The 126,201-nt window shown below is 41.4% G+C and overlaps 2 protein-coding genes across 4 annotated transcripts; one reads left to right on the forward strand and one right to left on the reverse strand.

Moving 5' to 3' along the window:
• Positions 1-11,957: 11,957 nt before the first annotated feature.
• Positions 11,958-30,975, reverse strand: SPCS3 (signal peptidase complex subunit 3). Of its 2 annotated transcripts, none has more exons than XM_089903564.1 (5): positions 30,679-30,975; positions 29,179-29,254; positions 27,129-27,203; positions 23,885-24,000; positions 11,958-23,008 (listed from the first exon to the last, which is right to left on the reverse strand). In XM_089903564.1, the coding sequence occupies exons 1-5, from the start codon at positions 30,819-30,821 to the stop codon at positions 22,876-22,878; spliced, it is 543 nt and encodes a 180-aa protein (XP_089759690.1). In that variant the 5' UTR covers positions 30,822-30,975; the 3' UTR covers positions 11,958-22,875. The 2 variants fall into 2 exon arrangements, with proteins under 2 accessions (XP_089759690.1, XP_089759689.1); XM_089903563.1 differs by lacking the exon at positions 30,679-30,975 and adding an exon at positions 30,278-30,533.
• Positions 30,885-120,693, forward strand: ASB5 (ankyrin repeat and SOCS box containing 5). Of its 2 annotated transcripts, none has more exons than XM_022570810.3 (7): positions 30,885-68,983; positions 110,820-110,899; positions 113,566-113,673; positions 114,602-114,752; positions 114,921-115,055; positions 117,045-117,236; positions 118,246-120,693. In XM_022570810.3, the coding sequence occupies exons 1-7, from the start codon at positions 68,635-68,637 to the stop codon at positions 118,371-118,373; spliced, it is 1,143 nt and encodes a 380-aa protein (XP_022426518.2). In that variant the 5' UTR covers positions 30,885-68,634; the 3' UTR covers positions 118,374-120,693. The 2 variants fall into 2 exon arrangements, with proteins under 2 accessions (XP_022426518.2, XP_089759688.1); XM_089903562.1 differs by lacking the exon at positions 30,885-68,983 and adding an exon at positions 96,927-105,957.
• The last annotated feature ends 5,508 nt before the right edge of the window (positions 120,694-126,201 follow it).

Here is a 126,201-nt window from a genome sequence, read left to right on the forward strand (position 1 = left end):
GCCCACCTCTGCTGAGCAAAGCAAATGCTGTATCAGTTCGGTTCGCGCTGTAAGGATGGACACTCTGACTTATAATAAATCTGAGGGGTACTTTTGCTCTTTAAAAAAAAAAAGGAAAAGGAACTGTGGGACCTGGTAGGAAAGGAAACTGCCAGTGAGCCCAATCTACACAGAAATCAGTTTCACACGGCCATAATTCAAGGAAATGGGGTGGTAGGTAATGACGTGGACGTTCATTTTGCTTTATAAATTTGAACTTTCTTCTTGGCTACTATAATATTTTTTGGAAACAGCTGGGATTTTTTTTCCCCTCTCATCTCCCTCGACAAGCACTGTTGCTAAACATGGGAACCTATGAAACCTAGATTCACACTGTGACTCATTACTATTGTTTCCTTTAACTTTCCTCACCATCTCGTCCTGCATCGTTTCCCTTTTCTCAAGAATAAAAAGCAGTAATGAGAAAAATCAGTGCTTTAAAACGTACACTAAACACATAGTGAGAAATAGACTAAGGTAAATTCTCTAATTTTGCTTTGACTTTTCCATTAGCACATATTTTGAAATTCATACATAACTGATGTTCAAGTACAGAATTACATTATTCACACAAGAAAATGATTAACACACTTTCATTTTTTTCCCCCTCTCCTAGGGCTTGGGAAAGGGACTATAGATTTTTCTCTTATTCCTACTCTTACTGAATGTATATGCTTGAGTCTTTTTGTATATCTGCTATGAAGAAAACTGCTGAATATTTTTAAAATCACAATAGCAGTGATAGCATTGGTACATTAAAAAATATGTCCAGAACTTGAAGAGACGGGTAGCCCCTATAACTTGTTTATTTGACTCCCAAATTGTGACAGCTTTGACTTAAAAATCAATAAACAAACAATGATGCTTGGGTTAACTTTTAAAATATAGACACCTATACCTTACTGGCACCTCGTAAGAGAGGAAAAAATGTGTCACTTTAAGTCATATGATGGAAAAGCGGGAACCAAAGTGTCATGCTAGTTGTCAGATCAAAGCCTCTCTGACAGAAGGATGAGGCCCACGAGGGCACGTAGATACACAAGGTCATAGTGAGGAGGTAGACCCGGGACCCCCTGCCAGCTCCTTCCCGGGGGCCACGCTCAGCACCTAGGCCTCTCAGCAGCAAGCCTCCGGAGCTTCGACCTGTGCCTGTGAGCATCTGTGCTTTATCTCCTTTTATTTTGTGCATAGTTAGCAAGGTGGATCCCGAAGTAATTGCTTCGTAACTTTATGCTTTGTTGGCTTAGGAAAAGTTTCACAGGAACACTCTGCTTTCGGAGAGCGGAGGAATCCTGTAATCCCAAAATGACGTGATGGGTGGCCCGAAATGGGATGATAGTAAAGAGTCCACTTCTGACTACAAATCTATCTATACTCTTTCAAGCGCTATTATAAGTGATTGACAGGTGGCGGAGGGAAGTAAAAAAACTGATGAATTTAGAAGAGACACCAGTTCTGATTGCCATTCTTGTTTTGAGCAAATGTCCTACCTTCTAAGTCACCAGAAATATACACTGTATTTGCAAAACACTTGTAAAAAGCATATGAATATATAAAATTTTGTTTTCAATTCTTTAAACCATGATCATTGTAGTATTTCAAATGAAAAATAACTTTCGCATTTACATACAATACACAAAAACCCGTATTTCATGGCATGGACTCATTTGAACAGAACTTTCATATCACTAGCATTTGTAATGTAAATTCAAAAGTCAAGAGATCTCTACATTATTGTATTTTAAAAATAGTCCTGAAAAATAATAAACTATAGGGACCTAAAGTCTCCCACAACTTGATTGAATACCTGACATCTCTTTAAAAGTAGTGATGTGGGAACCCGGGAAGGAGGGGGTTTACTTACCTCTATTGTACGTCTCTGGCATTGAATATTCAAGTTCATGCAGAAAGCAGTGTGCTTACTTCACTGGGCATTGATACCGTGATAGCAGTTGTGACTTTTCATGGGAATATTGCTGCAGAGCAACTGCCTGAAAAGCTCATCAATCAGTGTTTCTCAAACGCTAGCAGCTCATTAGTATAGTGTCCTCCCAGGGAGCATGCATCTCCCCCTCCCCTGCTTCATCCTGCAAGTTGCAACTTGTCCTGGACCGACATTACCATTTCCACGATCTTTTCTTGCTTCTTCCTTTGTTATGATTACCATTTCCACAATCTTTTCTTGCTTCTTCCTTTGTTATGATCTGTTCACTTTCCCACCTGGCCTACAGGTTAGAGAACTGAGTACTTGGTCACTTCTAAAGTGGACAAAGTGTGGGACTTCCCTGGTGGCGCAGTGGTTAAGAATCCGCCTGCCAATGCAGGGGACATGGGTTCAGGCCCTGGTCCGGGAAGATCCCACATGCCGCGGAGCAAATAAGCCCGTGCACCACAACTACTGAGCCTGCGCTCTAGAGCCCACGAGCCACAACTACTGAGCCCACGTGCCACTACTACTGAAGCCCCTGCTCCTAGAGCCCGTGCTCTGCAACAAGAGAAGCCACCACAGTGAGAAGCCTGCACACCACAACGAAGAGTAGCTCGCTGCAAGTAGAGGAAGCCCGCGTGCAGCAGCGAAGACCCAACGCAGCCAAAAATTAAATAAATAAATAAAGTGAACGAAGTGTGAATCAAGGAGAGACAAGAGTGTTGTTCTCGTAAGTACTGATGCATGCATCAGTAACGAAACATTTAGGGTATCATTGGGGTCCATGAGGAAACCGCCTGGTATAAAAAAGTCTTTAGAAATCTATTCTGGATACTACTGTTATGTTGTAAAACTTTGCATATCAGGTTTTCAAAGTTTAATGATCGCCTATTTTCCTACTCAGATTACTAAGCCATATACTGTTTTTTCCATAAAGCCATTGAATTGTTGTTTGGTATCCAACTCAGTTCTTCTTTCCTGAACTTTATTAGTTTGGCATTTCTTTCTCACTGATTTTTTCTCTGTTCCTGATGAAGAGCTGCTGTTTGATACACGTACTTTAAAACTGGCTTTTTGTATTCAAAAGCTGCATAAATGATAACAGAAGCCAAAAATTTCTAAATAAGTAAAATGGAGAGAAATTGGGTGTTTTTTGTTTTTCTGATTGCAAATGGCCTGTAGACCAGGATCTATGTCAGGGGCAAAAGCAGGGTAAGCTGAGATCCCCTGGGAAGGATTCGACCTCAAGAGTCCATCAGGAAGAGCCACCAGCTAGGAGCATAAATGCCTATATTGAAGTATAGCATCCAGTCCAACTGTTTCAACAAGCTAATTGAAAGTACAGGAGTCAAAAACAGCCTTGCAGAGAGATGACCCATTCTCCCATAATAGATTCAGCGTCTGCTGACAAAGAAAGACTGGTAATGTTGCTCCCTTTAATGAATATACTCTGAGGGTCAACGACTAATCCCTATTAAAAGGAGAAAGTATCAATAGATTGAAAACACAGAGACAGTTTGAGAAACATCTAAGGATACATAGACTCTTGCTTGCAGTATATATTTTTTTAAAGAGGCACTTCCTCACTTTTAGAAACTAACGAAAACTTACCTTGTATAAGTTAAGCTTGTTTTTATAAAATCTGCCCCAGCTAACAAGCCCGAAGACGGCACCAATGGCTGGATATAATGATTATTTGTTATTGCAACAGGAATGATTAAAAAGCACATTATTTCACACATCTGCACAAATATACACCATAAACCGCGTGACATCTTTTTATTCAAAACTATAGAGTGAAATCACAACCTTACATCGGCATCAACGAGGGATTTGTCCTTTCTCATGAAACCACAAATTATTTTACCACAAATGCAAATTTAAATTCCCTGCATGTCTTCTCTGTTTTCTCATTTATCTCCCAGTTACACATTTTGGAAACTGAGATGGAGATTCTTTTTTTAATTAAATGAGAAAATAAAAACTCATCGTTGCCTGAGTACCGTGAACCCGCGAGTCGCCGATAGGCTAATGGGGAGAATGATTATTGTTACAGTTCAACAAACACATCACTTTGACATAATAACTAAAGGTGATTTCTCTTCAGCTGGTCCGAGGCAGGTGAGAATAAACATGGACTAACTAAAGAGAATGAGTGACATCTGCTGGCTGATAAGAGAAATGAAAAGAAAAAAATTCAAGTATGTAAATGCTCACATTTCACCATCCTAGAACCCACTGATGTCTGAAATCTGTAACAACATAACAAAGCTGGTATAAATCCTCGGGAACAAAAGGGTAACGGGGTGTGATGGGAGGAGTACGACGTGTAGGTTGTAGTATTGTGGGTCCAATCAAGGGAGCTTCAGCCCCCCGAGCAGCCATGCGACCTCTATAAATACCGTGTTTCTGTTGCCTGTGATTTTCTACATCTTATTGTTGATTTCTGTAATCTGTGGCTTTCCATCGGCTTGACTCTGTCTGGGTCTGTGCAAGCAATCACATGAGCTTTGCAAATCTAGGGCCAAGAAATTCACCCAAACCAATCACTAGAAGGATCAAAACAAAACTCAGCCCCCAAATGGACAGACACACGGCATCAGACATTGCTCATTCATCCCTTAAGTTGCGCTTTCTTTTTTCAATTTTAAAAGCTATTTCTTAATGAGGTAACAGGGTAACTCTTTATTGAGAGCCTATCCTGTTATTTCATTTAGGCTGTCCTGCACCTCCATGATGTAGGTATTCTTAACTCCTTTTATAGAGAAGCTGATGTCAGAGGTTACACAGGCTGGAAGGGAAGGATCTGCCACTCACTCTTCAGTTCTACCTGACCCCAGGTCTGCACTTTTCACTCTACAAGCTGATTCTGGGGACATGGTATTTTCGTATCTGCCAGTGCCAATGCCATTTCATGCCACTTTTTAACTGTACAGCCTTTTTTAAAGACAACAGATAATTGTCCATACACACTGACCGAAGACCTTGATTCTTTACTCATAACTTGGTCCTGCTTTTGGACATTGTCTGTAAGCAATTGCTTTGCAAAGACGCTCAGGCCAGTTAGCTTGCACTCAGCATCTTTCTCAAGAGCATTTTTAAATATGGTCTGGATCCTCAGTTTCTTTATTTTTACAGTGATGGACATGGACTAGGTAATTCCTAAGAGCTCTTCCAGCTGTGTATACACAGAAAATAAACCCAGACCGAGTTGCTGGTTTCCTTATTGTTCTGTAATCACCCACTCTCAGAGTCATTACATATACATTGTACTCCTCATTCCGTCGTTGAAAGAAGTGCCTTTTACCTTTTAGAATTTTTATTTTTGTTTACAGTATCTCATGACAACTCAGGTGAAACTATGTACTCAAAGGTAGTCTATTTTTACTCACAAACAAGGCCGCTCAAGATATTTTCTTGCCCGACTAAAAAATTGAAAAAGTGTAGCCCCTACTCTTTCAGTCATCTGAAAATGAAAATTTTATTTCGTCCAAAAAGGAAAATAGCTGTGATCAAAATTCACGACACATGTACAAATGACCCCAAAACTATATTTTTTAATAAAAAGATCCTTTCTATGAATTACAGGAAAAACATCAGATAATAGCATACCAGCTCCTTAAGTAGTTGACAGGGTTTTCAAATTTCCTGAGGTTACAATTGTTATTATTTTACTTCCAAAATGAATAAAAGTGATCTTAATATTGTTTTAAATACTAATGTAGAAGGAGAAAGTAACAATATAAATGTCTTCTACAATTAGTCAAATTCTTGCGTTAAGATACAGCAGGTCGAATCTTGAACTCAATAGCACCATCTAGTGAAGATAAACCGGAAATGCTTGTTTTCTTTGGCTGTTGATCCCAGGGCCCAGCAACAGCTAATCCAGCCTCGCCTTCAGGGTGGTGGGAGACTCCCTGCAATAGGTACTTCTTAGCAACAAAAATGTCATTTGCTTGAGAATAACTTAAAGTCCCATTTATGAAATATACCAAACAATTTACCTTACTATTTTTAAAATGTAAGTATCTAATTATGAGCTTATTCTTAACCTATTTCACATCATAAAAGATGCGGATAAATGATCTTATAAGGAGTTGAATGCTATGTGTGTGTGTGTGTGTGTGTGTGTGTGTGTGTGTGTGTTTAAAGTACTCATTCACTCATTTATTAACAGACATACTTAGTTTGTAGTTTCTTTTATTTTCTACTTCTGCAATCTTGCATAACTCCCGTGCTCTGTTTACACTTCTGTGACAGCCGTTAAACTGAACCCCATGTTACACCAACTTCCTCTTTCTTGCTCTTGTTACTACTGTTGCTTCCTGAATTATCCAGGCTACCTGGTTGACGCTGCAGTCACTTTGCACTGTTATCTGTGTATCGATTACAAGTAATTCTCCTACTCAGAGATCGTCTGAAAGACTGCCATTGCATGATTCACTATGTTCCTTTTTCCCCCTCTTATTTTCCAGCTCAGATATCCTAGAAGCCTGTGTGCCATTGAGACTCTAGCAGCCTAGGTCACAGAATCTGATTACAAAACCTAGAGCCCCTGCCACCTCCTTGGACCCTGTTGGATCACGAGCAAAAAATAAATATGCATTGTTATTAAGCCACTGAAATTCTGGGATTGTCTGTGCTTGCAGCATAACCCAGCCAATCTTGAGGGAAACAAATGATTAGCTCAATGTAAAACAGATAAGGCAGCTCATAAATCCACTCACCTGGATGAACAGAGATATCTTTATAGGCTGAAAGCAAGTACAGAAGGTCTTGCCCATCTCTCTGTGTTGTGTAATTCCCACTTTCCCTGGGACACTGTAGATGTCATATGTGACATGAGACTTGCTGGCACATCCATGGAACAAAGGTCTCCCGAGTCAATGCATATTTACCTCTCTGACCTCAGATTCCTCCCTTGCTTCATCACATTTCTGCTTGATAATTAAGACAAATAATCTCTGTCAAAAGAGGAAACTTCCTCTTAGCTTGTGTGTCTAATGGCAGAGACTCTCAAAAGAGCCAGGCTGCTGTTTCAACTTTCAGGTCAGTGGAGCCATTTTTGTTTCTCCTGGAAAGCAAGGTCTTTAGAGTAGCATAGCCCAAGTCACAAGAACAGAGGTGACAAGGACAAAAAGTGCCGGTTGGTCATAAGGTGTTAAAAAATGCCACCTCTGATTTGGCCAGTGGGGGGATCTTCATGGTTGAGCCCACGGAGAACTGCCATCCCTGCTAACACGGACACTCTGTCCTGAAGTCAGTGAACAAGAACCAGAGGAGGTAAAGACAGAAGCTAACATCTACAGGACAAGTCACCTTCTCCACTTGGTTATTAAGAGCTGCCTCTTCAGGGAGAGCCCTCTGGTGAGAACTTCCGTGAGTCACTAATGTTCTCACATCCTGGGCCCGTTCCTAGATATCCTGTCCTGTACTCTTCCCCAAGCTTACTTGTCTCCAAGGTTACTTCTTCCAAGTGCTGACCAATCACCCAAACTACAAGCAATTCCCAAGAATTGGTGTCGCTCCACACTTCTTGCAATCTCTCTTTCCAGGAAAAGTGAATCCTAAGACATACTACTTAGACACCTGGTCACAGAGATTTCCTTCTCCAGTATCCTGAAGGCCACTATAGTTCTACAGTTCATCACCCCTGCCTAATGCAGAATGTCACGGGGAGCCATCTATAAGCCAAACTCAGTTTTTTTCTTCTTCAGATAACTCCATGTCAGGTCGCAGATGTGGATTGAGAAAGGGACAGGTGGCAATGAGTTTACCAGTGCATTCAGGGCTTGTCTGATCCCATATAATCCCTTCAATTAAATGTTGGAGAGTTGTAATGACTTGAGGCTTAGAGGATCAGACATAACTTATTTTTGACGTGCCTCTCAAGTTGCACGATTACTGGCATCTCAAAGCCCGAGAGTGAACCAAGAATTATTCTCAAAGCAATATTTACTTTCTGAAGAGAGCATGGCTTTGTTCCAAAACCCTAAGGGTATTCGCTCTGATTCACCCATCAGAGCTCATCACAGACTCCACACAGCAGCCCAGTCAGGTGCAGACTCTGGAAGCACCACTGGATCCACCGGGACATTGTCAGAATTGCTTGCATAGCAAACGTGTTGAACAGAAGGATCTTCTTTTATTCTGGGCCCCATTCAGGCTCTCAGCCTTTGAGTTACCGGGTTATTCAGCATTGGGGTTGGAGCAGACACCACAATGGGTTCATGCTGCCTCCTAAGCCCAAGATGACGACATATGAAATGTTTAAAAATAAAAGATGGACCTTAATAAATGAACAAGGACCAAGAGACTTAAAAAGGGGTCATGGAAATTATAAAAGAACAAAGTAGAACTTTTACAGTGGTAGGGGGCATAGGGGGTCGTCATTTGCCTTTTACTTTAAAAGTGATATTCTATCCCAACCCAAATTTCTGATCCCCTAGGCACTTCACGGTAGTGGAAGATCCCTGAAATTTGTGGGACAGAGCTCCCACCCTCTGATGCTCATGTATATTAATAGGTATCCTTCCCCAAAGTTCTAAATCAGTACTATATCTTGTGGGATGGGGACAGACTTAGGCTCCCTGCTCATTAAATTATAGCAGAAAACAAAATATTGATGCCCTGAGGCAAGATGGTAAAATCTACCTGAGTGTAAAAGCAAACTATGGCATTCTCTGCTTATTAGGAAAAAGAGAGACCAAAAAAATGTGTTTACCAAATCAGTAGCTCCATATTAAGCTACGAAGGGCTGTTTTTTCTCGAGCAAAGAGATGCCTGCACTTCCGTGTTTGGCATCGTTTTGGACGTGCTGCTCTAAGACGCCTCCTGCCACAATACAACCAGCTCCCGGATGAAGGGAACACATGCAAGTTTCATGCACTCCTAGCTCTTAAGAACATATACAAAAGCTCCAAGGGAAGAGGGGGGAAAGACCAGTGAGTTAAAACCTAAATGTGAGCAGTAACCAAAACCAAAATTCAGAATTTTCTGGAAGGCAGAGGTCCATACAAAGTTAGAGTCACAAGATTGAGCCCTGGGCCCACAGAAGGGGGATGGGGGTCCCAGGTTAAGCCACAGCCCTTGAAAACACCTAAGAAGGTCACCGGTCAGAACAGTAAAAGCTGGCCTTCCAGGCAGAAGCAAATGCAAATGCGGCTGGAGGTAAGTTGTTTCACCAATTTAGGTGCTCAGACTTTCTACAGATGTGAGCTCACAGTTTAAAAAATAAATAAATAAAACAAAACCCGAAAACAACTAACCCCCAAGACACAAGGAGTAAACTGCCATGAGTAAGAGTCCACAGAAAAAGAACTTTTTTTAAAGGTCTTCAGATATTAGAATTTTCAGACTCACATTTTTTTAAATGACAATATATGAAATGTTTAAAAATAAAAGATGAACTTTAATAAATGAGCAAGAACCAAGAGACTTAAAAAGGGGTCGTGGAGTTTATTTTTGTGTATGGTGTTAGGGAGTGTTCTAACTTCATTCTTTTACATGTAGCTGTCCAGTTTTCCCAGCACCACTTATTGAAGAGGACGTCTTTTCTCCATTGTATATCCTTGCCTCCTTTGTCATAGATTAGTTGACCATAGGTGCATGGGTTTATCTCTGGGCTTTCTATCCTGTTCCATTGATCTCTATTTCTGTTTTTGTGCCAGTACCATACAGTCTTGATTACTGTAGCTTTGTAGTATAGCCTGAAGTCAGGGAGCCTGATTCCTCCAACTCTGTTTTCCTTTCTCAAGATTGCTTTGCCTATTCGGGGTGTTTTGTGTTTCCATATGAATTGTAAGATTTTTTGTTCTAATTCTGTGAAGAATGTCATTGGTAGTTTGATAGGGATTGCACTGAATCTGCAGATTGCTTTCAGTGGTATAGTCATTTTCACAATATTGATTCTTCCAGTCCAAGAATATGGTACTTAAATGTAAGACCAGACACTATAAAACTTTTAGAGGAAAACATAGGAAAAACACTCTTTGACATAAACCACAGCAAGATCTTTTTTGACCCACCTCCTAGAGGGACAGAAATAAAAACAAAAATAAACAAATGGGACTTAGTTAAACTTAACAGCTTTTGCACAGCAAAGGAAACCATAAACAAGACAAAAAGACAACCCTCAGAATGGGAGAAAATATGTGCAAATGAAACAACAGACAAAGGATTAATCTCCAAAATATACAAACAGCTCATGGAGCTCAATATCAAAAAAACAAACAATCCAGTTAAAAAATGTGCGGAAGACCTAAATAGACATTTTACCAAGGAAGACATACAGATGGCCGTGAGGTACATGAAACGATGCTCAACATCACTAATAGAGAAATGCAAACCAAAACTACAATGAGGTATCACCTCATGCCGGTCAGAATGGCCATTATCAGAAAAGCTAGAAACAATAAATGCTGGAAAGGGTTTGGTGAAAAGGGAACCCTCCCCACACTGTTGGTGGGAATGTAAACTGATACAACCACTATGGAAAACACTATGGAGGTTCCTTAAAAAAGTACAAATAGAACTACCATATGACCCAGCAATCCCACCACTGGGCATATACCCTGAGAAAACCATAATTCTAAAAGATACATGTACCACAATGTTCACTGCAGCTCTATTTACAATAGCCAGGACATGGAATCAACCTAAATGTCCATCAACAGATGAATGGATAAAGAAGATGTGGCACATATATACAATGGAATAGTACTCAGCCATAAAAAGGAACGAAATTGAGTTATTTGTAGTGAGGTGGATGGACCTAGAGACTGTCAAACAGAGTGAAGTAAGTCAGAAAGAGAAAAACAAATACCATATGCTAACATATATATATGGAATCTAAAAAAAAAAATGGTACTGATGAACCTAGTTGCAGGGCAGGAGTAAAGAGTTAGGCATAGAGAATGGACTTGAGGACACGGGGTGGGAGGATGAAGCTGGGGCGAAGTGAGAGTAGCATCGGCATACATACACTACGGAATGTAAAATAGATAGCTAGTGGGAAGCAACAGCATAGCTCAGGGAGATCAGCTCAGTGCTCTGCGATGACCTAGAGGGGTGGGATAGGGAGGGTGGGAGGGAGGCTCAAGAGGGAGGGGATATGGGGACATGTGTGTGCATATGGCTGATTCTCTTTGTTGTGCAACAGAAACCAACACAGTACTGTGAAGCAATTATACTCCAATAAAGATCTATTTTTAAAAGGGGGGGTCATGGAAATTATAAAAGAACAAAGTAGAACTTTAAGAAATAAAAAAATAATAATTCTATAAATGGGTTAAATATCAGATTAGACTCGTCTTAAAAAAGAATTAGTGGCCTAGAAAATAGATCTGAAGAAAATATCCAGAATAATCTAAGAGGGAACAAAGAGAACAAAATTTGAAAGAAAAGTTAAAGAGCCTTGAAAGACAGAGTGAAAAGAAATCAATCCACAGACACAGAAAATACAACTTACATCAAACAGGAAAGAAAAGAACTTATCAGCAGCCAACAGAGAAAATACAGAATAAGATAAAATGATCAGACTGATACATATTCTCAGAAGCTAAAAGATGAGGCAGAAGATAGAGGAATAATATGCCTTCGTCCATTCAGCCAGCTACAACAAACTATCACAGACTGGGTAGCTAATAAAGAACAAAATTTTTACTTCTCTGAGTTCTGGAGGCTGGAAATCTGAGATCCGGGTGCCGGCGTGGTCAGGTAGGGCCGTCTTCCAGGTAGCAGACCTCTTCTTGTGTCCATACTCCTGCACAGGTGTGAGGGAGTTTTCACTGGGGCCTCGTTTATACGGGCACGGATCTCGTTCGCAGGACTCTGCTCTCAGGACTGATCTCAGGACCAAAGGCCCTACCTCGTAAGGTAACCCCATCACACTGGGCACTCAGGTTTCATCATATGAATTGGGGGCTGGGGGCAGCGGTGCTGAAACATTCAGCCTATAGCAAATATCTTCAAAGAGTTGAGAGAAAATAACGGTCCATCCGGAATTAATCACTCAGCAAAACGTTTCAACAACATGGACAAAGCAACATATTTTTTGATAAAACCTAAGAGCATTACCACCATCATTTTTTCATCAAAGGAACATCTAAGAGATGGACTTCAGAAAGACGGGCCAAGCAGGAAGCAGTGGCAAGTCAGGAAAATGGTACATATGTGAGTAAACCTAAACATAGACGTTTATAATGATGATGAGGAGGAGGGGTGATGTCAGATTTGTCCTATTTAATTTGAAAAAAGCTAAAATAATGGACCACAGTAGCATGTAGGTCACGAGCAGGTGAATATGGCCCAAGTGTGCCGCGTGGAATTCAAATCCCAGCTCTCGTGAAACTTGCATTCTTAAGAATTAATTTAAGAATCATTAACTTAAAAATGTGTTACACATGTATGGCAATATTTCAAGGTTTACATAAATTTTTTAGAAAAAATATCAGTGAATTAAAAATGAAATAAAAACAAGAAGTCTCAATCAATTCAAAATAAAACAAGAAATAAGCATAGAAACAGAAGATTGTATATAAAGTACAAAAAGGAGAGAATAATTCCAAATAAATTGATATTCATGATAACCACCAACTAAAACATAGAGATTATCAGATTGGCTTTTTTTTTTTAACATCTTTATTGGAGTATAGTTGCTTTACAATGGTGTGTTAGTTTCTGCTGTATAACAAAGTGAATCAGCTATACATATACATATATCCCCATATCCCCTCCCTCTTGTGTCTCCTTCCCACCCTCCCTATCCCACCCCTCTAGGTGGTCACAAAGCACCGAGCAGATCTCCCTGTGCTATACAGCTGCTTCCCACTAGCTATCTATCTTACACTTGGTAGTGTATATATGTCCATGCCACTTTCTCACTTCGTCCCAGCTTACCCTTCCCCCTCCCCGTATCCTCAAGTCCATTCTCTATGTCTGCGTCTTTATTCCTGTCCTGCCCCTAGGTTCTTCAGAAACATTTTTTTTTTAGATTCCATATATGTGTGTTAGCATACGATATTTGTTTTTCTTTCTGACTTCACTCTGTATGACAGACTCTAGGTCCATCCACCTCACTACAAATAACTCAATTTCGTTTCTTTTTTGTTTGTTTGTTTTTATTTATTTTTTTACATCTTTATTGGAGTATAATTGCTTTACAATGGTGTGTTAGTTTCTGCTTTATAACGAAGTGAATCAGTTATACATATACATATGTCCCCATATATCTTCCGTCTTGCGTCTCCCTCCCTCCCACCCTCCCTATCCCACCCCTCTAGGTGGTCACAAAGCACTGAGCTGATCTCCCTGTGTTATGCGGCTGCTTCCCACTAGCTATCTACCTTACGTTTGGTAGTGTATATATGTCCGTGCCACTCTCTCGCTTTGTCACAGCTTACCCTTCCCCCTCCCCATATCCTCAAGTCCATTCTCTAGTAGGTCTGTGTCTTTATTCCTGTTTTACCCCTAGGTTCTTCATGACATTTTTTTCCCTTAAATTCCATATATATGTGTTAGCATATGGTATTTGTCTTTCTCTTTCTGACTTACTTCACTCTGTATGACAGACTCTAGGTCTATCCACCTCATTACAAATAACTCAATTTCGTTTCTTTTTATGGCTGAATAATATTCCATTGTATATATGTGCCACATCTTCTTTATCCATTCATCTGTCGATGGACACTTAGGTTGCTTCCATGTCCTGGCTATTGTCAATAGAGCTGCAATGAACATTGTGGTACATGACTCTTTCTGAATGATGGTTTTCTCAGGGTATGTGCCCAGTAGTGGGATTGCTGGGTCGTATGGTAGTTCTATTTTTAGCTTTTTAAGGAACCTCCATACTGTTGTCCCTAGTGGCTGCATCAATTCACATTCCCACCAACAGTGCAGGAGGGTTCCCTTTTCTCCACACCCTCTCCAGCATTCATTATTTGTAGATTTTCTGATGATGGCCATTCTGACTGGTGTGTGGTGATACCTCATTGCAGTTTTGATTTGCATTTCTCTAATGATTCGTGATGTGGAGCATCAGATTGGATTTTAAAATCCAGCTTTATGCTATTTAAAAGAAACATCCTTAAACACAAGGACATAATAAGGATGAAAGCAAAATGACTGGAAACTGTCTACTGTGGAGCCACACCATCTACTGTTACCAAACAATTTGTAGTTCAGATCGCCCAGAAAATACCATTTTTTCATCCTGTTAGTGGGTTTGTTTTTAATCTGGTTTTCAATAACTTTTAAAAATTTACTTGTCTTGTTTCAGCAGGAGTGGATTTATCGGCAGTATGCACACATTTGCGATAAGACTGATTTATTTCCCTTAGTCCCACTCTTAAGGCTTATTTTTTTCCACGCCACTGGTTTCGAGCCTCGTCTGTTCATAAGATTAGACATTGCTTTCTCTTACCTTAACCCTCTCACAGCTTTTGGCAAGTTCTGTGTGACGCAAGACTAAAGGAACCCACAAGTGCACATTCCTGTGGGTAATTTTTCTTTATGCGTTTCCCTGTTGTAAATCGTACCCATCAGGCCGCAACACGAGGCAGCATGGAATGCGGGAGACCTAGTACTTGTTTTTCTCGGCTCTATCACCAGGGGGCACCAAAGCCCCAGTAATCAGCAAAAGAGGCTCATTTGAGAAAAACCAGGCACCAAGGTGTAGACCTTGCATAGAGCACAGTGCCCAGCTGAAAGCTGTCTATGAAATGACTGGACATGAAAAGTTCTTACTGTAAAAAATTAACTTTAAGACCAAGAAATTGTAAAAATTGTACTGATGAAAATTACTTCCCTCTCTAGTGATTTTATAGGTTACACTGAACTTAAAATATTTCACGTAGAAGATGAATAAATATATAGGAAATTATATGAATGAGTTATATTAAGTTCTTATATGAAAATATATGAATATATATAGAAAATTATTCTCTTATGCCATCTCACTAAATAATTAAAACAGTGATGCACTGGATATATATTTGCTTCTTTCCCCTATTAATCTTCGTAAAGCTTGTTGGGCCTGAGTGTCTTCTATTAACAAGCTCTTTATTATGTGATTTCTAGCCAGGGGTACCTGACTCCTGTAGTTCACCAGAAAATGAGAGGCAACCATCACATAGTTAAAGCTGAGTAAGAGGATGGATGACACGTAGTAGATGTGCAGTAACTAGTGTTCTATATGTCCTGGTGATGGACATTGCAATGGACTTTGGAGCCAGCTAGACCTGTGTTCAGAACCCCTCCTAGTCTGACCTTGAGCTAAGGTTCCTGAACCTGTTTTTCCACATCTGTATCCCACATCAGTCCTGTTCCTTGGATGAGCCAAGAATCCTTGTCTCGGAGTCTGGCCCTTGCTACTCCCGGGGTCAGGATTTCTCCTCTATCTGACACCCTGAAGTCCATTCTCTCATCTCCTTCAGGTATCAGCTTGCACCCAAACACGCCTTATCCCCCTTCCCCGATTCTTCTTCTCCATAGTACTTATTATGACACAAAATACATCCTTACTTCATGTGTTTGCTAGAGACTCTCCGCACCAGACGGTGAGCTCCATGAGAGCGGACATTGTTCTTTCTGCTTTGATCACTGCCCCGTCTCTAGCGACTAGAACAGTGCCTGTGGCCAACAGGAGCACAGTAAACGTCTGCTGAGTGATGAATGGCTCCCAGGAATGTTATGGCTGCTGCTGCTGTTTATAAATCACCTAGCATATAATAGGTAAATTGTAGCTGTTATTATGAAATTCTGTTATATTGTGGACTCAATTTCTTGATTCCTATTACAATTTGAACTTTTTTTAAACAAGGAGTCTTGAAATTGATTAACTAGGTCATGACCATCTTTTTTTTTTTCTTGTAATGACATGGAAGAAGGGTAAGAGAGCATATGCCTATAGCCCAAAGAATTATTTTGTAAAACTTCACTTGCAATTTTATGTGTGTGGCAGGAGTGTCATAAAAGCACAGGTACTGATACAGACCCACTGCCTTTCATAGGTTGCCCTGGAGATCTTTTCTCACGGAATGTGCCTTCCTGGAAGGGGACTGACCAACAGGAGGCCTTAGATTTGGAAGATCGGTCCCTCTGGCCTCCTGGAGTCATCCCAGCCAGATAATACAGCTCACATCTTATCCTGGAAGCCCTTCAGCATCACCAGATTTAGCACTTAATGCAGCTCCAAGACTATGTCACAGAAACAGTCAGGTAAGATCACCTGTTGGATAAGACCATCTGTTTTTCCAGCAATTCTGTGGATGACTTTACGTTTTCCCTTGGAGTCCGAGCATCTCTCTGGTTGACGGGTCCTACCAGGGTCGGCCGCTGCACTGCAGCCAGCTGCGCTGAGCCTGGACATGGTTCCGCAGATGCAGTGGGGTTCCCGGCCAAGTGCACCATCAGGAGGAGAATCTTGGCTGCGTGATTCAACGTGACGTGTGCCGTGTGCCCCCCACACCCCTCCCCCGCCTCCCACCCACTTTAGTGTGTTTATTCTGTCATTAGTAATCACTGCGATAACAATATTTTACCTCCTGACTCTATAACCGGAAAAATCTTAAAGGCAGGCCTGAGGACTCCCGGCTTTACTCTAAAAACAAACTTCCCAAGAACATTTAAAGTGTTTGAGGTGCTGTCTGTATTACATCACTCCACCCCCGGGTGTAAGCAAGCACAGTGTCTGGCCCGTTACAGAGGCTGCATAATGGACACAGATCAGTCAAGTGAAACTGGTGAAATCTGAATAAGGTCTATGGATTGTGCCAGTTCCCAGGCTCTGATACTGACCTATAGTTATGTAAGATGTCACCACAAGGGGGAGCTGAGATTAAGGGTACAGAGGACTTGTCTGTGCTATTTTTGAAACTTCTAGTGAACAGTAATAATTTTTTGAAGGATTAATAAAGGCCTTTAAACAATCTATTTAGCCTCCTTCCTAACCAACACCCTTTGCAAAACTGGAATGACTCTTAGGTTACTTACCAGAAATGTATTTCTAATTAGCAGGGATGGGCAGGCAAAGGACAACTTTTAGAACCTGTGAGCAGTCTACATAATGAGAGGAGTATCTCATTACCAGAAGGGTGATCAGGGATTGTTAAGTAGACAAATGACCAATGGAGAGAAATAAGAATATATAATGCACTGATTTTAAATTAAAATAAATACTTAGAACTTGGTAGAAAAGATGCTGAGTAAATACATGTTTGATTTCTTGATTGCTACGGTATAATCAAGTGTAAAGAGCTGGCGGTCAGTGAACTGTCAGTCTTTAAGTTGAAAGTGACAAATAATGGGAGATAGACCTGATTCAGGTTCCGCATCTCTTTGGGGTGCTTCCTCTCCTGATGAGGCCTCTGACACCTTACCCTGACCTCTGTAACCTCCTGGATACCGACCCACGGTGATGCTGTTCCACTAGAGGACTCTGCAGTTTTCTTAGCTCTCCCCAAACCAATGACAATGCTGAATCCTTCCTGCGCCCTGTGCGCCCAGAAGGAAGCAGTGGTCAAGAAGCCCCCGGCCTTGGACTTTCTGAGAGCAGAACCTTGCCCACCAAGCCCACATGTTCTGAGAAGTAACGGCATCCACCCCACCTCTGCAGGACTCTCTTACCTCTCTGTCTCTAAGAAACCCAAGCCTCCTGCCTCTTCTGAGAAATCCTTCTGCAGAAACGGACGTTCTCCCCATTGCAAGGACCAGAATAAATCCACCTCCCCTTCGTCGTCAGTGCGTTTTGTCTCACACGCCAACTTCCAGTCAGCTTTATTCCTTGTTTTTTCCCTGGCCTTTCTTATTCCAGATGGTTAAAATGAGGGTAAAGTTTTCTATACTTTTCACCGTCATTAATCAACTAATCTTCATGATCAAGCTAAGTGATTTTTTTCCATTCTTAGGTGAAAAACATTGGCGCAAGACTCAGTGTTTTGCATCAAATGAAATAACTACCTAAGTTGTCCTACCATTATAGGTAAAAGAAAAAAACCCTGCAGAGACTTTAGAGTCTGTGAACTGTTCGGCCCCGTTCCCTCAACTCCCCTACATGCCCTACATTTCGCAGAAGTAATAAAAACCTGCCATGTGCCAAGAATCCCCGGAGATCCTGTTCCCACACGTATTTCCTTCTCCCAGCACTTCTGGAAGAAAGTTATGATCACCCCATGTTTCTGGCGAAACAGCACACAGCCTGTACGGAGGGGCATTCAGCTCCGGTACAGACGCCAGAGTCTGAATATGGGTTTTACCACTAACTACCTTTCAACACCCAGATCCCTACTCCCAAGCATACTCAACAGATATACCAGTGGGATGTGCATCAACCACACATATTCCAACAAGGAAATACCTCTCTGCCCCTCTCCAGTGGGAAGGAAAGGCCTGGCTGAAAGCTACTTGAGGTCAGATAGACTGAGGCTCACCTACTGACGGGGCCACTTTCCTTCTACAGGGATAACTCACTCATCAGGCAACAGGCTGCAGGATCCAGAATCCTCGCTTTAACAAATCTGGCCGAGAGAAAATGTGTGAGAGAAAACGTCTAAGGACTGAAGTTCTGACATAGCATTGCCCAGGTTCAGAGAGAACAAAAACAAAACCCAGCTCACCTCTTGTGTTGTCCCAGATAAAATACACTGAGGTTAAATATAACTCAGTTGTCCTTTAAATTCAACTTTCTGTTCTTTTGAGGGAGTATTTCTATCGTTTCAGTTGTCTGAGTTCACTGGGAAACATTCTTTTGAGAAACAGAAAGAAAAAGCAGGGTTCCCACAACTCAGTGGGCTCACAGGGTCGTCCCAGGGGTCAGGAGTGCGAGGGCAGCGACCCAAAACCGCCGACACGCCCGGGAGGCCGGGAGGCCGGGCCCGCCACACTTTCAAATGGAGCCAGCTGTCTATTCTGACCCGGTTCTTCATGAGCTCCACAGGCATCTTGAGTTTTTAAACTCAGGTCTGTGTGGTGACTTTCTAGTGTTACTTTATTCATCTTCTCAACCAGTCACTACCCCTTGGCTCTCACCAGAAGCCTGGCACTGGGAGAACCCAGGTCTTGGCAACCAGAGTGGCACTAGCCCGGCCCAGGTTGTCCCAAGGCGTGAACAGAAGGAAGAAGAATCAGATCTAACGTCACCAGGAGCTCAAGAATGACAAAGGCGGCCCGTACAGAGAGCATTCACTCACTGCAAGGCAGTCCCCACGGTCTGGCCACATTACAGAGACAATGACTTCGTTCACCATCAGCATTTATTGGGCGCCTATTATGTGCAAAGCACTCTGCTAGGCGCTGGGCAAGATACAAAGATAAACCCACAAGACTGCCCTCGGAGAGCTTACAGTCTAGTATAGGAGCGCAGTCTCTGGAGAAGATCTTTTAGGTGTGATTGACCTCCCCTGACCCACCCCACCAAAAAAAAAAAGAGGGGGTGGGAGGGGGGAGAAAAGAAAACCACCTCAAGGTTACTAGACTTGGTTTCAGCCATTTTCTCTTAGTGCAGCAGCTTCACATAAAAGAAAGCATCGATCGGAAAGTCTTTTAAAATGCATACTTTTACTCATAAACAAAATTCACTTTCATTAGAAAAATGCTGAATATTTATTGCAATTAAGAAAATCCTCAAACATATCTTCAGTATTTTCATGGATTTTTTTCTTATGAATCTGTAAAGTTTCCCAAATTGCATCAAAACATGCAACCACTTTTTGAAACAGATCTCTTTAAACCACTGGCAGTCACACAAAAGGTACACAGGCTGCCTGCTAAAAGCAAGGGAAGCATCTGAAATGGACAGATGTTTACTACCAAAATTCACAGCTTATGGTTTTTTCCCCCCCATAAACTCATTTCAGGTCAAGTCAAAGCATTATAAAATAACACCTCCGTTAACCTATACCCCCAAAGACCCAAAGCTTTAGCTCATTAAGCTTTAGATAGAACAGTGAACAAACGTTCCTCGCGGCCTTCAAGCCTATCTCTTAGTTGCCAGACCCACCAAAGAGCTGTAAAATAATTCCAAAAACAGAAGCTCAAAATAACCCCCTTTTCCTATTACACCATAAGGAATTTCTGAAGTTTTCTGTTATCTTCCTTTAAGCATAAAGGAACCAAATGTAATCAACTGGGGGAATAGAATCACTGATATAGCTGCTTGTCTAGGTTAAACTGCTAGAGAAAAGGAGCACGTAAGCACAACATCTTAAAATTAACTCATTTCTAAACATAATTACTTTAGATGAGTGTCTTGCAATTATTCTCTTCCTAGGATCATCCCTGGGCTCCGATGTTTCTAATTAAAAGTGTAAAGCCGGGGGCTTCCCTGGTGGCGCAGTGGTTGAGAGTCCACCTGCCGATGCAGGGGACGCGGGTTCGTGCCCCGGTCCGGGAAGATCCCACGTGCCGCGGAGCGGCTGGGCCCCTGAGCCATGGCCACTGAGCCTGCGCGTCTGGAGCCTGTGCTCCACAACGGGGGAGGCCACAGCAGTGAGAGGCCCACGTACCGCAAAAACAAAAACAAAAAAAGTGTGAAGCCTTGGGTCTTTATGGAGACTTTCTAAGACTTCTTGAAAACACTGACGCTGAGGTTGATGATATGGTTATCAACTGAACACAGGTCCATCTTCTTCGTGCAGAATTACAGTGAACTTACAAAGCTGTGCATACCCAAAAGTGAGTTCCTGAGAGGGAGGTTTCTTATTCCCATGTTGGCGCATTCTTGTCCTGAGCAGCTTCCCTTAGCTAGTGAGTAAAAGCAAACGCATCCATTGTGCTAGGGGGCCTTTCTACTCCCCTTTCTCACTGAACTCCAAAAAGTGGGTGGGCTTGGACTGAACAGGAACTGGAGTAAATTTCCACATTCATCTCCAGCAAACACAGATCCACGCATGCAGAGGCCCATGAACACCTAAACCAGCCCCGGGTCTGGCTAAGGCTGCAGGCTTCTTACATGTACCCGCCTCAAGGAGAACACACCCAACTTAAGCTTTGATGCCGACAGATTTTAAGTTTGTACAAACTATGTAAGAAGTTAAATCTTCTGGGTGTAAAATCTAACAGAAATAAGTCAGATCAATATGAATTATGTGTTGACTTGTCTTTCAATCATCTGGCTGCCGTCACATTACTGAGGTGCTTTTCTGTTCAATCTCTCTGCCAAACGGATCCAACAAATTTTACAGACGTGTGTGGTATAAAAGAACTACTATTTAAGCTAACTAGTCCAACCCTGTCATTTTACAGATAAAGAAACGGAGACCCTGAAAAGTTTAATGAAAAAGCTGGAGCCAAACCCAGTCTAGCATTCATGATACTGTACTTCTGACCTTCAACTGACCTTCACAGAACACACACCCTTACAGGTGAGAGCTGTTCCAACCAACGCAATTAAACGGAGATGTATTTCATGTGAAATAAGTATAACAAATGTTAAGCCACTACTGTAAGCTATTCTTAGAAAATATTAGCCCTTCTGGGTCACTGCCGATAAGGCACCTACAGTGCTCGGTCTTGCTCTTAAGGGACTGATTTGTACTTGCTTCCTTTGAGGACGCTTATTCGCCCACTGTAGAAAAAACTCACGTTAAATATGATCATATAATCAATCTCTGAATAATTCTCCATACATTTGGATTCTGATACTTTTAACATGAGTATAATTAACTTCTGCAGAGAATGAGTGAGATAGTACCGCTATGTAAATTGTTGGCAACTTGAAAATTAGTCATTTCCACACAGGATAGGAAATCTCTTCTAGGTAACAGAAAGGGCGTCCAGGGTAACAAAAAATACAATAAAAATTATATAAGTGAATTTTGACTAGTCTGTAATCGGAGGTATAAAAAAAGGATATGCTTCAAGAATTGGATCTGAGTTCAAAGGTTAACACCCTTCCTTGCTAGCTATGTAATAACCTTGAAGCAATTCCACAAACTTCTGGGTCTGTTTCTTTATCTGCAAAGAGCTAACATTTGCACTACTTACCTCGTTAGATTACTGAGGATCACATACAGTAAAATATATGAGTGCCTGTGAGTGGAAATGCACACCAACACATATCGATTATTATTACCCCAAAAATTATTCAAATGTGGACCTAGAAAAATAATTAAATAATTACCACTCCGTGGCACTAGGCATGCTCACTAGATAAACCATGCAAACATTTTCAACGTTCAATGGCAATGTTAAAAAAAAAAAAAAAAGAATCACACAAAGATATAATACCAAGGAACTTTTTTAGAGAAAGCACTGAAAGACACACATTTGGTTGACTTAAGAGACTTTAAAATGATTTAGAATGATTTACAGCATATAAAGAGGTATTTAGTCTTTAGTGGAGAAAGTTGCTAGTCACCTGTCAGAAAAACAAGCATTGTGGGCATTCCTAAGACAAACGGAATAAAATTCATCACTTTTCGCTATTTTGTAAACCAGGCTTCTCACCAACAATTGTATTAATTTTTCCAGTATTCAGACATACCCTAAAAGAGGTAATAGAGAATGTCTGCTTCTAAATCACATCCAATGTGAACTTGCATAAATGCAAGGCATAAATAGAGTTCTTATAACTCCATAGGCACCTGAAAGTTTTAACTACCCTTCATGCTCACTTCATATTCCATAAAGAATAATGGAAATACAGGGAATACTTCAAATATAAATATTTCACAAATCCTTCTCATGTGGCTGTCTTATTCTTATAATACTCCACTCTGATGGCCTTTGTTTGTTTTTGTTTGGAAAATTAAGTAGTACATTAACCTTTCCCTTCAAATATGCCTTTTGATGTGCATTCTTACACCAAAAAAAAAAAAAGTTAACAACCCAAAACAAATAAAGATGCAAGGGAAGAGATAAACAAGATACAATTCATTAGGTACAAAAATATGCTGTTTCAAATTCAGAATAATTTAATAACTCTTCGTTATTTCATATGTATCTGGAAATGGGACAGATACATGTCCTGATCCTGTCACAAGAGGTAGAATTCCAGCATTTGGTACAACGTTCCAAGATAGGGTTAAAGTGACATTCCTGTTTCCCCTATAAAAAGATATAATAAACAGATGTCAGCAGAAACATTTGTAGTTCAATAAAAACGTTTTATTTCAAGCACTGAGGTATCAAATACTTTATTTTTAACCAGCTATTCCTAATTGGAATTCTAATCTACACACAAGTTCTTCTCAAGTCGTTTGAGATCCAAGATGATGCTGGGAAACAGCAGCATTCTCACTGCAGGTCCCCCATAATGACCCTCCTCAAGTCACTTAAGTCACAGTTATTCGAGCCATCAACCAAAACGCTTAAATGAGTAAAACACAGAAAACAGAGAGATTTGAGCTAGAAATCAGGAGACGATGATTTGAAACCTAATTCTATCATTATCCAGATGGGCAAACCTGAATCAATCAAACTCTCTCAGGGCTGGAAACTTTTCATCTGCAAAACCAGGTTTGGTTAAAATAGCTCTCCCCTAAAATCCTTTCCAAAGTTGACCCGCAGAGCTTAAGAGCTAAAACTGACCCAAAAGATCAATCGTTCTAATTCCTTCATTTTGTATAAAAGGAAGCTGAGGTTCAGAGAGATTAAGTGAACCGAAACTAGAAACTTCAGTATCAACTCCTAGACCAACACGTGGCTTCCTCGTTCAGGTTCCCAGGCAGGCTCCTCTGACACCCCCGAAGGAGCCCTTTGACGACAGTCCCACTCCCGGGCCAGCAGCCCAGGATCCCTGTACCCTTAAGGGCAGAAGCCCGGTACTATTTCTACCCCATCTTCCAGTTCACATCTGTATAAATACTTTTCTTCTCTCTCAACTTTTCTTTTTAGCTGTTTTTCTTTAAAATAAAAACACATCACGTCTTTCTCTCCCCTTCATGTAACATCACACGTAAAAAATGACAAAGAATTGCTCACTTGAGACCATTTCCATCGTCAAAGAAAAAATACTTTGTTTTCATATCTTTCAACAGCAGCTTTGGATTATCACCTCTCAGAACAATCTTGTCCCACAGAACAACCTGGTTCAGAGCCTACATTAAAATAAAAATTAATTAGATAATTCAACAGATATAGCATCTCTGTCACTTCAGAAGTATGTTAAGCGAAGAGTTTAATTTATATGAATGAATCCAACTTTGAGGGAACTGCTAAAATCTTAAAGCAGACAAAATGGTAACAAGTGGATAGATACAAGAGTGAAACTTCTGGACAAAAGAAAGATACTTCCCTAAAGGAAATCACCCCTTTGGCCACGGCAACTGTATTATTTAGAGCCCTCAAAGTTTAATGCAAGGTTTTAGACTTATGTGCTCTCCATAGTGAGGCCCTAGGAGAAACAGAAGGCACTAGAATCCCTAGAAGGGAAGCATTCTTTTAAATCACTTTTCCCTGTAAAATTTCTGACACCCTCCAACCCTGTGGACACTGCATGGTGCCAGGGAAACAGAGAGAACTAATCCCTGTAGATCACACTGCTAATACAGGTCACTGCTGCTAGATTATCTCATGAAAATTTATATATCTCCAAGGTTTTTAAATTATCAAGGCATCACTAAAGAAATGAAGACTTTTTAGGTTTTTTTTTTCCTTTAAGGAAACATAGGCACATTATTGTTTTACTGGCAAAAACCTAGAAGTCAGCCAATTCTTTTAAGCCACTGCTTTGACATATCATAAGCAAGTTTCATTTGGAAAATTAGAGTTACGAAATGGAGAAAAAGCACATTTGTAACCACTTCTAAATGCCATGAAATGTGTTCTTATGAAGCTACCATCCATTAGCTTGTGAGGCCAACTCCTCAGCATTAACTAAAAAGAAATGTGGAACACTTAATTTCTAAAAAGGGGTTCAAATCTTCACCTTAAACCCTCCAACATTAAACAGAAACATCAAGACTGAAGAACACAGAATCAAAGATATGCCAAAGTAAAATGACTTTTTATGTATATTTATTCATTCACCAAAGCAGTGATCTGTCAAATTCCAAACTGTATTAACTTACTAGCCATGCTGGAGTAAATCAGTTATGAATCTGACTCAGGTACATCCATCACCAAGAAGGTGACATATTTACTTGGATCATTTGCTGAAACTTGTAGAATACTTGTGCTTACAGCTGTCACTCTTATCTTCAGAGCAGCTTTTTCTGTTTAACGCTTTGTTGTTCTCAAGGGCAGGGATCAAAACTTATTCAACCCAATATTCTTACTGCCCAACAAAGTATCCTCCATAAAAGATATGCTCAAAATAAATATACAAAGAATTGAAGTGCTAATGATTCCAGTTAACTAATCAAACCAATCAACAAATAAAGTTGACTCATTTGTCATCCCTTGAAAATGAATATACAGTTCAAATACAATACAGAAGTAGACTCATCTCTCAACTACGAATTACCTCAGGCTATGCTGATAACAAAACATAAGGGTAACTCAGGTAAAAACAACATAGAAGCACATTTTGATTCCACAGATTTCACCTTTCGGAGTTAACGCACATACCAGAATCATTCACCTTACACCTTTAGGACATAAGAAGATTTCTGTTTTATCAATATGCTATATAAATATTTTAACCCTTACTCTTACCTGCAACAAAAGCTCTAAATCATACTGGACTAATAAATTTCAGTCACAAACTAATAGTTTTAATAATGTTATAATAGGTTTTAGTCTAACAGTTTAATAGCTTTTAATTATAAAACTTCTAATCAACTCTAATTTATGATTAAAAAGACTACTTTAGTGCTCAAACTGATGAGCCCTGCACAACTCAAAACAAAGTAATGTATTTCTCAATATAAATTAATTGTAGATATATGGCTTAATAAAAGACTATCAAAACAGCTCCCATCATGTATTAAAAGAGGAAAAATATAAATATTTAGATGGATTTTAAAATAATCTAAGAGACAATTCACAAATTAGTTATCTTTACAGTTTTTGATTACATATCTGGGTAACAGAGTTGTAAGCACAAGTTACAAATTTCACTGATTCAAGTATCTTGCCGTCTATCTCTAATGGTAGCTGTGGAGAGAGTATCTTAGCTTACAGAGGACTTAGCTGAGGAGTAAATTCGACCTCCTCATTTCCTCATAACCCATAGTTCAGCAACATCCTTTTGGAGCTTATCACTGGAAACAGCCTCCAAAGATTTTTGATAATGAATTATTTTGAACACCAACCCAAACTATGCATCTTTATTTACAAATTACGTACATGATACACATTACTATTATCGTTAGATATATAATTATTGATAGTGAATGTAAATGTGCATTTCAAATAGGCTTCTTGACTAATGCTAAATTGTTCTCAGCCAACTATTTATTAGATCTCTTTGATTTTTTTTTTAATCCTTTAACGTGGCTGTCAGCTCGGCCGTTTTCCTGTCGCTCACACGTGTCTGGACCATTAGCATTTTCTTCAATCTCTAATTTCTTTGAAAGAATTTTTTAACCATTTTTCCATTTGTGAGGATTAGTTTGTTTAAAACTAGATGATATAATCTACTCAATTGGGTACACATTGCACAACTTTGCAAAATGCTGAAAGTGAACGGATTCATGTATGCAGCAGGCTGACCGCCTGCCCTACAGAATTCCCCCTTCCTCCAGAGAAGGTGCGTGTTTTAGGAGGCGTGTGACCATTTGACTTAAGGACCGAGTAGAGTATCAGTGTCAGTCCACAGAGTGAGTATAGTAAAATTTCACATCTTTTCCCTCTTATTTTAAATTGAGAAATACATAAATGGACTTTTGGCTTCCAGCGTGGCACATGAGGAGCTTGCAACTTGCCACTGCATCCTAACGCCAAGTAAAAAGCTGAACAAACTGAAAATCTGGCAACTCTTCTTAGATCCATAAGAAAAGAAATAGTAGCTCTTAATTGTTTTCCTTATATATCTAGGCATTACCTTGCTTGCACCCCACTCTTGGGAACCACAATGCAGGGGGGCTGTAGAAGCAGACAGAAAAACAAAAAAGACAAAAGCTACCAAAGGAGATAAAGTTTTCTTAGTAGAGTCACCTTTCCATGGGCTTGTGCTATTTACTAAATTACTCACGTCAGATATTTTGAATATATAAAATTTATATTCTTTTCTAAAGAATGAGGTTTTAAATATCTATGAAAATACTTCTATACATATACTTACATTATTTTTTGTTGAATATTCGGCTGATAAATAAAGAAACAACTGCTTAACATTCCAATCAAATATATTTTCTAGATGTATATAAATTAAGGGATATATAAATCATAAAGCAGCATACAACTTTAAAACAGATTTTAGTTATTCTTAAATTAATTATTCATAGCAATACTGATACTAAAATTAAAAAAAAAAAAAAAAAAGGAGAGGTGGCCCAGAAACATACTGGGCCTCTAATTTAATAAAAATATATAGAAAATGATATACTGTAAAATCCAGCTCATTCCAAAGTCAAAAAATATCAGTGAGATTATCAGTATCCTGCCCTGCTCCTCTAAGCATTACTACCTGAGATACTTCAATTAATACAAACTTAACCGAGAAATACAAAATTTCGTTTCTGTAAAATCAACCCACTAAGTCTAAAAGAAAGAGGACTTAGTATTTCAAGCACATATGATTCCACTGGAGTTCTCAGTATAACCAATCACCACAATATAACTTAATGTTAAGCAAAAGTGAACTAGGCTCAAGTAATTAAACCAAGTAAGGTAAATTGTACATATTATTTTTGGACATATGCCAGTAGAGATCAAAATGTCTCAACCCATGAAGTGCTTTAGTAAGAGTACACAGCTGAATACCAATCTGGTTTCATTAGTTTGCACCCAAGTGAAAAAAACTCACCAGGATTAATTACAAGACTGGTGTGTCACTGAGAAATGAACTGAGTTAATGTTTGGATTTCATTAAGCATCATATGTAAATGGTTAAGTCATTTTATTATATCCGTTTATATACTAACAGCTGCATGTTCATGACATTCCACTCTTAGATATGTGTATCCACTAAGAATCACTATTTTAGAATTCAGAAGCCTTAAATATCTCTCTATAAAAACAGGTACAATTTCAAGTTTTAGCAGCCATATTAAGAAAATCTAAACTACAAATGATGAAATTAAATTTCATTATAATTGCCCACATACACAAAGTTCCTACTTTCACACTAGCTCCAAACTCTCTCTCGCTAGCTTAGATTTTTTTTTTTTTTAAAGACATGAAGACTTAAAAGCAAAAGTTTAACACAGGACTTTTCTGATGGTGTACTCTATTTCCTAAAAAAGTGCCTACAGAACTAATTCCTAGTCTACTTCTAAACCTAGTAATTTATTTCTAAAAAAATCAAGTTAAAAGTAATTCCAGGCTAGTAAAGAGACATGTCAGGTAAACTCCCCAGGTAGATAATCTGCTTCCACTGTTCAGATAGTTGCTTTACACAAGTTCAGACAGTTCAATCTCCATAACCAACTTTAATCCTGGGGTCTTAAAAAGGCAGATGAGATCCCAGAAGTGGCAGGTAACAATGCTGCCAAGATAGTAATCTAAGACCCTAAGAGAAGATTAAACTGGCCCAGTGACCAGAGGTGTCAAAAGGTGGAAGTTCAAAATAAAGAGAAAATATTTAAATCACGTCCATTTTAAATAACTCTTTTAATTGTTACGATTTCTCTGACTTTTATTATAAAAGTACTTATAAAAAGAACGATAATGGCAAAATGCTAATATGGCTTACCAATAATCATTTGATAATGACCTTCTGAATCACAGCAGATGCAATTCACTTTTTCAACATATGTTTCTCTCTGCTGTCACAAAACATGGACATATTCTTGGGGATTGTACATGAAACGTTACATCTAGGTAGGCTGAGTAGTGGTTACATTCTTCCGTCTTTAATCTAAATGATCTAATTTTATTTTCTTTCCTAAATACAGATTCAAACTCTTTTATAGCTTTAGATCTATTTAATGTTTCTGTGAAGAATTTAAAGTGTGTTCACACAATAATAACTCATCAATCTATAAATACAAGTTTTCTCAAGGTTGAACGAGGAGGTATTAACACGACTATACTGATGAAAACATAGGCATAGAAATTTCCAAGGTCTGACTGATTCAATGGATAAACATACTTACTGTCCCCCAAATCACTAAATATGTATATCATTGTAATACTAGAGAAAGAGCGATGAAATATTTGCTAAAAAGGATATCAGCAGTTATATCAAATGTAATGAATCCCAGATCACTTCTTTCTCTAGGTCCAGTGAAGTCTTCTACATTTTTTCTAGAAATAAAGATAATAGTTTCACCATCCTTCAAACATAACAGCATACAAAACTCACAAGATTCCTTACATACATGAAAGACAGGGTCTAGCTGTATCCCACAAAGAAACAAGTAAAAATCAGACAAACTGGTAAGTGTGACAATAGAAACATTCTAATCCACTATAGAAGTAGGTCTTCAGCTATTTTCATTTACCTTCAAAGAACCCCTAACAAAACCCAGGGGGAGAAAAAAAGTGCTCATAGAATGTGGAAATACTCGATGTCAAGTGATTTGGTAGACTGGGTAGAAGAAAATTACATTTGACTGCAAGGTGGTATGGAAACCAAGATTAAATGAACAACTACTATTCACTGAGCACGTACTACGTATGCATCCGGGTCAGGGCCACTATGTGTTTTTGACAATTATCTCAATCCTCACAACAGGCCTACGAGTTGGGTATTACTTCCACTTCAGACAAAAGGAAATGAAGACCGAGGAAGGTAGGAAGCTTGCTCAAGGTTCACAGTAGCTAACAGCTGTTCAGTGTGTACCATGAGCCATCCTCTTCTAAGCCCTCCCAGAGCAGACAGCGCTCGTGATGTCCAGCCTGAGTCTACCGGAATCTAAAAAAGAGTACCTAACAAACATCAATGCAGGGAGGAAAACAAAAATAAGTGGGGAATAGCCATTAGATGACTGGCTTGTTGGCGTTTGTGACTTAGAAATAAAACTAAGGTTGAAGACGAGGGAGCTTTCGTTGGAAGATGGCACAGATAAGAAGGACACGAGAACCAGGGGGGAGAAAAAAGCTACGAATCGAAGAAAGTGCCAGAGAATAAAAATTAGCATAAAAAATGGGCATTAGCGAAAGGACAGTGTCATTTCAAAATTCTACTTCGGGCATTTTCGCAGATTTATTCAAGCGGCTGGCCCTTCACAAATAAAATTAAAAGCACGCCGCCTGGGAGCGCTGGGAGGCCGACTCCTCCCCGGGCATCCGAACCTCTCCTGCCAACTTCGCAGACGCCGCGGGTACCTTCGGCGGCGGGACGAGGGGGACGGACCCCGCGGACGGGCTGTCGGGAGGCGAGTCGGGCCGGGAGCGCCCGGGACCCCGAGCCCCGCGCCGGCGGGGGTGCGGCCGGGCGGGCCCGCTGGGCTGGTGTGGTGCTCCCTTATTGGCCGGGCGCGGGCGAGGGAAGTGAGGCACAGGAAGGAAGCGGAGGCAGCGACCCGAGCAACGCTCGAAACGAACATTTAAGAGCAAGCCCGGGAAGGTGCGGCGGAGGGTGGGAGTCAAGGAAGAGCCCCCAATGGATCCGCCCGGGGGCGAAGGCCGCTCGGGGAGGCGGGGAGGGGAGGGGGTTCGGGCGGCAGCCCGGCCTCGGCGCCCCCCGCCCCGGCCCGGCCCCGCCGCCCGACCCCGGCCGTACTCACAGCATGATCCTCGAGACGTGCAGCCGCACCGGGACGCTCCGGTCTTTGAAGGCGGTGGTGATGAAACAGCCGAAGGTGAGCGCCGCCATCACGCTCAGCGAGAAGGCGAACAGCGAGTTCGCCCGCGACAGCACCGTGTTCATCGCGGCCGACGCCCCGAAACCCGCTCCCCACGCACACCCGGGACCCCGTTCCGGCCGCGGTCCACCTCTCTGCGAGCCGCGCCGCCTGCGCCGAGCGTTCCGGGGTGGGGGGAGTGGGGGCGCGCTGCCGCGGCCCCGCCTCCTTTCCGGTCCCCGGACGCGAGCGAGCGCGCGCGCTCCCGCCGCCTGGACACACCCACCAGCGGGCGGGACGCGCCGAACCGGAGAGCCGAAGCCGCGCGGGGGCCCGCCCCTCCTCGCGCGGCCTGGAGCCGCCACCAATCAGCGACCAGCAAGGGAGGGGCGGGGCTTCGCCGCGGAAGGCCCGCCTCCTGGGCGTTGACTTCCCCTCGTTCGGCCCGCGGCTCGCCCACCGTCCTTTCCCCGCCCTTACGGCAGGTGCTCTGGGGTTGCGGCTTTCTGGGTGCTTAGGTTCCGTCGATTTGCACTTTAAACCGGCAGGGGGGCCAGGTAGTTTGGTTTGTGTCCTGACGTGTCGCGTTTGGAAACAGAGCTTTAGAAAGCGCCGAGTCTTCCCCTTTGTCAAACCTGGTCAAAGTTAGAACCTCGGCTTTTTGGGAGGGCGTGGGAGCCGTTACTTTACTTTCCACGCCCAACCTTAGACCAGTTCCTATTAATGCTTTGCCTTCCAGCGGCCGCTAACGCTGTGTTAGCCGATAAGGATGCTGCTACCCGGTTTAAATAGTCCATTTAACAAGGTGTATCGGGGAGCTGAAAGGATGACCTCACTAGGTCCTTAGGATCAAAGGCCGTGGTGGCTGTGGAATGGCTATGTCGGACGAAGTATAATCTAAGTTTTATTTACATAAAATATTTAATATGTATCATATATAAAGAAGATATGTACTATAAAATACATAAACTTACAATTTAACATTAGCAAGCCCTCAATACATAATGGCCCTTAGGGGCCGTAGGGTTCATACAGTGCCAATCCCTGAGCTTAAATATACTGTCTGCCAACACCTTTGTTCCTTTTGCAATGAGGCTTTTTCGTACTTATAAAAATGGGATTCAGAGGGCCCAGTAATCCGCTGAATTTTTTTTTTTTTAATTCTCTGTCCGTAAGCCAGAAGAGTTTACGAACACCTGAGATACCTGCAAACCAGAAAGTGATGATATGATCCTGTTGCTGGCTTACGTTGTCTATCGTTGAGCCCTTGCTTCTTTGCATTATTCATTAATCACTCAGTTTTCATACAGCCATGCAGTTAGAATTATTACTAAGTGCCTACTGTTCGAGGTGGAGTTCTAGGCTTTGAGAGTACAGGACTAATAAGGCAAAGTCCCTGCTAAACTGGAGCAAAGCCAAGTAATGAAAAACGGATAAACTATGAACTAAGGAGAGATCCTTAGTTGAGTTAAAACCCTAAATTTTTATCTTCCAGGCAGCCAGAGGTTATTCAATAAAGCAACGATTTATTGAATACTTAGCACAGTGCATAAACAAAACAATTAGGTATTCTTATTATAGGATGACTTAGAGAAGGGATGCTTGTTGTTACAGGTGTTGATGTCCAAGGAGAGTATTCTAAAAGATACAGGACTTCAAGTATGGGTTTATGTAAGAGATACCCAGCAGCCTGGTCCAGCTGAACAATGTATGAATAAAGCATTAGGTGGAAAAGAGTCTGGAAAGGTATATTAAGGGCCTTTTGTAGAAAACCTGGCCAAGGAGTTAGGATCTTATATCACACAAAGTTACATGTTAAACAAGAGTGGCATCACTGAACAGACAGCCATTTATAAGTTACATGTAGAGAGTAAGTGCCTGATGTTGACCCCAAAGGGACAAAAAAAAGAAAGACCGATAGGGACATTTCAGAGTCAAAAATCTATGATTTAGCAGTTGCTTAGATAGGGGTGTGTGCAAAATATGGTGGAAAGTAGATTGTGAAAGCACAAGTGAAATTAATATTATTATGACATCATGGCTTGAACTTGAGTGACTGGGAGTTCCAAAAACACATGCAAGTCCATGATAGGAGCAGAATAGGGATGGGGTGGGGAATTCTCTTATTCTGTTGTAATTCTCCCATTGTTTCTTTGGATTGTCTAGATACTTAATCATACCATGTACATTAGAGAACACTTTACCTTTTCCTTTCCAGTTTTTAAATTTCTAATTGTATTTTCCATCACAGTAGCTAATATTTCTAACAAAATCCTCAATAATGGAGATAATTGGCATCCTTTCATTTCTCCAGCAAGTAAGATAGTGGCTTTGTTATGTAAGTGGTGTGTGTGTGTGTGTGTGTGTGTGTGTGTGTGTGTGTGTGTGTATCATATTGATATCTAGGAAATATCCATTAATTCCTTTTTTATTGAGAAGTGTTCTTTAACATGAATGAGTGTTGAATTATTTTCACATGTGTTTTCTGTATCTTTGGATGTGATCGCATAATTTTTCTCCCTAACTCTATGCCATAGACTGAATGTTTGTGACCCCACCCCCCAAATTCATATGTTGAAATCCTAACTCCCAGTGTGATGGTATTAAGAGATGGGACTTCCAGTAGGTGATCAGGTCATGAGGGTGGAGCCCTCATGAATAGGATGAGTGCCCTTCTAAAAGAGACCCCAGAGAGGTCCTTACCCCTTCCTTCATGTGGGGACTCAATGAGAAGACTGCCAGTCTATGAACCAGGAAGCCGGCTCTCACCAGACACTGAATCCACCGGCACCACGATCTTGGACTTCTGACCCTCCAGAACTGTGAGAAATGAGCTTCTGTTATTTATAAGCCACCCAGTCTATGGTAATTTGTTATAGCAGCCAGAACAAACTAAGACACTCTATTAATATGATGGATTATATGAACAGATTTCCTAATATTGAACCATTGCACATTCCTGGAATAAACTCCACTTGGTCATGATGAATTAATTTTTTTTTTTTTTGCGGTACGGGGGCCTCTCACTGTTGTGGCCTCTCCTGTTGTGGAGCACAGGCTCTGGACACGCAGGCTCAGCGGCCATGGCTCACGAGCCCAGCCACTCCACGGTATGTGGGATCTTCCCGGACCGGGACACGAACCCGTGGTCCCCTGCATCAGCAGGCGGACTCTCAACCACTGCGCCACCAGGGAAGCCCATGATGAATTAATTTTTAATATGATCTTGGGCTTTCTTTTCTAATTGTTCTTTTAAGTTTTTGCCATAAATATCCAAAAGTGAAATTGATCTGTGTTTTTCTTTTTTTGGTCGTAATATTATACTAAGATTAGAATATGAATTTGTAAGTTTTCCTTGTTTTTCTATGCACTAGGATATTTAAGTGGCACTTGGATTATCTGTTCTTTAAAAATTGGGTAGAAATCACCTTGAGATGCTACTCTTCTTTTTTGATGGTTATTGATTGTTCATTGTAATTACCTATATGTGTGCTTTCTCCCTTTTTAATTATTTTAATTAGTATTTTTTCTTTGTTGAATTTTTTCAAAGAACTTTTACATTTCCTAATTAAATCTACAGTTCTTTGTTTTCTTATTCATTAATTTTTGTTTTTAACATTATCAACTATTTCCATTCCACTTTTCCTTGGTTTTCTAGCTTTAAGGATTAGATATTTAATTGACATATTTTCGTTTTTATTGTTATGATAACGACTTTAGCTGTATCCTAAAATTTTTGATCAGTTGTGTTTAAATTTTGTATTTCTTTTCTGAGGGATAGCTTAATTGTGTGTGTGTGTGCGCGTGTGTGTGCATGCACGCACGAGCTACATTTCCAGGAGGAGGGACCTTTTTCCTTTTGATGGTTTTCAATTGATGTCTGATTTTATTTCATGTAGACAGAGAATGTTGTTTCTACTCTTTGGATTACTGAGGTCTTCTTTGTGGCCTAAAATGTCACTTTTGTGAATATTCAGTGTGCACTGGAAAAGGTTATGTATTTTCTGCTAATGGTATACAGAGCTTGCTATATATCTATGAGATCTATCTTATTGATTATGTTATCTGTGTCTTTTATATCCTTATTAATGTTTTGTTATCTTTGTTTTCTTGGATTGAGAGAGATGTGTTAAAGTCTCCAAATTATTGTGTTTTTGTCTGTTTCTCCTCTCATCTTTATACTTTCTGCTTTATACAATTTGTTAAGTAATAGTATGTCTTCGTTATGAATGGTGTCTTTAGCATCATAAAGTATTCTTCTTTTCCTCTTAATGCTTTTCGATCAGAGTTCTAGCTTCTCAAATGCCAAGATTGCATGGGAGGAAGTTGACGCTGTTATTTATCTAAAATAATACTGTAGACCTCAGTTAAGGTTTAGCACTTTTTGACTAAATGTCTTCTCCTCTTTGATAATTTCTACTGAGAACCTGATGGCAGTTATGAGAGGAACAGCTGGAGTGCTTTGTCAGCACTTGAATAAATAGGGAGTGGTCGACTGGGGAAGACATGCTTAGTTATATTTTCCAAGAGTAGGAAGAACCACAGGATAAAGGTAAAGTCTCCATCTTCTTATTTGCAAATAACTATTCTTCTGTAACACTGAGCCAAGAAGAAGGAAGAGGAGTGACTTAGGGAATACTTTAAATAAAGCTGTGTGCACATGGACAGTTAGGCTGTGGAAAAAGCAGATAAGCCTAAAGAGACAGCATTGTAATCACATATGCTATTGTTCGGGATGTGCAAAGTGCCCCAGAAGCACCAGGCTACCCAAGGAAGTTGCTGCAGTGGAGTGTGTTATAGGTCTGACCCACTGAGGACTCCCATTAGAACTATTTTTCATAAAGGGACTATAAATTATACTGTCCATCATGGAGAGTCATACATTTTTCTATCCCTTTCAATGTCCAGGACAGAACCTTGTACCTAGTAGATGCTCAGAAAATTCTAGTTGAATTGAGGTGCCCTGAATCCATAAACTATATTTTTGAAGAATTTTCACAGAAAAGATATACATGTCATACGCAAATAACAAGTATTTAAAGTATAAATTGGTAAAATGGTATCAAGTGAAAGCTCACTTGGATATGAAGGCTGAGGACAAATTGTAGAAGACTTGAATGCCAGGGTGATAAGTTTGAACATCACCCAGGAGACAGTTGGAACCTTTGGGAATTTTAGGTCATTTGAATATAAAGGCCATGGGGTCTCTAGGTAGATAAGTAATTTCTTAGGGAAGAATGAGTCTGCCAGCGGGTAGACCAGGTGAGAGATTATCGCAGTAGTTCAGACGTGAGATGATGAGCGTGTGAATCAAGGCGATGGCAGTGCAAATGCAGGGAAGGAGCAGATGCATCTGTGAATTTCCCTCCAATTTCATCCATAGCCTCTAGGTTTTTACTACATTGAGAGTATTTCCAAGGACTCTGGGAAATATCCATATCAAGTCATTCATCCCCAATTCCAGTCCTGGCACCAATTCACTGGCATTTCATGGATGCAGTTTCATGGAGGACTGTTTCACGGGTGAAGTCAGGAGATGTGAGACTCGTGGGTCAGAGACTAAGGACTTTGTTACTGGTGGCACAGCAAGCAGCCCGAGCATCACATTTGAATTGGTTCTTCTTGGCCTCCGAGTCCCTCGGGGGCGACCCAGAGGGCCCGGATGTCAGCTGTGCCCACACCATCTGCATTTTTGCTGAGGAATGTCAAGCTTGAGGAACGTACCCTTTTATTACAAGCAGTAAGCAGGGAGACATCACCTCCTCCCTCAAGGTTGCCCGCTGCAAATACAACTCGAGAGGTGGCCTGAGTAAAGAGAAGTCAGGGCTTTGCATGGTTGGCGTACCCAGCAAAACATGCGTGAACGCAGAGGTTCAAAGACTTCTCTCCCAGTGTGTGGATCCAAAAGCTGTATGTGTTTCAAATTGCGATAAATGACAAACAGCCTTCAAAAGGTGGTGCCCGTTTACCCTCCCAGGCACGGTTAACAACCATGGAGCTTTTGTTTTTTATGCTGAGCTGATTGCCAGTTTGCATTTCTGAATGTAAGGTTACAGATGAAATATGTTTATCGCTCATTAGTATTCTCTGTGAATTGCCTCTCCAAAATTGTCAGCCCCCTTTCTGCTGTGAAATGCTGTCTCTGCCACTTCCTTGATTTTTCTTGCCTGATTTTCAAGACCTCAGAGCTCTAAGTCCAGCCCACGTTGCCAAATTTGTCTCTGCAACACTCACCTTCTCCCCTAGCCCCCAGTGCCTTGATCTGTCAGACTCCTTGTGCCTTAACTCTCGTTCCCTTCACTTAGAACGCTCGCCCCTTCTATTCTCCCCCTCCACTTTCTTCCCATCTTTTAGCTTCCAACTCGGGCTTCCCTGCCTCTTCCAAATATTCCTTGACAAGTTCTACTTACCTAGATTTCACTGCTTTGAACTCTTTCAGAAACTTCTTTACATTAACCAAAATTTATAACTTAATTTTATGTTATAATGAATTTTTATGGTTATATCCTCTATGTCACCCATACCTCCTAGGTTTGATTGCATGGATCTATGACTTCTTTTATATCCTATATAGAGCCTCTTGGAGTACATATTATCATATGTGTATTTAACCAAACAGATAGCTTCAAAACTATTTTTTTCAAGATATTTGTTTGGTTAATGACTATTAAATAGACCATGCCAGTCTTATAATTCTAGCAGTTCTATTCCTATGCATTTCTTTAAAGAGAGAAAACCAGAAGAACAAAAGGCTTAAGCAGAAGGAAAACCACTTACTGGGCATTTGAGGGGACAAAGGACTATGTAATTTAAACAAAACAAAACAAAGCAAAACTTGTTGCTTTCAGGCCATTTTGTGTCTGTTAAAGTTTTTCCAAGCATGACTCCTATGACACTAAGGAAATTTAAGAATATGTTTCAATTTTTGTTAGAGTATGTACCTTTATTTTCCTTGATACTTACATGAAAATTACCCATTCAGCCCAGGGCCCTTGGAATGAAGCAAAGAAGCAAATGTTTCCACTCAGGAGGCTGTGGGGCTTTTATAAAGTTCATCATCAGCCCCTAGAACATTCCTCGAAGCAGCCGCTCTTCCATACTTTTGTCCTTCCATTGTTGTCACTCTTTGCATCTTGGCTCTGCACTCTGGGTCTTCGTTCCTGTCTCGGGCCCTCCTTTCTCAAGCTTGCTTTTTGAACCTAGCCTTTTGGTCCACTGTCTTTGGCCCACCTGTGTGCGCTGTTAGCCTGTGTGACAGATTAGCGCGTGGGTTCACAGCTGCCTGCCCCTCGTGCACAGGCCAGCATAGTTTATGGAGCCTCCTTGGTCGGGGCATGGTGGCTAATTGGAAATTATCCCAGAGACCCTTGGTTTCTGTGGAGCTAAATGTCACCCGCCCAAGGAAAATGAAAAGCAAGAAGTCCTTCCATATTCTCTAGACAATCAAAGACATCCGGAAGTTATTGGGATTCTTTGGATAGAATAGGCAATTAATATCCACCTTCTCTGCTCATAGCATCTAGACAGCTGTCCTTGCAGGGAAGTGAGAAGCTGCTCGTGAAGCTGTGGCATTCTCTTAGTTGGAGAGCCTGGTCAGCTTTTCTCTCTTCCTGGCCCCCTCAGACTCACCCAGAAACCCACTGTTCCAACTGTATCTCTAACACGCTAGACATCTGGCTACTGGAAAATCCAGCTTCTAATTTGTATCACTGCAATCACTGTGCACACATCCCAAGGAAGCTTGTCCCAGCTGAGGTAAAGGGGCCTGAGAAAGGGCTGTCAGCCTCAGGCCAGCTTTGGGGCATCAGGTCCTAGTATGGAGTTGGCCCAGTACCCTGCTATAATGAGTGCAGACCACCAAAGCTCTAAAGTAAGATCCAGAAATTCAGACCATGCCTGGTGAGGTTTATTACTTCTTGCTCCTTTGCGTTCTCTTTAGTATAGAAAAGTTTCTAGATACCCACTGGCAAACAAAGCCAGCTGCATCTGGGATGGATATAAACGGGAAAATAGTTATGGGAACTGTGTCGAAGGGTTAACCCAATAGGCCTGAGACTGCTGTGCTTAGAAGTGCCTGCTTGCAGGGTTGGCCCTTGGCTGGCATCTGGGGACTCGGCTGGTAAATGGTTCCCTGAACTAGTATAAAACTTCCCCTAAATGATAAAAGCGGCTTACTGTCCCTAGACTGTGGGTAGAACCAATGTGGTTCGTGCCACACCTGCTCTTCTTCTGAGAGTCTGGAATATTGGTACGTGCTAGGCAGAGGGTGACTTCATGACGATTCCCGTGTAGAAACCCTGGGCAGAGTCGAACGCCTCCCTGGTGGACAGCACTGCACATGTGGTCACGGTCCCCAGCTGGAGGAATTGAGCACATCCTGTGTGACTCCACGGGGCGGGGGGTCCTGGAAGTCTGGGCCTGGTTCCCCCAGATGGCTTCCCATGCACAGTTGCCCTCGGCTGATTGTGTTTTGTAATCCTTTCAGTGTCGTAAACCTTGGCTGTGAGCATGACTGTATAGTGAGTCCTGTGTGTCCTTCTAGAGAACCACCAAAACTGAGGGGACCCCGACACAAGGACTATCTCCCATGTCACGAATTTTCACATTTAGAAAGTCCTAAAGGATTTCTACCAACACATATGGAAACAGCCCCAGTCTGTTTTGTAAGGGGAGCTGCTGTCCTTGTCCGTGTTTTACCCTAAGTCCTGCACGTGCACTCGGTCTTGTGTTCCGGCCCGTGCTGCCCACACGCTCTGACCTACCGCACCGGGCACTTACCCCACCTGGCCTTCAGGTTCCCTGCCTTTGCCACTCTGCTCCCAGTGCCTGCCCTGGGCCCTGCTTGTCGTGCCAACTCATGCGAGCACAATTGACCTTGAATTACCTGCTCAGTCCTGATTTTCACAGTCTTTTGCCTCCTCTCGTGTCCACGGCATTGGATGGAGATGCTTTCGCTGCTGCTGCTTCATCATGAGCGATGCCGCGGCCTCGTCAGCCCATCTGGTCGCCCTGCAAGAGGAATGAATTAGGCAAACTCCACAATTCCAGCCAAGTTCATCATTCTCTGTGTGAACACATAGCACCTTCGTGCTCCTTATTTATGTGTGTAAAGCTGAAAAGAATTTAGAATCAATATATATATGTAACAGAGAAGGTTAGAAAACTCAGGGTAATACCTAAAACTGCTATTTTTTTCGGAGATTTTTTTTTTTTTTTAGCTACTGAGAATACCTTAAAAAGTTAAAAATCCATGTAGAACTCTATTATTCTGTCTTAGTAACTTACAAAAAAGGAATAAGGAAATATTTGAATTCTTTACACCCTTACTTTGCAAGGTCCATTCTGAGAAAAAAAATTGTTTCAAGAGAACTTATTAGATTTCAGCTTCTGGATGCTGGAGTATGTTCACATTTTTTGCACTGTTACATTTCTATGAACCCTTCTGTTGGAAGGAAGTAAAAAGTATCACTCAAGGGATGTGAATACACTACTAAAACTGGAATTCATGAAGCACAAATTCCGCTTCTGTGGTTTAATCGTGAATCATATTGCGTGAATCAGTTCATACGTGGATGATATTGTAGGAGCAGGTGGGGAAGCAAAGAACTCGTGACCTGGAATAAGACCTGTTAACAGACGCTGAGAAAAGGTCGTGCCACGTGCAATGACGCAACCGTATCAGCAGGCAAGACCCAGTGCCCCAGAGACAGCTGTGGTTCGGGTGACGATCAGCATACGGGATTTGAGTTGTACGTGAACCCTTTGCGTGTCTTTCTGCCCTTAGGCTGCTGATTTGTATAAGACACGTTTCACTACAAGTTATCGTATTTAGCAGTGACAACAGCAGCAGCGAAAGCATCTCCATCCAATGCCGTGGACACGAGAGGAGGCAAAAGACTGTGAAAATCAGGACTGAGCAGGTAATTCAAGGTCAATTGTGCTCGCGTGAGTTGGCACGACAAGCAGGGCCCAGGGCAGGCACTGGGAGCAGAGTGACAACCTTCCTGGGAAAGATCCCAAGTGATTCCTGACACCAAGTGATTCTTGACACCAAGATCCCTAGAAGAAAGTGGTGAAAGGTGTCTTCCTTCTTTCCTCAAACAAATATAAAGAAAAAGCAAAACTTCAGTCAATCTACAAACTACATTTCTTCACTTTCTATCTTCGTTGAGGCTTTGAACGTAGATATGGGTACAGAGAGGGACCCACATGACACTTGTACTTCTCTTTGGTTCAGAGGCTTACGGTGAACTTATAATTCTTCTACCGAGCCTAGAATTAATGTTTTTAAGGTAAGAATTATTTCTTATGTGTGTAACACCTTTGAAAATTTACTTAAAGGTTTAGGGAGAGAGTTGCTGGAATAAAACATGTAGATGATGGATATCTGAGAATATATCTTGATCATTTACATTAATTCTTAATGAAATAATTCCTGGTAAATCTTTTTTCTAAAGTTGGGTTTTCTAGCCACATAGCCTTGATGTATTACATGTACTCATTGGGCTTGATTTTCTGATTATAAGAGAAGCTTTGCAAAGCTGTACCCACATTTGCCCAGAACTGTTCTGGTTTAACCTTGTTGTACTTGAAAATTTGTGAGAGTATTTCATTTTCAAAAATGTCTTGGTTCATAATAAGTTCTAAGATTATGCTACAAACACAGCCGATGGTAAAGAATTTGGACTTTATTCTAAGTACAGTGGGATGCAGTCTTTTTGCTCATTTTGTGTTAGTACAGCTATAAGGATTTTACAGTTGTCTCACACTTTATCTTCTACCTACTCCCTTGTTTGTTCTTCTGCGTCAAGCTAGAAAAATTTTCCTGAATCACTCCTAAGGTCATCTAGCCGCAAAGAACAGATAAAAGCCCATTTCTGCCTTTCCTGGGCCACTTGACACTTCTACAAGATTACTTCTCTCTGCCTGGATTTCTAATCCTGCAATTCAATTACTGTGTAAGCAATCTTGCTATGTTGTTATAAACCATATCTCTATATTTCAAATATTCTTGCTTGTGGCACTTCTTTTCACATATTTTCTAATTTATTTTGAATGATCTTATAGCCATCCAGTCTGCTGAAAATTATTCTGCTGTCCGCTTTCTGACCATGGGCAGGTTATTGTACCTTTCCTTTGTAAAATGGAGCTATTAACACTACTACCTCATAGAGGTTATATTAGTCTAGGGCCGCCATAACAAAATACTACAGACTAGGTGGCTTCAACAACAGAAATTTATTTTCTCACAGTTTTGGAGGCTTTAAGTCCAAGATCAGCATGTGGTCAGTCAGGGTTTGTTTCTGGGGAGGCCTCTCTTCCTGGCTTGTAGACAGCCACCTTCTTGCTGTGTCCTCACATGGCCTTTTCCCTATGTGCCTGCAGAGAGAGAGCTCTCATGTCTCTTCCTCTTCTTAGAAGGACATCAGTCCTACTGGAGTAAGGCCCTTTATGACCTCACGTAACCTTTATTACTTCCTTATAAGCCGTATCTCCAAATACAGTTAGTTGCATTAGGGGTTAGAGCTTCAACATATGGTTTTGGGAGGAGACTCAATTCAGTTCATAACAGGAGTATTATGAGCAATAAATGAGATATTACATGGAAAGATACTTGGAGTAGAGTTTCATATTCTATATTTTGATAATTTTAGGATATACTGAAATACATAAGATATTTCTATATATTCTAAATTGATATAATAGTGCTCAATAAATGTTATCTGCTACTTTTATGTTTATTATTTGTTTTTGTTCTTGTCTGTCCCTAAGACTTAGCTCTTTTATTTCATCCCTGCCCTCCTCTCTAAGTCAATCTGTAGATCCAGGCTCTCAGCCATTGGGTCGATCATGTGCCAAACAGACTTTAATGAGTCGTTCTTCACCAAAATCAGTGATTCTCATGTGTAAAATTTGAAACTGCTGTTTACACTATCTACAGGAAAACAAAAACTTGGAATATGAGGTAGCTGCTTCAGTTGACCAGGGTGGAATGGGGCAGTATTATATACAAAATTAATTGCGAAGAAAACGGTATCTTTGACACAAGTCACACTAAGTATTATCTGAGAGAATAATTCAATACAAACAGTGATAACACTCATGATTCTTGTCCTGATCTGTTGACTCAGAAAAGAAAAAGGGTTTAATTTTTAGTGACTTAAGTACAGCTGATGCAATTATGATACATGCAATCTTGCTATTTTATTATCAACTGTATTCATCTCATTCATCACCTCTGGGTTTTAAATAGTAACTGCGCTCATAATGTAGTTAAATGCTGTATTAATTCTCCATCAGACATATTACAGATCCACTCCAAGTGCTAGACCAGATGTTCTAATGCCTTACAATGTGAAGCATCAGAGCCAAGGTAGTCAGGAACAGTGGTTCCCAAGTGTTGCCTCATCAATTGGCTGCAAAAGAATTATCCGAGATATTTGTTTAGATAAAGCTTTCTGGACCCACTGATTCAAAGCTCTGAGGATGTGTCCTGCAGACTTCTCTCCCAGTCAGACTCATTGCAAGGGCCCTAGCTTTCTAAGCACTAAAGCTCATGAACACCACCAGCATGTGTGGTCAGGTGGCACCCTACCGTATTTACTCCTGAGATTCTTAAAACCTAAGAGTTTCGTGGAAAATGATTTGAATGCTGCCCATATTTGTGGTTATAGATGGTAAGAAGGAGGGAACAGAAGGGGTCTATGAAAGTCATAGTATAGCAACAGAGAACAAGGAAGCCGATCAGGGAGATCACTGAAGCTTTATTCCCACTGGGGGAATAAAGCTTCCCTGGTTTTCTCAGGCTAAATTGACATTTTTATATGAAGTATACATTCGACCCACACAATGCTTTTGTTCAGTCAATGCATTATGAGAATTAATAAGGTAATCTATTTCAAAGTTATTTGAAATGATAACATTATATATATATAAAATCTCCAAATCCAATATTTATATATATATATATGTTAGCAGTGTTTTTATTCTTAAATATAATAGTATATTAGACTGTTTAAAACAAAATATAATTCTTTGGCTAAGCCAACCACAGTAAAGAGGCGGAGTCTCTTATGCGACATGAAACACTGGCTTAATGTTCCCATTGTGGTTTTTTTAAATATCTGATTGTTGTTATGCCGGGGAGATTTTGTCTCCTTAGAAGACTTGCTTTAATGAAAACGTGTTCATTATCTGTTTTATTGCTGCCTAAAACAACAATGTTTGTTAACAAAGAAGAGAATCTGTTAAAAAATTTAAAAAGTTGAACGATAGCAGGCAGATTCGCTGTTACTATTAAAAGGATTCAAACAGAGCCTCCTACCAGAAACTGTAATAAATAGTTTCCAAAAATCTGCTTTGGAAGATGCTAGCAAACAACCAATGCCAGTCCGCCTACTTCTGAAAATTCCTCTGCAGAGCGATGAACTCTAGAAGCAAAGAAAACAGAAAACCCTAACACCAGCATCCTGAGCTTGCCTACTGAGGGTGGTGCCCGCGCACGTTCTCACTGCCCCCGATTCATCTAGGAGTAAATTATTTGAAGACCCTGTGGAATTATAAAAGAAGCATTTAATTAGACCCTCAGTCCAATGTTTAGATCTGAGACACTATAAATAAATCTCTCAAGCGGCGACCCTCTCCAGTGAACTCAAATAATCAATTATAGCTCCACTGAGAGAAAGGCTTTTTCTGACTTTGCCGAAAAGCAGGCTAACAGCTGATCCATTCCTGAAGATATTCGTGCAGATTCTCAAATAATCACTATTCATAAGGAACATTCTAAGTCAAGCATCCGCAGTTCTTTGGTAATTTTTTGGATGACTCCTAGAGGAATCGGAGGCAATGAGGACTGACATCCATGTTTGCAGACACGGGTGTCTGACTTTGGGGGTGAGTGAAGCAGCCTGTAGAATCACAGCAGACAGTGTAGTTTGGGTGGTCATTGGTGGCAGCAGTTCCTTCTAGATCATGGTAGAAGGTCTGAGGTCAGATAAGGCAGCTGCTCCCAGGACCCTTCTGTGCTGTTTAATTTCTACTTTCTTTTAGTCCAGTCATTACATAAAGGCTGACCTTGTGCAATGCTGTTTTGCAGTGATTTGATATGATTTCAAATCTACTTGTTAATGACAAAATGAAGTTGTTTTTACGAGTGAAGTGGTTTTCAAGAATGAAGTTAGTGTTTTGATGTAAAAGTGAGATCGCCTGTCAGGACGTCATCATCCACATCTGTGGCTGCCAGTGACCACTCAGTAGCTCAGCAGCTGAGGGACAGTGCTGTGGACTTGTGGATGGGCCTCGAGATTGTTATATTGAGTGAAGTAAGTCAGAGAAAGACAAATAGCATATGATATCGCTTATATGTGGACTCTAAAAAAATGGTACAAGGGAACTTATTTACAAAACAGAAGTAGAGTCACAGATGTAGAAAACAAACGTATGGTTATGGGGGGGGAGGGGTAAATTGGGAGTTTGGAATTGACATATACATGCTACTATATATAAAATAGATAACTAATAAGAACCTACTGTATAGCACAGGGAACTGCACTGAATACTCTGTAATGACCTATATGGGGAAAGAATCTAAGAAAGAGTGGATATATATGTATGTATAACTGATTCACTTTGCTGTACAGCAGGAAGTAACACAACATTGTAAATCAACTATATTCCAAAAAAATTTAATTAAAAATTAAGGATGGGTGAAGAAGCAGCTGTGACAAGGGGACATCTAGGTTATAAATACTCAGGAGTGAGTGAGGGCTGCCCGACAGTGTTCAGTCTGGGCAAGGCTGCCGTTTGCTCATCTAAACAGCTCTCCAAAGACCTTGGGGCATTAGCTCCTGCCAAGGTGAAGGCAACTCTTCTACCAGGAGTGGCCCCGGGAGGGGAGGTCTTCTTGCCCGCTAACACCACTACGGTCATTCGGAGCTACAAGCTCTAGCAACAGGGGACTTTTCACTTCTGTGCTGGCTGCTGGCCATCAGCTCTGGTTGGTCAACCTGTCTCCCCTGAGAGCCAATTCATAGACAGGTACAAGTCCCCTTGCCTGGAACAATAGCATAATTTATCTACCGTTGGTTGGGGGTATGTTATTTCTTTATTGGTTTATGAAGAGACATTATCCTGTATGCTATTGGCTTGTGAAATTATTATAATCCCCGCAGTGAACCTGTGTTAAATAAATGCTTGGCAAAGATAACCTCCGTCTCCGAATGAGCATAATTTGCCACGAAACTAAACAAATACCTATTTAAAAATGACATTTAGTGGCATTTGACTTATCATTACAAGCCTGTCTTCTGGAATTTCAAGCCATTATGGACTTCCGAGCCTATGCTGTTACCTCATAATGAACCACGTTTTCTTACTGTTTTGTCATTCAGTTTACAGTATTTATGCTCAGCTTAGTTACAAAGTGCCAGGTAGCAACCAATTGCCAATAATTCATTAGGCAAACACCATGTAATATATAGTACTAGAATATGGAAATCATAGTCATCTGTGGCCATGTTGTAAAATTTATACTGATTACATATTTCTTTGGGGACAATTTTCTAAAATGAAGCCCAAATATTACCTCACAAGATGTTTAGCACTGAGTCTTTTCTCAGGACTTCATTTTACGCAGTTGTATCCAAGCTTCACGAAGCACTGTCGAGTTCTGGTGCCCTGAATCTTCTGCCACTGCACATCCAAAATTGTGTCGTGCGGTCACTTTGATGTTATTCTTTGATGCCCGCCTTTCTTGCACTATCCAGTTAACCACCAGGTTCTGTCAAAATGTATCTTACGTTTATCCACTTTTCTCAGTTTTTACTTCATTACCCTAGTTCCAGCCACCGCCTCACCTGGACTGCTGTAACAGCTTCCTCACCCACCCTCTGGTTCTATTGCTACTCTCTCGAATTCAGCACACACCAGCTAAAACCACCCTTCCTTGCTTTTAGTAAAGCCTTTCAATCACCTTCCGTTTAATTTGGAATAAAATCCCATGGACTTGTTGCCACGTTGCAGTTTGCTCCTTCAAGAGGAAGTCTCCAAGACAGAGCCCAGCACGCAGGCCGGTTTGTAGAGAGCATCATGGGCAATTCCCCAGAGGACTGACAGCCAAGGGCGGTCAGCGGGCGGCACCGCCAGCAGCTGGGAGAAGAAATGCTTCCATCCTGAAGGGGAATCTGGGTGACACATGACATCGGCCGCTATCCGTGGCCCTATAACAGCGGCCACGCCCCCTGTGTCAGCACCATCTCATGCCCGGCTTCAGGCACAGCGGCCCTCCGTCAGGTCCTGGGAAACCAGAATCCTGGACTGCCACAGGCCACTGAGCCTCCTCTTCGGTGCCTGGCCCCATCTCACGTGGCTGGCACTCTCATTTTTCTGGGCTCTGCTTAATCTTCTCTAAAAGGCGTCCCCTGGCTTCCCTGGCTGTAGGTCACCGCCGTTACTCTTTGTCACAGCACTGCCCTTTGTTTCCTACATTGCACCCATCGGCCTATGTATCTTTTAAGTCATTAGTATTCAGGTTCTCCACAAGAATATAAGCTCCATGACAAAAGGGAAAACTGTTTTGCTCACACTTGTTTCCCCGAAATCTAACACGGTGTTGGCACATAGTAGGCACTCGGTAAGTTTTACTGAATGAATGGATATAAATCCTCAGCCCATGTTTTCTGCTGTGGAAGCTTCGCGATTGCCTAGCTGAGACGATCAGTCAGACAGGCTCCATCGTGCTGCAGTAACATGTTAATCTCGGTGACCCAAAGCCCAGAGGGCCTCCTGCCCCCTCTCTGTGTCCTGCTGGGGACACATGCTGTCCTCACTCAGGTTCCCAGGCCAAGTGAGGCTTGGTCTCCTGGCTTCGTATTTGCTGAGGCAAGAAGGAGGGCAAATGGCCGACTGTGCGCCTCGTCCTGGAAGTGACACGTATCCACTCCCACGTCGCCTGTCAGAGCGAGTCATGTGGTCCTGCCCCGGTCCAGAGGCCGCGTGGATTCCAAATCAGCCCTTGTCTTGCAGACATTGGCCAGAGGCCTCTGTCTGTGGAATCTCATCTGTTCATAACAGTTAACACAGTTTTGACTTCAGTGATGAAACCGTATTTTTATTTCTGGTCAGGTCTTAATATGTATTGCAAGTCTGGGCACATCACATGACAGTATTCACGAGAAGCCATTGTGAGACACAAGCATTACCCAGCGCTGACACCAAAACCCCCATGGAAATAAAGAACTTAAGAAAACCCATTAGTATTTGAGAACCACTCCGACCGAGGAAAAATAAAACCTGCTTTAGCAATCCATTTACAAAGTTACTCCAAGAATTCCTAATTTTATCTCAAATCTGTAACAAATATTTTTATCGTTTGGATTGCCATAAAATATAATTTGTGGCATTATTTCTTTAGATGCGTTGAGTTTAAGGAATTTGTGGCAAGTATCTTTTCCAAGTTATCAACCGTGTTTGTGTGTGTGTGTGTGTGTGTGTGAACGAGTGTGTGTTCACATGTGTACTGAGAGTTGTATGTATTTCAGGGACATTGTAGCAGTGATTAGCACTAATAATGTATCAAAGCAACTTTAAAGTGATTATTGAACGTATAATAATTATCACAGTAACTTACTGGAAAAGCACAATATTGTTGCCATTAATTATAATAAGCAATAAGCAAATTAATGATTGAGCTTTCCCAACTAATGAGTTATTCAGGTACAAGATTGAGAAAGAAGAAAGAAATGGGTTAAAAGCAGAGCTTGAGATATAGGTGTGTGGTTACTGGAAAGCATACCTGGCTGAAGAAAATTTCAATGATAATTGCCTTACAAGGTCACCTCACACAATTATACGAGGCGTAAAACATAAATCTGATTAGGAAACTTCGCCAGGAGTTTATTGATGAAACAAAGCTACACTCCACTAAGGCTTGAATGCATTTTGACCTAGCCGGACATAATTGATAAAGTGGATTATCGTGAGATAAAACTGAGGTAGCAAAAAGCCTCAAGACTCCATATATTAAAAAGTTTCTAAAAGGGGATATTGTAGGCTATTTATTCCAATTAAACTGCTGTTGAATAAAGGTGCCCCCTGTTGACTGTGACCTAATTATGGTAATTCTGTGCTGGTGATTTATGATGATGTATTTTTATATCTACATGCAGAAGTGAAAGAGAAAAATGGATCAGCAATTGATAATTATATTTATGACTCATAAATGACCAACAAGTATCATTTTTACCAGTCACAGTCGTCCCAAGAATTCAAAGGCTACTTTTTATCTTCCCAACTTCCTTCAAATAATATTTATTGGGGTTTTTTTTGTCCTTGGGAAACCTATGGATCAGGGTGTAATTTCTCTTTAATGTTCAAGCCCAGGAACCTGTTTTGTTTTAAGAGAAGAATGCAGGCTCCATACGGACAGAGACTGTCTTGTTTACCACCATCTGCCCAGTTAACATGTAGAGGCCCTCAGTGAATATATTTTTATTGAACAATGAATATCACAGAGATTTGATGGAGTTAGACCAGGATCTTTCTATAATCATAAAAGGGTAATTTTATCAAAGACTTTTCTTTTCTCTGCCTTGTTTGTTTGTTTACTTTTAGTGCTACTCAACCTAGCAACAGAAACTCAAGTGCAAGGAATCACTTTCCTACTTTTTATGAATATTGCGATTGTTTGTTAAACTCCAAGAATCAACGCCTATTCCTCTATTACGTGTATTGAAAAGAAAATGCTTCAGGTATTTTGAACGGCCTTTATTTCAAAGGACTTAGGCGTAACCATTTTAATAAATATTATTGATTTATTGAGTGAGTGACATAGAGCTTTACCTTCATTCCCTCGTTCTTCTGCCTGCGGATTACGCTTAAAAAGTCAAAATAACTTTGAGTGTAATTCCTCGCCTATTGTTCCAATCCTTTGAGAGATTCTAAACATGCTTAAAGTTTAACAGGGACTCTTTGGAGGGGAATACTTCTTCTGAACTCCTTATGCCTTTTCCTAGGTATAGACACTCAGGTGATCTCTCTCCCCCCTTTCCCTCCCCTGCACTGAGAGACTATTCCAATTGCTAAGTGTAGGGAGAAAAATCTGGGCATGCTCCCCAGCATTCCATGTTCTACCTCTTGGGAGCTAGCTTCTTACCAGGAGGAGGCATCTCTGCTGCCCCGTCAGGGGCACACTCTTCCCTGCCTTGCAGAGCGGTCTAATTCCATCCAGGATTGCCAGCAGTTGGGTGGATAAATGTTCCTAATTCCTAGAGCAAATGGATGGTATCTTTCAACCTAGCCTCCCTTGGTAATAAAGGTGATACATTGCCCCCCATCTTCCTAACTATTTGTCTTGTTCCTTGGGGAGGGATAAAAGGTGTTATTTACTGGACGCCCTCAAGCCTTCGTCATTTTGTTACATTGGCCGGGATCCCTGAGAAATAAGTGATAAGGAACAAAACCCAACACGGAGTTGTCAGAGCCTGGGCTTGGGGCTTGGACTTCCTGTGGGGCAGGGCATGTTGGCCTGATGTCAGGGACAGCTCACCCTGTAGACACAGTAAGCATGGCGCCTAAAGCCACGCTACTTTCAGGGGCCCCTGAAAGTGTTTTCATTTCTCTTAAAACCTGAAGAAAAGAAAGAAATATAATCCAGTTTGGATTTGTCTTTATACCGATGCAGTCATAAAGCATAATTTTTGATAAATTTGTAATAATTTTTTTAAATTTCAGAGCAGTGGTCCCTGGAGGCATAGTGCCTAGGGTCCACAAAAGACTTAGAGCAGCCATGCTGGGGGGCCTGCAGGAGCTTTTCTTAGACTGGTCAGCCGCCCACAGTGGTGCGATCAGCTTCTCACTGCTCCGACCTAAGTTACTCTGGCCGCGTGGATGTGGCCCCCGCTGGGGGTGTGCAGCTGTGACCTCTCTATTCTGCCCACGGGTGAGGGGCTTCTCCTAATAAAGGTAGAACTGCAAGTAGGGGAGGCTCTGAGCAAACAGTGCCCGGTCAGCGTCTTTCTGAAACAAAGGCACAAGGACATCAGCACAGGTGCAGTCTCGGGGTACAGGTCACTACAGCTTGCCCCCGAGGTACACCCGGCAAACATTTGCAGAGTGTGCGACCTCAGCGATGATAGTGCGACATGAGCCAGAAGGAGCATTCATTATAGAGAAACAGGTCTTTCTGGAAAGAGACCTTTTAGGTACTAGAAGACAGAAGGTATCTGCTGCTTTCAGAAGGTAGGATAGCTGATTGCTGTGCTCCCACAAAACACTAGAAACGTTTTAGAATTAAAATTGAGATGCCCCCGGGCTTCCCTGGTGGCACAGTGGTTGAGAGTATGCCTGCCGATGCGGGGGACACGGGTTCGTGCCCCGGCCCGGGAAGATCCCACGTGCCGCGGAGCGGCGGGGCCCGTGAGCCATGGCCACTGAGCATGCGCGTCTGGAGCCTGTGCTCCGCAACGGGAGAGGCCACAACAGTGAGAGGCCCGCGTACCGCAAAAAAAAAAAAAAAAAAAAAAAAAATTGAGATGCCCCGATCTACATTTAGGTGCGAGCTGGTCCAAGGGACAATGACCTTGAATTCATGTGGCTTATCCATGGGATTAAATATAAAAATACTCAAAGATTCAATAGATAAACTTCAAAGGGACAGAGTAGCATGAAGACTAGAACCAAGCCGCTGATCAAACCTGTGCCCCCAGACTGAAGAAACACGCTTGGGATTCTAGAATTCACAGTGGAGCAAAGAAAGCACCTGGAGAAATTCATAAAGGCCTCCCCAGGCCTCTCAGGAAACAGGCATTAAAAATCCCCAAAGTAGCTTTCAGTTCAGCCGTTTGTTGAGGGTGATTTTCCAGTTGGAACAAATGTGGAGAACTTGCTGGACACTTTCTCTGAGATACAAGTCTCTTAAACCTAAGCAATTCCACAAGAAAAGACAGTGGCAGCAGCCTCTGTGGAACAAGACTAAAAGTGTCTGCTCACAAGAAACTGTTGGGACCAGCCCCCCTGGGGGGCTCACACACAGAGCCCAGAGTGCCCACGTGTGAGGCTCGAGGGGAAATGGAAAGGACGATGTTTCACTGGGTGGACAGAAAAGTACCCCAAACAAGATCCTGCGACTGGAACCATCTGCGGTGCAAACTCTGAATCTCTGCAAAAAGATTTCAGTGTCACAAATGTCACTCTAAGGAAGAAGAGTGTATATGGGTGGGCTTTTCCTTCCAGACATCAAAATTCCATAGTACACGAATTCAGCTCTTGCTGACAAATGTCTTCTCTTTACGTTCACGGCATAGATGTTGTACAGTTCGCATCCTTCGATAGGCAATCTGGTGAAGATAAAACCCAGATTTTTCTTTTTTTTTTTTTCTTCTCTACTCTCGTACGCTCAGATACTATTGAGTTTCTGCCATGGTTTTGGCAATATTAATACTGGGTTCTAGGAACGTAATTTTTCCTGGGATAACTGCCAGGACCTGGGAATTGGTTTATTTTCTGCATTTGGGATGGGGCTCGGGCTGTTGACAGTCCTTTATGACCTGGTATCTCTTTGAACTTTCCGATAAGTGAGGAATATCCAGGACCTGGCATTGAGCTGGTAGGACTTCTGATGCCCTGACAGTCATTCAAGTGAGAATCTAGGCTGCAGAGGTTGTAGGAACACTCCACCTCTACCCAGTTCCTGAGAACTCCTTGGACTGAGCAGAATAAGAAATTAGTAGAATCACGTTTGGATCTTATTTTAGCTTGAGATTTTTTTTTTTTACTTTGAACTGGTAACCCAGAAGAGCAAATGATTTTGATTTTAGATTCCAGCTCCTTTACCCATTAACATGCTAAGGGACATACTCCCTTTTTAAAATTTGTGAAATTCAACAACATTGAAAAATGCACAAAACCAATGTATATCGTAACCAAGTATAAAGCGGTAACTCAGGTTTAAGAAATAGGATGTTGCCCCCTGCCATGTGCACTTCCCTTGTCACACCCCCTGCCCCTCAAAGATAACTACTAACCTGGTAAAACACTGCCTAGCTGTTCTTCATTGTACTTTTGCCACCTAAGTATGTGTCCCTAAAAACAATGGTTCAAATCTGCCTTTGTGTGAACTTTATCTAAATGAAAGTGTACAGTAGTTTTTTGGGGGTATAGGGAATCATTTTCTGAGCAGTGTGTCTGTGTGAGGCGTGCATGTGCACAGCTGCTGTTTGTTTTCATAATGAACTGAAACCCTGGGTCTGGTTCACTGCCGGTTTGGTCAGGCTGAAACCAGATGGTGTCCTTGGGCTGCAGGAGCTGTCCAGCCTCAGTGCCCGCAATGCAGACCTGCAAATGGATGTGGTCTCTCCACTTGGTCGGTGGAATTCGATTCCATTCTCACAGTTCCAGCCAACATTCCCCTTGATGAGCCCCATTCGTTAGATTTTTGTTGATTCTTGGGCTGTTGCCAGTGGCCTAGCTGTTCGGTCTCAACTTGGAAAACGGCAAGCTCGCAAATTGAAGACACGCCTCTCGGAGGCCACAGATGATGGTAGCAAACAGTGCTACTGCATGAACCACTTGGCTCACTCGTGTCGGCGCCCGTGGTAAGGGCTCATCCTGATGAGACCAAGCCAAGCTGCTGACTGAGCCTGCACCACCCAGTTTGCAAACATTGCTGCCTGGATCCATCATGGCACTGAACATGGCGACACATCCATCATAAGAGACTGGGCAAAAGGGAAAGAGTCTGGTTTTGGTGCAGAGGCCAACACTGCATGAGACGCGACCCCTGTCATTTGTCTCCAAGTGAAGGGGCTGCGTGGCCTGGGGCACGCCACCCGCCCCCCACTCCTGGCAGAGTGACTACATTGGAACTTGACCCTCTCCTGGACCTATTGGTGGTGCCTCACCACTGTTAACTTTTTTCTGTTTGTGATATTTTCTGTGTTTCCAGTCCTATCAGCTAAGCATGGGGCTCTTGAAGGTAATCTGCGTCACGTACTCAGCTTTCTGGACCATTTTCAGTCCCTCAGTGGTGTGTCTTTATCACAAAAACTACTCAGCATCAGATGGACAGTCAGGGTGTTGGATGAACCTTCCATGCTCCCTGCCATCCACAAGCATCGGACACTTGATCATTGGAATGGCTTCCTTAAAAATAAACTAAAAAAGAATTTCTGACTTTACCTTCCTCGTTTCCTCCTGGGTCCACACACTTTGAGAAGGCAGACCAGTCTCTGACTGTGGCTCTCTCCGGAAAAGGAGCATCTCCCCTCATCTGCTTCCTGGTCATGATCAGAATGAAAGGAGTGGGGAGTTACATAGATTCATTTTGAAAGTTCAGGATTCTGCCCTGCCCATTCCTAGGCATAATGCATCTTTCTTTCCCCCAGTGGTGACCCAGCCTGGATAGTATACCCTCCCGGTGACAGCCCCGACAAAAGGGGCCCATAGGGATTCAAAGTGATTTCTAGTTGAGCCACCTGGATATATTCCTTTGGAGTTGCCTGGTCCTAGATCCTCAGGACAAGGGTGTCTGTTTGTGGACACTGCTTGCCATCTCCCACTACAACGGGCTACATAGGCTACGCTCAGATGCAGGGGTCTCTGTGCCTTACAAAAATCCCCTTGTCCTTATTGCATCTGACCCTTCTGGACAAAAGTTCTGAGTGTCAGTAAAGGGTAATCAGGAAAAAGGTGAAGTTACAGCTCTTGGAATGGAGGAAGACCATTTTGGGTCAGTGGAGGGGGCCTATACCCTGTGCACATGAAGAGGGGACACCTTAGACCTGGGAGGTGCAGGAAGGGAGGGACATCAATGATCTTTGCCCTTCAGATTTGCCCCGAGAGCCTTCCTCCGAAGAAAAATGGGCTGTTGCAGTTTTCCCAAACATTTAGGGCTCCTTCAGCTTAATGAATAACAACCTGGCATCTCCAGACAAGTGGTTCTAACCACCTCACCCCCTTTAACCATGTTGAGAAGTCTTTTAGAAAGAGCAGGGGTGACCTCAGCTCCCGCATCTCCCTGTCAATATCTCCGAGTGTTTTCTGCACTTCTGCACCCGTAGCCATCACTCAGATTTTCCTGAGGGTGGGTGAATGCTAGCAGCTGTAGCGGGGACCAGACTGGACCAGCTTTACCGACTGCTCTCGGTCTCTTTAAAAATAAGGCTAGATTCAATTATCAAACTAAACTGGGAACCCCAAGATTGACCAGCCATTGGGAGGCTATGTTAGAGATACCACCAACCCAAGTCCCTCTCCCCCTAAATAATGGAGGAATCACTCGGGGTGGCCCAACAATTGTAAATGATACTTTCTGTACAAGGGCACCATGAGCATCCTTGGAATTGTCCATCTGTGTGGAAACCAGGTATTACCTTGCCTCCATCCTGAAACCAAAGTGCCTTGCACCTAAGAAGTGATTTAGAAAACACCACCAGTAGCTCATGTAGCTCTCAGAGGACTGCATAGATCTCTCCAAAATGAGGCTGCCCTTGATTACCCGGAGTCGCTCCCCAGAGAGACAAGTGACTCATTATTTATGCATACTCTGAGGATAATTATCCTTACAGTGGAGTCTTACATTTAGAGAATATGTTTCGAAATTTATTCCTAACTTTAGCTAAATTGATCAGTTAAACAACCTCGGTGCTGGAAAGCAGGCATGGATGGTTTAGGGGACTAGTTCAGCTGGTGGGGTCCAGGACTCTGCGGGGGAATGGTTGACATCAATACTGCAAGGTTTTCCTCATCCCGCTGTTTGGAGTCTTGTGTACAGTAGCCTTAATTACATGCTGTATGAGACACATTGGAGGGGTTTGGTCCCAGCCTCTGTTGATCAGATTAGTCACAGTGGCTGACACTGTGACGGACTCATGGGAAAATTAGCCAGAAACCAGAAATGATGGGAAAATTTGCTGGCACACAATTCTCCATGGGTCTGTGTGTCTGTGCTCTTCCGTAAGCAGAGGTACTTGCTGCCATTTCCCTAGACTATCTTTTCGAGGACATTTGTATAACATTCTTTGGGAGCTAGAGATCAGTGTCTTTCTCTGGAGCAGAGGGCAGGTTTGTGTATTACACAGTATAATAAAGATAATGGTCTCCCTCCAGGGCGAAGTTGAGGCAAGCTTACCGCCCATTAAGAAAGATCTGGGTTCCTAAATCTTGGAGTTCTCAGCTGTGACACAAACTACATGTGCAGGATATACCTGGGACCCTGAGGGACGTGAGAGGCTGGAGGAATTGATGCAAACTCCTCTTGCTACCTTTCTGTACCTTGAATCATGGAGTCCTTTGACTTGAAATAGTCTTTGACCCAGGAGGCTGGTGTGTTCTGTCAGCAGCCATGAATCTATGGCAGGTAACTTATTACATTTTAAGTAGGGTAAAATCTCAGATCCTTCACGTTCTTGACAGGGGGGATTTTTTTTTTTTTAATTAGCCTGCTTGGGAGTCATTGGGTTCTTGAATTTGTGGACTGATACCTTACATTTGTGTTGGAAAATTCTCAGCCATTATCTTTCCAAATTTTGCTTTGGACCATTCTCTTTTTCCAAGACCTTGATTAAATATATGTTAGATTTTTTTCTACTTGCATCTTCTCTCCCTCTTGTTCTTTCTTCTGTCTCTTTCATCTTGGCTGGTTTCTTCTGACTCATCTTCAGATGCACTAACTTTCTTTTAGTTAAAGCTGACCTGCTGGTGTACACGTCCATTGCTGATAGCGAGTTTTACAGTTCGCAGATATCTGTTTTTTTTAATTTTTTGCTTTCAAATCTGCGATGTCCTTTTTAAAGACCCTATTCCTGGGCTCCCCTGGTGGCGCAGTGGTTGAGAGTCCGCCTGCCGATGCAGGGGACACAGGTTCGTGCCCCGGTCCGGGAAGATCCCACATGCCGCAGAGCGGCTGGGCCCGTGAGCCATGGCCGCTGAGCCTGCGCGTCCGGAGCCTGTGCTCCGCAACGGGAGAGGCCACAACAGTGAGAGGCCCGCGTACCGCAAAAAAAAAAAAAAAATTAAAGACCCCATTCCTGCTGAGATGTTGTTTGGCACCTGTCTCTATAAGCTTAGTAAAATACTTGATACATGTTAGATTTCTGGAAACTTCACTATCCCGAATATTTATGGGTCTCTTTCTGTTGTTCTTTGTGCTGGTTCTGATTCATATCGATACACCTTTTTGTGTGTTTCCTTATTTTTCAATGAGTGCTATATATGTTTTTAAAAAGATGTATAGAAATAATTTAAGGCCTGTGATATTGTCTTCTTCCAGAGAGCATGCTTTTTGTTGTTTCTTTCTGACAGGTGCCTATGAGTACTAGCAATCTTGAGTCACCTTAATCCAATCTGCAGGGTAGAAATTTTCTAGACCATGTAGATTGTAATCCTTGAAAGCAGCTGGCTTACTTCTGGTTCATCCTTACTTCTATATTTTATGGCTTTTGGATATCAGCTCTAAGTGTGAGCCCTGTACCATGGTCCTCAATTTGGGCAGCCCTTGTACTTCAACTTTTATTTGTCCTTTCCTCCAGAGACTGTTAGGAGGATTGGTTAACCTCTCTGCCATCTCTTCCTGTCCCTAGGGCAAATGTGGCCCCAAACCCCTTTCTCCCCTCTCTGGATTTTCCTCTTGTCCTAAATTCTTGGTCCAATTACTTCTCACTTTCTTCAGAGTTTGTTGATATTACTAGGAACAGGGTCTTAATATTTCATCCAGAAATGTTTGTTGTCTCCACTGGGAGGTCTGCTCTGAATTAACTAGCCTGCCATTACCAGAAGCCAGCATTTATTTATTTTGTCAGTTTTTATTTTATTGCATGTAATTCACTTAGAGTAAAATGCACAGATCTGAAATATACACATGAGAAGATTTTTTTAAAATATCTATTCCATGTTACCAGCACCCAAATAAAGATAGATAATACTCCCATCTTCCTGGAAAGATACCTCATTCCCCTTTCCAGTCAATCCTCAACTCCAACCCCAGAAGTCATCCTTTTAATCCATATCGCCATATATTTATATTGTTGATCTTGAACTTCCTATAAAAGAAATCATATAATTTGTACTCTTCTGCTCAACGTAAGTTTTTGAGACTCTTCTATGTTTTGCACACATCAGGAGCTTAATCGGTTTCTTGTTCAACTGTATTATGTTTTATACATGTACCACAATTTGGTTATCCATTTCCTATTGATGGACATTTGGACTATTTCCAGTTTTGATTCATATGAATATATCCATTAGGAACATTTTTTTAGGATTCATCTTTTCTCATGGAAAATGAAAGGGCATTCATATTTATATTTAGGGCATCTCTGTTACTGGAGATTCTTACACTAAGTTACACACCAAGCTACATCTTCCAACCTCATCTTCATCCGTTTGTTTCAGTTGCCATAGTTTTTGTTATTTTAAAATTTATTTATTCAACAGATTCTTGTAAAGCACTTAGTATGTGTTAGACATTGTTCCAAATACTGTTAAATAGTAGCTTATTTAATAGTCCTGACAACCAGTTGATGTCATTCTTATTACCATTCACATTGTATGAATGAAAACACAGAGGCACAGAAAGCTTAACTGACTTACTGCCGGTCCCAGAAATGGCAATTCAGAGGGTCAGGATTCAACGGCCCCAGAGGCGTTGCTGCCTCTCCGGAAGTGTTCATATATGAGCAGGCAATACCTACAACATACCCTCCGATAACCTGAGAATAACTAGGCCCATTAAATATGCTGCAGATGTTCTTTATAAGAAACCATTGTGCAAAAGAAAGTGGGTCAATATTAAATGTGCTTGTTTGAACAGCCAGATTGTGAAACGGAAGGGACTTATCCCAACTCAGAGAGGAAAGATACACTTTAAAAACCTATTTGACCCCAATTAGCTCCTCACTGATGTTCCCTCACTTACTCAGACACTGATCTTTCGCTTTCTCCACATATGAGTTGCCAAATCCCCGTGACAAATACGTGAAGGGGTGAAGGGCACCCCAGTCTCTCCAGGACCCCCAGTTGTCTCGTGGAGTCTGCCTTCCCCACCCATCCACAAGAGTAATCTTATCTTGGTTTCGTGGACCTCAGCGTCATACATATTCATCTTTGTTTCTGCAAAATATTTCAAAAGCCCACTCCTGCCTTTGGTGATATTACAGACTAAGGCCAGTTTGGGGAGCTCCCCAAGAAAGCTGGACCAGGCCAAACTCAGAGGCAGTTACCTTGAAGAAAATCAAGCCACAATGTGACTGTAAGGAAAAACTGAGGGTTGAGAGTGTTTCCTGCATCAAGTGAGAAAGACAGGCGAGAATATAACACACTGAACCAACGTTGAGGTTGGTGGTCAAACGAAGGCTTCTCTTGACTTTTTGCCCCTTCTACATTCTGGGCCATCAGATAAAAGAGCACAAAAAGTTGCACAATCTCAAGAAAATCTACTGTAAAAAACTGGATATTTTATTTGTTCCGCGTCTGGGCTGAGTCAGCTGATGTTGATTTAACAGTGTGAGAGCAAGGACCTTGTCTGCCTGCTGTGCGTCGCCTCCCAGCTCACAGGACCTGCCCCAGCAGATTGTGGTGAACCGGGAGCCCTATCTCGACCTGCTCAGCAGAGGCGTAGGTTGTGGTTACTTAGTAGTCAGAAACTGCAATTTATTACTGGAGGGTGAGCTTGGTTATGATTTTAGAAGCAGTGATAAAATCAGGGGCTCTCAAATTCAGGGGTTGCCTTTATTTAAAAGGAAATTGAACAAAATTCAGGCCAAATTCTCATACACTCTTACAAGTCTGTGATAGCACTATCATCCCGTTTCATAGGTAAGAAAACAGGCCAGAGGTTTAAGGAACTTGCCCAGGTTCACAGCTAGAGCTGGGTCTCTGAAAGACCTCACCCTAGCTCTTTGTGCTGCCTCACCCAGTTTTTCCTGGGACATGTGTGACGCCAGCTGACAGATGCTCCTCAGGGGAAATGCCCAGGCTTTCAGATGGCCATACAGTTTCCACTGTCTGCATTCCCCTACTTGTACAACTTTAATTCACGGGCTGGTTTAGGGTTGCTGTAATACATAACAAAATATATTGCGCCTTATTACCGTTGCAATGATCACATCTTCAGATAAGGTTTTGCAGTTCCAGAACCTTGGATTCTTTCTGTCTTTCTATTTATTTATTTATTCATTCATTTATCTTTGGCTTCATTGTGTCTTTGTTGCTGAGCACGGGCCCCCTCCAGCTGTGGTGAGCGGGGGCTACTGTTTGTTGCGGAGCACAGGCTTCTCACTGCGGTGGCCTCTCCTGCTCTGGAGCACGGGCTCTAGGCACGCGGGCTTCCGTAGCTGTGGCGCGCAGGCTTCAGTAGTTGTGGCACACAGGCTCTAGAGCGCAGGCTCAGTAGTTGTGGCGCATGGGCGTAGTTGCTCCGCAGCTTGTGGGATCTTCCCGGACCAGGGCTCGAACCCGTGTCCCCTGCATTGGCAGGCAGATTCTTAACCACTGTACCACCAGGGAGGCCCCAGAACCTTAGTTTCTTAAATGAGGAACCATGGATTCTAATGTGAGATCAGGTTTATTTCTAAGACCTGGAGTGTCTGCTCTCTTCCCTGTATCCAAGACTGTTGAGCATCTTTGTCCTGGGCCTGGGAGAATGAATAAAATATTCCAAAATATTTGTGATGAACAAATTTCTTAGGAAGTTATAGCTATCCTTCATATCTTGAAGCAAAGTATATCAGTTAAGAAGATGTATACACACACACACACACACACACACACACACACACACACAGGAATATTACTCAGCCATAAAAAAGGAAACAATGCCATTTACAGCTACACGTACGGACCTAGAGATGATCATACTAAGCAAAGTAAGTCAGAAAGAGAAAGACAAACACCATAGGATATCACTTATACGTGGAACCTAAAATATGACACCAATGAACTTATTTGTACAACAAAAAGAGACTGACAGATATAGAGAACAGACTTGTGTTTGCCAAGGGGGAGGGAGCGTCGGGGAGGGATGGATGGGGAGTTTGGGGTTAGCAGATGCAAACTAGTATCTATAAGGATAGATAAGGAACAAGGTCCTATTGTACAGCACAGGGAACTATATTCGATATCCTGTAATGAACCATAATGGAAAAGAATATGAAAAAAGAGTATATATATCTCTGAATCACTTTGCTGTACACCAGAAAGTAACACAACACTGTAAATCAACTATACTTCAATAAAAAAATTAAATATATCATTTATTTTATATAGAACATTGGTTATGAATCCCAGTTCCAGAAATGGGCCTATTTTCTTTTTTCTTTTTTTTTTTTTTTACATCTTTATTAGAGTATAATTGCTTTACAATGGTGTGTTAGTTTCTGCTTTATAACAAAGTGAATCACTTATACATATACATATGTTCCCATATCTCTTCCCTCTTGCATCTCCCTCCCACCCTCCCTATCCCACCCCTCTAGGTGGTCACAAAGCACCAAGCTGATCTCCCTGTGCTATGCGGCTGCTTCCCACTAGCTATCTACCTTACGTTTGGTAGTGTCCATGCCACTCTCTCGCCCTGTCACAGCTTACCCTTCCCCCTCCCCATATCCTCAAGTCCATTCTCTAGTAGGTCTGTGTCTTTATTCCTGTCTTACCCCTAGGTTCTTCATGACATTTTTTTTCTTAAATTCCATATATATGTGTTAGCATACGGTATTTGTCTTTCTCTTTCTGACTTACTTCACTCTGTATGACAGACTCTAGGTCCAGCCACCTCATTACAAATAGCTCAATTTCGTTTCTTTTTATGGCTGAGTAATATTCCATTGTATATATGTGCCACATCTTCTTTATCCACTCATCCGATGATGGACACTTAGGTTGTTTCCATCTCCGGGCTATTGTAAATAGAGCTGCAATGAACATTTTGGTACATGACTCTTTTTGAATTATGGTTTTCTCAGGGTATATGCCCAGTAGTGGGATTGCTGGGTCATATGGTAGTTCTATTTGTAGTTTTTTAAGGAACCTCCATACTGCTCTCCATAGTGGCTGTACCAATTCCCATTACCATCAGCAGTGCAAGAGGGTTCCCTTTTCTATTGAGCCTATTTTCTAACACCAGAGAGAGTTCAATAGATTTCTTTTATGTGAGTACATGTCTGTAGTTGGCAGAGAGTAAAGTACTGTTGGAATTTGGACATTTAATTAGACAAACACACAGCAAAATTGTAGTGTTTATTATGCAATGGATTCTAATTTAAATAACAAAATAATAGGAATCATTATAATAAAACTAATAGTTGCTGAGCTCCTATCATGCACCATGAATGCTATGCATTACTGCATTTAAACCTGACAACATGTGAGGTAGATTCTTTCATAATAAGGCTTATAATTGGAGATTTAAAAAATAGATTTAAAAGGAGAGCACACAGGCAGTACACGTGCTGTCAAAGACACTGAAATCTTAGCATCCTAGACAGGGGCACTTGTAGATCCCAGATTTCTTAGCCAGTTGGCAACATCCCAGGGCAGTTGACATGTTTTAGCTCTTTGAAGAAATGATAACTATTAATTGTAAAAGAATACCTATAAAAAGGCAGATGAGATCGCCACGTTGTACTTGAAAGATCATTGTAACATCATTTCACTGCTCAGACGGCCTCACGCTTTGGATCTTCAAAACGATGCCATAAAGTGAAAGTCTTCCCTTTAAATCGTCTTGAAAATAGGTGGTTTGTTAAAATGAGAAGGTTACAACAAATTCTTAATCACCAACGATTTGGGCGGGGCCTGTCAGCTTCAGCCCAAAGATATACTTGAGTATTCGGTTAAATACTATTTATAACCCAAATATGGCACAAACGTGCACTGTAGCTCAGGCCGAGATAGGGTGGGAAGACAGTGAGTACCCCAGACAATACGAATGTTGCAGCTCTAACCTGTGAGTGATAACATGAGAAGAGCTGCGGTGACAGAAGCTCAGGCATGAGTCCCAGCACTTCCACTTGAAGAGGCAGAATCTCAGCAGATTGCTTGGTCATTAAGTCTCTGCTTCCTCACCTTGTACAGAAGGGATGAATGATGCCTATGGTGTATTTTCTTTATAAGGACTCAAGAAAATATAAATATATCAGGACTTTTCCTGTAAATGTGAGAGAAATCCCAATCCACATGGGTTTAATTAACAACTAAAAGGAATGTATTATTTCATTTTACTGTCAAATCTGTATTACCATCAGGTCCGGCTGCTTCAGGTGCAGCTAGATCCAGGTATTCAGATGAAGGTGCCATGACACTACCTCCCCACATCCTGACTATGCTTTCCTTCCCATAGCTCCTAGCATCTTTAGGGTTAGATCTTGTTGTCTTAACTTTCCCTGCTGAATAAAAGCATCTTTCCCAAAACTCTAGCAGCAGTTCCAGAAATATCTTCATTGGCCTAATTTGGTCAACTGTCCTTTTCTGGAGCCAGGAGGTCAGGAACACAGACTGAGGTTGGGTGAGATATGATCCTCTAAACAAAAGATGGGTTTGCAGAAAATAAACAAACAAACAAAAACCTCCATTATAACAGGTGAAATATCTAGAACAATGAGTGCTTGGCATGTAGTAGGTGTTAATAAGTATATATTAATTTAAAATTAGAATATATTTTTTAAACCCTCAACTATGTAGAGCTGCCAGCTCTCAGCCAAGTTTTTCTGGACCCCATATATGACTAGAATCTTTTTAACCTAAAGGAACCTCTACTCAGGGCTGACCACATAGGTCGATTTAACGTGACTCAATTTTTAGGATAGAGGCTGTTCTGAGTTTTGGAGAAAGCCTGCGATTTTTCCCCAGAGATCCTGGATGAAATCTAAGTCAATCACAACTTTGTGGATAGTATTTTATTCTTCTTATGGATTCTTCTAATGCTAGCAGGAATTACTCTTTTGTTCTGGAAGTATGGCTAGAGGCCAGAAGCAAGAACTTACCCCCCAAAAGTACAGTCAAACAGAATAGAACATCTCTCATCCCAACTTCCCCCAACTAATAACATAAATAATTAATATGATGATTATAATCTTTATGAGCATTTATCCTTCATCAATAATTAGAGATATCTAATAGGAACCCGGGGCATCAGTATCTATAGTTCTGCTGTGAGTACGTTATTTTTTTAGGACAGAGGCATTACATCACAGTGCCTAAGTCCACGCCAGGAGTTTTGACAACGTGCTTTGTGAAGTGTCTATTTCCATGATTACAGCTTTTGGGTAAGTGTAGATAAACTAATTAAACAGAACCTACAGAATGGAGATAAGGCTAAATTCAGTTATTAATTCCCTTTAAGGATTTCAACTTCAAGTGTAAACATTTCTGTTTTTCTTCAAACTCCTATGTATACAAACATGTAAAGCTCCCGTGTATTTTAACCATCTCAGACCTTTATTTTTTTCCTCATGAGATTTCATAAAATTAAAAAACAAGAGCTATGTTTTTAATGGTGTCTTAAGAACAGCAGTGAGCTATCATCCCACCGATAGCAACTTGCATATTGTTTTCTCTTTCATTTTATCAGCCCGGCCACCATTGAATTTCAGATTTATGAGCAAATGACTTTTCTCAGTTTGTATTCACTGTGCACAAACCCTCCTCAAAATCCCTGTTCCGGAGCAGGGAAGATGACTGCCATTGTACTGAACATTAGTAACTTTGCTATTTGAAATGTATCCCTGTAATTTTATTTTTTGGAAATTAGCAATAAAAAGTCACTTAGAGCCTTTAGATTTCTACCAGAGAATATGGGATCACATTTTTTTTTTAAAGGAAATCGTTATTTCAATGGGGTCACTCTATTTCCTCTACATAAACATCTTAAAAAAAAATCTTTATGCTAAGATCTATCAACTGGAAAGCACTAGAAACAGGCAATTTTTATGATATCGCCTTGACATTTTTAGTATAACAGCTTGGATCAAAACTGCAGTTAGGTCAAAACAATTTAGCGCCATAATCTCTGGAAATGAAATTCTCTCTTCTATGAGAATTTGAAGACTAATCTGGCCACATTTGAAAGTCATTATGATATTCAGCATCTGAATGACATGAAATTAAGTCTCTGAAGCACGTGCGCGCGCGCCCACACACACACAGACACAATGCCAATTCACATAGTACCTGGGATGCTAAAGGAAGCTGATCAAGAACCTAGAAAGGGGAAAGATTAGGGGACGCAGGGGGCGCCTTACAGAGGAACTGTCTTCTGACAGCTGTACTGTGGGGAGGAGCAGAGACAATACCCAGAAAGGTGACAAAAGGAGGAACCCCAGGGGCCCTTTTTCTCTGGACGTTGCTCTGAGGATCACCCCTGATCACCGGAGTCCTAATTCCCACTCCATTATCCTGTTGAGATACTGAGTTGAAGGTCACCAGCGAATGCCTCCTGTCCTTTCCATGATCCTCATTCTTTTTGTTTTTACTCAGTTATTTGACCCTCTTTTGAACATTCAGCGTTGTTTTCAATGAACTAACTCTCGACTGCCCTATTCTTTGGCCCTTCTATCGGCTTCCTCTCTGCTGTTTTAATGGGAGCTGCTTACCGACTCTTAACCTTGAATAATCGAGAAGTATTAGCCCAGTCACCAAACATTCCCCTTTTCCTTGGTTCCCAGGTGTCAAGCACACACAAGATTCCATCTCATGTTATCATCAGAGCATGAAGAGCTGCCCCACTCACTTAGGTGTTAATTTAGGTACCTGATTAAATGCAGTCTTAGACCGACCTCTCCACTGTGTGTGTAAGTCTCTGTGACTCTGTCTCACTCTGTATGTACAAATCGTACTTGCTCGTTCAGACAGTAAGTGCTTAAAAATAGAAAATATGGGCAGTAACTTGAGCACGTATTTTAGAGTCATAACTGTGTTCAAATACTCTTATAGGTCACTAACTCCCTGAATTACACTTTCTTCATCTTTAAAATGTAAATGACAATAATACCCCTCCAGGATAGAATAAGATAGTAAATGAGAAGATTTATGTAAAACATGTGGCTTATAGTGAACTCTCAATAAATGATTTCTGAGTTTCCCTGGTGGCGCAGTGGTTGAGAATCCGCCTGCCAATGTAGGGGACACTGGTTAAGCCCTGGTCCTGGAAGATCCCACATGCCACGGAGCAACAAAGCCCGTGCACCGCAACTACTGGGCCTGAGCTCTAGAGCCCGCGAGCCACAACTGCTGAGCCCACACACTGCAACTACTGAAGCCGGCGCGCCTAGAGCCCGTGCTCTGCAACAAGAGAAGCCACCGCAACGAGAAGCCTGCGCACTGCAACGAAGAGCAGCCCCCGCTCCCTGCAACTAGAGAAAGGCTGCGTGCAGCAACAAAGACCCAATGCAGCCAAAAATAAATAAATAAATTTATATAAAAAAATGATTTCTTCCTGTGTTTTTATCTCCTCTCACATCGCCCATTCTAGTAACAAAACTGTTGAGCTCAACTTTGGTTTGATTGATTGATCAAGACTAACAAGATCAGTTGGGATATACTGGCTAATCCCCAAATCACTCTACCACATCCTCTCAACATGGTAAATGATAAAAGGATTTATCTCAATAAATCCCTTAAATTACTAATCAATATTTTATTTTTTAAGAAAACACAAATGCCAGGAAAATAGGTGCACAATATTTTTCATGTGTCTTTTAAATATTAATAAAATAACTTATGATGTTGCGTGGAAGGGTCTATAATGTGAAAAATACAGCATCTAGTTTATATTTGATGAGTTCACTTACTATGAGTTATTTTATTTAGCCTTAATTTTTATTTAGTGATACTAGAACTAGAGATGGTAAAAGTTGCCAAGGGAGAGTTTGTGCTAACAAAAGAAATAGAGGTGGGAAATCAAGGAACTCATTAAAATAAAGCGTGACATCTTGACATAAAATCCTAAATATTGGAGAGCAGTATTTTTCTACTAGTAAAAGTATAAGGAGTTAAACTTACTGCTCCAATGATAGCAGCCTTATTGAAATAAAAGTGTTCCTCAACCCAAAAGAATCCAGTCCCCTGATGAGCTGATGTGGAGATAATTATAATAGCTCTTACTGGTAGAGAGGAAACAGTGAAACCTTAGAAGACACTGAGGCATGACTTAGGTGGGTTTTATTTCTGATTCTAAAGCACTGAACTGGCTGTGGGTGCAGTGACTCAGAGTATTGTGATGGTCCAGCTGTCCACGGGGCATGCCTCTCTGGTGCGTACTCATGCATCGCCACGCCTGGGGAAAGACTAACTGGAGGGTCATCTCCTCCAGTCACTTAACTAACACAATCTCACGTTTAGTTACTTCGTCTTCTATACTCTGCAGTGCATTTTGTGTGTGTGTGTGTGTGTGTGTGTGCGGTACGCGGGCCTCCCACTGTTGGGGCCCCTCTGGCCGCGGAGCACAGGCTCCGGACGCGCAGGCTCAGCGGCCATGGCTCACGGGCCCAGCCGCTCCGCGGCATGCGGGATCCTCCCGGACCGGGGCACGAACCCGCGTCCCACTGGAGCCAGTGGATAGCTGCTTAGTCTATAGCTCTCTGCCTGTGAGAACAAGACCAAGGGGCATTTCCATAAAGAGGGCAGTGACTGCTTTCTAATATTTTATTTTATCTGATTTATTTTTCTGGGAACCACGCAGTCACTGGGGAAAGAAGAAGCCTGCTTTATCTGACACGTTTACTTTACAGCAATACCTCCTTTGTCTTAGGGACGTTTCATATAAATCAGTGCAAGAAACACGGCATGAAAAGCATGCAGCACTGACCACTATGACCAATCACTGATATGCTCCTTTATTCCCAGAAAAGCCACTTCTGTTTTCTTATGTTTTTGTTATTATTTGTGATTCCGGAACTTCTCGGAAGAATCGGGAAGCAGTACGACAATTAACAGGCCCCAAGCCTGGTCATATAAATGTATAAACAAGCCCCCTGTATAATATGTCATTTTGTATCTTGGCGTATTCTTGTTGGCTTAAATGCCAAAATACTGTCACTCTACATTATTGTTCTTAAATAACTTACTTGATTTCTCTTCTAAACAGATAGCTTGCCTAAGGATGCCCTTATAAACAGTTGCACCTCATTTCTAAACTACATCAGATCGGGTTTAACAAAGATTATGGGGCTAAAAAATATATTGTTTTGCTCGGTTTGGGAGAGTCAAGATGAAATACTTACATTTACTTGAAATTCTCTGGATATTACATGTCCTCCAGGAAGCCTTTCTGGACTCTTCGCTACCAGGATTAGGCCCTTCCTCTTTGTGCTACCCTGTCCTCACTTGTATTTATTTTATGGTTGTTTCCTCCTCTAGACTCTGAGATCCTTGTGGCAGGGATTGGTCTGCCAGCATCCAGCAAAATACCTGACATATAGTAGGTGCTTAAAAAAGTGTTCAGTGGATGAATAAACACTCTAAGGTTATGAGCCTGTGACTTTCCAGTCTATCCACTTACACATTTTATTTTTCCTGACAACGGTGGAAGCCACAATTTGGCGAATTTGATGAGTGATCATTAAATCATCAAGTCTTGGACAATTTGATAATTTAGCTCATGGCTTACAAATACGACCATTTTCAAGGTTTGAATTGATGGGCTTAATTTTTCCTTGATATTATGAATAGCACTTACATTAACACCAGTAACCCCTTTTACGCAAAGTCTTCAGAGTGCCGCTGACACTGACCCCCCCCCAAAGGGAAACAACAATCTGTATATAAATTTCAGTACCTGATTTTGAATTTCAGGGCAGGGGGGCGGGATGTCATTTTGTAGCCAGCACGGAAAGTCAGGAGTGTCGGGAAGCGGCACGTGTTGCCATTGCCCCCGCGGAACAGTGTCAGACCAATAGGCGTGTGCGAAGCACTTTTATGGACGGTATAAATATTTTGAGCTGGAGGCATCGTTACCAGCTGCTATTTTCCTTCCTCAGGACCAGCTGTCCAGGAGCATCCCGGACCGGAGCCAGGCACATTCGGGACTTGGATCTGACCAAGGGCGGCAGCAGCCGGGCTGGTGCAGCGATGTCGGTGGTCGAAGAAAGCCGGCCCTTCGCTCAGCAGCTCTCTAACGTCTACTTCACCATCCTCTCACTGTTCTGTTTCAAGCTCTTTGTGAAAATCAGCCTCGCCGTCCTCAGTCACTTCTACATAGTGAAAGGCAACCGCAAGGAGGCGGCCCGGATAGCGGCTGAATTTTACGGAGTAACCCAAGGACAAGGTATGTTCACGGCCTGCGCTCGCGTTTCGCGTTGACTTTATCTTGCGTGCACAGTCCAAGAAAACATCCCACGTTTCCCTTAGGGACTGCTTCAGAGCGAATATTCTGCCAACTTCTCATTGCGGGAAATATTTAACTCCCTTCATGGCCTCATAAAAAAGAAAATGACTTTTTCTGGGTTAATGAAATCAAGGCATCATTGCAGAATAGCCTCACGGAAGCATAGTTTTACATATATATCAATATTTTCCTATTCATAAATATTTTCTAACTTTTAACATTTCATGTGCCAAGCCATGCGTTCACAGGCTTCATTTACTGATTGCACTTCAACTGTCCTTTAATATACCTGAGATTTTATGATTTTTTAAATCAAGTCTTTAATTATATGGGAAAATAATTGTTATAAGAGAAGATGTGAAGGTTTTATTGGTTTCTCACAATTTTTATTTGACCAAGGTTAACCGCTTCATTATAAAGTAAAGCACAATGTGGTGAATATTAAGATTTATGCCATATGTTTTCCTGATGGAATTGTTGTTGCCTTTGCTCAATTTGTAAAAAATTGATTATATGAGGATAGGAACATGAATTAACAAATGTTAACATGTATGCAACCAAGTACATCCATCATGCTTCGTACAAGAAATTAAAGTGTGAGACTAAATGAGAAATGATCACTTTGACCCTCAACCTGAAAGGCTGTAAAACCATTTCCATTCTATTGCACTGATATTCTGTATAATAAAAGCAATTCTTAGGTTGGGCTTCAAGGTGACATTTTAATTTCTTAGAGCCTTTTGATTAATTTCTGGTTTGAAAATCATCAGGCAAGCATGCACATTTTACAGCCCTACCTACCTCTAAAGTAACTTTAATTTTCAGAATCAAAATACACTATCACATAATTAGAGAGTGTAATTTATTTTTTTAAAAAAGAAAGAATGCTTAGAGTAGAAAGCTTGCCTTCTTAAAATCTGTTTTTCTACATTTTTCAGTGTCTGGAATAACTTATTTTAAAATCTAGGCGACTCTGTAGATACATGGAAAGTTGAATAAAGGTAGAAAATCTTTTTTGGTGTATGAGATAGATAAGGAGAGTACATTTTTCCTGAGGAAGATTTTGTTCTTATGCAAAGTGAGGAACTTAATTTAAATGCCAGGATGAAACTCTCACAAGGAAGATGGGATCTAGAGAAATAGACCATATTTAATCCGTCACCCACGAGCTCTGCTTCAGACCAGGTATAAGTATTTAAATGTGGCATACACCATGTTGGTAAATGGAATATTTTGTTGTTTAAAAACCAGCAAACATAGGAGACTAGATTTTAAAACAAAATCCGTATTTTAATTTTATTTTTTTAAACCCGTATTTTTAGACATAAGACTGAATAGGCTATGCGATCATAAGGTGAGAAAGTTTACTGTCACGGGCAGCCCATAGCTCATTACCTTATACTCAAATCTCGTCTATGTATTGTGAGAATTGCCGTGCATAAAAACTGAAGTATTGGCTAAAAATCCACCATTTTTGGTGGATTGACAAGGGTTTTAGAGGAAGCTTTGGAATCTCCTTTTGTACTTATTTACAAATATAAAGAAATACTTGTCCCCTCTTTAGCCTGATCTCAGTGTGCTCATGCTGGAAGGTCATGGGAATATGTGAAATGGCTTCCATGTTCCCGCCTGCTTTTATGAGTCTGTGTTAAGATATATTAGAGCTCTAGGATTATATCCCAAAAAGGAGAGAAAGAAATCCACACTCACTAATAGAAAATACTTTTCCTGGGAATAAAAATGGGGAACATAGAGTTTTCAAATGTTTGTTTTCTGTTATTTTTAATTTTGTATCTGTTTAACAAAATTCTCCCTTCCTATAGCTTGCATTAGTCTATATACTAAACAATGCAATATATTATTATAATTTTTATTCAGTGTAAGCATAGTTAGTCTCCAATTTTATTTTAATATTAGGAGGACAGTCAGGAACCTTACAAGCTCTTTCTTGGTCTACCTCTAAGAATTAATTCTTCCTTGCCTAGGAAATTATTACTTTCTCTATTTTAACATAGCTTTTTCTTTTATTTACTACTACTAAACTTATTTTTATTTTGTTTATGTTTTTATGATTTATCAGGCTTAATTATCTTTGTTTAATCTAGCAATTTCCTCCTTCCTAGCAGAGATTATCACCTTCATTCCATTCTGAATTAGGTTTCTCATTCCTGCTTTCAAGAATTATCACCTTCATTCCATTCTGAATTAGGTTTCTCATTCCTACTTTCAAGACTTAGCCAGATCATTCCCCAACATTTCTGATGTGGAGCTGCCAAAATCCATGAAATATGAGATGATGTGTGTATTTTCACGTCTTTCATAATCATGGAAGACCCTGTTGACAACTTTCTGGATGTCCTCCCCATGAGCTGTAGTGCTTTGGTATGAAATAAAAGGAACTCTGTCTTCCCAGATACTGTTGCAAATCAGCTCATTGTATTAGACAAATATGGGATGAGCTTTCTTAATGCACTTTCCAATCAGGCTTGAGACCAAGGTATGATTACACAACAAGAATACTGAAAAGCAACGTGGTAACTAAAATCGCTTAAGGTTGTTCCCTTCTTGATGCCTATAAACCTTAGAAATCTGCCTTTTCATCCCTTTATTAACTCTGCCATCGTATTGAAGGGACTCGATAGGATTTTCTGTGTCTCTGTCTCCCTGTATGGTTCTTGCTGTTAAGTGTCCTGGTGATAGTGTCCACATATCAGAGGTCTAGTCTGTGTTTGAAGCTAATACTTTACTTTGAGACTGAGTGAGACTAACGAGTGGAACGGTGTCTCCAGCTGTAACATCAGACAGTACGGAGAGCAGGGGAAGATGCAGGGGAGAGCACTGATCTTCTGATATCACTCCAAGGGCTTGGAAGAAGCCATGTGCCACTAATAACCCACGGACACTTGGAGAGAGAGCTCCCCTCCTCTGCTAAGGGTCATACCTTTCAAGGTCTATCTTAGGCTCTGAGGAGAGTTCAGTAGTTTTACCTACATGTGGACAAGGTCAGTTCTAAGCACCTGTTTACTGAGCACCCCTGGTATGGAGGCATTGAGGAAACAGGATATAAAAAAGGCAAAATGTATTGTTCCCCACTGTAAGTAGGTTAATCTAGTTGAGGAGATGGTATATCTACACATAATACTTACTTTCCAGATACACTAAATACCAAATGAGCCTAAAGACCGGAAAGGTCAGTTTCAGATTTGGACCTTCAGAGACATTTTTATGGAGGAGAAAGATCTTGAGTTGACCCCAGGAACCCAGGAACGAGCAGAGGCAGGAGTTGGAGTGCACCTAGGATATTAAGAGACAGTAGATTTGACTGGAGTCGAAGTTTCATGCAGTAGAAAAATGGTAATAAATTGGGCACAGATATGAAAGAATTTGAACATCAGGCCAAGCAATTCAAACTCAACTTTGAAGGCAGTAGGAGTCACTGAGAGTGCTTGGTATGAGTGAAGGTAGGAAAATGGGAAGAGACACGTACAAAACTCTAATTTAAGGTTGATTTATACAGTAGTGATCTTTGGAGTTGGGCAGTGGGACAGGTTTGAAGTAGGTAGACCAGTTAGGCCCGTGCCCCTCATAAAGAGATGAGGACCTAGACTTGTTTGGTGGTAGTGGTGGTGTGGATAGAAAAGAAAGGATGACAACAAAAAATAAATAAAAAGGAGAAAAGGAAAAAGAATGAATCTGATGATACCTTAAATAGCATTGGCAGAGAGAGTAAATGTTACCTTAGGGTCTCCCAGAATTAGTTATAACAAAGGAAAAGCCTGTCATTCAGAAAGATGAATTACCCACCCAGGCGAGCCTGCAGTTCCCAGCCTCTGCCACCCCAGAGAGCTGGGTCTTCAGCGGCTTGGTGAGTCTGGTGGGTCACCTGTCTCTAGTGTGAAATGTCAGTGTGAATCAGGAAGTCATAGAACTAGAATCTGAATTCCAGCCTTGCCCTTGATTTATTTACTGTTTATTCCCTTTGTTCCACCTTTTTATCACCAAGCGACATTCTGGTTATGACTTGGCTCTCCATCCGCGTCTGTCCACAGAGAGAGAATGTGCTGGCTTTTGCCCCTGGAGTGTTTCAGTCCGTCTGACATTTATGGTTCTCGCTGTAAATTACCATGTTTGCATCTTGACATCACTCTTTAGTGCTCTGTGCTCTTTGAGTTGTAAGTCCACCTCTGAGATGTGATTTTGCTCCAGCCTTGCTGACAGATCAGGTTTCCAAGACTGCAAGGCCATGGGCCAAATGTTAGAGGGTGGAAAATTCATCGAGGTAATGTCTCTGTGAGGCTGCTTGAGAAACAATCTAGGGACACCCAACCTCTTTGGGTGCTCCTTTCAGGGTTGAGGCTTTATATAGACTACAGAATGTATGTAGAATCATCTGGTAGAATATTTGTGCTTGTGATTTCATAAATTTGATTTCAGGGTTGCCATTAAGCATGCTTTGTTTGTTTTTTGGTGAGTCTGTTGTTGACACTTGGAAATAGGATATGGGGTAAACGTGCACCACTAGTCAAACGGCAAAAGGACTTGTCATTCCAGAGAATAGTGTAACCTGGGTAGGAAAAGCAGCTAGAATTTTGTATGATGTAATATTCTTTCTCCATCGGTAAAGTCCATCCCAGGTTTAAAAACAGCTTTAAGAATTTAACTTTACAACAGATGCCAGCAAGTGCAGCAGTCATATCCATTATACCTGTGCCCAAGGAACAACTTGTTTCATAGGAGTTTTGGTGCTACCATGTTGGTTGTCTATGAGGTTAGTTATGTTGGGAACATTTCTCAGAATCTCAGCAATGACACACTTCAAGCCAACCTGTAGAATGACTTCTTTCATGCTGTTCATTGTATAAAGGTGTAAAAATACCTTGAAGATGTGAGAGTTTGGGGACACATTTTCTATACTTAGGTGGAAAAACACCACCTGAGAATAACTGGAATCAATGGAACTGCTCTTCTATCACAACAGACACGACATTATGATCAAAAGTGCTACCAAAAAACATTTTAAGAGACTCTAATTCTGCCCATGTTCTGCTATTTTTTGGAAATGCCAGAGCACTTTTTTCGGAAGGAACCATTATAATACTGTGAATTAGAACAGGAATCTGGGAGCAAACTTTCCAAGTTTACAAAAGACTTCGTCATAGTTCAATGTATTAATATTGTTCCTCTTCCTGTATATTTGGAGAAATGCATGGAATTTTGGAATTAAAGAACCCGGCATAGCTCATGATAGCTTAGGAGGGATGAGCTTTCCTAGGGCTATTCTTCCCATACCTTTTACTTGTGTGTCTTCTATGTCAAAGGCCTGTGCTAGGCATGAAGGATAAAATATACAAACAAACCACAGTCCCTCTCCTAAAGATGTGTATAGTCTAGGGGGAGAGACAGAGAAAATCAAGTAATTTAAAGCATGGTGAGTGCTATTATACAAAGCTGAAGAGGTGCTGGGGGAGCACGGAAGAGCAAGTATACAGATAAGAAGAGCTCTGCCCTGGGTTCACCAGTTAAATAAAAGCTGTGCTAAGCCCATGCATATTCTCTCCCACAATCGTGCATGTGTCCTTATTCCTAATGCTTGAAAGCTCCCCCGTTCCCCACTGTTACTCTCTGTTCTTTCCATCGCTCAATCTACTATTATTATTATTTCTAAGAATTTGTTTTTTTAGGAAAGAGCAAGTGTGCTCATTGCTTATCCACTAAGCCTTTTGAAGAATGACACGTATTCTGGGGAACAATTTCAAAATGAAGTTTATATATAGGTGACATTGTTATAGTCAACTCTCAAATTTTTATATAATGAGGACAGTTAAAGGATGAAAACTAGGTCTCTGCTTTCCAATTTGCTATCTTTTTCAGAAGGTGGTAAATTATTAAAATAAGCTGCTTTTCTTGTTAATTGACATAACTGATACAATTTTGAATTTAATTCAGTTCAAATAAATACTTCAATAAATAAATAATTCAGTTCAATAAATTCAGTTCAATAAATAAATAAATACTTCAGAGTAGATACCTACTCTGTTCCTGGTACAATATTATGTGCTACATGTACATGGACGGATACATATATGTGTATATATGTGGGTGTACATGCAAATAGTTACCATATATAGTATATGAGTTGCTTTTTGAGTAACAGGAGACTTGGGTCAGCGGAGCCAAACCTTGCACATATAAAACAAGCAAACAGCAAGCAAGTAGAAATTCATAAGGTGCTAAATTGAACACAGTGAAGTTCTGCAATGAATGTTCTCTAAGAAGGTCCGTTGCGAGTATCAGGCCCTTCCTGAGAGAAGGTGGAGCTCAAGGTGAAACTTCAAAGGCAGAATATATCTGGTTATGTACGAGTGTGGATGAAACCAAGCTGACTCTAAAGAAAAAGGAACTTTTAGTTGTGGAACTGAACAAGCGTGGCTCATGGGGGCAAATGTTAAAGGATAAATGTTAGGTGAGGAGACAGAGACAGATGGTTGGTGCCAAAGTGAAAAATAAATACACATGTTCTCAAATCACACATCCAAAGTAAAGGGTTCTATTAAGAGTTTTCTAATGCCTTTACTGGATTCAGCCTACAAGAAAGAGTCACTAGGTAATGGTGGAAATCAGTGCCACCATGAGTATTTTCCAAAATCCTGTGTGTAATGAGTCAACATGTCATTACATGTGTTCTGTGAACTACATCTCAGAGAAGGTCGAATACCTCCTGGGCGCTGAGTCAGCTGTGCACATCCTCAGGGTGGCTCCATGGCAGCTCCTTGGATTCCGGCTTCAATCTTGGCACATTAAGCTCATTTTCTAACCTGGGGAAGAGAGAGGAAAGTTTATCCCCAGTAACACATGGACCATGTCAATGAAAGCAGGGGGGTTATTTGGAACGCCTCTTCCTCCAAAATCACCCTCCAATAGATATTTTTTAAAAAAAGAAAGTGTTTGGTTACAGGCTATGTAGAACTTTTGGCATTTCTTCTTTACCAGCTGCATAAAGAACAAATCATTCATTCTTTCCAGCCCTCTCACAGCAACGCTACAAAGCAGACCACTGGCTTTTGAGACTGGAAGTGCCCCAAGAACATCAGCTCAGGGAAGGAGAGGCTTACAGAGTCTCATAAATTGTTAAATTGTTAGCACTTCCAGGTGGCCTGTAATTAAAACAGTCCATTCTGTGAAATTTAGGTTGAAGAGGACATATATTAGAAGGGTCTCTTCTCTCAATCCTGTAATTCTTCATTGGCTACTGTGGGATGGGATTTTAAAAATCTGTCCGCTAAGTAGATTTAGGAGTTTTCTAGAAGAGCCTCAGGGACTGAGAGACTAGGACGGTGCTTGGGGACAAGTTCCCATGGGCCCCCTTTCCCTTCCTGAACAGAACAACTCTACTTTCATGAATCTTCGGACGTTGGACTTCAAGAGGCATTTTTCCTTAAAGAAAAGAAGAAAATAATGTTTAAAACTAAACTGTCCCAGTTTATTTAAAATATTATGTGAGTTACATGCATCTTTACAGACCCTAACCACCCTGTAAAATGAGTCATAACTGAATATCCGTTCCACATTCTTTCCTAGGGATTAGAACAACAGCAAACATTTGGGGCCCGTCAGGAATGGACATAACTATGTCAGATGGCACAAAGGCAAATCTCTCTCCATGAGAGCAGCTAAAATTTCCATGTCACCATTACTTACTGAGCAAAATAGAAGCATTCAGAAATACATAAACTCTTTCCAGAAGGCTCATGGTCTTAAACTATGGGCAGAGTACAAACAAACTGAAATTCAATATGGAAATGCCATTGATGTTCTTAAATAGAAACACCAGGTCATCTCCGTCCTCAAGTGTGCAGCTTGATTTAAATGAAAACTGACAATGATGCAATTAAAGTTAAGGCCTGTGCGTTGAAACTCTGCTCCTCGAACGTTCCTCGTTAGTTGATCGAGGCAGGTCGTCTGCTGCCAAAGTGCTAAAGGATGCCGGTCTTCCTCTTAAAGAGTTTCTCAACACACTGTGATAGCAGTTAAGTAATGAGCATGTAAGTCCTGATGACGCTGTGAGTGAATTCCTCAGGAACAACCCCACACATCTTTGATTAACCGCTGGAAGATTGATAAGCCACTTCTGTTTTCCAAACTCGACCTCCTTCACTAGAGAAATGATGATTCCCCGCATCCATCAAGAGAAAGTAGTAATTTACAGAACGAAATGATGCACCGAAGGAATTTCTGAATTTCGGAAAACTTGGTGTCTTATTTCCCTCGTGAGCCATGATCCAGGATGGGGAATTAGGACAAGGAAAAGAGCCAGTTCCTTTAGAGTTCAAATACATAAAATCACAGATCTGTTGAGTCTGGGAAGGGAATGAATGCTTCTTCATAGTGACTCTCCAAGAACTAAAAGAAAAGGAGCTAAAGGAAAATTTGAGCACTTATCTCTGTGTCTTTTCCCTGTAGGTATGATGAAACTGCTCATCCAGTAAAATCTAGCAGAGGAGTGAAGTTTTAGGGCTACTTACCATTTTTCAAAGAAATCAACAAAATAAGCCTGGTTTGCGTTGGAGAGACTATCTCCTGTATAGTGAATATTAAGTCCTAAAACGATGCTTGCGTATCTAATTGGTGTGACATTCCAGGAATGTGAAAGAAAGGGAAATCTGTTTAAGTAAGCTCAAATTTAGGGTCCATTGGAAGTAACGAAAATATTTTTTAAATGATTTTTGTTTATGAAAGTTAATTGGATTCAATGATTGAGATTTTTGCAATCATCTGAAGTTTACTTTTTAAAAGCACACACATGAGCAAAAACCTGATTCTATAGCATTGTAATGAACACTTTGATTATTTTTAAAAAATAAGATTTTCAAAAAAAAAAATAAGATTTTCAAAAGACAAAGTATTTAACTAGAAGGAGAAAAAAAGTTTGTAATTATCTAAAGCTCATGAGGCAAACTTGATTCCTGCCAAAAACTTGGATACTGAATTGTAACAGGACTACAGGGGGAAACTGCTGTTATTCTAGAGAAGGAAATTATAATTTACTAAGCGAAAAGTCAGTTGGTCCTTGAAATAACTGAAGTGGCAAATAGGAAAAACAATGCCTTGAATATTGAAGAAACTCAGCAAATATTTGTGGAATGAATAAAAGACCCCTGCATAAATCACACTGCTGGTAACATAGCGATTTAGTCACACATAAATTTTTCTATCATGGCACTTTTGAGATGTGTGGTCTTAGGAAAGTTGTTTAAAGTCTAGCCTCAGTTTCTTCATCACTAAAATGGACATAATGATATTTATTTCAGAGGGTTACCGTAAATTTTATACGGGATATAGTGTATTACCTAAACCACATGCCACAGTGTCTGGCCCCATGAATGTTAATTCTTTATATTGTACTTTAAAAAATTTTTAAAAACAGTACAAAAGTTCCCACAATTTAGTAACACAGAGAAGCATCAATAAGAAAAGATGGTGGAATTATCATGTTATATTTGCTAAACGGTCGCCGTAAGCAGGTAATCACACTAGGACAAGTAAGTGTTCTGTCCCAGCATCATGCTGGCTCTTCAGGTATATGATTTCAGAACTTACGTGGTTGGTTTTATTTAAATGTTAATTTAAGAGTAACAAGCCGGAGCCCTGTGAAAGTTTAAGTTAAGTTGTCAACTGTTTTCAGTTAGTAACGAAAAGCATAGAATTTCAAGCCAAATCCAACTGGCTCCTGAGATTTTTCTCTCAACCACTTGGCTCTCCCACCACTGGTCTTTCACATGGTGTGAACAGCGGCCTTGACAAAATCAAGCCTCAGGCTCCCCAGGTCTCTGTGCCGTCCACGGGATTTGTCTGCTGGCCCCTTCCAAACAGAATTTTAAGTATTTAATATGCAAAATTTCCCCTAAATACAAGCAAAAAATGAGAAGTTGGTTCTGTGTCTTTAAGACTCAAGATATTCTTGTGATTCAGACATTTTTCTCTGACAGGCTTCACAAAAAAACAAGATTTTCTGAGCCATCACCTGGGATCGGAGCAAAGGGAGATAGCAGGCTTGGTTAGGATGCCGAGGACCTGGAGGGGATGTTACGTGGGCGGGCCAGTTCACAGCACGGGTTTTCTTTTGTTTTGTTTTGTTTTGTGTTTTGCGGTACGCGGGCCTCTCACCGCTGTGGCCTCTCCCGTTGCGGAGTACAGGCTCCGGACGCACAGGCTCAGCGGCCATGGCTCACGGGCCCAGCCGCTCCGCGGCATGTGGGATTCTCCCGGACCGGGGCACGAACCCGTGTCCCCTGCATCGGCAGGCGGACTTTCAACCACTGCGCCACCAGGGAAGCCCCAGCACGGGGTTTTAAATGACTTGCAGACATTTTTTCTACCATCATATTACTCTTAAGAAACTCCTCTTGCCAGAAATTCTTTGGACGGAAATGTTTTCCTGGGCAAACTGGTCAGTTACCTGGTTATGAGTATACTGTAGAAAGCCTGGGCTTTTCTGGAAGGGCTTTATGATGAGTGTGTCATGGCGTGTGACAGTGACATGGAACAGCACACTTCCGGCTGCTCTGTTATCGTGGCCACCAGAGAAAGGGCTGAAGCTTCTTAACCTCCAGCATCGCAAAGCCCGGGATGTTAACTTCCTCCGCCAAACTGTCCTCCTCACCCTTTTATTTTTTTCTCTTAATCCCTGGCAGCTTTTTGAAAAGGGAATACAAAAACCAATACTGACAGCACTAACAGTGAAGAGCTGAGTCAGCCTGTTCAGGGATTTGGCTTTTTTCCTTTATTTTCTCTGCTTTTTTTCCTGCCAGCTGGTCTCTCCAGGAAGCAAGCAAAACATAGTTTTTCACTGGACATATCTTACAAAAAAGTGGGGTTTTTTTCTTATGAAGAAAGAGGGAAAAAACCCTTTTTCTTAAAAAAAAATAAGCAGACTATATCTGGGAAAAGGATGCAGAATTATATCATAGAATCATTGAATAACCTCAAAGTCTATCAGTATTTTAAATTATCCGGGAACCTAGGCACAGGTTTGCAAAATAGCCCTCCAAGAACTTTTAAGGAGCCCTTGCTTCTTTATTGGGCCACGGCAAGGATTATCTTAAGCTGACTAAGCCTCTACTAAGAGAATAGTAAATCACAAATAATGATCGTGTCTTCTTTCTTCAGCATGAGACCATTAAGCTGTATATAGTACCATACCACGGGGGAACAGGAATATTAAGGCTGTTCGTTGGCAGGTCTCGGGCTAGCGTCCCTCCTTCAGTGTCCATGACCAAGCTCAAGCGCAAGTCAGAAACCAGCTTTACTACTGAAAGTTTGGCAGGAGCATGGTGATGGACAAGGAACTTTCTCAAATCAGAATGTCTTACGGTGACTTCACAAACCGGAGAGTAGCATTTCTGAGATCACAGCAGTAAGTGACAATTCCCCCAGATTTTCGGAAGGTAGCTCAGACTAGCGTAGTCTTCGGTAGACTCTTAAGGAATAATGCTGCAGATAGAATACTGGCCATTCGTTTTATGAGGTGATAGAAATCCAGCTCCGTGTTGTAATATCAGAAATTGAAATATTCTATAAGATATGCTATTTTTCAAAATAGCCAAATCTTAGGAGCTTTTAAAGCTATGTTTAGAACTTGCTAAAACACCAATCAAATGTATATACACCAGAATATGTGCACAGTTTTGCTTCATACATTGTGTATAAAACAGCTTTTGGTAAATTACTGAATTTTTATATGATCATGTAAACTTGTTACTTAAAGGAGTTCCTTTGGAAATAATTCATTTTGTAAATATACATTTTTATGTACTACATTTTCTTAAATTGAGGTACATCTGTGTTGCTTTTCTAGTAAATATTCTGTGGTTAATAATTGTAGAAGGAGGAGACAATGAGAAATGGAAAAAAGTAAACATCCTCTTTACCATAAAGTGAACCCTTAGTTTCTCAAATTCTCGGCAATTGAACTTAATAGGGGGTGGTCAGCAAGTGTCTTTCTATTTCTAGCTTTGACTCAACCTACCCCACACTTTGTAGTGATAATGTCATATTTTTATTGTAATCCACGAAGTCTTTCCACATACACGATCCCTTTTCATCTCATCACTGACCTCTACAAACTACTAGATGGTATTATGCTTCTTTTACAGAGATGGTAACAGAGGCTTAAATACATAGACTTGCTCAAGGTTATTGATCAAGTTAGAGGAAAGTGAGTCATGAGCCCTGGTCTTCTGACGTTGCCTCTGACATCGCCCATCTTGACCATTTGCAGCATTTTGTTTGTTTCATTTATACTATGAAACAAGCAGTGTTCTTTTTCCAGAGCTATCTCTGTGGCGGGTTGCAGTCTTTGTAATAATCCTTCCTAGACCCAGAATTACTTAATACTTTCTGTGCTGTTTTTTCCCCATCTGTGTGGTATCCCAAACAGATTCAACATTGACTGTCCCACCAAGTCAGATCATCACCAGCTTGTGTGTCTCATGAAGACAGAGCTTCCTTTCACTCTCAGAGCTTGGAAAGATGCCTAGCACATGGCGGGTACTAAGTAAATATCCAAGGAAGGAAGGGAGAAAGGAAGAAGGGGAAAAGGAAGGGAGAGGGTGAGGGGATTCAAATTTAAAAATATGGATCTTATTACCACTTACCCCGGGGCATTGCCAATTCTAACCTTGCCTCGGCCAGTGGTGTGGCCCCTCTACATGCTGAATAAATGTTAACGGAGGGACTCTCAGAGTTAATTCTCAAAGAACAAATGAAGACAGAAAGTCAGTACTGCCCAGAAATTAAATCTATCACAAATGCCCCCACTCCTTCTTCTTAATCAGACCTACTGTCCCTTTTCTGTGATTCCTTTCAACTTTATGCCTTGGCATTAGCCCTCCTCCCCAAATAAAACAGACCCTCAATGTACATTTTTTAACAGGAATAGTTAATGGCTGTGAATATCTTCAAACATCTTCTTCATTTCATATCAACTCAAAGATCTCTTGCCTTGTGGTGAGGAATGCTAGTTGTTTACCTTTTGATTTCTCATTTTAAGTGAGTGCATTTTTATTCTTAATATTTTAAACTCTCTGAGCCAAACTTCAACTATTATGAAACGTTTTCTCTCTGTTCATTTAAAATTGAATGCTCAACATGGTACTTCAGAGTGTGTATCGTGAACTGAAAACACACCAGACACCAGATATCAGAACTATAACTGACAGGGGATTGCTCTTTTTCTGTCTCTACAGCAAACCAGGAAATTGTCAAGTCTTAGAAGGTGTTACAGAAGGGGTTTGGCTGATGTAACACTTGTTCTCAATACCTGCTGAGAACAATTCCTCTGGACTTCAGTTCTTCATCCTTTAAGCCACTCTGTATGTTACTCCTGGACCCCAGATTCTTTCTTTCTTTCTTTATTTGGCTGCACCGGGTCTTAGTTGTGGCATGCGGGCCCTTAGTTGCGGCATGCGAGCTCTTAGTTGCAGCATGCGAGCTCTTAGTTGTGGCATGTGGGATCTAGTTCCCTGACCAGGGATCCAACCCAGGCCCCCTGCATTGGGAGCGCGGGATCTTAACCACTGGACCACCAGGGAAGTCCCTGGACCCCAAATTCTTTAGTACCTGTTTAAGTTAGCAGAGTGGTAGGAATAATAAAAATAAGTAAAATTTTAAAAAATCTTGCTTTTGCCTATACACACAACTGGCTCCTCATACACGGGCAGCTAGAGGATTACAATAGGAGGAATGGCCTGTTCCAGCGTCAGGAGCTCTCTTCTCTGTGGTTAAGGTAACAACAGGGAGAGAGAGAGCAGTAGCCCCCCAGCGTGGGGTGGGCCTCCTACTGGGACGTAGTTGGTGAGGACAGACTGCCCGCAGGACTCTGGGCTGCTCTGCCCGAGTGTATGGGACATCGCCTTGCCAGGCAGATTTGGGGCTGAGGCCAGTACCCCTGGGCCTCTTGACTTCCTATGCTCTCTGCTCTAAGACCTACTTCTGCAAGCACGTTCACATGTCAGAAACACACGTCAGTGTGCCCCCTCTTCCCTTTTCATGACAAATGTCAAGATAAAACAAGCTAGCTGCTGCCAGCGCCTAAATCTACCCTGAGCGTGTGGTTAGTGGTGATAAAACTATTTGTGGCTAGAACTGCGGGGAGGAGATGCATTACGTGTGAACTGTTCGGCCATTAAGCCCTTGTCCCTGGCCCATATCAGATTTTCCTCCCCGCAGCTGTCGTCCTCTGACTGGAGAACACGGGTTGCTAGTTTCATTCCTTGTATGGGTTTGTGGCCTTTTTAAAACTTCACGCTGGCGTTTGGGAGAGCTGGAACAGTGTGATAACGAAGTGTGTAAAGAGAAGGAAAGGACAAGAAAAGTGTCATTTATGAGAAGAGTAAACACTACCCCAGTTCTTGGTTTCTGCGCCAGGGGCTGTTCTAAACGTGTACAATTTTAAACTCATTTAATCCTGACAAAAGTCTGATGACGTAGGTGCCATCGGTTATTAGGTCTGTTTTCGCCTTCCATATTTTATGTTCACTGGTTTCGATTTGTCTGCCTGTGGTTAAGGAGCAAATGTCACACGTTGGAAAAGCACATGCAGGAAGCAGACAGTCTCCGTTCCAGTCTTGCTTTGCTGGTAGCGCTCTGGGTTGCTCTGAGGACACCCCCTACACTCTCTCAACTTCAGTTTGTTTGTTTGTTTGTGTCTTCAACTTCAGCTTCTCTATCTGCAAAATGGAGGAGTTGGGCAAGATCGGTGGGTTTGGGACCTTTTATTTTTAAGCCATTGACTGTGTGTGTGTGTGTGTGTGTGTGTATGTGTGTGTGTGTCTGAATCTGGAAGCTCAAATTGTAAAGCTGCTGGAGGGGAAGCTGCATCGTTGGAAGAGAGAACCCGTGTTTTACAGATGCACTCAAGGTAGCTCTGCTGAACTCATAGGGCTCTTTGAAGCCATCCGTAAATCACAGAAGTTGATGGTATCTGAAGTCCACTCTGCTCTGAAACACATAGCGTTTCTTTCACATTATGTTAACTACTGGTGAATCCTTTTTGTACCAGAGAAGCTTTTAGCACTCAGAACCCAAGCTACTCTTTGTGAATTTATCACCCCCGTGACGTCACCTGCCTTAATCCAGAGCATGTAGAATGTTCTCACCTGAGCTGCTCAGAACAACTGTTTTGAGTCACCGAATATGTGTAACTGCAGTGATTTGAAAACAGTTCCTGCACTCTTGCAGACAAGTTTTCGCGTTTTTACTTTGAGGATCACCCAGGGTCATTTGATGCATGCTGTTGGCAGTTTTGCCCTCGAGCCACGCTTGGGCACTGTTCCATCCTCCCCACTGTGCACACTTTCGGTGCTAAGAGAGAGTCCCTGGGTCATCTTGGTGCTCTGTGTGTCCCGTGGAGGCGAACAGTAACCCCTCTGCACATCTGGGAGAAGGTCTGAAGTCTCTCACTGCCCTCAGTCGTAGAGCAGGTGTTCGGCAGATTTAGGCTGTCAGGGTGAGCAGGGAGGCCCCAAGAGTAAAGGACATCAGGGTAAGAAGAGCCACGTGCTTCCTTATCTCTTACTGGGGTGTTATGTTTTCTGCTAACCTCATCCTCTACTTTAAAATCTTTTTGGCTGCCCTCTCTTTATTAATTTGCAACTTCTTAATCAAAAAATAAACTACATCAGGAAAAAAAATGAACAGAACTCATTTATAGTATTTAATAAAAGACTGTAAAGCAGAAACCTGTTTAACCACGACCCAAGTCAAGAAGTGGAGCATCGTGGGAAGCCCAGAAGCCCTCCAGGTAAACCTTTATAACCACAACACCCTCCCTGTCCCCAAAGAGAGGGTGACTAACTTTTATTGTAATCATTTTCTTGCCTTTCTTTCTGGTTTTCACTCCTCTGAATACATCCCAAATTTATAGGGTTTCATTTGGTCTGTTTTTGTTTTTTTAATATTTATTTATTTAATATTTATTTTTGTCTGCGTTGGGTCTTCGTTTCTGCGCGCGGGCTTTCTCTAGTTGCCGCAAGCGGGGGCCGCTCTTCATCGCGGTGCGCGGGCCTCTCACTGTCGCGGCCTGTCTTGTTGCGGAGCACAAGCTCCAGATGCACAGGCTCAGTAGTTGTGGCTCACGGGCCTAGTTGCTCCGCGGCATGTGGGATCTTCCCAGACCAGGGCTCGAACCCGTGTCCCCTGAATTGGCAAGCAGATTCTCAACCACTGCGCCACCAGGGAAGCCCCTGGTCTGTTTTTAAATTTTATATGAGTTGAGTCATCCACTAAACACTCTCTCATGACTTGCTTTTTTTCACTAAATGATATGATAGGAAGATTGATCCATGTGTATATGAAGTTCACTCATGTTCAATGCTATAAATTCCATTCCCAATTTAGAGTAATTACAAATGATATTGCTCTAAACGTCCAGTACAAATAAGTCGGTATAGCTCTAGGACTGGAATTGCCAGGTCAAACAGCATGAATATCTTTCGTTTTTTTACCTAGTGTTACACTGTTTTCCAACAGGGTTGTATCTATAGTGAAACCAGCAGCATATAAGAATTTGTGGTGCTTCCCATTGTTGCTAATATTTGGTATTGCCAATATTCTTAATTTTTGCCGATCTAGCGAGCATGTAGGGATATCTTATGGTTTAATTTTCATTTCTCTAATAATGCCATTTTCATGTTTATTAGCCATCTGTACTTCTCTTTTGTCATGTGCCTGCCAAATATTTTGCCATCTGTTCAACTGCATCATGTGCTCCTTTTTCGTGGGTTTTTAGAAGTTATTTTTATATTCTAATAATTAGATAGAAAATGAAAAAACACTTGAAGGAGCTCCTTATAAATATCCTTTGTGGCTTGTCTTTTCGCTTTTTATGGTTTTTCTTTTGGTGAACCGAAGTTCTTAATTTAAAAATAGTCAAATTTATAAATCTTTTCCATTTTCGTTCATATTTTGTGTGTAATTTATTTGTTACAACCCTGCTGTATTTCAAGATAACGAAAGTATTTTCCTGAATTCTCTTCTTAAAGCTTTCCTTTCCAGTTCTCCACTTGGAATTGAGTTTTGGAATGGTATGATTTACAGTTGCTGCAGACCCACTCTGAATAAGTGTAGGGCCTATCATGCCGTCTGTTCATGGGCTTTCTAACTGGTTACGTTTCCCCAGGCCTAAACCACATTATATTGGTTTCTACAGCTTTACACTATGTCTTGATACCTGGTAGAACTATATCTATTTTAGAAGCAACTTCCGTGATTCCCAGAACACTTGTTGAGTTTATTGTTGGAATTCATTTAACCTGTCAGTCATTGATTTGAGAGAGAGTTCACATCTTGGCAACACCTGACCTCCCAATGAATAAACATGATATGTTTTCCCATTTATATACGTTTTCTTTAATGTCTGTCAGTATTGTTTTATTATTATCCCCTGAGAAGGTCTTACATATTTTTTGTTTAATTTATTCCTGGGTACTGAATTGTTTTATGCTACTACTATAAATAGTATCTTGTTAGTTTTTTTCATTTTCCACCTGTACGTTGTAGGTTAATTTGTACAATTAATACAAATGAATTGTATTTACAATTAATTTTTGTATATTAATTTTATACCCAGAAACTTTGTTAAACTCTCTTATTAATTCTAATAGGAATCTGTAGGTTCTGTGGGGTGTTTTCAGTAGAAAATCATATTATTTGTAAATAATGCCAGGTTTCTTTCTTTCTAATTGCCATACTACCATTTTTTAATTTCTTCTTCTTCCTTCAGTCTATGGATTAAAACCTTCAGCACAAAAATTAATTGACTATGATTCTGTTCTAGGTCCCCTTAAAGCTTGAGTCTGAATAAAATTTAAGGCACAGATAATGGTAAAAAATAAATACAATATATAACTTTCAGAGAAGAGCAGGAAACAGAATTATAAAATTAATGAAATCAAAAGAACTAAAGAAGGAGAACAAAGCTACAGAAAAGGTGGAGAAAATACAAACTAATATAGGAAAAATAAATCTAAATCTATTAGTAATTTAAATAAGTATAAATTGAGTTCTCTAAAGATAATTTTCAGATTGAATTTTTTGAATGGCCCTTCTAAAACATAAGGATTCAGAAAAGTTGAAAATAAAAGGATCATGAGAGATGTGCCTCAGGAAATAAAAGTGCTGTCACTATATTAATGTGAGATAAGTAAGATGTTTAGGCAAAAAAAAAATTACTGGATGCCACCATATAATGATAACAGGTTGAATCTACTAAGAAGCTGTAACAAGTCTGTGTATTCACCCAGTAAAATGGCTTCAAAATAGAAAATTGAAATATTGGCATAACTACAAGGAGAAAGAGAAAAAATATATGTATATATATTTTTTGCAGTACGTGGGCCCCTCACTGTTGTGGCCTCTCCCGTTGCAGAGCACAGGCTCCGGACGCGCAGGCTCAGCGGCCATGGCTCACGGGCCCAGCCGCTCCGCGGCATGTGGGATCTTCCCGGACCGGGGCACGAACCCGTGTCCCCTGCATCGGCAGGCGGACTCTCAACCACTGCGCCACCAGGGAAGCCCAGAGAAAACATTTTAATAGAATTATCTTAGTAATTGATAGATTAAGGAGACAAACACTGCTCACTATATAAACATATAGAAGAAATTTAAGAGGTAGCTCTTATTGGTAAATGGAACTCTAAATTCACAGTCTTTTCATGTAGATTTTGAACATTTACAAAAATTGAGCGTACACAAGGCCATAAAGCATGTCTTAAGAAATTTCAGATGTCTGGTATTATACAGACCAGAGGTTGGCAAACTTTTTCTGTAGAGGATCAGAGAGTAGATATTTTCGTTTCTGTGTGCCATTTTCGTTTCTGTGTGCCATTTTCGTTTCTGTGTGCCAATTCTGCAGTTATAGTCTCAAAGCAAACATAGATGATGTACAATAGAATGGGTTTTGCTCTGTTCCGATAACACTTTATTTACCAAAACAGATGGTAGGCCAGATGTGGCCCAGGAGCCATAGTCTGCTGACCTCTGATATAGAACACATCCATTCCTCTCAGTTAAATTAATGTAGAAATCATTAACAAAATGCAATGAGAAAAAATCTCATTATGTTTGGAAACTGAGAAAATATCTTTAAGTAACTCATAGGTCAAGCAATCAAAATTATGAAAAGAGCAAAATCAACTTCCACAGACTGAAGGAAGAAAATAATAAAGCTGCAAGTAGAAATTAATAAAGTAACTTTTTATCAACAAATTATAAACAAGCTAAAAGATAACCTGTTGAAAAACTAGTAATTAGTATACCTCTGTCAGAACAGAGCTACAAATAAACAGATGGAATCAAAGAGAACATAATAGCAGACGTTGCTGAAATTTTTATAATAAGTGGTTGTTATATAACAACTTAATGCCAATAATTTTGACTATTTGGATGAAATAGACAATTTCCTAAAACATATAACTTATCAAAGCTGAGTTTTTTTAAGAAATAAAGAACCTAAGTAGTCTGAAAATCACTAATATAATCATTAGTTTTTAAACTTCCTCCGAAAAATCTCCAAGAGTAGATGATTTTACCAGTGGCTTCTACCAAGCACCATAGGTAGAAATATTTCTAATAGGTGAACCATGACAGTAGACAAAACAAGAGACTAGCCTCTCTCATCTCACAGAGTCAGTGCCCTGTTACCTGTGGCGTCTTTGTACGGTGTCACCTTAGTTATCCTGAACTGCTTCCCAGAATCCCCTCTCCTCTGTTGTTCTGGGTTGGGAGCAACCAGAAGAAAAATATGTACAGCGTGAAGAGCCACCATCTTTACACTCTGAAGTCTGCTGTGGACACGGCCCCACGGCTGCTGGCACAGGCCACTGCTCATCCAGCAACATCCAGACCCACGGCTGGTTCAGCTCCCTCCCGACTGCCTCTCAAGTGGTGAAGGGTACCGGCTTCTCCTCGGGTCACCTGCACCTTGGAAGTTGGAGGTGGTGAGAGACAAACACCATCCAGGTTTCCTTCTGGGTTCCAGTACATCCTTGCTCTCCCCTACTTCACATTCAGCTCTCACTGCAGACCTGCAGCCAGACAGTCTACAGTAAAGTCAAGCCCAACATACATGCAAAGACAACAGCCTTGCAGAGACTTCTTAACCCGCAACTGTGGAAGGGCCCATTGGTATAAGAATTCCCTCGTTCTAAATATTATATTCAGAGGGATCGAAATTTAACTGATACATTACCAAAACTTGAGAAGGTCAGTATATGGAGAATCAAAGGCTAATCTCACTCAGGAGTGTAGCTGCAAAAATCTTAAGTGCAATATCAGCAAACCAAAACTAGTGTGAGAAATCACCTTTCTAAGAAATCTCTTATCGTAAGGTTTCCTGTTTTAAGTAACATCCTGGCCCGTAAATTGAGCAGAAAGATAACATCCTATTAGGAGATACAACCTTGCTTTTGCAGAAGCACACAATCAAAGCTGCTAAAGTTACCTTGGAACTATTTTGAAGCAGATCCCAAACATGTCACTTGATCAATAAAGAGAAAATGGGTTGAACGATAGCCAGAATGAATGTAAGCAGAACAGGGAATGACTATTACAGTACATAACGTACAGTAGCTCAGGCTAGGCCTTTAACTACAGGGTGGCGGTGTTGGAAATGAATGTATACGGACATAACTAAGGGAATTTTTGCGGGGGGGATTGGCATGATGAACTAACAGGTTGATTTATGCACAGTTTCACATCAACATCTGGGGTAGAAGCCCTGGGGTAATGGCAAAGTTATTAAGGGACTTCCAGTGTAAGACATCATAGCGCATTATTGCACATTTAAGAACTGCCATCAGTTCTTTGTCTGTTCAGGAAAAAACTTAGGTAAAATCCCACTTGATCTGAATTCAGTTCAACTCGGCAAACCTGGGGACTGTCCAGATCATCTTGGCTTCATCACCACTGGCAAAACCTTCCGGAACCAAGGGGCTGTTGATAAGGATATTTGAGAGACTGCCGTCTTCCAGAATATTACTACCTCAAAACACGTGGCTTCTTCCTCTTTTAAAAAATTTCCTCATTTCTAATATTTTTAGTGTTTCCTAAATTTTTGACTTTTACATGAAAATGGCTGGTCTGTTATATATCAATGAGCGTTTCTTTCTTTGCAACCAGTAGACTTACCTGTGACATAGGATGGATGTATTTTTGAGCCTGCAACTTTTCTTCTGCAGTGTTTTCTGTTGCTTCATTTTCATGGGCTGTCTTTGTTTGGTTGTTTGTTTTGTCTTGTTTTGCTTATGAGGTAGCAAAGTCACATCTAGTATACCAGAAACTGTTTTATATACACCATAGTCACTAAACAACTAATGAACCATGAATATCTGTAGGGTTTACCAGTAACTGAAGTACTTGAGGGTTTTGAATTTGCTTTTCAACTTTGCCACTAGATAGAAAGACAAGATTTGATGAAGAAAGCATGAATGATGCATTTATATCTACATTATAAACTAGTAAGAATAATGCCATAAAAACTAACATTAATAGGGGGCTCACTGGGTACCAGGCATTGTTCTGATTTATGTATTAATTCATTTAATTCTCAGAGAAATCCTGCAAGGTAGGCTTGTTATCCCATTTTCCATGTAAGGAAATTGAGGCACAAAGAAAGTAAGTAGCTTTCCCAAGGTAACAATTTTAGTATTTGGCTGAACTGGGAGATGAACCAGCTTTGGCAGTTGGATTGCTGAGCTGAGGCTCCTAATTAAGACACTAATACTGGAACAAGTAGTGTTGCTGAAATCTGGCCTCTGTGCACCGGTGCCGGGCTAAATCTCGGCGACAGAGTTTGGGGTGAGGTGGGAAGAAATAGCTTTATTGCTTTGCCAGGGGAAGGGGGCCACAGCGGGCTACTGCCCTCAAGACTGTGTGTCCCCCCTGGAGGGGTAGTGAGGAGTCTTACAGTGTTCAAGGAGCAGGGCGTGGTCAGCTCGTGGACGTTCTTCTGATTGGTTGGTGGTGAGGTAATGGGGAATCAGCATCATTGGCCTTCTGGCGCCACCCGGTCTGCGGTCTACGTGCTGGTGGGCAGCCTGCGGTTAATTTCTTCCGTCTGGTGGGAGTTACAGTATCTGCAAAACAGCTCAAAGGACATGGCTCAGAGTGTTATCTGCAGTCCTTGAGGAAGAGCTAAACGTCCTTGACTTTGTTCAGTGGCTACAGTATTATTATTTTCTCTTGCTTGACTATTTTCCTTCCTTTCTGCATTTTCTCACTTCTCTGATTAGATTTATTCTTTGACTGAAGTTTATCTACAGACAAAAGGCAGATGGAGGACACAGGTGGGGGTCTGTTCTGGGAAGGCCTCGTAGGGTCCTGCTCGGTTACAGGAGCTCCATTAGAAAGTGGCTCTCCTGACATCTATCAAATCAAATGTAGATAAATTGCTGATGTAAGTAAAATTGGTTAAAAAAAAAAAAAGTCACATCAATGAGAGTTTAAAATCTTTTTTTCCTATGTATTGTGATAAAAAGATTAAGAATTTTTTAATGCAATATGTACTTTATTTTAAATATATGCTTAGCAGAGGTCTGAAAAATGTGGAGTCCTGCTTTCAAAAACAGAATCGCTCTCTTTGGTTAGATCTTCCTTGTTTATTTTTTCTTTTACAATAGTATCTTTCATTTTGCTGTTTTTCCAGTGATTTCATAGCTTACAGACTAGCCAAGTGCTTTCAAAGATACCACGTTAAGAATAAGAGCAACAGCAAAAATTGGGTTTTCCTTACTCTTCCGCAAAGATCTGGGCTTCACAGAAGTCTTCATGATGGAAATATACCATCTGTGATAACGTCGTGTCCTCTTTATTGAGAATCACTGTTTACCACTTACGATTTATTAAACGTCGGTGAAAGTTATATGCGTAAATCAGATAATTTATGGAAATCTCTAGAGTTAAGGGGCACTGCTGCAACCTTGCTGTGGGAATTTCTGAGTTTGGCATGACTTGAGCCTTTGATTCCCAGACATACAAAGGCTGCTTAGGTAGTGATCGAGGTTCACTCAATTCTAAGATACCTCTGTAGAGTTTAAGGTTCAAGTGGGCAGTGACCACCTTTTCACTTTGTGTCCCCAGGAAGTAGCACCTGGTAGGCACCTAATAAATATTGAATGAATGGGTGAATGAATGAGTGAATGAATGACATCTCACTACCTTTATTCATTCATTACACAACTAGGAATTAATACTTAGTAGTTAAGAGTTTATGCTAGCCTCTCATGGCTTAAGCATTCAGGTATTTTGAATTAAAATTGTATTTTATTACTTTCTTTCTACATACAGGGATTATTTGTGTCTTTTAAAAAATTGTTTGCGTCATTTGGTATAGTTTGAAATATTCCAAATTCAAGGGCATGTTTTATAATGTTATACAAGATGTTTGAAACATTTTGAGATTTTAGCTCTCAAAATTAACATATATTTGAGTTTGGTGGAAATCACCTGTAAGAACAGCTAAAGGAGAATGACTCCTCATAATTTAGTTTTCTGGACAATGCAGACAGGTATATTTTCCTCAACAGAAGCACCTTACCATCTTGTTTCAGGATCTATCATGAAAACGTGTTTTGTGTGGACATATATATTATTATTTCAAACTATATTGAACCGGAATTTTTTATTATGCTTATAGTTTTTTTCATCATACCCCTCCAAAGTTGGTAACATTGGAAAGACCTTCTTATATGACATTTATTCTCAAAGGCTTGTGCACACAAGCTAATAAAATATCCTTCATCACATGGTTTAGGCACCACCGTTACACGTGTGGTTTTGTAATGATACCAACCGTATTTTCGTTAATTGGGATTTTTCAGGCCTCTTTGGCCTCTCCTAACCACTCGGTTCCAACTAAGACAGGAGCTGTCATGGACCACAAGATGTCGCTATAGGTTTCCCAGCAACCTTTATGCAAGAGGTAGATAACCTTTGAAACAAGGGTTAACTCTTAGGTAACAATCCCTCTATTTTTCCCGAGACTTCGGTCAGGTTTGCCCTCAGACCCCATCTGCCCTCATTTCCCATCACTAGGCCAATAGATGTAGGTACTCATGTTTAGATAAAACAATAAAAAGTAAAATGGACCAAGAACGGGGCTCAGAGATGATGCTTAAGAGTTACACGTACACGTGGCTTTGTAATGAGGCACACAGCAAGGCAGCCACCAAGACCTGAATAATGGCCTTTTCCAGATGAGACTTTGCAAGGGTCCCTTGGTAACAGAGAAAACAAGCAATCGTTTTTGGGGGTGACTCTTACGTTTTTTAAACAGACATTTAGAAAAGGGAGAGATCACTGGTTTTTGCCCCAAGATAAAGGAGTTAACAGTTATATCAATTTAGGTATCATTATAGAAGGCAGTTTATGAATTGAGTGTCTCTTTAGAAAATAAAAACTACTGACCTGTAGATGCTGATATATTGGAAGTACTGTTTTTGTGGGATTATGGTATAGTAGTTATGACTGCAAAGAGTCTGCATCTTTTTTTTTTTTTAACTGGGATATAGCTGTTTTGCAATGTTGTGTTAGTTTCTACTGTACAGCGAATGGAGTTCCCTGTGCTATACAGCAGGTTCTCATTAGTTACCTATTTTATACATGTTAGTGTATATATGTTAGTCCCAATCTCACAATTCATCCCACCCCTCACCTCGCCCCTTGGTGTCCATACGTTTGTTCTCTACATCTGTGTCTCTATTTCTGCCTTGAGTCTGCATCTTTTAGAGGTCTGTACTGAAATATTTATGGGTGGAACAATATGATGAGGTTTGCTTCAAAATAATCATAGAAATAGGGGTGGGGAGAGATGTGGGTAGGCTGTATATGAAACAAGACTTAGCATCAGTTGGTAACTGTTCAACTGGGTGGTGGATGGCATATATGTCGGAAATATTCCATGGTCATAATGGGGGAAGGTGCTAACCCAGATCCAAGCAAGAGTCTGTTCATCTTGATCTTTTTCTGACAGTGGAGAGACTCCATGATCAAGTCCCCCACCTCAGGCACACACCCTCAAAAACCTTCACCTATGGGTTATTCACTCATTAGTTCACCTAAATACCACCTTTCCGGGGCAATGAGCTCCTGCACTTTGTTACTGTGTAAACTAAAAATAAATAAAAAGAGTTTACTTTTTAAAAATCTAATTTAATTTAATTTTTTTATACAGCAGGTTCTTATGAGTTATCTATTTTTTACATATTAGTGTATACATGTCAATCCCAACCTCCCAATTCATCCCACCTCTCCCCCACCAAGTTTTCCCCCCTTGGTGTGCATACGTTTGTTCTCTGCATCTGTGTCTCTATTTCTGCCTTGCAAACTGGTTCTTCTCTACCATTTTTCTAGATGCCACATACATGTGTTAATATACGATATTTGTTTTTCTTTTTCTGACTTACTTTATTCTGTATGACAGTCTCTATGTCCATCCACGTCTCTACAAATGACCCAGTTTCGTTCCTTTTTATGGCTGAGTAATATTCCATTGTATATATGTGCCACATCTTCTTTATCCATTCCTCTGTTGATGGGCATTTAGGTTGCTTCCATGTCCTGGCTATTGTAAATAGTGCTGCAGTGAACATTGGGGTGCATGTGCCTTCTTGAATTATGGTTTTCTCAGGGTATATGCCCAGTAGTGGGATTGCTGGGTCATATGGTAGTTCTATTTTCAGTCTTTTAAGGAACCTCCATATTGTTCTCCATAGTGGCTGTATCAATTTACATTCCCACCAACAGTGCAAGAGGGTTCCCTTTTCTCCACACCCTCTCCAGCATTTGTTGTTTGTAGATTTTTTGATGATGGCCATTCTGACTGGTGTGAGGTAATACCTCATTGTAGTTTTGATTTGCATTTCTCTAATAATTAGTGATGTTGAGCATCTTTTCATGTGCCTCTTGGCCATCTGTATGTCTTCTTTGGAGAAATGTCTATTTAAGAGTTTACATTTGTGTCCCAAATTTAGCTTTTAAAACTGTCAGAACATGATCTAACTTCCTAGTATTTCAGAATGTCTTGAAAAGTTTATTCACACCTGTGACTTGTATGATTATGTAGATTTCGATCAAATTCCCTCTTAGATGTCAACTTTCCATTTTGAAGTATCTAAAAGTAATAAGGTTTCTCTCCTGTAGAAGTGCTCTGTCTCTCCGATGATTTCCAGTGTCCTTCTTTGAAGCTTTTGCAACCTTAGTATCACTTTATCACTGAGGATTGGCAACCAGACTAAACATAGGTCCCCATGTTTTCAGATACGCTAACGTTGTTAAAACGGGAATAGAATGGCTCCTGGGAATAGAATTATCCTGTTTCATTTCCCATGTCCTTCTTACAAGGGTTCAAACTTCATTTTAGCCTTTGTGGGTAGTAATAGCATGCCATCTCCAATCTGTAATCTATCTCAGATACTTTTTCTGAGACATGTTCAGAGTTCATTATCTTCTATGAAATAATTTTTCTTTTTTTCCTTATTGTTTTATCAATACCACTTTCTTTAAAACTTCTGCCTACTCGCAGAGCCCGATGATATCCCGCAATTGATCTAATCCACTTTTTTATTTACACTAGGCAAGATGCTAGATGCTTCTATATGTCTGGAGATTTCACCATGAGTTCTTATTTATACAATCATAGATACCCAGCATTTAAATGATTCTGTGCCAAACATATTCACTTCACTGTGCATATTTTAATGAAATCATACAGCTGTGCATAATCGATGCCATCTTTCATCCCTTATTTTCTCCAGTAAATAAACTGAAACATTTTCTTTCAATTCCATAGAGTCACTTTAGAAAACTACTTATACTTTTGATGTATTTAAAATTTATGTGTTCTGCAGGCCACACACACCTCAGTTAACTAAGTATGTGGTTATGGTCAAATGCAATGGCTTCTTTTCCCCCCCGCTGCACTGGAAATTCGCTTATTACCCCCCATGGACTATAGAAAGCCTTCTTAAAGTATTCTTGGGAATTCCATATGCAAGCTACATTTTAAACTAATAAGTTTTTCACTGCCCATTGTAAGAGGTGCAGTGGTGGACCTGTTGAATAACAGGTGTATGTACTCAGAGTACACGACATAGTGTAGGAGACAGACATAGGAAGAGGCCATTAGAAGACCAGAGGTCCAAGATTGTTAAGACCAAAAATGTCCCAATTCTTATAAGAAAGCATCCCATGTTTATTTTACAATAACAAAAGAAAAGTGCAAAGCCAAAAAGTCAAAAGTTTAAAATTGAAGTTTCTTTTAGAAACAAAAATTAGTATTTACTTTCACTGTGTGGCTCGTGTAGGTCCTTGCACTCCCCTTACGGGTACCAGTGAGGGCAGAGAGCCGGTGGTTCATGACAATTGGCTCCTGTAAATATGCTGGACTCCATAAGCCCCTTCCTGGACTACCTTTAAGGTTTTCTCACCACCTAGGAATGTTTCCCCCATACAAATAGCCTCGGCTAAGTGTACCCTGAGTTCCAGGTTTACTGGGAGTGTCTGGCCTCCTTTGTGGTGATATAATATGCCCAAAGCTCACATACCACCCTGCCCTTTTATGTTAGTCCTAGACTCTGAATCAAAGAATGCTAGAGCCAGAAAACAACCATCTTCTCCAAGCTCCTCATTTTACAGAAAAGGAAACTGAGTTATCATTGTGCTATTTGCACCAGGTCACATAGTTCCAAGGATTAGAAATCAATCCAAGATAAGGAAAAGATATTCCTGGTATTCATTCGTGATAACTTTGAAGTAAATATTGGCAATGAAATGCAACAGCAGATATGAACACGGGAAATTATCTTACTCATGAGATGTTTTCTTCTCTTACTCAGCTTGTTATAAGAAGGCAGTACCCCCAATAATTTTTTTTCTGTGTATACCAAAAGAAGGTAGACCCTGGTAATAGTGATTGAAAAATATAGATAATAGAATCTGTGACCATTTTTCATCTAGACCAATCTCAGTAGGTTAATACCATGTAACAGGATCACCAGCTCAGTTAATCCTTGGTGCCCTGTCATGGTTCAGCCACTGCTCTTGACTCAGTCATGGACCACGTTCCCAGTTCAGTTTTACGCGCCAGCAAAAAATACCAGGCACGTGTTTGGTTTTTCCTCTCTTCTCTCCAGCCACCCTTTCCTCTGCCTTTTAGGGTGAAAAATCTCAGCTGTACTTAAATTGACTGCTGACGTCTTTTGGTCTAGAAATGACCTCCAGAAAAAATCACAATGGAGAGCTATGCCTATATAAATAGGAAGACTGTGATTCTGTACGGAAGCCAATTCTAAACTTAGATCCTTACAAGATGAAAACATGAGCTAGCTCCCAGCTGACCCTAAGGCACACACACTATTTATTTCTGAGGATGGAGGAGACAAGGCTCTCTGGTCACCGGCCACGATTGAGCTTTCTGGCTGCAACGTTGTTTATTGCTATCATCGACAGGCGATTCTACTTTGGATTGATTCGTATCAATAGATGTTTCAAATAGGCTCTCATGTTTTAAAGACAGGGCTGTTTCTATTCTGTTTCCGAATAGGAAAGGCAATTTAACACGTTTTTACTTTCTGTGTCACTCAGATAGTTTAAATACTCAACTGGCAGCAGCCGAGTTTCCACTTTAAAAATAGAAAAGCTACTGCCTTTCTGACCCAGTCCCACCCCTACCGGCCCTGCTCCCCGTGTTTCTGAATAGAGTTCAGTGTAGAGGCCATCCTCCAGTCAGCACGCAGGAATCTCTGTGAAAGCCCAAAGGGAAGGGAAAAAGTAGTTAGAAATCCAGCCGCTGACCTTTTTGTTCTGGCTGGAGCCCTTGCACTGTGGCATCTGGTTGTCTGGGCAGAAACGTCGTCCCCACTATGCCCACAGACAGTGCTGTTGAAGGGAACTGCGATAAGCAGACCCTCCCGAAAAGAAGGCTAGCGAGTGTAGAAGGATGCTCTTCTAAGCGAAAAGCTAGCTGGAGTATTCTGACCAGTCAAGGTTAGTAGAGCAGCCATTGCAAGTCTGTTGGTGTCCTGAAATAAACGTTATTGACCTGTTTTTGCAAATACTAACTTGAAGCTGTGGGTGCTTTCCAGAATGTGGACTCTGACATGTAAACGTATGGCATGGCAAAGGGCTGCACTGTATCTTCACCTTTTAGCGTGTGGAAAATGCACCCGTGGACTCTTCCTTATGACTGTGCAGTAAACACTCTGGGTTGTTTACCTGTCCGGTTCAGCAGGTGTTTCTAAGTTGATGTGGGAGCAAGGAAAGCTGCTATTAAGCAGGAAAAGACTGTTGCCAAGCAACTAAATCTGGAAATTTCGAATCATTTAAATTGAACTATAAAGTAGGAGGGTGATGTAGGCAAAAAAAAATGAATAGAACCACTTCCCTAAAGCGCCCTGGCGTGAAGATTTTAATTTTAATACTAGAAAAATAGGAAAGCTATCGAGGAGAATAAGCACAGTACCAAAAAGCAGCTGTGTAAGGAGATTCTTTTTTGAAAGAATAAGTGTCAACTTTTGTAGAACATCAATATGGTCGATGATAGATTTAAAGGTTGGAAATACAGGTTTAGACATAAAAGTGACCCCCTACTCCCCACAGTGTAAGAGCTGTATTTACTATATAATGGTTGGGGCCCGATGAATATTATTTAGAAATTGTTATAAATTTAGAAAACATGCAAAACAAATTTTTAAGTAGGATAAAACACTGTCATTCCTTTAAAAGACCGAGAAAGCAACTTGATTCTTCCCCCTCACCCCTGACCCCAAAGTACATTTCCTTTTAATTTCTCTTTAACATTAAGATTGTCAGTAAAGATTAAGAACAAATTAGCATAGATAAAAAGCGGGTGACTACAAAGACAAGTTAATGGTTCAACAAGTGTTTATTGAGTACTTACTATGTTCTGGGCACTGTGCCGGCTGCAGGGAAGCCGTAATAAATAGTCTCATCATTCTCAGACTCTAAAGATCCAGGAGGAATGCAGGCAATTATCGTAGAACAAAGATTATTCTGCCATTTCCTACATGAAGAGTCAGTTATCTAAATATGTGCTTGACCAGAGTTATGAGCAACAGAGTTGGATACGGTGGTAAAAAATTTAAAACTAAGTAAACTCATTCACCTGGATGAGCCTCACACGCCTTCACTGAAGATAGACTCCAGAAGAAGTCGAAAATAAGCTTTAAAATTATGTTAAAAATCTAATTTTCTGTAAAGAAGATGTAGTTTTAGGCAATCCTCTTTGACACAGCTTAAATATATTGAAAATAGAACAAAACAAGAAATGGTCCATGGTTCAATTTAAAAAAAAGGAAAATGTCTTGGCAAACATTCATTAGATTTAATTCAAATTTTTCCAGCCTGTTAATGAGAATGTAAATAGGTCCAGTCTTGCTGGGGGTAATTTGATGACATGTATAGAAATTTTAAGAATTTACCCTAAGAAGATAATTAGACACATTCACAAAGATAAGAAATAATGTTGATTCCTCCAAACTAAAAGCCACCTAAACATCATTTAGTAGGGGATTAACTAAGTAAATAATAGTGTACCTATACAATGGCATACAATTCTACAATATTTTAAATGACTAATTTATATCATTTAAAATATTATAAAATTATATTTTGTGCAGTGGAACAATGACCATGTGATATCTATAAATGAAAACAAAAGGTTAAAAGCAATATGAGTAGTACGGTTGCATCTTGATTAAAAATTGTATATTTAGAAAAAAAAGTTGGGAAGGATGTACAACAAATGTTTGTAATGGTTTTATTTGGAAAATGGCATTATGATTTTTTGTGTGTTTTACAATGTATTTATTGTCCTATTTAATGTACCACTTTTATAATTAGATAAGAATACAGCTGTTGTTGCTGTATTGCTATATTGTTGCTACTACTTCAAATATACATTATTATTATTATATGAAAATGTAGAAAACAGAATTCCACAGTTCTTTTCACTTTCAGGAGGTAACTCTTCACTTGTTGAATTAGTTAGTTAGTTATAATATTTCTTATGGGCCCATTATGGATTAACAGCCCACACAGTACACTATGAGTTCTGGGGTTGAAGAGAAACTGTTGTATCATAAAATTTCATTGAACATTCCAAAGAACCAAGTGTGTTTCCTGCTTTGTCAGTTACTGATTATAACTTGAGGCAAATCATTTAATCTCTGTCTTAGTCTGCCCAGGCTGCCATAACAAAATACCATAGACTGGGTGGCTTAAAGAACAGAAATTTATTTTCTCACAGTGTAGGGGCTGGAAAGTCCAAGCTCAAGATGCCAGCATGGTCAGACTTCGGTGAGCGCTCTTTTCCTGGCTTTAGAAAGCCACCTTCTCACTGTGCGCTCATATGGCTTTTCCTTGATGCCTGGTCATGGAAGAGAGACAGAGACAGAGAGATCTTTCTTTTTTTTATAAGACCACCAACCCTATTGGATTAGGGCCCCATCCTCATGACCTGATTTAACCCAATCACCTCCTACAGCCCTATCTCCAAACACACATTGAATGTGAAGGCTTCAACATAGAAATTTGGGGTACACAATTCAGTCCTATTTTAATCCATTCAGGCTGTGATAACAAAATACCACAGATAGGGTAGTTTGTCAACAACAGAAATTTATTTCTGTCAGTTCTGGAGCCTGGAAGTCCCAGACCAAGTGCCTGCATGGTCATGTTCTCATGAAGACCCTCTTCCTTGCCCATTGCTGGCACCTTCTCACTGTGTCCCCACACAGTGAGGGGGCTGAGGATCTCTCTGGAGCCCCTTCTGTAAGGCACTGATCCCATACGTAAGGGCTCCACCCTCATGGCTTAAGCACCTCCCAAAATCTCCATCTCATAACACCATCACATTGGGCACTAGGGTTTCAACATGGTAACTTTGGGATGACACATTCAGTCCATAGCACTTTGAATCTCCATACAATGAAAATAATAATTTTATTAAGTTTTAGCAAGTTTTATTAAGGGCATGCTTTGTGTCAAACACTTCTCACATGGGGCCCATTAACCCTTACAACAACTAGAAAATGTAGATATTATCGCCCCCATTTTATAGATGAGCAAACTGAAATTTAAAGAAATTTACCGAGTTGCATTAGCAAATATGTGATAGTCAGAGGTCCAGTCTAGACATTCCTTCCTGCACAGCCCATTCTTTAACCCCACTACACAGATCCCCATGGCCTCGCAGACAGGGTTCTTGTGAGGATCAATGTGTTTATGCCTGAGAAAGCAGAAAAAGCCCGAAGTAGAACAGCGGTGAGTGAGACTCTGATTTAAGAAAATCCGAGTTTGCAGGCTCCGTACTAGCCGTGCTGGAAGGAGCAGAGGGTTACAGGAGGAGAATGGGGCACTCTTGTTGGGGCTATCCGCGGGATTTTGGGAGGAGGAAGCTTTTGAGCTGGGTTTTGCAAGATGGGCGGGATGGAGCCTAGGGAGAAGCCCATTCTAGTCTGGGGAGAAAGAATCTGACTCCAGGAGCTGACATGGTCAAAAACGGCAGCCTTCTGTAGCTTCCGGATTAAATCTGGCCTCAAACTCCATCCCCCAAGCTTCCTTGGGGTGCCGTCTTTGCAGCCACATCTCCTGCCATCCTCTCCCTTAGACCTGGCGCAGAGGCTGGAGCTGAATCCAGCCCCATGAGGGAGGCACAGCCGGCCTTCAGCCCACGCGCTTCCCCCGATGAACCCATTGTTCAAGCCCCTTGTATCCCTTGAAAAAGGTCCAGCAAGTCAGCTGCCTCCACGCCAGACTAAAGCGTGTAACTCTGTCCTGAAGGTGGGGACACAGGAGCTCAGGGCCCATCTGGTTCCTGTGCCTTACCAGCGCTCGGGCGCAGCCAGGGCGTGGACCTGGGTTCCTGCCCTCACTCAGGGCCAGCACGGTACACTCTCTCTCTTGCCCTCTGCCTCTCCCTCTGTCTATTCCTATCTCTCCTCGTTCCTCACGAGCCCCTCCCCCCTCTTTATTCTTCTTCCTCTTCTTTTCTCTCTCCTTCTCACCCTAAGGTACCTCCCCCCTCCCACCCACCCAGCCAGGAGCCTAACTCTTCACTTAAGAGAAGTTATCTTCAAGCCACTTCTCCTATTTGGACTTAATCAGCCCCTGGAAGCAGGGCAGGAAAAACAAGAAGCAGAGCACAGATACACCTGAACAAGTTACTCTGCGATATGAAAAAGAGAATTGAGTTGGGGGGAAGATGATAGAAAAAGGAAGGAAAAGAAATTGTTTGGGGGAACATGCACAACCGTCCAGTTTAGCTTAAATGAGGGTATGTGAAGGTCAGTGGTAGAACATAAAACAAAGGGGAAGATCTAATCCATATTGTAGGTAACCTTTACTTCCAGGATCAGAATGTTAGACTATATTCAGTGGGGGACAGGGGGCAGTAATGTTTTTGAGCCTGAGAACGACAAGATTCCAGAGGGGTTTTCAGGGCAGCCACGTGCTGCTGTGAAGACGGAGCGTGTGTGCCCAGAGCAGGGGGGCTTCGCTGCCCCAGGAGAGGGGCACCGTTTTCAATTTCCCAAAAGGCACTCTATGGGCTAGCTAGCCAGAACTCTAGGTGCTTTTGGAAGTTTAATTCTGTGGCAGCATTCAGGCAAGATTGGTGAGATAGAGACTGGTGTCAGGAAAACCATCTGGGAGGGTAGAGTCCAAACTGAATTCAGGAGGACGCAGACCATACTTCATTCATCTCTGTGTATCTCCAGCACCCAGAAGGGTCAGAGTTGCCTGGTAGGTGGGTCACCATTTAATGAATGAGCAAGTGGTGGATGAATGTGAGGCCCAAGATTATTGCTTAAGGAAGTACTCTCAGGGCCTGTTGATGGCACAGTTTAAGAACCAATGAATTTAGGAGTCAGAGCTCTAAAGCGCCTCTACAACTCACGTGACTGTGCACATTCATCCATCAATAGATGTCATTAACGTGGCAGGTGCTGGGGATACGACAGTGAGCAAACTGCATTTCTAAGATCTGGTAATAAGCGCTATGAAGAAAGACACAGCAGGGAAGTGAGACAGAAAGAGTGCTGGAGAGGGGCCGGAGAGGACATTCTCACAGTCAAGGAAGGGCTGTCCCATGAGGCGCTTCCAGTGGAGAGCAGAAATCAGCGATAAGCCATGTGTGTATCTCAGAAAGAAGCCCCGCAGGCAGAGTCGACAGAAGCACAGATGGTCTGTTTGTTCAGGGTGGCTGAACTAGGACCACGGACACAGAGGATGTGTGGACACACCCTCGTAGGTCATAAGTTCCTTGGCGTTTACTGTGGGTGAGAAAGGAAGCCATCGGAGTCTCTCTGACTTTACAAAGATCCTCGTGTTTAGGACAGACTGTTGGAAGCGCACGGGTGGAAACACACAGACCAGTCAGGAGGCTTTTGCAGTAAGTCAGGCGAGGGTTACGGTGGCTCGGACTAGGGTAGTAGCAGTGGAGGTTATGAGATAATAGTGGAAGCTGGGTTATATTTGAATGGCCAAGGCCAACGGACTAATTGGTGTTTGCCTGTGGGGTGTGAGAAATAGAGACAAATTCAGGGTCACACAAAGGCCTTTGGTCTTGAAGTACCTGGATGATGGAGTTGCCATTTACTGATAGGAGATTTGGGAGGACCACAGCCAGAGTTCAGTCTGGGGCATGTTAAGTTGCATTGTCTGCTTAGATATCTAAGCGGAGAAGTTGAAGAGCCAGCTGGAAATACACGTCTTGAATTTAGAGGAGAGAGCTGGTCTGGAGATATAAATTTGGGATGATCACCATGTCGATAATATTTTTATCAGTGGGACTAGAAGAGATCCCCCCAAGAGTGAGTGTAGATTGATGCAAGGACTGAGCTTGCAATGAGGATCCGTGAAAAATAAAAGTACTACGAAGAAGTACCTCGTTTAATAATAACTGCCTCCCTGCCAAAAAAGCACAGGAAATAGTCAATACATATGAAGTTCCCCTGAAAACTGCTGTACTTAAGTTGAAGACCATATTATTAGTGCCAGGTGACAGGAGGAAAGCTAACACCGTTGAAAGCAATCGAGAAGCAAAAAGGAATCGCTGGTTTTGAGAGAAAGGTGATGAATTTGCTTTTAGAAATGTCTTGAGATGCCATCAAAATATCTACGTGAAGGTCAAGTCAGTTCTGTAATGTGTCACTAAAATGTGTAGGGGAGTCCAGGGAAGAGCTCTAGTTTGGAGCGCTATCCCTGTGCACGTGATGATTTTCTCTGAATTTTGACCATTTCCTGCCCATTTATATCTCCTACAGGTATATGTAAGAGGAATAAGGTGAGCTAAAGCTTTGTTATCTTAAATAAGGTAAATTACTCTATCTCCTGTTGAGAAGATGTAATGAAAAGCTTATGGGACAGATATACGGAGGTACCTGTTTAATATAGAATTAGGTTTGTCATATTTGAAACGTGTTTAGTACAAATGTGCTAAGTACTTTCACGTTCATTACAACGCTATGATGGAGATAGAATTATCCTTCCCTTTATGGTTGAGAAAACTGAGGTTCAAAAGTTTAAACAACTACCAAAGCTCCCATAACTAGTGTCTGTGCTGGACTCTGAAACTTCTCTCTTGATTTTGGATATTCATGGGGGAAACCACTATCTTCACTTTGTTGAAAATTTAGTCTTTTTTCTTGAGATAAACCACAGCGATGTTTTCACTTATCTGTGGTTTTTTTCCTGTTCGGGCCCATACCCTGTCTTCTTATAAGATCAGGAGGGCTCCTAGACCGTGAACAGGAAATCAGTCAGAGTAAGTGGCACATCCGTGCAAGTCAGTACATATACCTGGGGTTCCCAAGGCACAGCTCGCTCTGGTGGTTTCAGATCCGGACTTGCACTGTTCTTAGGAAATGAAAGACAAGCACATGTTCTGAGAATGGAAAGACAAGGACGGTCTCAATCTCTGAAGAGACGGGTTTTGGCAACATGTGACTTCCCCACTAATCAACCACGTCCTCCAGGATTTATGTGGCTCTATTAATCTGCTAAACAGAAAAGCACCCAGTAAGGGTCAGTAAATCCCTGGTGATTTTAAAAGTGTTTTATAAAATTGTGAATAGGGATGGGTCAGAAGTTGTTGAACCTGAAGCTTAGCCACATCTTCGGATCTTCTTTAAGACAAATAACGTGAAACTGCATACAGAGTCCTAGAAAGTGGCTGTGAAAGTGATGGGTTCTGAACTTCACGGTAAATCCAGGTCCACCATGAGGAGGACTGTTGATTTAAGATCGACAGTCTGTCAAGTGTATTAGCGTTTTGCACTCTGATTCATATATGAAGATGTCATTGTAATCCCCTATTTGAGATAACTGTCCTGGCTTTCCCGTTTGGGACCACTGAGGAAAACTGGGTGTGACCCAAACCCAGAGTGCCATCTGCACCACTGCTAAGACTGCTTTCCTATGAGTCTTGCTTCCGCTTCTGCGGATGGGGCCAGGATGGAGAGAAGGCAAAGACTTTCTGAAAACTGAAATGGTTTCATCATAGCCCCGAGCAGAGATCTAAGTGTAATGTTTTTATCTCATTGCACAGAACATACTGTGAGGAGAAAACAAAATGAGTTAGGAACAGCCAGCTTCTCAAAGAGCAGTGAGCAATAAGAAAAGGCAATTTTGAAAAGAAATCAGATTTTTCAAAAGCTGTTTTTCTTTTTGGAGGTGAAAGGCCATGTTACAAGGAGCTTAGAGCTCCATAAAATGGCCGAACAGAGCTAGCACATGGCAAGTGATTTTTTGTTGTTGTTGTTAATGCTGATCAAAAAACGACATGAGTTGGATTTACCTCAGCAGTGGCTGGCTTGAAGTGCCGTGGGGAGATGGTGATTTAGGTATGGTACAGACCCCCAGCAATCTGTAAATACCTAAGAACGTAAATGTTTTGCTCTGGTAAGGTGATGTTTACAGAACAGGGCAGGCTCTCTCCCTGTAAATGATATACCAGATGCCTGGGAGCCGGTGTTGTTTCTAAATATAGGCGGTCACCTCCACTGTTGCTGCAGTGAGGCCGTAACCGTAGACATTAGATTAGCTGGTGAAAGTCACAGGTATTTTGTAAAACAATTTTCACACCGAATGATTTATCCTAAGGAGTTAAACTGAACATTTTTTTAAAATCTTAGATACCCAATTTAAAGTCTAACAGGATTGTAAAGTTAAAAATTTGCTGCAAGCGAAGATGTCTATCTTCTGTTTGGTCTTGAGAAAGTTTATAAATCTTTCTACTATAAAGCATATCCACGTTGGAAGGTAAGGTATTTAATATTGAACACATTTGAATGGAAATTTGCAGTTGCTAACTTTCAGATATTGAAAGGGAGAAACAGGGAGGGGTGAAGATTTAGTTCAGAGCGGAAACTGGAGCATGATGTATCCTTTGATTCTCACATGTTACCAGATTAATTATAGAAATTCATCTGAGGAATTATAAGGAAGAAAATGAGAGGGGGGTGCTTGGGAGTTAAGCAAGCAGAATTCAAAACAAAAACTTTTTTGTTTTCATTGACCTCAAGCATGTACTATAAATTATTCCTTTACTGGACTGATATGACTTTATTTCTTATACCTTACTTAGGAAAGAAACATACAGCAGCAGTGTTGACTGTTGGCTTAAAAACATTTATAAATCATTCAATCGCTTTATATGGTTTATTTAATTAAGTTGATAGCACTGAAAATCATTTTGGTCAATAGATGCTGTTATCTATGGCTTGAGTTTCCCTACTTTTGGAGAAAAAAGGATTGTTCCTTAAAATTCATATTAAAATGTCCCCTGTCGATCAGTTCATATTTAACGAAGAATGCTAGGTATTATTTGTGCATCTACATGGCAGGCACGCACTTAGCGTGCTCATTGCTAATCTGCCCTCAATCCTGTCTCATAGGTAGTGTGTTTCCTATTTTATGGGCAATCTGACTCGCAGAGGGGTTAGGTACTTCCCGAAGACCACCGCCCCAAGCTGGGCTGCAAAGCCAGGCCTTCCCGGCCCCTCGGTCTTTTTCCTCCGTGAACTTCTGGCCTCCGACCCGCACCTGGTTTCTCACTTCCTTCTGGTTTCCATTTCCTTCTCCTCCTCTCCTGCCCACCTCCTTCTTTAAGGCACCACAGGCAACAGGGGTCCTGTTTAAGGCAGGTGAGCAGAGCTGAGTTCATCCCAGGAAGTAACAGGGCGGTGGCTCTCAGAAGCCTGGTCCCTGCCCGATGGGCCAAGGGAGCCCTCATCCAGCACTATGTATTCTCGGTGCTTCTCTCACTGACCACCATCCGCCCTCTCCTGGAGATTGTGTGACACTTAACTCTTGTTCATGCCAGTGAGGTCATATGAAGAGAGATAATAGCAAATGCACCTACAAAAGTCTGGCTTCAGTTTTTTTTCTTCCACTCTAAGGGACTTAAGTCTTGGTGATCAAGAAGATGACAGCGGGGACAGAAAGCTATGTGACAGTCTTGGGGGAGAGCCCGGGTTGTGACGGGATGGTAAATTCAACGAATACTTGCATTTCTTTATTTTGGCCCTGGAGTGGCCTGGTTTCTAAATGGCCCTTTTCCTGCTTTTCTCTCTTTTGAACATCTGCAAGCAATGCTGAAATGGTTCAGAAGACTAACGCAGTTGTTTCAGTGGATAAATTGTATGCAAAACAGGAATACCTAGTACCCTCAGCTGCAAATATTGTTAGTTTTGCTGCCCCTTAAATGTCTTCATGATGTACTAGAAAGAAATAAGTCCAAAATGAATCCAAAGGGCCATTTCTATAGGCTTTTCCCAGTCCCAACATCTGGTTAATTGCTACGTTAGCCAGTGACAGCGGAAGAATAGGCGGTGATAACAAATCGGCATCGTACAATTCAGCAAACAGCTTTCAGAGGTAAATTAAGGATAATGACATTTATTAACCCATTATACAGGAGGGAGCACATGATCATTATAAATATTGTAAATGAATATTTAACTTCAAACATATATTTAAGCGTTGATTACTTAAGACCTTATCAATTTACTACTGCTCTGCTGACTAAACTGAATATAGAGGTTTCACACATGCAGTCTGTTTGGAAAGTTAATATTATAATTTTCTTATTTAAATAGTCGCAATGAAAACTGATAAATGTTCTGAACTCCTCTAGAGTTTCACACTGCCGTCAAGTTGTTTAATGATAAAACAAACAGATGTGTATGATTTTTAAAGCATTGAATATTATCTTCGTAGGTGGAACTTGAAACACAGTTGTTCGCCAAAAGAATATTATTTATGATGGTGACTTTTGCATTTTATTTAGTGAGAACATAATGTTTCAATTTCTTATAAGTTATGATTTTGCCGCCAAATTTTGTCCTATCAACAAATATTTACTGGGGTGCATTAATTCAATTCTGCTTTTAATAAAGTACAGGAGTGTTGCCCACTGGAAAGAAATAACACACAAAAACTAGTAACAGTAACTCTTTGTTCAGTTGAGAATTCTAAGATCTGGACGTTGGCTTTATTAATCTTCTGGACAAGCAGGAAATACTGCTTGATCGGAAGGCGAAACAACGGCAGTGCAGTTGGAACTATAGGAGCATCAGCTCTGCAGTTAGACTATGTGACTCGTTTTAAATGTTTTCATTTCTTCTACAGCTCTCATCTCCTCAACTTTAAAACAGAAATATTAATTATTTATTAATACATTATTATTGATTAATGTACCTCAAAGAGCTGTGAGAACGAAATGAGATTCATACACACTGCTTAGACCAGAGTATCACGCACGTAGTAAACACTATACAACATCAGCTGTGATTTCCATCACTCGAAAATCAGCCGTAAGGAAACGAAAGATTCGTATTTTCAATAATCCCCCCTAATATCGTTGGATATAAAAAGGCTGTTGATTGTCAGTTGACTTCTGCCCTCTATACTGGGTTCACTGGGTCATTTCATTAACCTTGTGATATCTGTCCCGCATTTTAGCCAGTGGAACTGTTTGCACCTCACTTGTGGCAAAGTTCTACTGTAAGACCATCATACAGAAGCATAGGTGTATGTCTGGGCATTTTCAAAGGTACGAAGTGTAGGAATAATGCAGTGGTTTCCTGACCTATATAAGCAAGCTTTACACATGCTTTTCATGAAATTTATGTTTCTGACCAACAGCTAAGTGACTTTATTTAAATTGCACTAGGACTGATCAGCAGTTTATTTCTTTAAATTATTTATATTTATTGCATCCTATGGATCCACAAAAAGGGTAGTAGACAAGGAGACAGGTATTCGCAGACCGTCACATTACATCGGGAAGATGTTCTGTCTCGTCAGCATTGCTTTACTTTATCGGCCGATGATACCCTGTAAGTGAGTATTTTTCTGATTGGCGTAGTCTGTGTGTTTAATCACTCTAAGGTGAGCTCTCATGTCCGTTAAATAAAACTGACAATGCTGGTCTTGGCTACAAGAAAATCACCGTGCACCAAGCCAGTATCTTATAAAGTCACCTGGGTGGACCACAGCGGGGGAGGGATGGGAGGGGCAGGTGATGGATGGGCAGGTGCTGGCTGGGTGCTGAGAGGGGCCTGGGAGAGAAGGAAAAGGGGGCTTCTACATGGGAGGGCACTGATTTTCCTAATGGGGAGGTGCCAAAGGCCTGTCAGAAGAGGGGTCACTCATGGGGCGCATGACAGGTCAGGGCTTTATCCACCAGGGCACACGGTTGGAGGCTTTGGTACCTCCATCCGTCCACTGCTGGCACAAGGAGAATCAGTGACCCCGAGCAAGCCCTTGGTGCTCTCAGCACCATTTCAGACACCGATGAGAAATATCGTATGATATCAGTTATATGCGGAATCTAAAAAAACTGATACAAATGAACTCATTTACAAAACACACTCAGAGAACGAACTTATGGTTACCAGGGAGAAGGGTGGCGGACAGGGATCTTTGGGGAGTTTGGGACTGACATGTACACACCGCTGTATTTAACATGGGTAACCAACAGGACCCATTGTATAGCACAGGGAACTCGGCTCACTATTACATAACAGCCTAAATGGGAAAAGAATTCGAAAAAGAAGAGATACGTGTATACGTATAGCTGAGTCACTTTGCTGCACACCTGAAACTACACTCCAATATAAAATAAAAAGCTAAACCAAAAAACCAAAACCCCAGCGACAGTCTGCCCCTCCCAGCCTGTGACACCCCCTTTCTGGGACCCGCCTGGCGTATTGCAGTTTCAGGACTTGGAGCTCAGCTCCTTGAGACACTTGCAGCCCCTCACACCGAGGGCAGGCCACCGTCGGGGTGCAGAGAGCAGGGGGACAGCAGGGTGGGCAGGGGTGGGGAGAGGTCGGTGTGCCCGCTGCCGTTCCTGCTGATGGTGCAAAAAGTTGTTTTTCTGGGGTCTGCCTGAAAAACCGTGAAACGGGGGCTTCTGGGCAGATCTAGTGACTTTAATCCTTCTCTTCTTTGGAGAGTAATGCAAAAGGTACAGTAGGTCTGGGATAGGCCTATTCCAGAACATGCATCACAGCCCTCTGAGTTTGGAAACTGCCCATCGGGGTCCCTTAGATCAGCATGGAATTTCTGGGACGTGGTGAATCATCCTGGTCACTTCACTGAACACGGAGCCTCAATAATGTCTCTTCCGCGTGAATTAAGTGTATCTCTCAGGGTTTACTCTGACTCACAGATTTTTGTTTTCTTTCTTTTCCGGCAGGTTCCTGGGCAGATCGGTCACCACTTCATGAAGCGGCAAGTCAAGGTCGTCTTCTTGCTCTGAGAACATTATTATCGCAGGTAAAATATAACGTGTAGTTTAAAATATGCCCTCGTCCCATGAGCGTAGCGTATGAACATTCGTTGCCAATAGTACTCAACTCAAAATAATAAAATTGCTTAATAAATTTTACTAGTCTTTTTAACTCATATTATTAGCCAAGTTCACAGTTTCTCACTTATCTCCAAAACTTCTTTTTCAATATTTTGGTGTAGTCTTAGGTCTTACTGTTTCAGATTTCTCATACCGTATATTTGTTCATTGATAGTCATATTTAAGCAGGAAGTAATTGGAGGTATGTATTATTCATTACACATTTGTAATATGCTTAACTCAGTACAACGTGTACAGCTAATTGCAGCCTTAGTTCAGTCATAAAACATCCAAGAGGAGGCGATCAGACCGGATGCCTAAGCAATCTTTTTTACATTATGGTGATCTGTAGTATGTTACAGGGATTTGCCTAGGAAAGCTGCAAAACAATCATTTTTACACCTGTCTGTGCATCAGACTCACCTGAGGAAAAACTGAAAAGCACAGATTCCTTATTGAAGTAGAAGGGACTGTGCCTTGGCCAGCGTGATTTAAATGCACACCCAGATCTGGAAGTCCTTGCCCTGGTGCTTCCCAGTATCAGGCAGACAGGAATTTTCTCGGATGACTCCAAGGGAAGGAAGGGCTGTCACCCACTTTAAGCAGCGTTGCCGGGGGCTTGGAGCACCTGGATTCCAGGCTGGCACCTGAGGTGAATCACAACCTGTCTGAGCCTTCTTTTTCTCACCTGTACAGTGAGGATGCAGGCACCCCCTGTGGCCTTCCAGTTCTGGGATAACCCTGTGACTATGTTGTTTGCTCATCACTTGATGAAAAATACAATAAAAACTGCAAAAACGTCACTAACTTCTAAAGGGTAACCTCCCTGAAAGGGTCATGCAATTCTCGGAGAGGAGAGTAATCTTAGGATATTTCTCAATACGTAGCTCATGTCCATGGATAGGCCAGCCGAGAGGAGTCAGAGGATGCCCCCAGCCAGGCTTTGTGAGGCGGAATCTTGACCTTCACAGAAGCTTCTGTCACAGGTCACCTTAGTGGGCAGCAGCCGGGAATTAGCTCTCCAAGTCTGGCTGCGGGCTAGCCGATTCAAAACCCCCCAAAGGATAATTTAAGGGATCTTAAAAATTGCCACTTGCTAGTGACAGAGATTTGGGGTGATATTTATTTTCTTGCCTTCATTTTAAGATTCTTCGTGTCCATTCTGGTATTATCACAGAGCATGGTAATCTATAAGATGTTACGGGGGTTTGGCCATGAAAATCTTCCTATTATATTGCTTAGAACGATTGTCAATAGACAATGAATTACCAAAAATAGCAAGAAGGCTAGGAATCTCATATCCTAGCAATATTTGATTATTTTAGTCTGATATCGTTAGTTTAATTGGAATAAAAATATTTTAAGTTGTACTTAGTTTTCATTGAATAATAAAATAAAATCAAACATTTCCTATATACTTAGTTTTCATTGAATAATAAAATAAAATCAAACATTTCCTATATGCTGGGCATTGTAATCATTATTGCTTTGCATAAATCATCTCATTTAATCCTCATGGTAACCCTAAAATTTAGCCGTTAGAGTAGTTGTCCAAATTAAAATAATTACTGCATTATGGAGCTTCAAACCCACATCTAACTGACTCTGTATTCAGATCTCTTAACCACTGACATACAATCTCGTTGATGGGGTTCAGAGCAGTCTGCCCCGAAATACGCCCAGATAGCATATTGATTATTTTGAATTAAAGCTATATGAGAAACAGCCAGTATAAAGAAGGACACTCTGCCTCTCCTTTGTCCCCCTGAAATCGGGAAACAAAGCTCCCAGGGGAGGTATCCTCCCCATGCTGGGCATCCTTGTCACCAGAGAAGGCGAACTTGGGGTGGAGGAAGCTGTATAAACAAACTTTACTTACTTTTAAGTTGCTACTCCAAAAGCCCAAATCCTTTTGTCTCGCCAAATCTTCACAAACAATTGATTCTTTGTTTATAAAATTAGGTAAACAGCCTACGTCAGACAAATTCTAGGTCCTATACCTATGGGGCCTCCATACGTATGAAATTAAACTTGTTTTCCTTCTGTTCATTGGTCTTATGTCAATTTGATCATTAGACCAGCCAAAAGAACCTAGAAGAGTAGAAAAAAGGTTTTTCTCCCCTACGTAGTCGTACCTATTTAGTGACAAAAATTCATGGAGCAACTTAAGACAATTTCTTTTTACCCCAGTCTAGGCTGACCTGAAATTTTATATCCCCCATCAAAACAGGGGATCCAGCCCAGAAACAGTCTTCAGTTCTACAAAACAGAAGACAAAATAGCAATAGCAGCCAAAACGATTCATAAAGTCAAAAAAAAAACGTTAAGGAAGCAGAACTTAGAGAAAACATCCAGAATCCTTTGGGTGCACTGCTTAAGGCAGTACGGGGTGCAGATAGGATGGTCACAACAGTTTGGCTCAGGGGATCTGACAGCCGACTGGCTGTGGGCATTTGAACTGGCCGTTCCTCCTAACTAAAACCTGACGTGCCTGAAATTCTCTGATCTTTGATATCGCCCTCTAATGACAATTATAGAGAGGATTTTTTCTGACGTTTTGCTCACATTTCAAAATTATTGATGTCACATTTAGGGCTATAATGTCAATGCAGTAACCATAGACCACGTCACCCCGTTACACGAGGCCTGCCTTGGAGACCACGTGGCCTGTGCCAGGACACTTCTGCAAGCTGGAGCTAACGTAAGTGCCTCTGAGAAGCGTTATACGTTTCCACATCACCCGGCTGAGAGAATCAAGCAAAGTGCTCAATTTGCTTCTCTTTCCTTCTTCGTAGTTTTCAAAAAATAGGAGAACAAAAATAAAGCTCTCAAATCGCCCCCTTGAACTCTAAGCAGGCTTTCCAGTCATTGCAGAGGAATGGGCAGCGTGCTGCGTGATATGGAGTATTCTTCAGGCTGTTTGCTGCTTTCGAGATTCTAAATAGCCGTAGATGAACATCGTTATGCCTGTAATGTTCGCTCATCTTTTCAATGATGCTTTTAAGATAAATTCTCAGAAATGGAATTTCCAATTTCAACTGCCATGAGCAAAGTGGCTTCACCACAACTGTCATCACTATTACATTTGTACCTTTTTTTCCTAATTATGGAGCCTAATCATTGAATCCTTTTTTTGTTTGTTTGTTTGTTTTTTGCGGTACACGGGCCTCTCACTGTTGTGGCCTCTCCCGCTGCGGAGCACAGCCTCCGGACGCGCAGGCTCAGCGGCCATGGCTCACGGGCCCAGCCGCTCCGCGGCATGTGGGATCTTCCCGGACCGGGGCACGAACCCGCGTCCCCTGCATCGGCAGGCGGACTCTCAACCACTGCGCCACCAGGGAAGCCCTGAATCCATTTTTGTGTATTTGATCCTCGGGTATTTTCTTTTTCATGATTCCCCTAGTCGCACGCCCACTCCTGTGGATTATCTACCACATCATATTTCTATTTATCCTTGTAGTGTTTAAGCTTTGCTTATGGATATGTGTGAGCTAAATAGCCTTTGTCATCTTTACTGGCCACATGTTCTCAATTATCTGTTCCCAGGTCACGTACCTGTTTTTAAGTGCCTGACAGCGAGTGCTGTATGATTCTGTGACTCTCATTCTCAGAGCTCTGGTTTGGTTTAGGTAAATGCGATCACCATAGACGGTGTGACCCCGTTATTCAATGCGTGCTCACAAGGCAGCCCCAGCTGCACAGAACTGCTTCTGGAATATGGTGCCAAACCCCAGCAGGAGTCCTGTCTTCCTTCCCCTACACACGAGGCCGCCAGCAAAGGTACCCGTGACCCCAGCTTAAGTGACAAGGGGAGAAAGCTCCTTCGGCAACATGCGGTGCCCTGTTTATAGTGAATAACTGCAGGGAGAAACCTAGGTGGAGGTGTACGTTTTGCGGGGGGAACAGGTATTCAGGAAACATAAACTCACCTGTACTTTGTGTTGGCAGGTCACCATGAATGTCTGGAAATCCTCATATCCTGGGGCATAGATGTTGATCAAGACATTCCTCATCTGGGAACCCCTCTGTATGTAGCTTCTATGTCTCAGCAGTTCCACTGCATCCGGAAGCTTCTTTACGCTGGTAATTTTCTGTACAACATCTTCCATTCTATTCGTACACACAAGCAATTATTCAGCTCCATGTTGTTTTCTGTAAATAAGCATCTTTAAAAATTACATCGCATGGCTAAAAATGTTCTTATTCTAAGCATTCTCACATATAACTATAAAACCCATGAAAAGAACCTCATTTATGGTAACTCCACCTCAAAACTCCAAAAGCCATATAAAAGGTCATAAAATTAAAATCCTCAAGGGTGGATATAATGGTGCCAAGTATGTATATCTCTGTGAACAAACCCATCAAAAGAAATGTTAGGGATTATAAATGATTAGATACCTTTTCTTCCAAGACTTTCCCAGACTTTGTAATCTACCTGAAAAGACTTAATCCCTCTTCACCTACTTGAAACAAACCAGTTCCTCAAGGTTCAGCTTTAGCCCCTGAGAAACTATTCCTAATCTTTTGAGACCATAGTGATGTCTCCCACTATAGAACTGGGAGCCCTTTTAGGATATAAATTATGTCTTTTTTTCCCATCATCTCTTTTCCCTAGCACAATGCCTCTCACGTGGCAGGTGCTTCAAATATACATAAAATTAGTAAGCGGATTTCTATGGTTTTTATTGTCTATGACACTCATTTGGCCTCTGATATATACTGACATATATTTTTAGTAATCCCTTTATGTGTTACTCACATCATCTTGGCAAAATTATAAACTTCTGCAAGCAGTGTCTGCATCCCTTTACATCTAGTAAGAGTCCTAAACGTGACTTCTGCTAATAACAGCTGACAGATGGTTATTTTCTGGTTATATTCTCCCATAAATTTGTATAACAGAAGAGTTTATTCTTTATCACCTTCCTTTACTTGGCTAGCAATATTCTTTTCCGAATATTTTATATTGGGTTAAAAAAAAACTGGAAAAGTATTGTTAGTAACTGTGGATCGATTGTTATTCTTAGGCTCTGTTCTCCCATAAAACTGATGTAACCAACAGAATTTACGCTTTCTCTATGGAGATTTTGTTATGGAATATAATTTTTCCACTAACTGTTTTACATTTGATTTGAAAACATTGAAAACAATTCCATTTATTGAAGCTTGAGCGTAGCAAGAGGGCCATAAAGGGACTATTAAAATGTACTGCTTCTTATAAGCATCATTAGTTTTACCGATGGTATCGGACAACAGAAATGAGAAGGACTTGATGGATTTTTATTAATAGACATGTCTTGGTGTTGTAACTATTTATGTCCTGGAAAATGGGATTATTATTGTTTATAATATTAAACAGTATGTATTCATTGCACATGATGACCCCCGTGTACCAGGGGCTTGCACTAAGATAAAACAACTATGTAATAGATAATTTAACATGTAAGAGTATTTTAATATAAGCATTTAAAAACTTGCTTTGCATGCAGAAATATAGTGTGCCTTTCCGTTTAAGAGGCTCAGTACCCTTATATATTTATTGAATTAAACTACATGAGTGAGAAGTAAGGGGAAAATCTATATACATTTTACCCAAAGAGCTCACCTATCTAGCTAGATTCATGAGTTTTCCAAGAAACCAAAGTGCTCTATTGCCTTAAAATAAATGAAAAGAATAAGAGCAATAAGCTCTGGAATAATCCTAAAAACTGTCCATTATGATGAAAAGGGATATGAGTCAACCTAATTGTGCGCTCTTTGTAATACTAATTAATATGACTCCTTTGGGAACTGTTTAAAATTTAAAAAAATTTTTTTTTATTATGAGATCTTTCAAGCACAGAGAAAAATGTTAGAGAATCTAACAAAAGTGTGCATTCTGCAACCAGCTGTATCACGTTTTAAGATGAAATATGCATGTTTATGTATATTATACATAAAGAAAGAACTCCTTGCAGAAAGAGTTGAGGCCCTCTTTGTGGCTGACACACCTGCCTCGCCTTGGTGAGGTTAAGTGACTCATTCAACTAACTCTGTTTGTATCTACCATCATTCCTCATTTCCATGTAGGCGCTGACGTACAAAAAGGCAAATATTGGGATACCCCATTACACGCTGCTGCTCAGCAGTCCTGTACAGAAACTGTAAACTTACTGCTGGAATTCGGAGCGGACGTCAATGCCAGAAACACAGAGCTTCTGAGACCTGTCAACGTAGCGACCTCTAGCAGTTTGGTGGAAAGATTACTGCTTCAGCATGAAGGTAAGAACAGTCCATGTGGGGCATTAAAAAAGTTTTGTTTGCCTGAAGTAGATGAAATTTAAAGACTTTTTGTTGGCATGTAAAATAACAGTGGGGGCTTCCCTGGTGGCGCAGTGGTTGAGAGTCCGCCTGCCGATGCAGGGGACACGGGTTCGTGCCCCGGTCCGGGAGGATCCCACATGCCGCGGAGTGGCTGCGCCCGTGAGCCATGGCCGCTGAGCCTGTGCTCCGCAGCGGGAGAGGCCACAGCAGTGAGAGGCCCGCGTACTGCAAAAAAAATAAAAATTAAAAAAAAATAACAATGGCATATCATTTGGAATATTTTTTGAAAGAAGATAATTTTTTGCCTTGGGTTCCACCTGTAAAGAAGGGATCATCTTGATTTCCTTTGTGCTCATCTTACCTAGATTCTATGCTCGTTTGGTGAAGTTAAACATAGTGTTTCTTTTGACAATAAACAATATGTAATTCTGTTTAATATTTTAATAAATATTTGGAAACATGCCCCATTTTATAAGGGCATGCATTATCTATAACGAGTTATAGAGACATAATCATGAAGTATTTTTGTTCTAAAACAGAAATTCTAAAGCCTGGTCCAGACACTGTAGTAAAACTTGCTTTGGCTTAAATAGTAAACCTAATCTGAGAAAAAAATAATTTTAAAAATTCCCCTTTTAGTGCATAACACTTCTTGGGGCTTTTGATTTATACCTCCTTCTAAAAGCAGAAATTTTTTTGAAGGTTTACATGCAACAATAATTTCATAAGCCTGAAGATTATAATGTTTTAAAGAACATGCATGGGCATAGACTATACCTCAATTATAATAAAGTCTTATAAATAAAAGCATTACAAGTGCTTATATAAATTTTCCTGGGATAATGGTCATACTCCCCTAGTTTACTGCAAAGCACTGTAGTTTTTTTGTGGTTTGATCTCATGTATGTTACAACATAGAAAACTCCATTTTGATTTTAATGAACAAATACTTTCATGTCTTTTGCAGCTACCCCAAGCTCTCTGTGCCAACTTTGCAGACTCTGTATCAGAAACTACATTGGAAGACCAAGATTACACCTTATCCCACAGCTCCAGCTGCCAACATTATTGCAGAATTTCTTACAGTATCGATAAGGCAGTAAAATAATTCTAAATGTTTGAAAATCAAAAATTTCTATTTCATCTGCATAGTGTATATTTCATATTAAAATATGCTAAAGATAGGGGAAAGAGATATGAGAACACCCCGGAGAAGAAGTGAAATAGCAATTTTAGTTAAAGAGTACTAGTACATACTATTGTTTTTTGCATTTTTACTGTTTTTGAACTATAGTATGTTTAAAATATCTATATATTACTAGCTATTCCCATATATCCCTTTGTTGATTTAGAAAAAAATGAGAAATTCACCATTTCATTTTTAGAATGAAACAAAAAAATGTGAACCCTTACTAAAAGTATTTGCATATTATATTTTTAAAGGTCTATATTTTTCAAATAATGTGTTAGCTTTTAAATTTTGGCCTCTGTAATTGACTATCTCTGTATTTTTTATATTAATACGAAATATGAGTATGGTTTAGAAAAGAGCAAGTTATATCCTTTTTGAAATAAAGTTGACTCTCATTCAGGAAACCCACCCTGTTAGATGTACACTTGTCATTATAATGATTAATTCCGTAAAGAAAGGATAAATTGCCCCTTCCCTGCAAAGATCCCACTGGTCACTTCACTGCTTTAAATGGACCTATTTCAGAAACTGGTAGGCCTAAAATGGTCACTACTGCCCTCTCACCCTGAGAACTTTGGAGCATTACACACCTGCTCAAACCATCTGAAGACCCTCTCCTTCTCAAGGGTGGCCTCTCAAGGTTTCCCTTCTGTGCTTTTACACGTATCACTCCAGCCTTCCCCCAGTTCAGAGACTGCTGATAGCTGGTGATACCTGGACCCAGGAAAATGAACTTCATATCTAGTTGATAAAGAGGCCCTGGGATCAGGGCAGTCCAAGGCTATAGAAAATGGAAGAAGAAAAATGCCTTAACTTGTGGGGTTTTCAAAGAAAGGGACAAGGGGGTATCACTTAGCAAATGTAGAAAACTCAGAAAATGTACACTATCTGTGGACCTTCATTGTGGTGTTTCTAACCCTTCTTACACAAAGCAAGGGTTCTGCATAGACTGTACTGCAAGGGAATGCTGTACACCAGAAGGTATTAGTGTAGCGGTGTCCCCTGCAGGGGTTTATTCTCTTCTGCTTAACTGTACTTGAGTGTGATGTAAAACATAATTTAAAAAATTAAATAAAAAATTTTAAAAATCCTTTTTGCCTTCTTTGTAATTTAGACTATATCTGAGTTTATTATGGATTTAGAAATAAGATAATCAAGATACTTATAATACTGTGTAAAGTAGAAGAAAATATTTTGATGAGTTTTATATTATAAATTTATCAAATTTTGATAAAATATTTTGACCACTATTTTGATGACCCAGGGGCCTAGTAACTTAGTTCTTGGCTGACTTTCAGAGACCCATGGGAAATAAACTATTATTGTATGTAACCCCAAAGTTACTAAGATTTGCGTTTTTAAAAAATCATTTTAGATTTTCGAAAGTAGAAATAAGGCTGTAGCATGTTTGTTTAAAAAATGTCTTCTATGTGGGTAGAGACTTTTTACTTAGTCTGTTTTGCAAAATATCTCAGTTTAATAAATTTGTAATACCCTCAGAAGAATATGCATTTAACTGTTGTTTTATTATAGAGTAACCCTATTAAGTATAATTACGTATTAAAACTGCTTTTATAAAACAGTTTTCTACTAGCATTTTCCCTGAGCTAGAGGTCATCTTGGAGTATAAGAGTAATGCATGGCATCCCTCTTAATTGATCTTGTGCCAATAAGAGAAGTAAATATTAAAACAAAAGTTGACACTTGAAAATTTTAGTATGCTGGTACCTTGTATCTTAGCTTGAGCACAATTGTCTTATCAAAGATGTGTTCTAATTTAAATATATCATATTTGTTAATATATTAAAGTGGGATGTTTATCCCTGGAATAAAGCACTTTTTTTTCCTCTTCTAATTAGTATTTGATTTTATAATGGAAGATAATGGGAGAATATGATTCAATTGCCCTAGTTTTGTTTACCACTGGTTTCCAAATCACTGTATCACAGGCAGTGAGAGTAGGATTGAAAATTATACCTTGAAGGTCCTCTAATCCAAATCTTATAATATATATGTCTGTAAAGGTGCAAGGATAACATTCCACAAAGACAAAGACAAAAAAAAAATACTACAGATCTTCCTATACTTAGTAGGAGGTTACCTCCTGATCAACCCACCTTAAGTTGAAAATACCGTATGTTGAAAACGCATTTAATACACCTTCCCCACAGAACATCAGAGCTCAGCCTGGCCCACTTTAAACGTGCTCAGATCATATATATTAGCCTACAGTTGAGCAAAATCGTCTAACACAAAGCCTATTTGACAGCACAGCATGGAATATCTCATGCAATTTATCGAATACTGAAAGTGAAAAGCACAGTGGTTGTCTGGGTCCAGAGTGGCTGTAAGCATATGCCAGTTGTTTCCCTCCGTGATCAGGGGGCTGGCCGCTTGGGAGCTGAAGCTGCCCAGCATCAAGAGAAGATCAGACAGCATCTCCAAATTCAAAATTTGAATGCACATCGTTTTCACACGATGGTAAAGTCAAAAAATTGTTAGGTCGAGGACCGCCTATATTTGATATGAGATTAAAGAAATATAGTGAAATTAATACTGGAGTAAAGCACTGTTGAACACACTTATTTTGTAGGAAAATGTATTTAATTTCTATGATTGTTGTAACCACAGAGCATATTCGATGTTTCTGAGTCAGTAAACGGAAACACAGTGTAAAAGGATGGCCTCTTCTGAAAAGGTCTAAATGTATCCATCGTGTTTCCCTGGATGGCCCTGAACCCAGATGACTGGTTCTGCATTTACAAACAACTTAAAACAGTGTCCTCTCCCTTGGATTATTTCCACTTTTTCACTCTAATTTCTCTACTTTCCTATTCTTCATAATTGGTTTATTTTAAGGTTTGCCCTCTCTCTTAAAAACCTTAATAATCATTCTCAGTCTTTTTCAGGAGGAAAATTTATTCAGAAAATTCAGGCCTTGCTACCTTTCCATCTGCTCTAGGATTTCAACAAAAAGGGGTGCATTCCAGAGAATATAAACGACCTAAATACATAAAACAAACATCTCCTGGAATTGCTATGCTAAATGGAAACATTCACTCTGTGTCATACAAGCACAACTGATTAGGTCCGGTTGCTAGAAATAGGAGATTTTAGTGTTTCTGAGCCCAAACACGAACAGATCATGCTGGTAAATCATCCGCCAGACAATGAAGGTTCCCAAAGGCTCAAGGAAGGAAAGGCTGGGGTTCTGGGGGGCACAGGACTTGATATCAACCAGGAGAGGGTCCGCTGGATGCAGGGGAGGAGAAGTGAGTCAGGATGCTCACGGTCAGGACAGTTCCCACCACGGGAAGAATGTTTCCCTTCCGCAGGGCTCTGCAAAATCCTCCCATGTGAGGAGTGTAGGCGGAGAATCTATGAAACGTGAGGAAGAAAGAACAGGGTTACTTCCCTGCAGGAATAGCTGGGCTGGAGGGCAGGATAGGCCCTTGAACTTCCTTTATCCTGGTGCCTGCCTCCTGCATTAGACCAAAGGGATATGGGGATATATGTATACATATAGCTGATTCATTTTGTTATAAAGCAGAAAGTAACACACCATTGTAAAGCAATTATACTCTCATAAAGATGTGAAAAAAAAACAACATCAACAAAGGGATAAAGATGTGAAGAAAACCGTTTCCGATCTTCCCTTACCATAGACAAGATAGAATTAGCACCTTACACCAGACTTTTAAAAAGAAAAGTTTGGGGTTTTGTGGTGGTGGGGAGGGGGTTTCAGAGTAGAAGTGTGCTGTGGACATGGAAGGAGCCATGACTTCATCTCTCCGTGTATTTTTCTTGTGCCCGAGGCAGGATCCTTAGCTTTTGCCCTTCCCTCAAAATGAGCAAGTTAGGGGCTTCCCTGGTGGCGCAGTGGTTGAGAGTCCGCCTGCCGATGCAGGGGACACGGGTTCGTGCCCCGGTCCGGGAAGGTCCCACATGCCGCGGAGCGGCTGGGCCCGTGAGCCATAACCGCTGAGCCTGCGCGTCCGGAGCCTGTGCTCTGCAACGGGAGAGGCCGCAACAGTGAGAGGCCCGCGTACTGCTAAAAAAAATTTTAAAAAAACGACAAGATAGCATTTTGGGCCTGACGTCATCTCGCGGGCCCTGAACTTCGGGGGACCCAGGGGTATTGAGAGTGAAGGCTGGCACCTCAGCAGTTGCGTCTGGGGCCAGGACTCAGTCTTTCTGTAGCTGGCAGCCTTGTTCCCTCCTCCCACCCTTGTCGTTACAAGGAGGAGGGGCTGCATCACCGCTGGTCCCATTTCCCATAGGGCAGTGACTGACCCACACAGAGCATAGGCACGGGGCTCGGCCCCGGATGTGCCCTGCCCAGGCCCAGCACTGCCCGGGACTGAGCGCATGCTTCATTCTAGCCCCCGGGGCTCAGTATTAGGAGGACCCTGACCACAGACAGAAGCCACGTTCTCCGACAACAACTTGGTCAGTAATGGGCTTGATTTTTCCCAACTGCCTCAGTCTTTTGTCTGATTTCAGAATCGCTTGAGACTTCAGGAGGAAGGGTGTTTTGGATCCCCTTTATAGATCAACACAGTAGCTCACTCCTATGCCCTAGGCCCACACACCAGCCGCGGGGCTGACACATCTTACAGTCTACTTTCTCTCGCTGCAGCAGCGTTCAGAACAGCACATGGCGAATCTGCAAAAACACGTGCACGACCTAACTTCTGTTGCTTCCCGGGGTTCCCACCTTCACGAGCACATATGCCGCCCCCTCTTCCATCTCTCTGGGCACACGTGTGTACAGAGCCAAGTTCAACGGCGCTCGCCTCCAGCCTCTGTCCTCAGGCCCGGGAGGCTGTTCCCTTTCACTCATTGTGTTATCTTCACAATGAGGCTTTCCAGAACCCTCACTCTCTCCACAGCAGCGGACTTGCCTGCGCATCTATGCCTCTGCCTCTGCACCGCAGTTTGGCAGGTCTGAAATCAACCAGAACAGGGCCTGGCAGCCTCTACAGGAGGGACATTGGGCATCAGGTCATCATTGTCTTGACCGGCCATCTCGTGCCTCGTAGGATGCTTCCCAGCATCTCTGCCCTCGACCCACTCAACGCCTGCCCGCGTGGGCCCCAAATGTGTCCAGACGTTACCAAGTGTCCCTCTGAGAACCAGTGACATAGAGTAATCCCTCAGGGACCGAGCTCACTGAGCAGCTGTAATTCCTCTCACGGACAGATGCCTGAAAACACATGTGAGGACGGTGTGGGGTGCTGAGTATTTGGATTTGCAGCATCAGCATCACAGCAGAACAGGGACAACTCTATAGGCCAAGGACCCAAGGACAGAGCCCTCTAAGTGGGTGGCCTCAGGTCGCTGTGTAGTCTGCAGGCCTCTGGAGCCAGCACACCTGCCCTGGAGTCTGGGACGACTTAACATTGAAAACTGCCCCAGTGTGGGAACACCCCGTCAATGTGAGGGGCAGACGTCCTTCTAAATTCCCTCCATTGCCCAGAGGGTAAGTTAAACGCACACACACACTTCTACACTTCCCGAGGACAAATGTTAATTCTCAGGGACAGGATAATTCAAACACATAAGGGAGAAAAAGAAGTATTTTCCTAACTATCTCACGTTTCTGAGGCATCCCTCTCAAAGCAAAGTCAGCATTTTACATTGTTATGTTTCAAATTATTAGGAAGATCTGTATCTATTATGTACATGAAGGCATAAGGCCTTAGGTACAAAATGACTCTTTGAAAGGAAGGACTCAACTTAATTCTCAGCCACAGGGTCTCAGTCTGGGGGAATGGAAGGCAGTGATTTTGGACTTTGTTATGTCCTCCTTAGGAAAAAAAAAAAGGAAGGTATTAAAAGGAACCTCAGGGCTTCCCTGGTGGCGCAGAGGTTGAGTCTGCCTGCCGATGCAGGGGACATGGATTCATGCCCCCGGTCCAGGAAGATCCCACATGCCGCAGAGCGGCTGGGCCCATGAGCCATGGCCTCTGAGCCTGCGTGTCCGGAGCCTGTGCTCCGCGACGGGAGAGGCCACAGCAGTGAGAGGCCCACGTACCGCAAAAATAAATAAATAAAAATTAAAAAAAAAAGGAACCTCACAAGCTTTTTTCTTGATTTGTGTATGCAGAGGAAAGTTACATGGTCACCACAGCCATATATGCTAGTTTTAGTAACACTGAGTTGAGCTCTGCTCAGAGCCCTACACTCAGAGGGCCCCATGCTTGGCTTAATGGTGGTCTTGAAGTTTTGAACAATGGGCCCATTTTTCTTTTGCACTGTGCCCCGAGAATTATGTACCTGTTCCGATCCTGCTGTGACACTCTAAATACACCAGTGGGTACCATCCATCTGGAGGGGATTCTTCCTCTTTGGGTAAGTCACATGGAGCTTTCTCAGGTAATTCCTCTGCCCCATTAAAAGAACTAGAGGGAGAACTTGAGGTCTCTTTTCAAATATCACCTCAATATGGACATAGTCTAAGTAGAAGGACGTGGCTCAGTAGGCGGCCTGAGTGAACCTTCTGTCTGATTCCAGAATCAGGGAGACCTCCCCACCTCCCCCTGGGCAGAAGCAGGTGGGGGCAGGTTACGTCCATAACAGCACAGATGTCCCTGGTTGAGCAGAACACAGTAGGTGCTCACCCTCTGCATCCCCCCAACTCCAGCGTGGAAGAGAGGTGTGGTGTTGAGAAGTCAAAACCGAGGCCACAGTTTGAAAATGGCCCTAGACCAAGTACCCTTAGCCACTTAACTAAAACTTGAACTCTCCAGACTTGCCCAAATGCTGATGCTGACCTTAAATAAACTTTAAGCTTGCTCCCTGTCGGTGTGACCTTACAGCTTCCTAGCTAGTTGGCTACCTGTGAGTGAGCTTATACAATGAGAAGGAGTGTAAGTTTCCAGTAACCAATCACAATAGAAAAGAGTGCACCGTCGCCCCTTAGTATCTGTGGCGGATCTGGTTCCAGTCCCCCTGGAATGCCTGAGGATGCCAAAATCCCGGGATGCTCAAGTTCCTTATAAAAAATGGCGTGGTACTTGCTTATAACCTATGGACACCCTACTGTATACTTTAACTCATCTCTAGATTACTTATAATTCCTAACACCACATAAATGCTATGTAAACAGGTGCTGGCAGGAGGTAAATTCAAGTTTTGCCCTTTGGAACTTTCTGGAATGATTTTTTCTAATATTTTCTATCTGAGTTAGGTTAGATCCACAGATGTGGAACCCACAGGGCCAGAGGGCTGAAGGTCCTCACACATTTACACTTTATAAACTGCGCTGTAATTGCCGAAAGCCAGCTTCTAGGCACTTTCTGTGGGAAGTCTCCCTGTCTGACATTTGCTTCTCAATCAACAAAATACTCATATCAAGTAAAGCTCTTCTGAATTTTCTCATGTTGACATAGGACAACAACAGTTACGGGCTGCAAGGGCTGTTTGGCTTGCGCAAAAGTTGGCTGGGTCTTAGAGGATGACTGTGGATTAGTGAACTTGTTCAGGAGGTAACTTCAGTTGTAGCTGCTTTTCCATTTGAGGTATTGTAACTGAAAGCGGGGTCCGGCTGCTCGCTGCTCCAAAGCCAGTGAAGAGGCCAGGCTGGTGGAAAGTTTGCTTTATTTTGGGCGCCGGTAACCAGCGCGGGGAGGGGAGGGAGGACTCGTGTCCAAAGGCCAGCTCCCCCCAGTGGCAACCAGTGGGCAAGCGCTTTTATGGGCAGAGAGAGGGGGCTGCCTGCAGAAACAG

This window comes from Delphinapterus leucas, chromosome 21, assembly GCF_059928025.1.
Source record: "Delphinapterus leucas isolate spDelLeu-1000000601 "Yukka" chromosome 21, BTC_Dleu_Yukka2, whole genome shotgun sequence".
Taxonomy (NCBI): Eukaryota; Metazoa; Chordata; class Mammalia; order Artiodactyla; family Monodontidae; genus Delphinapterus; species Delphinapterus leucas.

Excerpts from the sequence above, each read along its gene's own strand:
- SPCS3 (XM_089903563.1), bottom strand. The coding sequence starts at position 30,498 with ATGTTCGTTTCGAGCGTTGCTCGGGTCGCTGCCTCCGCTTCCTTCCTG. Across the intron at positions 29,255-30,277 it reads CCCTCGTCCCGCCGCCGAAG|AAAAAATGTAGAAGACTTCA; the intron begins GTACCCGCGGCG and ends CTTTATTTCTAG. Across the intron at positions 24,001-27,128 it reads AATATTCAACAAAAAATAAT|GCTCTGAACCAGGTTGTTCT; the intron begins GTAAGTATATGT and ends ATTTTAATGTAG.
- ASB5 (XM_022570810.3), top strand. The coding sequence starts at position 68,635 with ATGGACGGTATAAATATTTTGAGCTGGAGGCATCGTTACCAGCTGCTA. Across the intron at positions 68,984-110,819 it reads CGGAGTAACCCAAGGACAAG|GTTCCTGGGCAGATCGGTCA; the intron begins GTATGTTCACGG and ends CTTTTCCGGCAG. Across the intron at positions 117,237-118,245 it reads ATTACTGCTTCAGCATGAAG|CTACCCCAAGCTCTCTGTGC; the intron begins GTAAGAACAGTC and ends TGTCTTTTGCAG.